Here is a 144,179-nt window from a genome sequence, read left to right on the forward strand (position 1 = left end):
TTTAGTGGGCAAGTTAAGCTCATTTTTATTGATTGATGCAGCAATCTCAATTCCGTCATATAATTTTATGTGATGTTTTCAGTTTTTCGAACTTTCATTATTTGGGTTTTTGTCTTTGGAGACTCTCATTTTGTGAATTTTGGATTGCCTTTTGTCTTCCATATATCTTTTTTTTCTTTTGATTCCTTTTAAATTTCCATTTTGTTTCCAATTATTTTGCTAGCTTCTCTCGCTTCTACTTTCTAGATTCCTTATATGTGTTCAGTGGCATCCATTATTAATCTCCTTTCAACTTTGCTTTCATTTCTATGATGCTTTGTTTTCTCCCACATTTTTCCTGCTAAATCCTACTTCATCTCCTTGCCTTATCTACCCTGATTTCCTACACCTGGAATGGGGCCGGGGCTTCCTACATAAAGGCAATTATTTAATTTTTAAATAATAATTTAAATTTAATAATTTAAATTTAAATTAAATTTATTTAATTTTTAAATTGTGTTTAGTCACAATTTTTATGTGCTCTACTGTAACAGATTCAGGATAGGTCTTCTTTCTATTGCTACTCATTTCTTTTGTTTTCTTTCAGTATCTTTATGTTAGTGCCACACTACCTTACTTTTGTTGCTCAGTATTGAAAAGGTTAGATTGCCCTGAACCAACTCTATCCAGGAGTTTCCTGGAGATAAGAGAAAAGTCAGGGTAGTCTTCCAGTTGACAGGTTTTATAACCCAGAGATTTTTTTCTTCTCTACTGCCACAGATATGGAAGTTTCCTACCAATATGGCATGTCTGTGTGAGTCTTTGTATGGTACCACTTCCTCTGCTTTTCTGAACCAAACCAGGTCTAAGAGAAGAAATAGATCTATGTTCTGGGAAGAAGTCTCTTGCCATGGAGAAATATTTCTTTCTGGCACTTTCTGAGATGTGATATCACTCTCTCTAGTCTCTGTATTTCTTCTCTTCACTTCCTTCCTCATGGTTTCTGCTATATCTCAAGTCCTTTCAAAAGCTTTCTCATAGTGGTACCTGGGTGGCTCAGTTGGTTCAATGCCTGCCTTCAGCTCAGGTCATAATCCCAGGGTCCTGGGATCGATCGAGCCCCAAGTTGGGCTTCCTGCTCAGCAGGGAGTTTGCTTCTCCCTCTGCCCCTCCTCCCTTCTCATGTGTGTTCTCTCTCTCTCTCTCTCAAATAAATAAATAAAATCATTTTTTAAAAAAACTTTGACATGTTTTGGAGTCCGGAGACTGTTTCTATCTTTTAGTTTCACACAAAAGGGGAAAGGGGGCAAGAAAGTGTTGATTTAATTTTCTTCCTCTGTATTCCTATAGGTAGATGATGCCTAAGAAGGAATGAGAAATATTAATTTATTCAACCTTGTCCATATCAAGAGTTTCTAGGGCTCACACATGAATGGGTCAACCCAGTTAAACAGACAATTCCAATTAACAAGAAATTGTTGATTTGTTGACATGATTGGTTATTTAGTGTCATGTTAGATAAGGGCAAAATGATTGCCTTCTTTTCTCTTCTCTCTTCCCAGACAACCTCATCCATTCTTGTCATTTTAACTACCTTCTTTATGCCAATGTCCCCACATATTTACTTCCTCCCCACTTCTGTATAACAATCCATCAACATGCCATCTCCTTTTGATACCTAAGACATCTCAAACCAACCTGTCCCAAATTCAGCTTGTGAACTCCAGCCCCCAAATCTGTTCCTCTCCAAATTTTAGCCAATATGACTAAGGGATCTCCCTGCACAACCAAGCACTCAAGGCAGAAATCCAAAGTTTATTCTAACACCTCCCTCCCACAGGCCCCACCTTAATCTAACACTGAAGATCCTCATGGTTATCTCCAAAGTGTCCCTTGAATCAATCCATGTTTCCCACCTCTACCATCTCCCCTGAAATAAACTTCTAACTAGTCTCCCTGACTCCACACTCTACTCCTTCCAATCCATCCTCCAGATTGTAAATATTAACTTCCTTGCTCAGTTTCCATCACTAGCTTCATTTGTTTTTTACACTAAAATGTCCATTCTGAACATGGCCTACAAATTCCCCTCGACCATCTCTCCAACCTCACCTCATATCCCCCATTCTCACTGCCTGATTCCTTTTCTCCTGACATTCATTAAGCCCCAGCCCAGAAAACAGCTTATTCCTCTTCAGATACTTTGCATGTAGTTTCCTAACTTAGGTTAGGAACCTAACCTAATAAGGTGCCTTATTCCCACAATCTCATGTTTTTGCTTTGCCAGCCCCTACTCAATTTTCAAGTTGCAGGTTAAAATCTCCTCCTCGCTGGCTTCTTGGCTCTGCAACCTAAATAGGATCACTCAAGTGAGTCATTTTGCCTCAGAGCACCCTGTCCTTTCCCTTCTTAGCACTTATCACCTTAGAAAGTGCGTGTCCTTAGGGGACTTTTTCCTCAGTGCCTCCCTTCCTCAGAACTGTGGGTTTCAAAAAGAGGCATTTTTATCAGCCAGCCCCAGCACAGAGGCTGACTCTGGTCTGTGAACCAAGGAGGTGGAGGCCATGGGGGCACTGAATGAGATAGCAAGAATATCAGCAGACCCCTCCTGCCCAAGACCCAAGCAAAAGCTGGAGGGCCTCAGGGGCCTCCAGGGCCAGAAAAGCCTGGAGAATGGGGACATTGTTCATAAGATGCTCCTATAGGAAAAGGAGTACAAAGTAATCCCAAGATTTTCCTTCTCAGGGACTTCTGAAGGGCTTCCGGGAATTGGAGAGAGGTATTGGTTCTGGCCGTTAAATATTGGGCTGTTTTGCTATGTTAAATTTCTTTTTTTTGTTGTTCAACTTTTATTATTTTTTAAATTTATTTTTATTTTTATTTATTTTTAAAATTTTTTATTGGAGTTCAATTTGCCAACATATAGCATAACACCCAGTGCTCATCCCGCCAAGTACCCCCCTCAGTGCCCATCACCCAGTCACCCCAACCCCCTGCCCACTTCCTCTTCGACTACCCCTTGTTCATTTCCCAGAGTTAGGAGTCTCTCATGTTTTGCCACCCTCATTGATATTTTCACTCACTTTCTCTCCTTTCCCTTTATTCTCTTTCACTAATTTTTATATTCCCCAAATGAATGAGACACGATATAATGTTTGTACTTTTCCAATTGACTTATTTCACTCAGCACAATACCTTCCAGGTCCCTCCACGTCGAAGCAAATAGTGGGTATTTGTTGTTTCTAATGGCTGAGTAATATTCCATTGTACACATAGACCACACCTTCTTTATCCATTCATCTTTCGATGGACACCGAGGCTCCTTCCACAGTTTGGCTATTGTGGACATGGCTGCTATAAACATTGGGGTGCAGGTGTCCCGGCGTTTCACTGCATCTGTATCTTTGGGGTAAAGCTCCAGCAGTTCAATTGTTGGGTTGTAGGGCAGATCTATTTTTAACTCTTTGAGGAACCTCCACACAGTTTTCCAGAGTGGCTGTACCAGTTCACATTTCCACCAACAGTGCAGGAGGGTTCCCCTTTCTCCACATCCTCTCCAACATTTGTTGTTTCCTGCCTTGTTAATTTTCCCCATTCTCACTGGTGTGAGATGGTACCTCATTGTGGTTTTGATTTGTATTTCCCTGATGGCCAGTGATGCGGAGCATTTTCTCATGTGCTAGTTGGCCATGTCTATGTTATGTTAAATTTCAATTGTAGGCAGGACATTGAAATAAATATGTTCTAGAAGCAAGAGAAGAAAGAATGGCAAGTCAGAGTAGTAAAGATAAGTGAAGGAAGTGCTCTAAGGAAGCTTGAAATTCAAAACCAGGGATGAACGGGCCTTCCTGGTGATACCTCTCCATTAAGACATTCTAGAAATACTGTCTGGGTTGATGGGGTTTCCTTAAAATCAGGAAAAAGAGAGAAAGTAAAGCTGCTTCAGGAAAGAACTAAAGTGTGTTCTCCCCACTAAAAAAAAAATGAGAACAGGAAATTCTCCAAAGGAACATTTCCAAATGAATAGGCAGGATTGAATTTCCTCACTGGTTCTCAGTTTTGAACTTTTTAAGTGCTGAACCCCAAATGAGCATCAAGGTGGCTTTTCTCTTTATTAAGGGGAGAAATAAGAAAACATAATATTTATAAAAATGCTGCTCAGAAACCTGCTTTTTTCCCCACTTTACAGTAAATCATATTGGAGGATTTAAGATCACATGGTTTACTCTCCCTTTTGTGATCTTACATAAATCCAACTCTATTCCTGGCATTGCATTCAACTAAATTCCATCATTTTGTAGTTATAAAACAGTGTGCTAGTATGTTGAACCAGAAACCAGCAAAATATACTGGCAACAGAGACTGAGTGAACATGTAAAGCAAGTTTAGTACATTTAGAGTGATGCTCAGATTCATTCATTTGTTCCAAAGGTATTTATTGAGCACCTACTACGTGCTCGGCACTTCCCTGAGAAGTAGGGCCCTAACAATGGACAAATTAGGCATCTGTTCCCCTAAAGCTTAGACTCCCAGGGGAGGCATATTAAGCAAGGAATCAAGGCAATAAAATGATTTGAGTAACCATAAACACTCTGAAGAAAATGAAACCAAGCAATATGATAATGATGATGCTGGGCAGGTCACTGTATCTGACGGGGGCAGTGAGAAGAACCTTCCAGAGGAGGAGGTATGGGGCTCCGAACTGATTTTGACAAAGGATCCAGTCCTTCTAGGAGTCAGAGAAAACAATTTGAAGCAGACAGAGTAGCAAGTGCAAAGGTCTGAGGCGTAAATATTCTTCAGGGACAGACAGGGGGCTTATGGAGAAGCGTGTATTTCAGGTCAGAGTCCAGAGTGATCTTCAGGTTACAGCAAGGAGTTTGGATTCCACAAGGGCTCCCTTGTTAACAACGAGGCTTCACCTGCACTGTTTGGCCACCTGCCATGGATCACCCCGAATCCTGGGCATGTCAGATGTGCTCCTACATATGGGCTAGCCCAGGTCAGTCACTCACCCCTCAACATTCACTCCAGACTTCACAGGGCAGACATGAGGATGAAGGAATATACCCTAGGCCCATCATCATCGAGGAAGGAAGTGGATGATGTGGCCTCGCTGAACTTTTCCTAATGAGCCAAACCCTTCCCCAGCAACCAGTCACAGCAGGCAGCTCTCCCGACCTTATTTCCCATCCAGCTCTATTGCCTCCTGCTGTCCCCATGACCATGGTGTCTTGCACAAGCTCTGAACTGGAGGACCCATTGGCCCTGGGACCTCCTGCCAACTTTCCTCTCTCACAGCCCCCTTTGGGAGAGCTCCCAGAGACCTGTCACTGCCCTGCTGTGGCTACACTTTCCATTCATGAATTCATCCCACTAGCATTTGCTGAGCTAGGCCCTGCGCTAAGTGTGCCCTGCTACACTGCCCTCCCTGAGCAAAATAAAACAAACACTAGCACTTACACACTTATCTCACTTCTACAGTCACCCACTGCCAGGGCCTCCTCTCCTCACACTCTCACTTGAACAATCATATTCTTGGGCCTGATTCCTTCTTGCAATTATCTTACATTCCCTCACTGGATAATAATAGGACTCTTTTATCTGGAACAGAGTGCAGCCATGTGCTTCATCACATGGGCTCTACGGCCAGGCCAATCTGGTTTCCAGCCCCACTTCTGCTGCCAACTGCTGTGTGACATTGAACAAGAGCCTTCACCTCACTCTACATCAATTCCTTCCTCTATAAAGTACAGAGATTATGATTTCTGCCTTAAGCAACTTCCATGAGGAAGGAAAGATATATCGTGAATGATACAAAGCACCATCACACTGCGTAGCCCTGTTAGCATGAATAAAAGGTCACTTCCAGTTCTCTTTTGTTATAGTCCCCAAGGTTTGTAAATAGGTTCTGGCTTTTCTTTACCTCTATGTCCATCTTCTGCTCATTATACATACAGTGCCTAGAAAAATGTTCTGCTCAGAGGAGTTGACCCTGAATGCTTCATGCTAATCCACCAGAGAACATGCTCTGCACAGCAGCAGGAAAGTGGGAGAGGCAGTAAGGGTGGAACAGTAGACAGTTAATGCCCACCCCTGGTGTGGGTGGGGGGCAATCTGTATAGCCGGCACTCTTCTATATAGGGTATAATAACCTTCAAAAAACTTAATCCTTATAACAACCTCAGGAAGTAAATATTCTTATTAAGCCCAAATTGCAGAAGAGAAAACTAAGGTGTAAAGAATATAAAGAGTTTGAGGGGCATCTGGGTAGCTCAGTTGGTTCAGTGTCTGACTTTTGGTTTTGGCTCAGGTCCTGATCTTAGGGTTGTGAGATCGAGCCCTGCATCTGCCTCAATGCTCAGTGTGGAGTCCATTTGAGGTTCTCTCCCTCTGCTTCTCCCCCTGCTCACACACTCTCTCTAAGTCAATCAATCAATCAAATCTTAAAAAAAAAAAAAGAATTTAAGAGATTTGAGCAAGGTCCTACAGTAACTTGGTAAAGCTGAGATTTGAACCCCAGCAGTCTGGCTCCAAGATTATGCTCTTCACCACTGTGCCCATCAAGAGCAGAAACTGCAAGAAAAAGCAAGATGCAAAGATGAAGAAGTCTGCAGTATGACTTCTTCAGGTGGTGACAGGAAAGTTTAAGATCACCTGAAAATTTTACTGGACACAGGGACTTTGAGAAGGAAACATAAAAGTTCCTCAGCTAGAGTCAGAGTGGATAGACAGGAAAACGTAAGAGAAGGAAACCCAGAGCCCAGGGTAAGCTAATGCACAGAGGTTAAAAGGAAGGAGCAGAGCTTTTACAAATACATCAGAAGGGGAGAAAAAAGAAATATCAAGGAGAAAGTGGTTCCATTAATAAATAAGGAAGGCAAAATAAATCAATGAAGATCTTTCAGTGGCTGAACTCCTCAACTTGCTTTCTGAAATTGGACTTTAAGGAAAAAAGCAAAGAGGTAGAAGCCAGAAGGAGCTGAGCAATACATGGAGATGAGCTATCAAATGAAGGAGATGTAAATATGAAGAAGGCACTGTTGACCTGACTCAGGGAACGTGCAAGAGAAGCAAACAGGTTGAATATGAACAGAGGGTAGCAAGTGCAGGAGGTGGAGACTGTCTACATTTCTGTGGCCCAGTCTCCTAGGTCAGCTCATGTTGCCTCATGCCACTAGCTTTCCAATCCAGTCTCCATGGATACTTCCTTCCCATTTATTTATTCATTTATTACATAGTTATTGACTGAGAATGATTAAACTCCCTCCTTTGCTCTTGAGGAGCTTGTGATCTTGTGGGAAAAGCTGACATGTCAAGAAATCATAAATATGCAATGCGAGAAGCCCTACAATGGAGGAACATACAGGGGGCATGGGAATCAAGAGAAGAACAATGAGCTGCTGCAGTCAGGAAAGGCTTTGCTAAAGAGGGGGTCACTGAGCTGAGAATTAAAAACAGAGACCCATGGCAGGGCACAGGGGCAGAGGGCGTAGTCTGTGCAGAGTACGGCTGGTTAAGGGAACTGCAAACAGCCAGGTACTCGCAGATGCAGCAGGCAGATGAACAGGGGTGGGCAATGTGACTGGAAAGATTGGTGGCGACCATGGCATAAAAAGCCTCACGGGCCCCTCGAAGGATCTTGAACCCATACGGTGGGCTACAGAGAGCAATGGAAGGGTTTTCAATGGGCTGGTGGCTTGATCAGATTTTGTTCTAGAAAAAATAGCTTTAATAGAAGTAGGAAGAGTTGGGTAAAACATAAGGACACTATTATAGGAGTTCAGGGAAGATTGAAGAGGGCCTGGTGTGGCCACAGGGACAGAGAGAAAAGCAATTATTTGAGACATATTTGGAAGATCATGTCAAAGGCAACAGCGAGGCACATTAACACAAAAGCTGGAAGTCACCTATTGAGTCTGGTGATGAGAAGGTCATTGGTGGCCCTTGGCTGGAGAGGTCGCTGGGCCCTGGTGTCGGTAGGGGTGGGGGCAGGCCGAAGTCAGACCTAGCATATGGAGGAGGAAATGGGAAATTAAAACCTAAAATTAAATTTAATTTAATTAAAATTAAAGGCAGAAGTCTGTGAGATGAGCGTGCGAAAGCTGGGGTCATAGGGAGATTTATAGGAGAGGTTGCATCACAGATCGTGGCCCCAGTTACAGGTGGGAGAGGAAGAAGCTGCAGGACAAGCAAGTGAAGACATGTGACAAAGGATTGGTTGCCAGAGCAGGAAAGGACAGGAGAAAGCCCTGGACACTGAAGGTATGAGTGTACTTTGAGACTGAGAGTAGAGGTTCCCACTTTTTCTGTAAAGTAAGAGGGGAAGATTATAGGAAGTTTTGGAATCAGCTTAGATGACCAAGAAATTAACTTCCTACACATGAAAAAGAGGGTTGTGGAACCCTGCCAAGGACCCAACTGACACCAAATAAAATCTGCCATGATACCACTTCTCAAGTTTGGGTGCATTTTTGCAAGGATATGCGGCAACCCTGCTGTGGTGTTGGCTGTGCTCCCTCCCATCCTACAATTTCCTGAGAACTGCCTCTCTGCTTCATCCCTTCCAAAGCAACCAGATTTCTGCCACTTGGCCCCACCTTTACAGGCCACAGTTGATCGTTTCTGGGATAAGAACCTGATCCAGTATGAGGATATGAGAATCATCTCCTTCAGAATCCCCCCTTCCCCTGCTTTCTCTCCAACTGTAAAATCAGAAGTGATCCGTGGGAGCTACTTCTTGCCACAAGGACTAGGAAACAGAGAAAAAAAATTTAATACATATAGTTATATAATGTGTGTGTGTGTGTGTGTGTGTGTGTAGCCACCAGAGAAGAGAAAGAGAAGCCAAAAGAAAACTGGAGATGATGTTGCAGATGATGTCCTTGACTTTCTTTAGTACTCCAGCCTTGTTTCTAGGCATTCCTGCAGCTTTCTTTAAAAAAAAAAAAAAAAAAAAAAAAGTCTTCTAAAATCTTCTTAGGCTGGCCAAAGAAGGTTTCTGTTACTTGCTATGCAAAGATTCCTAGCTAAAACAATGGTGAAGATAGGTGTTAGACTTACCCAGATTTGGAGGGAGAGGGAGAAGCTGGTTCCCCATCAAGCAGGGAGCCTGGTACAGGGCTTGATCTCCAGACCTCAGGATTATGACCTGAGCTAAAGGCGGACGATTAACCTATTAGTTGACTGAGCCATCCAGGGACCCCAAAAGAGATACTTCCAATGTAAGCCAGGATACGAAGGGTTGTGGAGGGCCAGGGAATTGGAGGCCTTTGTGCCTTTGTGTGGAGCAGATGCTGAGGGAATACAGGAGAGGTGAGGTGGAAGGAGAGAGGAGGCAGCTCAGAGAGCTGGAGAGTGGAGCTGGCATATTAGAAATGGATCTGTCTTGGGTGGGTCAGTGATGTGGGTGCCGGACGAAGATGCCAGAGGAGAGGACTATGAATCAAGAGCACCAGATGTATCTTCTGCACTGACATTAAAGCCCCAGGAGGATGGCAGGTTCAGGGTGAAAAGGAATCTGCAAACTGGGACTGGAAGGATGATTTGGGCCTGAGCTGACAGCGGTGAGGAAATGGAGAGCCAGGACAGGACACCAGGCCAGGGAAGCTGCTTTCCTCTGATGTATATTCATACCCTCCATAATTGTTCTATGATACACCCTTTGGGAAGCATTGGAATAGAGGCAGAGAGCACAGGCTGTGGATGTGGATTTGAACCCCACCTCCACCAACCCCTGCTGGGTGGCCTCAGGCAAGTTGCTGCAGCCTTATTTTCTACATATATAAGACCAAAGTGCTTCTTAATCTGTGGACGGTAACTAAAAATAAGTGCTCAATCCAAGTTATCTATTATCATTCATTGAACGAGTTTCAAGGCACAGAGCAGAAATGTTTTGGTGGGTGAGTTGGATGAGGAAGTGAGTGGGAATGAATGACTAAGAGGGAGGAGATAGCAAGAGGGTCTTTATTTTGGAAGTGACCAAGGAGGAGGACAGGATAAGGGACTTGGAGGGGTGAACTCACATATAGCTTTGTAATGGTATTTTGTGTCCTATTCCTGCTATTACAAACCACCACCCACTTAGTGACTTGAAGTAATTCAGATATATCATTTTGTAGTTCAGTGGGTCAGAAGTCCAACAGAAATCTCCAGTGGGCTAAAATCAAGGTGTCAGCAAGGCTGCATTCATTTCTCGAAAGCTCTAGGGGAGAATCTTTTCCCTCCTTTTTCTACATTCCCTGGCTCATGGTCCCCTTCCAACATCTTCAAAGCCAGCAGCCTCACCTTTGTCTGAGTCACTCTTCTATATCATATCTTCTTCTGACGGCCACTGGGAAAAATTATTGGCTCTTCAGGACCCTTGTGATGACATTGGCCTTCCCAGACAATCCAGAATAGTCTCCCCATCTCAAGAGCCTCAACTTTATTATGTCTCCAGAATCTCTTTTGCTGTGTAAAGTGACTATCCTCAGGTTCTGGTGGTGAGGACACCATGGATGACTTTCTGGAGGCCATTGTTCAGCCCGCCACATGCTGGGATAAAGACTCCGCCTGCAGCCTCTGACCGTCTGTAGACCCAGAGGCCTGCCTGACCATCAGTGATGTGAACTAAATTAGAAATTTGCTCAGTTTCCAAATGGAATGAATGTGCAGAGTTGTTTTGATGTCTGTGTGCTGTCCTGCCCTAGGCAAAGGGCCACTGGGTCAGGAGAGAAGGATGCATAGAGTCAGCCCTGGTGCACACCTCCCGGCACATCTTGCACCAGCTGGCAGCAGGGGGTGACAAAAGGTGATGCCAAAGGTGAAGATGGACTTGCCCTTCACATTTTTAATCTTTTTGCCCACACAAGTACCTTCTGCTACCCAAAGACACAAGCTTCCCAAAGAATGTGCTTCTGCTGCAAAGCTGACTTTTCCTCTTCACCTTACTACCTGGCTCTCACCCTAGTCCCATCCAAGTTGGTCCTCAGGAGCTGCTATTAGAAAAGGATCGTTGGTTAAATATAGATCAAGGTAAATGATTATCAAGGATAATGGGTTCTTTTTCTCAAGACTGTTTGCATTTTAATAGGGAATCATATCTTAACCCAAGGAAAGAATTGCTAATGGTAGGCTTCAGGTAGTCATGCACAAGCTAGAGAGGATGGAAGGGCCTCCAGGCACAAATCAAGCCACATGGGTAGCCACCTACTCCAGTTATGACCAACGTTATGATCAGCTTCCAATAAATTAAAGACACCAGTTCTCTGCCTGACTTTAATGACGTCTCAAAGCTACAGAATCCAGCTGCTCCTCCTCCAGCACATACTGCCTTGCTGTTGAGCTTTACACCAGAACATTCCCACTTCTGCCTCTCATTTCCTGATTTAGGAAAACACTCTGGCCAACTTCCTGTCAAATCTCACCAGAGACACCTACAGCAAATGAAGAAGCTCAGGCATGGGTATGATTTTAAGCCAGACCTGACAATCTACCTGAATGCACAGAGAGGAAGGAGGAAGAAGCAGGTATTGGCAGCTGAGGCATTAGAAAAGCTTAATAGCTACTCTCCATATTTAACTTTTATGATTCTGCAATCCTTGAAACATTAAAAATCTATCTGATGACATCTGAGTTACCTGACCACCCCCCTCCCCATCCTCCGGCCCAGCTCTAGAAATCTCAATGCTTAAAAGGGATCTTTCAGGGAATTGGCAAGCAAATTTTTGTTCTTTTCTTTATGACTTTGCACTCCTGCTTCTGTCAGTGAAAGGTTTTCCATTGCATAGACGAGTTTCCTCTCATTGATTGGAACCTTTTAACTGGGCATCAAGCATTATCATTCCCCGGCACTACATTGGACTTGCTGACAGCCAAGAAGTATTTGGATAGTCAGCACACTCATTCAAACCTACCCCTTATTTCCTCCATTACTGGTCTGATGAGCAAGAAGTTCCAAGATTCCAGATCACCTCTTTGCAATGTAAAAGCAAACATCTCTATCCTTATCCCATGGAATCAGGCTGGTCCATGGGCTTTTCACTTAATGTGCCATCAAGGAACCTTGGTGTTCTGAACCATCTTTAACATAGTTCTTTGGAGACCTTCTGGGAACAAATGAGGTAACAGTAAGTGGCAGAGAGTGAAATGACTAGCTCTGTCTATGCTGTTCCCAATACCCAGGTATAGCCCTGGTTGAAATAGGTGGCTGCCTGTGGAAAGAACTTCTATAATTCAGTGAACCTGTGTTCTCAATTTATAGTCACCTGTGCACACACACAGCAAGGCACAATCAGGTGATGACTGAGGTTCTCATCTCTATAGCAAAATGAAAATGAAATGTTCTCACCAAGGGAAAACAGGAAGAAGAAATAGTGAACACAAATAAAGAACTAGAAAGACATCTATAAAAATAAAGGAAACTATGATCCAGCAATCCCACTCTTAGGATATACTCAAGAGAATCGAAAACATATGTCCACACAAAAACTTGCAGAGGGAGGCTCATAGGTGCATTATACATAAGAGCCAAAAAAGAGAAACAACCCAGATGTCCATCCATTGATGAAGAGATAAATGAAATACGTACATTCATACAATGGAACATTATTCAGTGATAAAAGGGAATAGAGAGTGGACACATGCTACAAAGTAGTTGAACTTTGAAAACACATGAAGTAAAAGGAGCCAGACACAAAAGACCACATCCTGTATGATTCCACCAGTTTGAAATGTCCAGAATAGGCAAATCCATAAAGATAGAAAGTAGATTAGTGATTGCCAGGGGCAGGGGAGATGGTGAAAGCTAGTGACTGCTGATGGATACAGGGTTTCTCTTTGGGGCGATGGAAATGCTTCAGAATTAGATGGTGGTGATGGTTGTAAAACTGTGAATACACAAAGAGCTGCTGAATTGTGTATTTTAAATGGGTGAATGTTATGGTATGTGAATTATATCTCAATAAAAAATTAAAAATGTAAAAGCCATTACAGTACAGGTAGGACAGACAAGCAGTAAGACATCAGAAATGAGGGCAGCCCCAGTGGCTTAGTAGTTTAGTGCCTGCCTTCGGCCCAGGGTGTGATCCTGGAGTCCCAGGATCCAGTCCCATGTCGGGCTCCCTGTGGAGCCTGCTTCTTCCTCTGCCTGTGTCTCTGCCTCTCTCTTTCTCCATATCTCTCATGAATAAATAAATAAAATACAAAAAAAAAGATATCAGAAATGAAGAGTGACTGGGAACAGGGAATAGGGTGTACATGGATCACTCACTCATTTGACAAAATTTTATAAGCACATACTATGCTGGACACTGTGCTCCCAATAGAGCTAACTTAGAATGAATGAGACAAATATGACTCCTGCACTGTTGAAGTGTACCACGTGGTAGGGGAGACAGACATTAATACAATGATACAAATAAGTGCAAGATTACAATAGATGGGTGCATAGATTGATGATAGATAGAAGATGATGATTGATAGATGATAGATAGATAGATAGATAATGACTGAGGGAGAGAGAAATACATTACATACACTTTTTAAAAGTGGACTCCCTACTAGATTATGCAACATTACCTAATAACTTCTTTTTAGTTACACTCCTGGGATACTATAAATAACCACTGATTAATGTCCTAACATCTAAAGACATTCGGGGTTTTCTCAATCCGTCAGTCAAAAGCATTTCTCTTTGAGACATCAGCAAAGCCATCATTCTTATCATGGATGGGACAAGCCAGTGTGGACTGTCATCTCATACTCTGTGAGGACTGGCACAGCCAGTATGCAACTCTCCAAATAGTACCAGAGATCTGTAAGGAACTGCGGGCTTGACCTCAATTTAGAGATGGAGAAACCCAGACCATGAAAGGAGAAGTGCATCACCCAAGGTCCGGTAACTGGTAATGATAGAGGTGGGCCTTGAACTCACATTATTAGTAGTTGTTCACCGAAACAGTAGCCTTACACACTCCTTCCATTCTGCAGATCTGTGAAGTTGGGATGTTATCCCCCTCTCCCTGGCTTACCGAGTAAATGTTCCTGGTCCCTGGTTTAAGTCACCTTTGTGAATTCCTCCAGGAATGGGTGGAGGGGAGGAAGGACAACCAGTAGCCTAAGAGCCCAGACAATTCCTGAGCTGACTACAGAGAGACAGCCCTGGCCTGTCTCTCAGCCTGGTTCTCAGTCACCTCAAACGAAACAAGGCCTCCAGGTGTTTCAAGTTGGGACATGAGATATTGGAGCTTTTTATTTTATGATGATCCAACATATTTCATAAGCCCAAATGTCTGTTCCCAACACTATGCCAGTTTTCTTATTAGTCTTGAGGACCTTTGCTCTCAGTCACTGGCTGAGAATCCCACTTCTGCTTCTCACAGAACCTGTGGTATTCCTCCTGTCTCTTTTGTCTCCTTTTTTCCTTTTTTGCCTCCACATCCATCATCCTTTTTCCTCACTCAATTTCCTTCTATCCTCTTTCCCCTCTTTCCTTACATCTCTTTGCATCTCCCAGGACATATTATGAAGTACACTAAGTTAATATTTTGCAGATAGGGGACACATTAGGCTACTGAGTATAAATCAATGTTTCTTTTTAATGCTGCATAAATAAGTGTGTATCACTTGATCAAATTCCAGAAGGATTCCTACTTGGACTCAGTCTGCCAAAAGAGCTGAGTCTATCTCTGAGAACCGAAGCATTTTCTGGAATGAATGCTCTCATTTCTGTCCTTCCTTTGTGTATTTTTCTGCTATCTTAAGCATACTTCCTGAGAAAATCACATGGCAGAGTAAAGATAGGAAGTGATGGGACATTTGGGTGTCTCAGTGGTTGAGCATCTGCCTTTGGTTCAGGTTGTGATCCCAGGGTCCTGGGATCGAGTTCTGCATTGGGATCCCCACAGGGAGCCTGTTTCTCCATCTGTTTATGTCTCTGCCTCTCTCTCATGAATAAGTAAATAAACTCTTTAAAAAATATATAGGAAGTGATAATGATACTTAATGCTTCACAGTATGCTTCACATTTGCAGTTTCACAAATATCTCATTTACTCTCACAATAACTGCAGAAAATAAAGGTATAATTGGATCCCTATATAGATGATCTCAATCATGGAGGAAGAAGGTGAGGCTTAGAAAAGCTGATCAACATCCCGGTCGGGGTACAACAGGAAGAGGCGGAGGGACACTCAAGCCTCCAGACCTCAAGGGCAGGGCTCACGTGACTTTGCTAAAACTGCTTCGAGAAAAAGAGAAATAAGGAAAGACTGAGATACATAGAGGAATATAAGTTAAGAGAGGAGACTAAAATCAAGAAAAAAATGGGGGTGAAGGAGAGACCAAAGAAAAAAGAACTCCGATTCATTCTTTTTTTTTTTTTTAAGATTTTATTTATTTATTCATGAGAAACACAGATTGAGAGAGAGAGAGAGAGACAGGGAGAGAGAGAAGGAGGCTCCATGCAGGGAGCCTGATGTGGGGCTCGATCCTGGGACCCCAGAATCATGCCCTGGGCCAAAGGCAGATGCTCAACCACTGAGACACTCAGGGATCCCCCAAGAACCCCTATTTATTCTGAGGAGAGGCTACAAAACCTTCGGCCAAAGTTTTGGCAGGAAGATCCCCAGATCTGATATGTAGGAAGCAGAAAGTTGTTCCTCAGGTGAATGTTCTCCCTGAAGAAGGTGCTAGGGAATGTGAGAGTGCTCCGAGGGCCACACCAAATCTCGGAGGTACTGCTGCTGTTACTTGGGCACATGCACAGGGTTGAGGAGAGCAAAGAGACGGGGTACCCAGCACAGTTCTCCAGACACTGATTGTGCAAAGCTGCCTGCAGGGACTAACTCCAGTGAGGGAAAGGTGTGCTTTACTGAATGCCTCCAGAGCACTGGGAATTATTCTGGTTGTAGGGAGTGTGTGGAGATGACACAACCTCTCTCTGCCCTCACGCTCGTGGAGTGAATGCATTCATGCCAAATGTAGGTACAAATGCTTCCTAAGAAGGGGAGAATCGCCTTGTTACACAACCCCCTCCTCACTGACTGTGCATTTTACCATTTGAGACACCAGGGCTACAAGGTGCTCTACGTGAAATACAGTCCTGCGCAAGTCTGCCTGGGAAACAGTACTGTCAGCTTAAGACAACGGTAAGAAGAAAGTTGTCTTCCCCACCTGGCAGGAGGATCTTGGATGCATATTTTAATACTGACTCTTCTGTTGATTTGCCATATGAGCTTGGACTTCACATGGTCAACTTTATGCTTTCATTTCCAGAGAGCTCTGTTAGAAAGCTTGCGTGTCTGGAACAAACAAGGAACTGCAAATCAGGATTCCCCAAACTTTCGGGGTGCATCAGTATCATCTAGGGAGCTTAAAAATGTGTATTTCTGAAATAGATGCAACCAGTCCTGCTGGATCCTGGGATCTTTATTGTTCATGAGCCTGACCAAGGATTCTCATGAGTTGGTCCATAGACACATAGGCACAAAACCTTCTCTAACTTCTCCCACCTTTCCAGAGCCCCCTTTCTTCTGAAATCACTCAGCACTACTAGTCTGTGCTGTATAGGAAGAAGAACTTTCTTAGGCTGGTTTTGGTGTTTTTGTTTTTGTTTTAGGTTTCCAGAACCTCTCTCTAGCCTCCTGTGAGCGACCTCAACCAAAACCCTGACTCATTTCTCTGAACCTCTACACCTTGTGTCTGTGCTTCTTCTTAGACATGTGTAGTTGGGACTTTAGCAGGGTTCATACTCACGCCTCATCACCTCCATTGAGCCATAGACATCTTGAATTATATAGAAGAGTGAAGGGAGCTTGAATTTATGGAGCATTTTGAGTGGATGCTGTGGTGCTCCGCCAAAATCCCACCTTCAGGCAGACGGCTCACACATCCCCCCAGCTGCTGAGGGTACTGCCTGCCAACAGCCTGCAGCTGTGTCCCTCCCCAGGACTTGCCCTTAGCAGATGGAAGCTGCCTCGCCCACACTTACACCTCCTCCCTGGAGACAGGAAGTCAGTGCAAGGCAACAAAGGACAAAGGCCTGGCACCCGGGACTCAGGATGTCTCCAAAGGGCCATCAGTTCTGGAGCTTCCTATGGGATGGGATGGGCCTTTTGTTGTAGGTCAGCTGCTCCCTCAAGCAACCCTGCCTCCCCGGTAGGACTTCCTCTGAGAGCACTCCCCAGCACAACTCTGCATGTCAATCGCAGAATCTTAGAGTCTGTTTCCTGGAGAGTCGGAGCTATATACACCTTCTACCTGCCAGGCACCACGCTAGGTACTTGGTATGCATAGACTCATCTAATTCAAAAGGTGAGCCTACTTCTTGAGTATAGATGAAGCTCCTAAGACTCAGAGAAGGTGGCTAATATACCAAAAACCACCCAGATGCTAAGAGCAGTGACACAATTCAAATCCAGGCCTGTCTGACCCCAGAGTTCTTTCCATCACACTATGAAACCAGGACAACAAATCCTTCTTTTTTATTGAGGTGTAACTGATATATAACATTATATTTGTTCCACGTATACAATGTAACAATTCAATATTTGTATCACTGCAAAGTGATTAGCATGGCAAGTTTATTTAACATCCCCATATTTACAATTTTTTTCTTGTGATGAGATCTGCTCTCATAGTAACTGTCAAATATACAATGTGATGTTGTTAACCCTAATTACCAGACTGTACACTACATCCTCCCCAGGACTTACTTATTCTATAATGGGAATTTTATACCTTTTGAATATGACTTATCTTTCTTTATCATTTCTGCATCTATTATGATACCAAATAAGTATTTGCCAAGGAAATAGTTAAAATGGAGATTTGAAAATTCTGGAGGGTAGGAACTATTACTTAAGTATGTGTAACATCTCCCCTATAGCTCAGTGCCATGCTGGGTATCTGGCTCACCCAACACTGTCAAATGCACTGATGACTTCTATAGATCAAAGAAGCATGGGATAGAGTCCTAGAATAGTATTTTAGTCTTTTTTAAAATACTAACTGTCCTACAGTCTAGTTTCCTTTTATATTTGCTCATTTTATTTTAAGTCAGGGGTCTGTGCTGTAGGCTCTTATTTGGATACCAAGTTACCGTGTACTCCTCACCCTTTTCTGTGCTTTAGGGCCAGAGAGCACTTGTTCAAATGTGGACAGCTTGCCAAGATGCTCCACTGTCTTCATCCGTACCCTCCTCCACAGCTCTAAGACCTGTTTTGTTCCTACACACAAGTGCCTTATATACAGAGTTTAAGCACATCTCAGAAGGCAGTACTCAGGAGCACACCTATGGCTGTACCTACTTCTGATTTTCATCCTTGTAGATCAGTTAGCTCATCCTTCCAATTCTCACAGAGGAAGAATCTACACCAAACCTGGATTCTGCTTTCTATATCAAGTTTTATTAGATCACGACTCAATGTGCATGGTGTACACATGTGCAGTGCCTTAAATTATGAAGTGATGTTGGGAGAACATCTTCAATGAAGCTCTGTCTGGGGCCACCTCTACCCCAGGATACTATTAGGTCTGGGGCAGTCTTACCTATATATGTGGGCAATATTAAGTAGCTCTCTAACATGGATGTGTGCATCCACTTTGCCAGCTAATGAGGCAGACAAGAAACTGAAGAATACCTGATAACCCCCAAGGCAGGGACTCATGTACTGCTGACCCCAGAAGGAGAGATAATATGTGATGTGCTGATGTGTTTATTCAAAATAATTTCCCACTAATGTGGGTTCTGCATAACATGAACAGAAAGACAGAGTTTCTCTGGAATCTCAGGTTGTGAGATTTTTTTTTTCATCTATCTACAAAATGAACCGCACTCCTGTCTTAATGAAAATGCTACTCAATTACTATGATTTTATTAACAAGACAAGTGTAGCTATTTAGTGTGTAACAATGCAAGAGTTATAATTCCAAGGGGATTGTCAGACGCTAATTCTAAATTCAGAATGCAATGCAAAAGTTTTATTAGCCTCTTCCCTGAAAAGAATACTTCTACTCTGTGCTGGAAAAATATTTGGATTTGGTGCCTGGGTGATTAGTCTTAAAGGTTGCTGTAGTCATCAGCACATTATAAACCTCTGAAGAATTCAACAACTGAAGATATTGAAAACTAAACCTTGATCTTGGTTTTTGCCCACATGAAGCAAGTAGATCCAAAAACAGTACATTATGTGCCCGAGACGTTCCTCCCTTCTCCACTTGGGTCATCATATATTAGGATGTAGGATGGGACTTCAACTCTTTCAGAATCGCTTAATTCCCAGAGACGCATTGCAGGTTCCCCCAAACACAGGTTAGGCCTGAGCCAAGGCAAGAGGAGAAATTTTTAACTAGATGTGAAATTAAAATTTCCAACATAACTGAACTGGACTGTTTAATAACTGAGAGTGAATCTTAGCTATCTAAATAGGACTCTTTCTAAACGTGAAAGTGACTTGAGGACACAAGATCTCTCAGAGAACCTACAAAGAAGCAGTGAAAGGGATATTCACCCAAAGATATCAGGAGGTGAGGTTGAGAAAAAAGCAAGCTATTTCCTGCATGTACCCTGTTAAGTTTAGTGCATTTAATGTACAAGTTACAGAAATAAACCAGATCCAGGTCAATATTATAGAAATTTCCTAAGTAAGAAATGTGTGTAGAGCAGAGCTAGGCACACAGGGAGGGAATAAAAGATGAGAAATTCTATCAGTTATAATTAAAAGTGGAAACATATGGAAACATTTACAAATATAGATTATAGACTCTAGATAGAAAGTCCAGATAAGAAGGGCCACTCACCTGTCCATGTCTCTCAGGGCCCTGGATCTGTCCCTCTTTGCCCCAGGACCAGCATGACCCCACTTGTGCTGGGCACCCATATAAGGGGGTCATAGTGACCTGAGAGATCTGAACACCAGCCCTGTTCAAAGCCCCCGCTGGCTGGAGCCAGAGACTTGGGGTTCCCAGCTCATGAGTGGATGGATTCACTTGGAGTCACCTCTTCTTTCCACCTTGGTTTGTTTGGAATCTAAGTGACACAGTTTTAACAGAAAAGGAAAGAAAGAAAGAAGAAAGAAAGAAAGAAAGAAAGAAAGAAAGAAAGAAAGAAAGAAGAAGAAGAAAGAAAGAAAGAAAGAAAGAAAGAAAGAAAGAAAGAAAGAAAGAAAGAAAGAAAGAAAAGAAGAAAGGTTTCTTTTGACAAAGTTTTGTTATATTTCTGGCTGAAAGAGGCAGTCTGAGAAGTGTAGATGCCAGAAAACATTGAAATTTTTGTAGGATTCGGTGATTTACAAGACAGTAATAAACATCTTAATCTGTCTAGTTCCTGAAAACCTAGGATGAAACACAAGATAGGAAGAAATAACTGTCATAATAAAAAGACAAAGCAATGTGGGTTCCCAGAAAAGAATTTCAGAAACTTTCAGGAGGGAAAGGCATTTGATCTTGACCTTGAAGGATTTTAGCAAATAGAATAGAGTAGATAGAACAATGAGAAAACTAAGTTTGTAATGGGCTCATTTGTCTTCATAATGACCCGGTTGAATGAAATCCTTATTGTTTATAGCACACAGTCCACGGGATCTATTGACATGTGACTGCTCAGTAAATCTCTCTAATACATAGAAAATATCAGTTAAAACTAAAGTTATTGCTGGTATATTTCAGTTTCCCCATTAGATGTTCCCTGTGTCTGGGAATTCAGCTTGTTTCCTCCCTGCCACAGAACATTCTGGAATAGCTGTAGCCAAGGATCAGAGCAGCTGGATCTAGGCTCTCAATAGATCTTGGAGAAATTAGATTTGTTTCATATCATATTTCAAGCCACCACCAAGTCATTTTGCAGTCACTCCTCTCTTCTCTATTCTAATCCTCTGACTTAGATTCTCACCATTCTTTCCTGAATTCTGCTGTCTTTTTTGGAGACCTTTCTCCTGAAATCTGTGAAACTTATCTGCAGTTACGACGAGTGCCACGAAGGATTTGACAGAGAAATCTAATAAGATTGTAAACTCATAGAGACAGAGGCCTTTCCTATTTAACTCCAATGCAGAGTTCCTAGTGCGTTGCTGGAACATGTGTTTAACAAAGGTTTTCAAATTAATTAAGATTAAAACTCCACTGCCGAATGGAAATGATTAATTGTGGTAACTAAGAAAAGGCTATACAGGGTGTATTTCAGCAAAAAGAGCTTGGTACATGCCGAATAATTATTAGGATGATACGAAGTAAGCAGAGACTGTTTTAGGGTCTGCAAAGTTGTGTTGGCCATCCCACAAGGTCAGAGCACCTCATAAAAATGATTGATGCTTTCTGCCTTCCGCTGTGCTGACAGCCCTCATCTCACACTGCAGTTTATGGTTCCTGACCCTGCATTCCGCCGCCGACCTGGAAGGGCCGTGTTTCTGCGAGCCAGCTCCGATAAGCCACCTGAAATCTTCCCTGGGAGGCAGCAGGCAGCGGACAGAAGGGGGCCGCTTGGGCCAGCTGGCCCTCCCCTGCGCCTTCCCCAAACTTCCCCAGATTCGATCATGATGTCTGCGACGGACAACAGCGCTAATCTCTTCAGGAACACCCCAGAACGCAGAGCTCATCTGTGCTTCTAGGCTGGATTTTGCAGAAAATAGGAGATGGCACCCAACCCCCTCTGGCGTGCCAAGAGTGTGGCTGGTCTATGTGATACCCAGGCAGCTGGCACGCACTGGCGCTCTCTGGGGCCACTGCAGAAGCTGTGAATCGGCTTGGTCTCCCCCAGAGTAGCCGGGGGAGTGGAATCTGCATTACAATATGTGCTCTGATGCTGTGGGGAAGGATGTTACACTTTGTACGGGATGCCACTGGGCACGCAGGCCAGCATCTCTAAGATTTGTGGTTCAACAATCACCCCTAGGTCGATAGTCCAGAAACCTGCCTGAAGTCGGGAGCACCAACCACGGGCGGTGCGTCAGAGCTGTGTGATGGTCAGACTTTTCCCTGCCACTAGAGAAGGCCCCAAATGTGCCCAAGGAGTCGTATACCCCATTTGTAAAATGGAAGACACCTTGCTAATTGACAGGCCTGTGATGGTGTGGCACTTTAAATTACCTTGGCATTAATTGCCTGGACAGGTTGTTCACTCAAATTGCCCTGGCTCGCTAATAACCTGAGCGGGCTGGTGTTTTAAATGACCATGGCACTAATGGCCCAGGCTGGCTGCTATTTCACATCGTCCTGGCACTAATGGCCTGGAAAGGGGGCTTGCTTTGCAGATTAACGAGTGTCCTCCAAATGGGAAAGGATTATGGAAAAAGAAAGAAAAACAAGCATTTGCAAGGGAAATAAGAAAGAAGTTTTTACTTCTCCTCTTGCTAAGCATTAGGCATTCTGTGAATAGGTCTGGAGAGCTACGGCTCCTCCGGAAGATTACACCGCCACCTTCCTTTTTCACTTCCCAAAACAACCACAGGCCACCATGACTTTAACATTTTAAAATTAAATTTAAAAGATTTATCTACAGTTCACTGAAGAAGAACTAGCACCCCCTCTGCCCTACCCAGAGTTCTCCACTTTAATTTCTGTTCATTCCTACAACCCCTCTCCCACTCATCCCCAAATCACCTGTTCACCAAGCATTGATTGACTAAGCAATCAGCTTCCAGGAACAAGGCCCCTGTGAAGTCTTTGGGGAGAGAAATATGGAACATGGACCCCACTTCTAGGAGCTCCCTTTAAGTCAGGGAAACGGAGAGCTCTTTGCCAATAATTGCATTGCAATGCAATTAGCTCTGTGACAGTGGTGCCTTGGATGCTAAGGGAGCATGGCACTGAGACTGAGAGTCTGCAGCTGAGATGAGCTGGAGAAGCTTCACACAGAGGTGAGTCTGAAGAAGACAATAGTAGATATTCCTCAAGACAAGAAGTGAGGGGAGACATGCCTTGTGAGAAAAGAGAGACAGGCACAAATGCAAAATTCATGAAAAAGCCTAGTTCAAATTGTACGTAGGGCAGGGGCAAGGCTGGAAAGGTGTAGGCTGGAGCAAGCATGCAGAAGCCTCAGGAAAAAAGGGAGGGGTTTGAGAAATATTACCGAGATGGAGTCTCTTGAAACTGAGCAGTGGCTGCAAATGGGCTTTGAGGAGAAGGAGAGGTGGGAGAGAGCTTCTGGCTCCCAGTATTGATAACTGGGCACGTGGTGCTACCCTTCACAGACACGGGTTTGTGGAAAGGAACTGGCTGGGGTGCAGGAGGAGGGATGTTGGAATGAGTTCTTTTTGAAAGATACTGATTCTCTGTTCCTCTCTGTCAACTGCATCTAACCCAACCCACTACTTACAGGTGCAGGAAGTAAACACAATATTGGAGGTGCTGGGAGAAATGCTCTTGTCACAGGGCCTCTCCTTGGATGTCATCTAGAGGAACTCTCCATTCAGTGGGAGTGGGTCTTCAGGTGAATCAGTTCAGAAGGGTTGGTCCCCACAGTTAACAAGAATCAGACAACAAATCCAACAGCAATCCCCTCCCGCCCCCTTTGTGTTCCATTCTAGCTCATTTTCATGGCAATCTGAACTTGCAGTGGCTCTCAGGGGATGGTTTAATGATAGGATTTTTTTCTCTTTCTCTTTTCCCCACAATCAGGTGAGTAATAGAAAGAGGAGTGGTTTTAAGAAGGACAGGGTATTCTGTGCAAGATTAACTGTTACTGAAAATCTAAATGCTGCCAACGTGTTTTGACAAGTGAAGCAGAAGTTTAGAAATTCTTTTGCACATCTGCAAGATTGACTGAATAAGTGGAGAGAGTCATTGGATGAAAACAAGTAGCTCCTACAGAGTCAACTGAATTCAATGGAATCGATCTGAATTGAGAACCGACCATTTGCAAAGCGCTATTCTAGGGGCTGGGGGGGGCGGTGTACAGAAATGAACAAAGTGTGGCCCCCGCTGTCAAGGAATTTAATGTCCCAGGCTGGGTTACAAGCTCTACGCATTGTATTTAAAGCTGCTTCTAACAGGAGAAAGAGCCCTTCACAATGACCAGCCTCTCCAAAGTGTGACACAAACGTTTCCCTTTGTAGAAAACACAGCTCCTTTTGGAAGAAAAGTTGTTCTTTCATCTGACCATCAATAGACATGGCGTTTGCTAAGTACAGGGTGCCTTGCTGGGCACAGAGGGGGGTTTAAGATGGTCAGCCATGGGTCCTGCCCTCCAAGGTTTTACTTGTGAACATCTAAAGCCCCTTAATGTCAGAGGAAAGGCATAGCAACTTCAATATTTTTGTTAAAATAAACTCTCCTAGGATGACTTTTAATCCACATAATGATTCTTAACAACAACTTATGTAGTTTAGGAGCTGGCACGGAGCCTAGAAGTCTCCCCTAATCTCACATCCATTTATTAAGAGCAGATCCAGAGAGATTGGTCTGCCCAACAACACACAGGTGGTCAGTGGCAGATCCAGAACCTTGACCTCATCTAGCCCTTGTTCTCTGTAGTTTATCTCTTGTATCGACAGATGCAACAATACAGAAGCAAAATTTAAACACAGACAGAGAGAGACCCAAGAGCACCCTAAGTAATGAGAAAATCTTGGCATCTCTAGGTAGGCTCCTTCCTTTAGGAAAAGAGATTTGCAACACTCTCACTTAAGGACATGTCTTTGCCAAGTTCATTAAAAACATTCATAGATACGAAAAGAGAAAGTCTTCCAGCAAAGGTAAGAAGTATGAGACCCTATAAAGTTGCATTAGTGTCAAAACCAAGGAGAAGGCAAATAATTACAACTAGCAGCCACAGATTTTTCTTCCAGCACAACTTGGAGATGAAGAATGGATGTGTTTTTCCTTATGAAATCTATAAGGCATGAGCTTTCATGTTACCCCTTTCACTTTCCCAGCCCTGATGGTCCTTCCAGACCCTGCTCACCTTTAGCTCCTTCAGGACACCTTCCCTGACCCCTCTGGACCTTATCAGTGGGCTTAAGAGATGATACAGTTAGAGCAGGAAGGAAAAGATTATGATAACGAAGCAAGTTTTCTACTTAAAAAAATTCTCTCACATTTCTTTGAGTCCTTCCTATAGCCCTGAGGTCATTAAGGTAGTGTTATTGTCCCATTTTACAGACAAAGACATTGAGGCTCCATGATAGAGATGGAGTTGAGCCTCAAACCCAGGCATTCTATCTCTAAGTCTGGTGTTCTTTCCTTTGTGTTGCTCTGTCCTCTCCTTCACTCAATTTCTGTGACTTCAAGCATGTCTTCTGCATTGCCTTTTTTTTTTCAGTTCTTTGTATTGCAGTAAAATACATATAAAATTTACCATCTTAACCATTTTAAGTGTATAATACGATGGTATTAAATACACTCATGATGTGCAACCACCATCACTATCCATCTCCAGAACTCTTTTCATCTTATTAAACTGAAACCCTGTCCCCTTGAAACACTAACTCCCCTTGCCCCAAACCCCTGGCAACCACCATCCTACTTTCTGCTTCTGCAATTTTGACTACTCTAAAGTACCTCATAGAAATAGAATTATACAGTATTTGTCTTTTTGTCACTAGCTTTTTTCACTTAGCATAATGTCCTCAAGCTTCATCCATGTTGTAGCCCATTCAAAATCACCTTCCCATTTAAGGCAGGATAATATTCCAATGTTTGTATGTACCACATTTTGTTTCTAGGAATTTGTGCATTTCTTATCCATTCATCCACCGATGGACTTTTGAGTTGTCTTCACGTTTTAGCTATTATGACTAATGCTTCTATGAACATGGCTATACAATTATCTCTTCAAGACCCTGCTTTCAATCCTTTTAAATATATACCCAGAAGTGGGATTGCTGGATCATATGATAATTCTATTTTTAACTGTTCAAGGAACCTCCATATTGTTTTCCACAGTGTCTGTACCTTTTTTACATTCCCAATAGCACTGCACGAGGGTTCCAGTTTCTCCACATCCTCGCTAATATGTATTTTGTATTTTGTTTGTTTGTTTGTTTGTTTTTAATAGTGGCCCTCCAGAAGGGAGGCCTCAGCTCATAGTTTTACTTTGCATTTCCCTGATGATTAGTGATGTAGAGCACCTTTTCATGTATTCATTGCCCATTCCCATATCTTCTTTGGAGAAATGTCCATCCAAATCTTTTACCCATTTTTAAAATCAAGTTGAATGCTTTGCTGCTTTTGAGTTTTAGGACTTTTCTGATAGTCTGGATATTAAGCATTTATTAGACCTGAGATTTGCAAATATTTTCTCCCATTCTGATGGTTGCCTTTTTTATTCTGTTGATAGTGTCTTTTAAGACACAAAATATTTTGATTTTTATAAAGTGCAGTGTGTCTATTTTTTTCTTTTGTTCCTGTGCTTTGGTGTCATATTTAAAAATATCATTACCAAACCCAATGTTGTGATGCTTTTGCCCTATGTTGACTTCTGAAAGTTCTATTAAGTCTCACATTTAGGTCTCTGACACATTTTGAGTTAATTTTGGTATATCATGTTAGACAAGGTCCAACTTAATTCTTTTGCATGTGGGTGCAAGAATGAAGGTCCAAATTCATTCTTTTGCATCCCACTATCATTTGTTGAAAAAAATATCCTTTACCCATTGAATAGTCTTAGCATCCTTGTCAAAAATCATTTGGCCATATACACAAGCATTTATTCTTAGATTCTCTATTCTATTCCATTGGTGTCTATATCAGTTTATGCCAGTACCATACTGTTTGGTTTGTTGTAGCTTTGCAGTAAGTTTTAAAATCTAGAAGTGTGAGTTATCCAGCTTTTCAGGATCATTTTGGCTGTTCAGGGTCCCTTGAGATTCCAAATGAATTTTGAGATTTTTTTTCTATTTCTGGACAAAAAAAAATCATTGAGATTTTGATAGAGATAGCATTGAATCTGTAGACTGCTTGGGATAGTATTGGCATTTTAACAATATTAAGCTTTCTAATCCCTAATGAACATAGGATACATTTATATTTACTTATATCTTCTTTAATTGCTTTCAGCAATATTTTGAAATTTTCATTGCACAAATCTTTTACCCCCTTGATTAATTTCTAATTATTCTATTCCTTTTAATGCTATTGTAAATGAAATTGTTTTCATAATTTCCTTTTCAGATTGTTCATGGTTAATGCTTAGAAATACAACTGATTTTATGGGGTGCCTGGGTGGCTCAGTGGGTTAAGCATCTACCTCTTGGTTTTGGCTCAGGTCATGATCTCAGGGTCTTGAGATTGAGCCTGGCACCAAGCTCCATGCTTGGCAGGGAGTATGCTTGAATTTCTCTCTCTCCCTCTCCCTCCCTCTCTATCCCTCCTCCTACTTGTGCTCACGTGTGCTCTCTCTTAACTAAAAAATAAATAAAAATATTTTTTTAAAAAAAGAAATACAACTGGTTTTTACTTATTGCCTTTGTATCCTGTTACTTTGCTTGATTTAGTTATTCATTAAAACTTTTTTTGTGGACTCTAAGAATTTTTACATATAAGATCATATTATCTGCAAACAGAGGTAATTTTACTTATTTTCTGATTTGGATTTGTTTTATTTCTCTTTCTTGCTTAATTGCTCTGGCTAAAACTTTCAGTGCTCTGTTGAATAAAAGTGACAAAGCAGACATCCTTGCCCTGTTCCCGATCATAGGAAAAACTCTGTCTTTCATCACTGACTGTGAGGTTTACTGTGGGATTTTCATACATGGCTTTCAATATGTTGAGGTAGTTTCCTTTTATTCTTTGTTTTTATCACAGAAAAGTGTAGAATTTTCTCAAATTCTTTTTCTGCATCAGTTAAGATGATCTTTTTATCCCCTTTCATAATGTGGTGTATTATATTGATTGGTTTTTGTATGTTAAATTGTCCTTGCATTCCAGGAATAAATCACACTTGGTCATGGTTTAGAATCCTTTGAATATTCTGCTGAATTCAGTTTGCTAGTATTTTGTTGAGGATTTTTGCATCTGTGTTCATAAGGGATATTAGCCTGTGGTTTTCCTTCCCTGCAGTCTCTTTGTCTGGCTTTAGTATAGGGGTAATGCTGGTCTCATAGAATGAGTTAAAAGCGTTTCTTTCTCTTCATTTTGTGGAAAATGATTGGTATTAGTTCTTCTTTGAATGTTTAGCAGAATTCACCAGTGAAGTCATCAAGTCTAGTTCCTTTATTTGTTCTGAGATTTTGGATTCCTTCTTCATTCATTCTCCTATAGGTCTATTCAGATTTCCTATTTCTTCATAATTCCATCTTGGTAGGTTTTTTTTCTAGGAATTTGTGCATTTCATGAGGTTATTTTTTGTTAGCATATAGTTAGCTGTTCATAGAACACTCCTATAATCATTTTATTCCTATAAAATCTATAGTAATGTCGTACTTTCATTCTTGATTTTAGTTATTTGTGTCTTCTTTCTCTCTTTTTCTTAGTCCATCTGGCTAAAGATTTGTCAATGCTATTAATCTTTTCAAAGAACCAACTTATGGCTCATTGATTTTTTTCTATTGTGTTTCATTCTCTATTTAATTTACCTTTTCTCTAATCTTTGTCTTTCCCTTTCTTCTGCTAGCTTTGGATTTAATTTGTTCTTCTCTTTCTAGTTCCTTAAATTATAAAATTAGGCTGTTTATTTGAGATCTTTCTTGCTTTTAATGTAAGCACTTAGAGCTATAAATTTCCCCCTTGGCACTGCTTTTGCCATGTCTCATAAGTTGTGGTATATTACATTTTCATTTTCATTCTTCTGTAAGTATTTCCTAACTTCACTGTGATCTCTTCTTTGATCCATTGGGTTTTTTTAAGAGCTCATTGTCCAATTTGTACAATTTTGTGAATTTTCCAGTTTTATTTCTGTTACTGATGCTGAGCTATCTCATTGTGGTTGGAGAAGTTACTTTGTATGATATCTACATTTTTAATTTATTGAAACTTGTGACCTAACATATGGTCTATTATGGAAAATGTTCTATATGCATTTGAGAAGAATGTGTATACTGTTCTTAGGTAGAGTGTTTTGTAGATATCTCTCAGCTCTAGTTGGTGTATTGTAAGTCCCCTATTTTCTTATTTATCATCTGTCTGGTTGTTTTATCCATTGTTCAGAGTGGAATAGTCAAGTCTCCAACTATTAGTCTGTTTCTCCCTTCAAAGGCTGTCAGTTTTTGCTTCATATATGGTCTATAGTTAGGTGTACAAGTATTTGTAATTCTTACATCTTCTTGCTATATTGAAACTTACTGATATATAATTTCCTTCTTTGTCTCTTGTAATTTTTTTTGACTTAGTCTATTTTGTTTGAATGCATTTTAATTTATTATTATTCTCATGCATCTTCTCTCCAAAATTAAATATGATCTATGAAATGCAGTTTTTTTGTATCACCAATATTTGTCATTGAATGAATAAGTGAACAAAGTACAAATGCAAACAGCTTTACATACAGAAGGCAACAATACATGCAAAAGTAATAGTGGGAAAACATGAGAGTCAGCAAATAGCTCAGAGATCTTGAAATTTAGGACTTGTGATCCTATTTGAATATATCAGTATATCATTTGTGTGAGTAAGCTATTTAACCGCTTTTAAAAATAATCAGTTCTTCAAGACACACAAACAGGCATACTCAATTGAATTTTCCATATATGACTGTTTGAAGCATCTTCTTCTAAGTAGAAAAGAATGCTTTTGAAACAAACTATTTCAGAAATTATATAGGCCAGATGGAAGCCATTGAGATGTCAGGCTATCCTTGTCTATTGTGTTCCCCAGTTGGTTTTGGTTTGTTAGTGAAGTAGTTGTATTACTTTAAAAAGAAAAAAAAAACTTTATAATACTTCTTAGTAATGGGCTCAGCTAGCCCCCAAAGTGACTTCTGGAACATCAAATTAGCTTTTGTGATAAATATTGCCGTGAAACCAGTAATTAGTTTCTAATGATCCTGCATTTTTCATCGGCTGTAAAGCCATAAACAGATGAAGATTTTGGCTCCTTGGCAAACTCTTTTTGACACAGATACCTGGGAAAAGAAAAAAGAAAGATATTTTGTGATGCCCCAGGCCATAGAAATCTGGCAAGGAGCTCCTGTGCTTCCCCTCTGGAATGCACAGCAATTTATCCACCAATATTTTTAACTCCCTCCAAAATTGTGACTGTAAGCATTGCAGGTCAAGCTAATGAGTGAGGTTTTTTTGTTTGTTTGTTTGTTTGTTTTGTTTTTTTCTAACTCGGTCCTAAGGAAAAATAAAAAGGAGTATCAGGCCTGTAGATACTTCTTTGGCCTGAAAAAAAAAAAAAAAGCTAAAGTGATAAACAGTAAGCCCTATGAAAGCAAGAGAAGAAAGCCCTGTTCCCTACTTAGATTTCATTTGATAAATTGAGATTTATCATAAGGACTTATATGCTCATCTCATTCAAAAAAAATTTGGAGGATATTTTATATCCTAAACACCAGCCTAGTTGCTAGTATGCAAGCCTGAATCACATACTGTCCTGGCTCTTGCAAAGCTTATAATTTAGTTTTTGAGGTAGGAGAGAGGGATAAATAAAGCAATTGATGCAATATGTCCTGCATCATTATAGAAATTTTCCAAGCACAGAGACAGAAGGAAAGAGCTACAATCTCTGCTATGAATGTTAGGAAAATTATAATGAGAAAGTGAATTTACCATTGAAATCACCTTATTGGATGAGTAGGAATATTTAGGCAACAGAAATTAAGGTGAACAAAAATAAGATTGAAGGACACATTGTGAAATGGAATAGAAGTGCTTCTGGTGGCACGAGCAGGGGATGTCCATAGAAGTGGCAGCAGGTAAGTTGCATAATGGGTTTCTGTAGTATCCATCCAGCATAAAGGCTGACCAGTTGGTATTCCAGGATAAATATTAATGAGAACTCTATAAACAGTCTGAGAACCAGTCACTAAGAACAGTCAACTCAGGCTTTGCTTTTAACAAGTAGGATATTCCAAGTTCCTACTAACATCCCACTCAGAAATCTCTTTTTAGCTTTACAGTCTCACCAACATAAGTATTGGCAATCCCAGGGGAAACCATGAAAAAAAAAAAAACACTGAATACAAACCAAGGGATGCTAAGTATATTTTTCCTTCTAACCTGTTCTGCTTTTTGACATGGCATTTAATCTCTCTGAATTGCAAATTCTGCATCTATAATATGAGTGAGACCAACAGTTCTTATTCTGGATCCCCTGATGACCTCCAGAGGGTTCATGGACACCCTGAAATGATATACAAAATCTTATGTGTATATACAGGTGCACATCTTCCTGGGAGAAAACATGTAGTCTTTATGAGTTTTTCAAAGGCTTGATGACCACAAAAAAACAAAACAAACAAACAAAAGACACTGAATTAAATGACCTTTAACTTCAGCTCAAAAGTTCCCTAGTTCTCTGAGCCTGTGTTCCATAGAAACTTAGTTGTAGGCCAGCATATCATCAACTTCTATAAAACAAGTAAACTAGTCATTTTTTAAAATTGTGCCATAACATATGAGTGCCTATCAATCATTTGTGAGGTAATGGGTTCCTAAACCAAATAACTTGCTGAAAACCACAAAAGATAGGCCGATCCTGTAATTTATCATCTGTACCAGTACATTTTTGAGGGCAAAAGAGACACTATATGATTGGATTCCAGAGCAATATGCTTACACGATGGATGTCCTAGGCAAACCAAACTGCTCCTTCCCATGCAAGGAGCAAATACAGGCAACCAACCAAGTACTAATCCAACTCAAAATTTAAGTTAGTTCTAGAGCTTTGGATGACTTCCTTCCCAAGATGAAGTTTACATTGGCTGTAATGCTCCCTGAGATTGATCGGTTGTGAAACTTATTCCATTTTTGGAACAACCAGAAGTTGAAGACCTTTAACAGAAGGACATAAAGGTGGCATATAGGAGCTGGAGAGACATCCCCTGGAGAACACTAGCAGGCCTCCATGCTCCATCTCACAGGATGACAGCACTTTCCCTGATCACCTCAAGCGTTCAGGATTTATCTGTAAGTTCTGGAAATCAGATTCACTACTGGATCCAGAAGTGACTGGCCTCAAGTGCAAAAGTCAAGATTCACAGAAGAAACTCAAAGGGACAATAAATAATATAAGAAAAATTACCCTCATTTGTGATCAGGAAAATGCACATTAAAGCAAAAGTGATACCACTTTTTTGCTAATAAGTAAGCAAAACAAAATATTAGTAATAGTTAACACTGGAAAGAGGAGTATAATGTCTTAAATCCATAGACCTCTGTATTTTGAAACTAATTATATTACTGCATTTTGTAATTTTAGAAAACTAAGTTAAAAATAAATGCAATGAAACAGAAATTAAGAATAGAGGAAAGCAAAAGAGAAAATAAAGGAAGAAGTAGGGGAAAACAGAGAGAAGGGGACCAGGGCAATGGGGCAGAGTCTTTGGAAAATATGAGCAGAGAGAAATTGCCAGTGACACAATAGTCATAGAATCCTTATGAACATGAACATATACAATCCAATTTGAAGTATTTTCATGCCTCTGATATAAACCTTTCCTTCAGGAAAGTCTGACACTCACAAAGATTTTGTGCAGTTGTTCTTGAGGCAGTGGGAGTAGGGGGAAAGGAGAAGCTCCAGACTGGGGACTCCAGCAGGATCAAGATTCAGGGAGGGGCAAAAGCTCAGAGCTAGAGTGACCATGATAACCCAGGCTCCTAGGGATTTACAGAAATCTTGAGGAAAGCTTTGAAATCACCACAGAACACAGGAGAGGACATTTGTGGCAATTTCAAATCTCAAAAACCCAAATGAACCCAACTGATATCTTAGTTATATAAGAACTTCAGGAGTCCCTGTTTCACATGGTCTCTGTCAGGATTTCATTCATCTCTGTTCTAATCCACTATGTATTGAAGTTCTTTTTAATTCTCGGAGGGTGATTTTATTTCCACGCCCTTGGGCTGTGCTTCCCAATTGTCCCAATGCACCAGTCGTAGGCAGGGAATGCAAACGTTTGCCGTAATTAATAGCTCTTATTATCTTGTTTCCTGTAAGGCCAAAATCAATGGCAAATTAATAAAGTCACTTAAGGTACATATCTCACTGGTACCATCAGTTATTATGTGGATCTTTGAATTTTGCAAATAGAAACAATACCTGATGTTAACATAGCATCTCATGGAAGAGTTTGCCATGCACTTCAACATAGTAATTTGGTATATTTCTAAGTTGATATGTGACAGGATTGTACTCCAAGTGCAACACAGGATACTAGAAGTATAAAGAGAATGCACCACTGTGCACCTGCTGGAAAGCAGGCAACAATCCACAGTTGGAGAAATAACATCCACCTAGATCAGGGTGTTACAGCACAGTAGATGATCCAAGGGGCCAGGAACACAGCTTAGCAGGGCCAATCTTATTTAGGCTGGGCTGGCTGATGCTCCTTGTGTTGGATACTCTCCACTAGCTCCCATCAGGCCCACTCATTTCTCCCCTCTTTACTATACCCCTCTAGGCTAACCCTTACAAACTGTATCACCCAGGCTCACATAATGTCTGGTTCCTGGTAAGGTTCCTATGAGAGGCACACTCAGGATACTGGTGAGAAACAGAAGGGGGGACAGAGAGGGGCCTGGGTATTTCTTGTCTGTTCCCTCTCTCCTTTGACAGTACAGCCTTGGCAAGGGCTCTCTTTTCTCTGTGGCTTCTCTCCATGGCTCAACGCCATGTATCCTCCTATCCCTTCACACCTCGGGGTGGAAAGGGCTTCTAGCCATCTCTAATCTCTGGTATCTCCACCTGTAATTGGTTCTTTTTTAACTGTGCACATCAAGGTAGTGTTTATACTAACCCTATTCAACCAAGCATCTGAGTAGAAATCTCAACAGACTTTGCTCCATCTATGCTGAGACAAAGATCCATTTCTTACCTGTGCTCTCTATCTGTCATGAGTTAGCAGGAAGCAGTGATCAGGGTCTAAGGCTGATGGACACTCTGACTTCTCTGTATGAGGCCTCCATAAATGAAAGGTGGAGCTGAAAGATCTAAAACACCCTGGCCAGTAAGCGACACATGCAGTTTCTCTTTACAGTCCATTCACTACTAAAAGTCATGTTTCTGGCTCCACCTGACTACAGGTAGCTGGAAAATGTGGGAGTGTATATGGGTATTGGGTAAGCAATAAATGTCCTCCAACCCAAGGCCAAAGAAAGGAGTGGGCATTCCCATTCTGGGGAGGGTGCAGTAGTGATTTAAAGCAAATCTTCAGGGATTTGGAGAAATGCAGTTTCAGAAATCTACAATATTGTAACAGTGTTTGTGAGCACATGTTTTCATGTGCTCATAAGAGTTATAAGATAACTCCAGCTGTGATGTGTCAATAACTGGTAATGATAGCTTCTACAAAACCATTTTCCAGACCTGTGGGTTCTGTAGATTTTGAATTTTTGAAGATGATACTAGAAGTTGCTTAATATTGCAGGGAGGCTTTCCGTCTCGAAAATAAACATCCCTTACTTCATAATTTTGCTTGGGAATAGCCCTGATTATATTCTTCCAGTTATTATTCTCACCAACCACTACAACTCTTTGGGGGGTGATAACCCTGGGTAGAGACAGGTATAGTAGGCCTGAGATGACTTTATGTAATGGAGAAACTATCCCCATAGACTCATATCTTCTCTCTACCCCCAAGGAACCACCTAAAGCAAAAGAATCGAGTTCACTCTGTTTTCCCCAAAACAAGAGATTTTAGTTCAGTTTAGCAATTACAATTATGGAATCTCAAATATTCATGCAGTTGTTCAGTAAATATTTATTGAGCTTCTATTAGATGTCAAACGCCAGGCAAAGCTGTAGATACTGAAAATACAGCAGGAAACAGGCAAACACAGTCCTCCTCAACCTGCTCTCCTGGGAAAAACACGGGCATTAAATAATGAATCACGCAGTAAGTTTTTTGTGTCACAGATGTGACAAAACCTATAAGAAGAATTGCAAGAATGGGGCGAGAAAGTTAAGAGGGCCGACCCAAGATCAGGAGTTTAGAAAGAGGTTGTGGAATAGGGTACTTGGTGACTGATGACTACCAGCCTGGAATGAAACCTTGTTCAGTGAGGCCGGGAAGGGGGGGAAGAGGGAGGAGTTGGAGGTGGTCTCATCTCTCCAGGGTTTCTAATGTAGAAAACACACACCTTTGGCGTGAAAAGCCTTGGTCTTGTCGGTTAGCTACTAGAGTTTCCCAAGCTGGAAAGAAACTATTCTAGCAACTTCATGGCCAAAGTCTGACTAACAGACCCCTTGACCAGTGTGGGAAGTGGTCCTGCTTGAACTAAAGGGTCCCATCTCCACTTGGGCAGGCCCACCACGCCGGACCAGCCAGCAGGGTGGCCCACTGGAAATTGATTTGCCTGAGAGACCAGGTCCCCAGGCAGCTGAAGAGCCCCAGATGGAAGAGGGGCTCAGACAGACAAGTCCTTTTTTTCTTTTGGCCTGATAGTAAATCTTCTATTCTTGTAAGAGAGAGGTGAGTACTTAGCAGACAGGAGAATAAGAAATAAAAAGCGAAAGGTTTACTTTCTACCAAAATCCTTAGGGTCCCCATAGACCCAAGTATGGCAAAGCATCCTACAAAAAGAGAGAGGCCACATGCCCTTCTAAGGCAGGGAGAGGACACAGCACAGCCGGGGCATCGCGACGGCCTGCGGTGGCAGTGCCCAGCAGTCACGGCGGAGCCCACGGCACCGGGGCTCCACCAGGGCAACTCACCTGCTGCTCGAGTCGTTGACAAGGCAGGTCCACACTCCTTGGCAGGCAGCAGAAGTCTCAGCAGCCGATATCAACGAAGGGGGCCAGAGCAGATGAGAAAAAAAATTGATGGACACCACCTGGTAGCTGACAGTAGTTATTCATGAGCACATGAGCGAAACCCCCTGAGAACTCCCAGGAATAATTTGAAGGGACTTTGTGAGGCACTGGATAACCTGCAATAATAAGCAATAGTAAGGGAAGCGAATGCCAGCAAAACACGGGTAATTAGTAGATAAGAGAGTGGATGACAATTTCTTTTGGTAACTTCACAAAGCACCTCTGGGTCAGAACTGTGGAGTGATAGGGTCTCAGCTATCCAAATTCCTCTTACAAGGACAAATTGGCAAGCCAACACTTTCGAATCAATTTTTGGAGGGTGTCGGGGGAAATTTTCTACTGTAGAGGCAGAAAAAGCCCCATGACAGAGAAACCAGTCAAGAATCTAAAAAGAGTGAGTGTGTTGGGGGCCAGGGGAGACTATAGAATCAACCATAAAAAAGGTCAGATGCCAGAATTTAAGGAAAGGAGAAAAGTCAGGGAATAAAGACAATGAACTCTAGGAGACCCGTTTTTCAACCTGCTCCTGGGTTTGGTAGGAAGACTGGAAATGGGAAGAAAGGCTGAAAGACAAAGGAATTGGGAGGAGCTGGATGCTCTTCAAGCAGACAGACCTGCAGGCACTGGGATGAGCCAGACCAAGGTGTGAGGAGACCGGAAGATAGCAAGATGCCAAGTTGGCTGAACACAGATCCCTGCAGAGACCTCAGAGGCAAACGGGGCCAGATTGCTACAGAGGAGCTTAAAGAAATAGCAGGATTATATGGAGACAAGGGTTGGGGGGTGGGGAGAGAGATTTTAAAGAAAACTTCCCAGGAAAGGAGCTTTCCCTGTGAAAGCTCAGCTGAGACCTTTCAAACCTGGCCTGACCCCGAGGGCACGTGAGATAGGGATCCCCCTCAGCTCCTGCCTTGCGCACAGCACAGCGCTCGGCTCACTGCCCTTCGAGGGTCAGAGTTCTTGCAGGAAGGCAACAGAAACCAACTCGGGCCCAGTTAAGCACAAAGTTGTGGCTTTCAGACACCAGTTAGTGTTCACAGAAACACCGAAACACCTGAAGTCAAACCAGATTTGGGGGACGATGTCCAAACTCCTACCACGGAACACTGCCAAGGGGAGCTCTGCTGGCGCCACCAGGTCCAGACGCTGAGGCAGGTCCCTCCAAGGCTCCAGGCTGCTGGCCACGAGCACCACTGCCCCAACATCCCAGAACCAGAGAGAGGGTCTCCAAGGCCCCCCTAACTCCAGACTAGGCCGTGTCCGTGTCCTAGCTCCCGGGGAACCCGGGAGGACCAGTGTTTGGCACTTTCCATTTCCACTGGCTCCTCTGCCTGCCAGGAAGATCCACGAGGTGGTGGCCCCCCAAACAGAGGAGGATCCTTCAGACAGCGAGGGGCCGGCTGAGGAGGGCCTGGCCTGTTAGCACTGGGCCTGACCACGAGCAGCCTCGCCGCGACAGGAAAGATCGCGTCCGTCCTGTCATTTAGGGTGGCCCAGCTCCGCACACCTCCTCCCCACCTATTCAGCCCCTGGTGCTGCGCGCTTCTGCTCCTCTTCCCCGCTGCAGGGCTTAGAGGGAGGCCTGAGTAGCAGGTGAGCAGTGCTGCCCACAGTCGCCAGGAGGAAGCAGGAGAGGGCGAGGGAGGGCGAGGGAGGGCAGGGGGGAAGAAGCTGTCTCTCCTCTGTGCCCAGGAGGGCCTGTGGCTTCTGCCCTCCCTAGCTTGAAGGGGAGGAAACAGGCTCTGTGAACATTCCCCAAAGTACAACTGTCCATCTGTTACACTTGGATGTAATGGGGGTGTTCTTTTTTTTTTTTTTTTCTTTAATCATTTTGCTACATTTTACTGGTAGCTTCCATGCTGTTTAAGCAGGTAATCATCTATTCCTTAAAAACCCTGGCACGATTTATCAGAGAGTCTGCTTGGCTTTCTAATGAGTGATCATAATAGCTTGTGCTTGCTGGTGGCTCCTTTTTTTGTTGTTTTCAGATTTACCAAGGTCTGATTTAATTGCCATAAACAAGGAAAAACAAGATCAAATTAACAGATGAAATCATAGGCTTTGGAGCTGATACATATCAATGAGCTCGTACTTTTGTGATCTGGCTAATAATGACCTCACACCTTGATAAAATTAGCCGAAAGGAAAACAAACATACCAAGGCACTGCGTACTTGGATGCTTCCAGGCTGGGGAGCCCCCCCATACAGAGAGCAGCTTCCTGGGTGAGCCAGAGGGAGCAGGAGCAGGGTCTGCGGGACCCAACGGGCACCCTTGCCCCCTCCTGAGCCCGCTGGAGGCGCGGGCCCGTCCTGGGAGCCGCCAGCGTTGCCCACTCCCCAGGCCGCCCAAGAAGCCGAGCAGACCCCCTTGGCAGTGCCCCAGTCTGAGAAATCAGACACAATATAAGCCACTCCTCGGTGGAATTCTCCTCAGTCCTTTTAACAGGCTTGAAGTATTTTACATCCGTAGGAAACCCACCTTTGAATTAGTGGTTTTGTTCTCTGAATTGTGCTTTGTATCTGCTCTAATCAAATTTCCTCTCACCCAGATAAGCATTAAATGTGGATCACATCAGAGGCAAACACTTGCAACTCCCTGCCCGCTCCTCGCGGAGGGGAGAACTTGCCTTTGTTATGGAAATGTTTCTCCGGAGCCCCACGCACCCGCACCCTTTCCGCCCCTGTCTTCACGCTCCGCTTCCAGCCCCGCGACTGCAGCGCCGAGTCTTCTTTGGGAGGAGAACAGAACGTTTCTACAGAAACACACGCCACCGGATTTGTCAGCTAGCACCTGGAGGGGTGGCACTGTGACGCCAGCTTGGAGTCTGAGAACTGGGGTCCCCCTCCCGGTCCTACCACCTACAGCTGGGCATCTCAGCTAAGTCCTGCAACGTCACGAAGCCTCACTTTCTCCATCTGTACAATGGAGGTAATAAATATGTTTGCCTTCAAGGGCCGTTGACAACTGGATGAGTTAACATCCGCAAAGCACAGGGAACGCTTCTTAACACATAATGAGTACTTAAAATTTTCTTATTTTTACTGCACATGGTTTTTCTCCATTTTATCATTATCTCTAAGTAAGCATTCTTGACATAGGTTTATACATTCAGGTGACGACGTACAGTGGTGGTTTGCAAGTGGGGTCCTCATACTAGCATCATTAGTGTCTTAGAGAACTGGCTAGAAAAAACAAATTCTCAGGATGCCTGGGTGGCTCAGTGGTTGAGCTTCTGCCTTCAGCTCAGGGCGTCAGTCATCCCGGAGTCCCGGGGTAGAGTCCTGAATCCGGCTGCCCACATGGAGCCTGCCAACCTCTCTGCATCTCTCCCTGTGTCATTCATGAATAAATAAATAAAATCTTAAGAAAGGAAAGAAGAAGGAAAGAAGAAAGAAAGAAGAAAGAAAGAAGAAAGAAAGAAAGAAGAAAGAAGAAGGAAGGAAGGAAGGAAGGAAGGAAGGAGAAAGAAAGAAAGAAAGAAGAAGAAAGAAAGAAAGAAAGAAAGAAAGAAAGAAAGAAAGAAGAAAGAGAAAGAAAGAAAGAAAGAAAGAAAGAAAGAAGAAAGAAAAGAAAGAAGAAAGAAAGAAAGGAAGGAAGGAAGGAAGGAAGGAAGGAAGGAAGGAAGAAAGAAAGAAGAAAGAAAGAAAGAAAGAAAGAAAGAAAGAAAGAAAGAAAGGCAAATTCTCAGGTCCTACTCCAGGGGTTGGGTCCAGAAACCTACATTTTCACAAACTTGTGGGTCACTGGGGCACATACTCTAGTTTGAGAGCCATTAGTACAAGGAGATTATGGCACAGGGAACTTCACTTAGAGGAAATGTTACCCTATAAATTTCACCAAAGACCTACTTTTTAATTTGTTGGCTATTTCTATTTCTGTTTCTGTTTCTATTTCTATTCCTATTTATTGGGTTGGCATTTACAAAAGTGACTTCAGTTGGCATATAATGAAAATGATAGCAAGCATGAAAATGAAATGAGCCATATTCTACTTCCCTTACATCTGAGCCTTCCCAAAACCAAGCTTCAGAGACAGTTAAAACTGTGCATTTCATTTTGGTACCAAAGAAGAGAATCACTGAATCGTAGCTCCAGCAGACCAGGGAAGTCTTGGGATAAATAAAAAATACAGGAATCTATCTTCTCTTGACTCTGTTGGGATTTGGAACAGACAAAGAAGAAAAGGCTATGAAAAATGTAAATCTTTTTGTCCCAAAAGTTCCACAATATTAATGATAAACATGGGAGCAACAGCAATTTTTTATTTTTATTTTTATTTTTTTAACTGCAATTTTTTTAAATGATAAAACTACATTCTAAGGTCATAGACCTTTTGTGGGGTCTATGTGCACAAAAGATAGGTATTTATAAATTTGCCAGTCAGGGTACAAAATACAAAAGTTCACGCTTTCTTATTAGGACCCATAATACTTTAGGTTCAACAGAGGAAAATTTGCAAGTTACAATCATGAGAACTAGCATTTTGCCCTAAGCCATGATTTTGATCTAAATATGCTCTAATTTTAAGAGTCTTTTGTTTTAGAGATTGTGTTATTATTACTGTTAAGATAATAAGTGAAGATTTGTCTTAATAATTAGGCAAAATTAATGCTTTCTTCTATTCCCAGAAAGTGCCATGGAGCCTGAGGCAGCCGATGCCACTCTGGGGCTATCCGCAGATTTTACATCTTGAATTACTTGTACCCAACACTTGTAGCAAAAGTTCCTTTCAAGGAAGTTTGGCAACAATTATGTTCCCTGGCCAGGGCCTGACATCTGTCAATTCTATTACTCTGTATGAGCTGTGACTGCTTTATGGAAGCAAATTGTGGCGAGCGGAATGGGTCACATTACCGCATAGTCCCATCTTTTAGATTTAGAAGCCTTTAAAGATTAGAATTTCTCTGGCTTGCAGAACAATGTGCACGAAAACTAGGTAAGAATTACATAAAAGTCATTTTTCCCTCCACCTATATGTTAGCTGAAAGTTGTTTTTTTGTTTGTTTTGTTTTGTTTTGTTTCCTACTGGTGGTTTCAGCTTGTACCAGGACTATTGTTTGAAATTTAATTTCTCTCTACGTATTTTGGGATTTCTTTTCATTGCAATTTTTAGTATTCTAACTATATTAGCATAGTTAGGGTCCCCAGACAATATCCTCAATACATAAATTAGTTCATGGCTAGGCTCTTAGTAACTGGGAAATCCTGTTGGTTTGGCTTCAGTTATTAAAATAATGACAACGACAAGAGTCAGTGATGGCATAGCCATGAGTCACTGGGTAGCTAGATTCTCTCCTGTCCCTAGGACGGCAGGGAAATTAGAACGAGGTTCTGGAAGATTGATAGATAGGTCATTTAGGCCTATTTAGGCCTTGATCAGGGACCCAGTTAGTGAAGAACAGTGGAAAGCAAAGCAAGAGTGAACAGTGATGAGACATTAATGATAAACACCAGAATCTCAGGCAGGGCTATAGACTGTGTCCTTCCACAGGGTTGATTTAAGAGGTGGGAAAACATGTCACTGGTCTCACAACCTTCCCTTTTCTCCCCGTGTTAGCTGTTTCCTTCCCTTTATTAGACACAAGAAGCAGAAAATGCTGCAGTTATGTATGGAGATGGTGGAATCAGGGAGACATGGATCAAGATCTTGGTTTGTACTGTCATTTATAGTTATGCCACGTTGGGAAAGTCTCTTAACTTCTCCAGGCTTCCATTTGTCATCAGTCCAGGTGAGAATTTGATGAGTGTCATCTTGGCACAGAGTAGGCACTCGGTACCATGCTTCCTCTTCCACCAAGCCCTGCTCTCAGGTTATGAATAAAGTGGGCAGCACTAGCAGAGAGGCTGAGCAGAGAGTTGCTGATCGCTTCTTTGTTTCTACCCATAACCTTCTTGTATGCTTTTCTGATTACTTTTGTTTCTCTTCTTTTCTTTCCTGCATCATGATGGTTGGGTTAGGCAGCATAATGCCCCCCCCCCCAAAAAAAAATGTCCGTGTCCTATTGCCCAAAAGTCTCGAATATGTTACCTTACATGGTGAAAGAAATTTACAGATGTGACTAAACTGAAGATTTTGAGACTGAGACATTATCCCGAGTTATCTGGGTGGGCCCCATGAAATCACAAGTGTCCTTATAAAAGGGAAACGGGAGCGTCAAGGTCAAGGAAGGAGATGTGATAGCAGAAGCAGAGAGAGATTTGAAGATACTATGCTACTGGCTTTGAAAATGCAGGAAGGGACCACATGTCTAAGAATGTGGGAAGCCTCTGGAAGGAGGAAGAGGCAAGGGAGTGGATTCTCCCCCGAGAGCCTCCAAAAGGAAGGCAGCCAGGTCAACATCTCGCTTTTATCCAGATGAAACACATTTTGGACTTTTGGCCTCTAAAACCGTAAGATAATAAACTTGGATTGTTTTGAGCCAACAAGTGTGCAGTTACTTGTTACAGCAGCAATAGGAAACTAATACAATGTATGCTGTTGTATAATTCGACATTGCAGTAAAAAAAACTACAAAGAGAAACAACTCTCCACCCAGTATAACTGACAGACTGATTTGTTAATTCCAGCCGTTCTGTAGACTGCTCCAGTTTGGCCTTCAAAGAAGATGTATTGAAAGGAAATTTTTATTTAAAAGTGAGTGTGATTCACTTGGGAGAAGTAATCATGTATTAGAGGGGAGAACTAATTGCCTGGGATTCATTTTAAATATGGGGGAGGAGGGTTGAGTTGATCTTACATCTTGGTTTTTAAATCATTTTCAACGATTAGATTGTGGTGTTCATGGAGGAATTTACCAGAACATAGTCAACCCCCATCTATCATTCAGCCCTCACACAGTATGCTGGAAAGGGTTGAAAAAGTCCAACAGAGCAAGCAAGCTGAAGAGAATCATCTGGATTTCAGGCTACCACTTAGTCCCCAAGGGGTAGCATCACAATGCAACTGCCTAGTTGCTCTATGTTAAGGCTCAATCTCGCTCTCAAGATGTTTTTGCCTCATTTTGAACTCCTCTTTACTCTTCTGCCTGGCTCAGAGTCACCTGACCTCCACATATTTTCATTATTTACTGATGCTTTCTTTTTCAGTTTTGTTTTTTTGTGGAGTGGCAGAGGGGAGCCTTGCCAGAGACAGAATCTAGGACCCTCTGACTAGGTCTAAAATACCAAATCCAAAGATTGAAAACTGAGCCCTGAGTAACAGATTTAATCCCTAAATAACTGGCCAGATTTGGTTCTCACCAAAAAAGGGAAAAAATTAACCCACAAACCTCAGAGTTAAGAGACCCATTTTCCTCTATCAGAAACAACTACAAGCTACCAATTTATAGCCCATAAACATACATTGTATAAATTACAACCGATCCCACCTATCAGGGTGCCCACTGCCTGGTGGGATCTCAGCCAAAATGGTCGGACTTTTTGTAAAATCCTCTGCAAAAGCAATGACTCACAACTTGGACGAAATGGGCTTAGGTCCACTAGCAAACCTCAAGGAAGGGGATGATGTTACACTCCTTTCTTTAACAAATATGCAGTAAGTGCCCATTATGCCTTGTGGGGAGACATTTTGGGGAACAAGTCACATCTGGAGACTCTGTGTCTTGAAAGTCTTCTCCATTCTTGATCCTCATTCCTCAAATTCCCAAGATAAGCAACCTTCCTCACAATTCACTCCCCTGGCCAATCTTGTCTTGTGTGACAGCACCTCCCAGTCATTTCACAAAGATGTTCCAAGTCCAGGGAAACCTTTCTTCCTCCCAGCGATGAGGGAGCTGAAAGGGCCCCCAGTCCTTAAAGGGAGTGTGAGGAGCCTGGGCCCTTTGACCTGCCCCCCGGGGAGGGCATCTCTCCCAGCACCCATTCTGCTGGTCTTTGCAGCTCCCCTCCACACCCAGCCCGCTGCAGGATTCCAAAAATAGATCCACTCGGAGTCTGTGCAGATTCACCCAGTCCTGGAAGAGGTTCTGGGCACGTGGAAGACAGCCTGGCTTCAGAAATGTCTTGCAGACTGTAGCTGTTAGGGCTTTCACATCAAGAAACAAAGGGGGAAGGGAAATTTAAAAAAAAAAAAAAAAGGTTGGGGTAGGTGGGGCCTGGATGGGATTTGTTCAAGACCAGATTTAAAACATTCTGCTCTTTTTGAAACAACTTACTTTGTAATCATTGCCTTGGCGTCTGGCCCTCTCTCATTTAACCTCGTCTGCCTGACTTTAAATTCATGGAACAGATTTTCACTGCCTTGGACTCCAAGCAGTTGGCTGGTAGAGTGTTCTTGGATGTTACCAAAAAAAGGCATTTGATACCATTAATCATATTGCCATATGTAATAAGTTGGCCGCCTATGGTACATCGCCTAAAATTGTCACATGGTTCCAATCAGAGCTCTGCCAACTGAAAGGGGTTACTGGAAATTCTGACTCTCCCTTTCAAGCACGCCTGCTCTGGGTTCCACGGCCCCTCCTGCTCGCACCACACATTAATGACCTGCTGGCTCATCGCATGCACAAAGGCCAGTCCTTAGGAGGACGCACGTGTCCCGGGGTGCCGCTCTACGTGGGCAACAACCTGCGTGGTATCCAAGTCACATCATGACAGTCTGTCTTTGACAGCCAGATGACTTGAAGGTCAATCTGACATCACTTAATTTGCTGTTTTCAATCTGCCTCTACCCCGATTCTTTGTCAACCTTCTTCCCAGGCCTCTCCCCTAACTTTCTGCATGTATTGGATTTAGGGGAGCAGTGTCCCCCCAGCGGGAATGCTGTTGTCCTCATCTTGGCCCACGGGAGGGGTGCCTGCCCCACTGCGGTGGGGATGCTCTAAATCCACAATGGTTTCAGCACCCAGGAAGAGGAGGTGGGTGGACTGGAAAGTGTTGGGAGTATCCTGCAGCCACCACTCATGGCCTTAATGAGTTACATTTGCCCATTAGGTTTTCCTTTCTTTGTTTTTGCTCCTCTTTTCCCTCTGGCGTCTTCAGGCTGATTTACGGTAAATAATAAGGAACTAAACATTTTCCCCAAAATCAGATTGTTGTTCCCCTTGGTTTTGAAACTTTGAAGGGCCTTTATGAAATGTTTTGGAATTCAACCCCAATGGGGGGGGGGGGATGGAAAAATCCTGTGCGCATGTTTTAGATAAAATTTGTGTGAGTATACAAGATGTTTTGCCTGTGTGCAAGCATACGTGCACATGTGCCCCTTCTTTGTGCACATCTGTATGTGCAGATTCCAGCTGGGGCCAGGTACTGAAATCCTGAAATACAGTTTTTGTCTCATTTCCAGCAGCTCTAAAGCAGGAAGTACAGGAAATCTTAGTCACCACCACCCCCAACCCCCAACTCCTGAAAAAAAGTTCTGTTCTCATGAAATTTGCAGGCTGATCTTTGCAGACCCCAGAGGTTCAGGCAGTTTGGGTAAGGTTCATATAAACATCCCTGTCACCATCTGAAACCCATAAATAAGGCCATTGTGGGGGGCGGGGGGTGAACCAAGTTTCCTCCCTTTTTCACACCACATCTACATCTTTTATCTTCAGTAAGACATTGTTCAGCGGAGTAGGAGAGCATTTGGGGAGAGGCTGAGCAAAAAAGTTAATAGGTGGCCTTAAAAACAAGAGCTCCAAGTGAAACACAGAGCTAGTAGTGTGCTCCTATTCACAGAAACCCAACCCAGGTTCCAAAGTGCCTGTGAGAAAGGGAGGGTCTGGCATCCCCGCTGCTTTGACCAAGTGCCGGCGAGATCAAGACCAAGGCTCTGTTGATCTTGGTCTTTTCCCATATAGGTGGTACACTGCACATGTAACAAGTTTGACCTCTGCTTCAGAGGAAAACAAACAATAAAAGGGAACTAAATAGCAATTTCTGAAGAGTTAGTGGTTACTTATATATCCCCTGAATTGGCAATACTCTGGGGACACATGAAAATGCAGCAATACACCCAACTGCACAAAGAATCCCCCCAGTCATTGGCTGTAGCGAAAAGTTTAAGTCTAAATATTTATCACTTATATATTCTGGCCTTTGTTACAGATCTCCGGTTTGAAGATACAAAATGACTGGCTTTCTCTATTAATTGGTTGTATTTTGGACTGACAAGGAGATTCTTGCATAGCCCTAGATGTACTTACACAGAATTAATCAGATTTGGCACTCTATGGTGTCACAATTTACAAGAACTCAAAGCTCTTGCAGACGCCCTTCCCTTCTCCTCACGTAATCAATATTTATTGAGCATGTGGTGAAACCGGGGGTGGGGGATGGAGATGAAATCTTCTCTGCCCTGGAAAATCACTGATAGAGTTTAGTTCAAACACACACACATAGAGTTGCATCCTGTAATTGAATGTGTTTTGTGTGTTTTTACTTGTCCCAAAATTCATTTGAACGTATATTTTGTTTTTAAGTTTATAGTATTGCAGGAGCCATGTGCTTTCTGACCTACTCTACAAGCACCTCTCTTGTTGGGGTCATTTGTATCTATGGCCAGTGGGCTACGGTCATTGCTGATGGGACCATTCAGGCTGAACACTTGATGGGAGGGAACAGGAGTATGCATGGCTGAAAGGGAGATGAAAGAGTAGTCAAGGCAATCCACGAGGAGGACCCTCATGGACATCGGTGTCATACGTGGCTAGCTCTTACCTTTTTCCTCCAACTGTTTGGTGAAGCAGTTGTCCGGGAGCCAAAGAGAATGACACAGCCTTTTTGCTGATTCAAGTGTTAAGTTAAGCAAGGAAACTGAGTGGGTCATATTAAGTGGCCTATAGCTGAAGCTGGGTGTGCCAGTCATTTGTTCTGGGATCAGAGCAAAAACTGAAAGCTAAGAAAGGCTTTAACAAACCTTAGTGCTAAAGGATCATATCATGATCCAAGAAGAAACCGTAAGCCAAGACAAATTTCAGGAGGACCTGGAAGGAGCACCCTCATAAAGCAAAGGTCAGGCAATGTTTTCTATAAAAGGCAAGATAGCGAATATTGTAGGCTTTGCTGCCACTTATGGTCTCTGTCACATAGTGCGGTGTGTGTGTATGTTTTACAGTCTCTTAAAAATATACAAGTCATCTTCAACTTGAGAGTGCTCCAAAGACAGGACACACACTGAATATGGCTGGTAAGCCAGATTTGCCCAGCAGGTAGTAGTATGCCAACCCTGTAAACTTCTATTTAACAAACATTTGTTGTCCACCTATTATGTGTTAGGCATTGCACCAAGAGTAGAACTATCTAGATAAATGGTTTAGCCCTGTCATCAAGAAGCCTTTAATTTTATATGCTTTAGCAATTCAGCAAAGAGTAGAGTTAGCTTCAACTAAAATTCAACTGGCACCGCCATGTAATTAGTTTCTCATCTTAATCATGGTTTAGTCATCTTGGTAGCTCTATCACCCCTAGCACATAGAAGGTGCTCAAAAAACATGTTAAAAGTACACCAAATTTTTACCTATAAAAGCTTGCTCTATACAGTCTTTAACTATAATGCATGGCAATATTATTTAAGAAAGTTTTGTGTTTTTTTATTGAAGAGTTTACTAAAGCATTGTCTCTTCTAAGTTGTTTCTTCCTTTACGTACCTTTTACTTATCCCAGATCTTATGTCACTAGAATAAACATGCGGTTCCATACACAACATACCTACACAGATCTAGGTAATAGAGCTTTCCTAAAGTACAAATTTAATATATTTTTTTACCAGTTCCAAACTTTCAATTCACTATTTAGAAGCCTACAAGAAACAAAATTCAGTATGTGATTATTTTTTTATTCAATTGCAAGATTGCAAGAATAGACTGTTTCCTTACAAAATATACTCATCATTCACAGATGTAGATGTGAACTTGTTATGCCAAGATGAGACAGATGTGGTTCTATCCACCTGGGGACAGGTGCTTCATTTATTCCTTCTCTGACGTTCTTCTTTTCTTTATATAGATTTCTGTTTCTGACCTATATCACTTTCCTTCCACTAAGGAACTTCTTTTTAACATTTCTTGTAGGACAGACCTACCGGTGATAAATTCCTTTGGTTTTTGTTTGTCAGAGAACATCTTTATTTCTCCTTCAGTTAGAAGGACAACTTTGCACGATGCAGAGTTCTAGGCCGGTAGTCTGTTTATTTTAACATCTTAAATATTTTATTCCACTGTCTTCTTGCATGCATGCATGGTTTCTGATGAGAAGTCCACTGTATTTATTATACTTCTTCCTCTATATGTGCAATGCTTTTTCCCCCTCTCACTTATTTCAAGATTTTCTGCCTTTGATTTTTGGAAATCTGAATGATATGCCTAGGTGTAGATTTTTTGGAAAACACTGATTCTTGCTCTCTGAACTGCCTGGATCTGTGGTTTGGTGTCTATCATTAATTTTGGAAAGTTCTCATTATCACTGCATATTCTTTTCTATTCTATTCCCTCATGCTTCTCCTTGGTATTTTATACCCTTGAAACTTATCTCACAGTTCCTGGATGGTCCATTTGGGTCCCCTCCCCCCATTCCCTTTTCTATTTGCATTTCTTTATCCCCCTGCTCACTGATTCTTCCCTAGGCTGTGTTGAGTCTCCTGATGAACACTTTGAAGGCATTCTTTATTTCTTTTATAGTATTTCTGATTTCTAACATTTCTTTTTTATTCTATCTTAGCAATTCCATCTCTTTGCTTACATTACCCATCCTTTCTTGTATGTTGCTTACTTTTTTTCCACTAGTGCCCTTAACATATTAATCACAGCTATTTAAATTCCCTGTTTGATAATTTCAACATCCGTGTCATATCTAAATCCAGTTCTGAGGACTGCTCTGTCTCTTCAGGCTATGTTTCCACTTGCTTTTTGGCATGCCTTGTAATTTTCTGTTGAAAGCAGAAAATGTGGTATTAGGTAATAAGAACTGAGGTTGATAAGCCTTCAGTGTGAGGGTCTATTTTAATCTGGCTGGGAGTTAGACTGTTTAGTGCCATAAGTGCCAGAAATTCAGATTTCTCTAGTGTCCTTGTTTTGGTCTTTCTTCCAGACTTTGGGCTTCCCTAAGTACTCCTTCTCAGAGAGTCTGTATCTTACAGCTTTCTCAGCTGCAGGCCACTGTTATTATATTGGAGTCTGTTGGTATGGTGGCAAGGAGTGGGAAGGGGAAACATTCTATAATCTTGCAACCAAATCTAAGTGCTTGTGTTTGCGTCTTGGGGCTATGACCTTCACTAGTGACTTTCCAGTGGTGTAACTTCTTTCCACCTGATCTTTTCTCCCTCTCCTGGATGTGCCATCCTCAATCTACCTCCTTGAAACTCTGACACCTGTTGACTCTATTCCTCACTCCCATTCCCTTTGGTAAAACAGGAAGTCTATAGGGTGCTGGAGTGGGAGGAATGCCCTTTCCTTGACTGGGATAAAATGTTGCTAAAGTCCTTCCCTCTGAAATATAGGCCTTTATCATGGAGAAATCTCTTGGTGTATATCTCAATGATTATTCTTCCTCTCCCCATGCCAAAGCCATGAGGGGATCTTTCTCAGATCTTCACCATGGAAACCTGGTGAAGTCCTTGGAGGTGACATTCACAAAAGTGTGGAGTCCCTTAAGACTGAAGTCCTCAGGAATTTGTCACTCTCAGGCTAATCTACACTCAGCCTCCTGCAATTCATCAAAATTCATCAGTGTTCTTGACAGTTCATGGTTCCAGCAACTTCGGGAACAAGTCAACAGATCTTAGCTGTATCTCCCTGGAGCTGTGCGTCTTTCCAGGTTTCAGAGTGGAGGTTTTCTTGCAACCTCATATTTCTGTTGAGCACAAGAGATGTCATTGCTTTGCAGTGTGGTCCAGCTTTTTTCTTGGTGTCAGGATGGGAATGGCATATTCCAGGCTCTTCATGTCGTATCTTAAACCAGAAATAACAAAATGTTTTCATGAATAGATGTATGAGCAAATAAATAAAAGTAAAAACCTCATCCTCAAATCAGTCTCAAGGTTTGACTTTTCTATGACAACTACGGACCAGGACTGAAGTACCAGTGCCAACAAATTGCAGGAAATTGTCTAAGAAGCAAGCAACTATAGTCTCAAAATGGCATAGAGAAATAACAAACTTTTTATACATTTCTTATACTCATCTTTACATATAAGAGGATTCAGTGGGATGATTGCATTGATGTGTGATTTCAACTCCTACATCTACTTAGTTATAATTTTTCTGTACTCAGAAAGTACATCATCCTCATCACCAAGCAATTATGAAGAACCTACGATGTTCTAGAGTTATTGGATATTCACAAAAGATGTGATCGGTGAGTCAGGGACTAGAATGTCAGCTAGAGATGAAGAAGGTATGAATAAAGAGATTAAGTAACAGAAATTTGTATAAAAATAATGGATTTTCATGTATTGCTAGAGGATGCACATTGATTCCATGGCACGTGCAATATTTTAAATACTTATATAGATAATTTATTGAAGTGCGACTTTATAATTAAATATTAATTAAAAATAAATAACTCAAGGCACTATGTGTTAAGTACCAAATGAGTGGTAGAGGAAATTGCAGCACAAGATCGAAGGAGCTGTATATATGCAGTAGGTAGCTGGGTACGAGTCATCATCCCCTGTTTGCAGGACCCATACATAATTTTGTTACATTAACTGGCACTACTTAATCTCAGTTTCAGCTGAGCTCCTCCCCACCAAATATATGTCATATTATAAAGTGAGGTTTGAGACCATCCAAGCAAGACTTTATGTGATCCTTTGCTGATTGCTACTTACAGTTAAGAAAAGAAATTAAAGAGGCCAAGAAAAAATGTGATTAAAAGAACCCCAAACATCCTTATCTTTCCACCAAGAGGAAGGTATAGAAGGTTATCTGGCTTTTACCTGAATAAGTGTTATAATAGGACCTCCAGCAGCTTAATATGTCCATGCAAAGAGTTCAAGGACCTATTGGGATAATGTCTAATTAATGCCTGGAAAATCTAAAGTCTGAAGACTCACAGTTTAGTGTTCTACCAATATGAGATCGTCACAGATTGCCTGCAAAGTTGTAGTGACATGAAGCAGGGGTTAACCATAGGATTCCTAGGGCTTAAGGAAAGAACCATAAGCAACTTAGAAAATATGTGTTCCCTACATGAGAGAAACAGAGATAATTCTTAAGAACACCCTATGAATGTGTTCTGATACAAAGGGCCAACTTGAAACATTACCAATTCCAGGGGGTGCCTCTGCCACCTCATAACAAGTACATAACTTTGCACTTATTCCTTCCACCTGGGATGCCTCTCCACCAGGTGTCTATTAGCTAACATCCTCATCCTTTTTGGGTCTTTAATCAAAAGACATCCTATCAGTGAGGACTTATAAGGCGACATTGCCTAAAGGTGCTGATACTTTATGTTCCGTTTCCCTACTAGATTTTTCCTGTTAGTCCTTACTAAATGTTGCACTTAGACATTTGTTTATTGCTTTCCTTGTCCACTAGATTGTAAGCTCTACAAGTGCAAGAATTTTTGTCTATGTTGTTTACTACTGTATCTTCAGGACCTAGAATATCACCTAACACACAGTAAGCATTCAATAAATATTTACTGACTGACTGAATGAATGAATGAATGAATGGAGAAGTAAACAAATTGACAAGGTCTATGAGAGACAAAAGTAAATGACTTTCTGAATATTCTCCATGAGTATTCTTTATTTAATATGCTTGATTATGCTAGCTTCTGATAACCTTGTGGTGCTTAGAATGGTATATTACACATAGATCAAAAAGTGTAGGTAACTGGAAATGTCAGGAACACTTCTTGTGGGAGCTGAAATTCAAACTAGGTCTTAATTGATAGGAACTGAGAGACACAAAAAAAGGTCTTTGAACAAGAGTAAGGAATCAAGAATGTCTATGAACTATGAATATATTCATTTGTCTAAACAGAGGATTGTGTAGAGGAAATAAGCCTTTGGAAGGATACAGAGGGTATGCAGCCACAGATGACAGAAGGCCCTAATGCTATCCTAAACCTATGTGTGGAGCTAGCCTTTGCACGTACGTATGAGCTGGCTTCAAGTTAACAGAACAAGTCAGAGATAAATGAGTCAAGGCTGAGGATCAGACTTTATGGACCAGAGACATTGAGACCTCTTGTAGGATCCTAGCCAATGTGGGGTTATCTGGTGACCAATGAAGGCATCTGTGAGGTCCATCATGAGATTGGGTAAGGAATTGGAATAAACACACTCTATGGTCCTTGCCTCTCCAATATTTTATGACTCTGTGGTTTTGCTTTCAAGCAGAATCTTTCAGGGCTTGGAGAAAGGTGTTGTCCTGGGAACCCTGCTGCATTCTAACAGCCTTTGAGACTCCCAGCCTTTGACTGGCCAAGGCCAGGGATGCCAGTCATTGCATTGTTCATAGGAAGAAGAAGGTAAAAGACCTTACCTTCTTTCTGCTTTGGGCCGGCTTACCACTTTGTCTATTTGCATTTGCTTCTGTGACTTTTGCTTAGATGTCAGCTTTACTGTTGACCAATAAGTTCTTTTACACCCTGACTCAAGACAGTTTTCTCAGTTCCAAAGTTTTCTGTAGTCTTTGACCAAGATCATCATTACATTCTGCTCATGTTAGGGTAGGACCACTTAGCTTGACCTTGCATTTTCTTCTCAATCCTTCCTTGACTCATCCATAAATGGACTTTTTGTCCTCATCTTTAATTGACTGCTGCTTATAGTCAAGCTTACCATCATTTTTTTTAAGATTTTATTTATTTATTTGAGTGAGAGAGCGTGCAAGCACAAGCAGGGGGAGAGGCAGAGGGAGAGAGAAAGGGAGAAACAGACTCTCCACTGATCAGGGAGCCCAATGTGGGGTTGGATTCCAGGCCCTTGGGATTATGACCTGAGCCAAAGGCAGATGCTTAACTGACTGAGCCACCCAGGTGCCCTTACCATCATTTCTGATGAGTCTAAGCCTGTCTGAGAATTTTCACTTGTTAAGTAAGACTCATTGTTTTGTTTTCTAATTCTTTTGGCCAAAATCTAAATTGACCAGACCCCGTTTATTCTCTTTTCAACAATTTCCTTTATAGGCCTTGTCACAATTATAGATGTTTGTTATAATACAAATATATTTATCTGTATGTGTATTTAATAGCTATGTGTTCCCTAGTATATAAGTAACATGAGGTCAGAAGAATGGCTCTTTTGTTTACCACTATGTGCTGAGCACCTAGAACAGTGTCTAGACCCTCAAATATTCAATAAAAAAATGTGTTATTGAATATATTCCCTAAAGGATAAATATCCCTTTTACCTCCTTTACCTAAACAGGTTGTTTATTTTATGTCCCTCTTCCTACCTCTACCAGCCTATTCCTTGCTTATGTACACTCCCACTTCTTAAAATTTGACTACAACACAAAAGGTAAATAATTATAGCATAAATCATAAATAAATGGTTTTTTAACAGAAAAGGGAAAAATTTAAAAAGTATCATTTTTAACCACCACAGATCCTTCACCACTTTCCAAATATAGTCCATCAAGAGAAGGGCCCAGAACATTCCTTGAATAGTGTTCTGAAGCTCACTGAGCTTGGACTGGGATAGCTGGAAAGAAGAGGGGAGGCTCCTAAATCCAGATCCTCTTAGAAAAAAGGCACTGGGGCATCTGGGTGGCTCGGTGGTTGTGTCTGCTTTTGGCTCAGGTCATGATCCTGGAGTCCTGGGATCGAGTCTCACAGCGCTTCCCCTTAGGGAGCCTGCTTCTCCCCTGTCTATGTCTCTGCCTCTCTCTGTCTCTCATGAATAAATAAATAAAATCTTTTAAAAAAGGAAAAGAAAAGAAAAAGGCACAGCCCTTGATGGTCTTTCCCTCTGGGATCTTCAGACCACCAAAAAAGAGGGCTCTTCTTTCTGCCTGGAATTGTTATGTATTTAATAATTGTCTTAGGGGTCTGAGGAATTCATAACTCATCTTGAATCTCATGTCCTAGCACATGGTTGGTGTGGAAATTCATTTCTCCTGTGGACACATGAATTACTTCAAGACCCCTGAAGTTGGCAATCTGTCTATAATCTCTTTAAATCCCTTTCCTGCTTTATCAGAAATGGGTAAGAACTGTATGTAGGTCACCTTCTTTCTGACTGAATAGTTCTTAGTTCCCGCAACTAGCAGTATTTCTCAGCTGCCTGGGCACTAACAGCACATAAACTTGGGCCAAACTAAGACCAGGTCTCCCAGGTTAAGAGATAAACTTCTTCTCACACCTTAGGAATGTCTGATTCTGACTCATGTAGGGGCTCTGTTCATTCTTCTCAGTTTGAGAGCAACATACCTACAGCTTTTCATGTAACGTTCTGTATTTTTTTAAAAAAGATTTTATTTATTCATGAGAGGCACAGGCAGAGGGAGAAGCAGGCTCACCACGGGGAGCCCAATATGGGACTTGATTCCAGGACCCTGGGATCACAGCCTGAGCCAAAAGCAGGTGCTCAACCACTGAACCAGGCAGGCATCCCTAAAGTCCTGTATTTTTAAGTGCCATTGGATTCCTTCTCATTTATTTGTTGCATGTTTACTGAAAACTTAATAAATTACTGACACAAATTCTAGGGAGGATTTCTTCCTCAGACTGGTGTATGGCAATGACGATTCTGATACCTGTGCCTCTCCACTAGAGTTTCTGATGTAACTGGTGCATAGTCAAGTCCAGGCATCAGAATAGCTTAAAAAGTATCCAAGTGATTCTAACAGAGGAGAGAACTGTTGATCTAGAGAGGGACATCTCAAAATTTAACATATATGAGATTCACCTGGAAATCTTTTGAAACTGCAGCCCCAGTAGGGGTCTTGGGTAGAGCCTGAGGCTCTACATTTCTAACAAGGTTCCAAGTGATGTCAGTATTTCTAATCCACAGACCACATTCAAGTAACATGGTTCATTGAATAAGATATAACTATTTAAATTTAAATATGAAGTTTTATTACTCTATGAAGTAAAATTAAATGAAAGTAAAATTGCAGATCCTCAGTCATATTAGCCACATTTCAAGTGCTCAGCAGCCACATGTAGCTAATGGCTCCTGTCCTGAACAGGGCTGAGTAAAAAAAAAAAAATTCTGTCATAGAAGGGTCTACTGGACAGTGCCACTCTAGCCTCTTCATTTTCTTGTACTTCAGTTTGCAAGAGATTACATTGGCCAAGCCTATGGCTCCTGTGTTTCTGCAGCACCTGAGAGCTTTACTAGCACATGTATTTTGTATGCATTTTTGCTTTGGACTTTTAAAGGCAAACTTCTTCCCTAAGAGAGTGGGAGGCCCTAGAAAGCTTTGATTTCAAGACCAGCTTTTGGCCTCAGTAGTTGATTTGTAATATGACTGTTTTTGTTGCTGCTGTTTTAGTTATGGCAAACTTTATTAAAGATTCGAGTGAGTTAATTTACCCTCTCTGGTTATTTTTAAACTCTTTTTAAGGAAGCCTTAAAAATTTTTTTTTGACAATTTCTTTTACCAACCTCTTTTACTGACATTGCCTGAAAGCCAACTTTGTCATGGTATCTGTTTATTGTCTGTGTGCTCAGGTATAGCCACCTGCCCACCCTTCCTTTAACCCATTCAACTCTAGCAGGACAGAAGACCTGCAGCCCTGCACTGCTCAGATGCTTTGGGAGTTACAGAAGAAACAGCCATGGCACTTCCCCCTCACCGAGTTCATAATTGAATAGAGGACCTATGATGAGACAAGTAAAACTCAAAATCTCATTAAGTTGCTAGCAGTGGCTAGCGAGTGGTAACACATTAAAACATTAAACCAGATTAGTTTCTCATATTAGCCACCTATCACTGAGCAAAGGGCAGCGGCCAATAAAATGGTACACGGGAGAGGTAGAATTAATGGAGGGAGAGGAGGCCACGGTAAGGTCAGGGGCGGGCTGAGACAGGAAAGGGCGGCACACCCACTAGGGTGCGGCCCTTCTGGGGAAACAACTTGGGGAAGGCAGGGGGCCTCAGGGGGGACAGGACACGGTGGGGGATGGGGCATGAAAGAAACACTGAGGCAAAATGGGAAGCCAATGGAAGCGATTGACAGACTTCAGTTGTTTCAGAATTTTTTTTAAGATTTTATTTATTTATTTTAAAGAGAGAGAGACAGCACGTGGGTTGGGGCAGAGGGAGAGAATCTCAAGCAGACTCCACCCTGAGCACGGAGCCGATCTCACCCCTGAGATCATGACCCTGAACCCAAAGCAGTGGCTGGACGCTTAACCACCCGAGCCACCCCAGTGCCCTAACTGGTTCACAATTCTATAGAAAGCCATAGCCCTGTGTTTACTGTACCCTCATCAGGGCTATCATACCCTAGGATGGAGAGGATGTGAGTGTGAGGAAGGAGCCAAGGATGCAGATGGGTCTGAAAGAATGGTCTTTGTCCTGCTGCCTCCCAAGCCCACTATGAAAGAAGGATCAGCCTGAACAAGGAAGGTAAGAGAGACTTTAAGTCTCTACAGTGCAGGACCGACAGGACTGGACTGGAAGGACTGGAGAGTCCATTCTATTTCCAGCGTGACCCGGGTTCTTGCGGTGTTCGTGGTGCCTGGGCACCACCCCTGTGCCTGCTTCCTACAGAGTGGCTCCATTTCTGTCTGTTTACCTATCAGCTTCCAGATACCACTGATCAACACACTGTATTTGTTAGAATCCTCCCAGCCATTGCCTCAGAGCCTCTCCTAACCCTTAAACCCTTACATTCATCTTAGAAATGAAAAAGTGTGAGAGAGGAGGAGGTGGAGGGAGGGAGGTATGCGGGTGGAGAGAGAGAGCACACACACTACGGCCCACCTGGGGCAGAAGAGGAAGAGACTGGACGTCTCCACTACACCAAGCCACAGAGAGCCCTTTCCCAGAACTCATACTTGTTAATGAGACGGGGTCATGAAGATCACCCACCCAGCTTTGCACAGGAAGCTTATAAAGAAAGTTGATGGATCAAAACTTGTACATCCACATTAGCTATCATTCTGGAAAATGGCACACATACTTGAATGACATTGACTTTGTTCAGCCACTTTGATTTCTTAAAATTTCTTCTTTAGTGCCCCATTAGCTTCCAAGCATAGTTGTCCGGAACCTCCATGAAACTTTGGTTTCCTGAGCAATTGGTGCTCTGTGGCACACACCTCTGGACTTAATGCCCTGCTGTGGGAAAAAGGTGAGGCATGTTGATTTGAAAGGCAGGTGGGAGCCAATTCATAAGGCTTCAGCTATGTACCCAGGGTCATCACCTCCGGGAAGGACTAGCCCTCCTGACATATGCCCTTGGCCAGAAGGTCAACACAGAAAACTCTTCACTCTGAAAACAGAGCCCTCCGGCTGAGAGAAATAACCCAACCATGATTTAGAGAGAAGCCTATTTCTCTTTTCAAATTTTCCAACTTGACATGTTGCTGTAGTGCACTTCACATCTGATTACATTAGTCACATCACATTATACCGTATCAGATGTGACATGATGCAAAGGGACTGTGAACTGTGTATAAAGATGTACCAGCAGCCAATAACTTCAACCCATTCCTGATGTGGGAGCTGAGCCGCCTACCTTGCCTCTGTTAATTCAGATAAAGCATCTGATTCTTTTGTCAAAGGGCGGGGGCCATAATCCTCACCTGCATTATCCGTTAGAATAGAAATGATTCTACATCTCTTGCTTAAATCAGGGCTGTTTTTCCCATCCTAGGACCAAATCTAGAATTTCATCTCTTCTAAAGTTCCCAAAATGATGCCTCCTATGTATCTCACACATTCCAATTTTCAAGAGACTTTCAAAATCACCATCATCTCACTGATACTCCATATTCTTAGAAGCCAAAATTTAGTAGACTTTTCCACATTTGGCTAGGTGGTTTAGAATATTCAACTGTGTCTTTCTCTGACCAGAATCGCAAGGGTGGAGGATGGGGCATGATATAGCCCACTATCTGAGACTCCCTCTTTCTGGCACAGAAAAACCAGCTGGCTTTTGCCCCATATGGCCTGTGTTGTCATGACGGGCTGCATTTGGTGCTTGCATTTGGTGTTTAAATTCATTTAGTTTTATTTTAATCTAAATATTGATTTAAAGGAAACTACTGGAGACATATTACAACCCTGGTAAACCAACTTCAAGATGAAAATTAAAATATTATCCTGGTTTCCCCAGAAGGAGAGCAAAGAAAATGACACATAAGTCTGACCAGCCACAGTATGGTGAGAACTTACGTAATCCAAGAGTTGAACTTGACTCTTATCACAGGTTGTCTTTCTTTCATCATTCTCAAAGAAGCAAAAAGAGAACTCTCTGTTTCAGAAAGGGTGGTTTGGGCTACAAGTATCAGAATCTGTAATAGATAGCCTTTAAAAAAAAAAATAAGGAAATGTAACAAAAGAAGAAGTCCCAGAAGTGGAACAGCTCCAGAATCAATTGCTTCTGTTGGTGAATCTTGTCATAAAGAACCCAATAGTCTGGCTCTAACTTCAGCCTCAGGCCATGGAAACCTTGTTACTAGAGCTCCAGACTTGATATCCCGATACAATGGCTTCAGAGGAACAATATAGTAGGCTCTGTCTTCCTTTCTTAGAAGGGGGGAAACTCTTCCAAGAACCACTTGACCCTTACCCTAAAAGACAACCCCTCGAACGCATCGGCCAGGATCATGCCACATATACTTGTTTTTAAATCAACTTTTGGCAAGAGGAACGGGATCACTATAACCAGACAAAGAAAGCAGCCACAACTGTCACGATGTTGTAGCTGCCTCAGAAGCAAACACTGAGAAACACCACTTAGACATCAGAAGTGGGAAATAGCAGTGGGATGCGGCCAGCTGGGGAAATGCTCTGGGTGAAATTCAGCCTGGATTTATACTCCTACTCATGGTGGGAGAGTCCAGAACCAGGGGTCCACTATGTAATTACCACATGCCACCAACTATGATGGGCTCTCCCTACCACCCTGCCCTGGCCTGCCTCTATATCTGGGAGACAGTGAGTGTTCAACTTCCAAGAACAGCATACTCTCTCCCCCACAGGGCAGGTCATCACCAATTCTTATTTGTACGATATAGATGTATTCTGACTTTTACACATCAGATATGTATGTATGTTTGAAAACAGCTGCTGTGACTCTCCTAGGATGATTCTTGTCCAAGCAAAATATCTCCGGTTTCTAAAAACATCCCTGCTATGCATAAGGTAGAACTTCCTCTTGGCTCCACTCACTACAACTCAGGCCTAGGCTGGCTAGCTGCCCTGAGTTGCTAGTCATTGGCACTTTGGGGTGCATTAATTTCATCATATTAAATTTTTCCTGAAGTTTCTGAGAGAGAACCAGGAGACAACGAGGAAAGAAAGCACGACTAGAGTAGGCTGACATTTTTAAGAGACTTCAGAGAAGAATGAAGCATTGAGGGCACACCTTGTGATGACACCAACCTCCCTAAGATGCATGATATTTTTGTGGTGTGTGCCAGCGCAAGAGCGGGCCAGGCAGCCTAGGCAAGCTGGGGTGAGCTGAGATAGGTCCATTTCTCGGAAAATGGGGTTTGCCAGCAAACACTGGAAAGAAGTCCTGAGTAGCAGATAAAATGAATTCATTCATTAACCAAAAACGTATTGAATGCCTACGATGGTCCAGGCACTCCACTAAATGCTGGATATGTAGTTTGGAAAGTGCCCAACAATAAACATTTGTTTGTCTAAGGGTATTAATGAGAGGAAGTGGGGGCAGGTGCGGAGGAGGGAAAGGTGCACAACTCAAAGGAATGAGGGTATCTCAATATCCACTTGAAGGGTAGCATGAGGAATAGAAACAGGCGCTTATCCAGTCCTACAGGAGGTAAGTTATAGCAAAGGCTATATGCCTCTTGACTTTGGGAAGAGGATGACAACGGAAGACTTCAGTTCTAAAAGAACAAAGTAGTTCGAGAGCCACAAGCAGCAAGACAGGGACCCAGCTGCCATGATTAGGACACAAAGAGGAGACTGGATCTTCTGCCCTTGAGAGAAGTACCTTTATGTAAACTGGAGTTCAAGGTCACAGCCAAGTGGGTAGCACGATTGACATAGTGCTGATCCTCAGAGTCAGACCATAAAATCCTCCCAGGCTGAGATCAAGATTGGTCCTGGAGCCTAAGGCCTGGAGCAGAAGTGAACCTATATATAAGGGTCACATAAGGGGATCCCTGGGTGGCGCAGCGGTTTAGCGCCTGCCTTTGGCCCAGGGCGTGATCCTGGAGACCTGGGATCGAGTCCCACGTCGGGCTCCCGGTGCATGGAGCCTGCTTCTCCCTCTGCCTATGTCTCTGCCTCTCTCTGTGTGTGTGACTATCATAAATAAATAAAAAAAAATAAGGGTCACATAATTCCAGAGGTCAACATATCCTCATCATAGGCCACCACTTCCCCTCTCAACTACTCTTCCTTGATATGCCAATCTTCATTTCTTCAATTTGGGAGCTGTTGTGGCCCATTAGATCAAGCAGAATGGAACAATCTGCTTCCTCGGGGCTGCTTCTCAGTAATACTAAGTTACACTTGAATAAAACATTTTGTTTCTCAGCATTATGGGAACTACTAACCAAGGAGAGGTACAATTACTGTAATCCAAAATTTAAGATGCACACACAATGCCTAAATGGACAGCAGATCACTCAAATCTAAGCAGAACTAAGATAGTCATATAAATTAGTTGGACTTACCTCTGAAAGATGGAAGGCAATATTCACCCCAAATATAAGATGTTTGATAACAAAATTATTTCCTCTTTGATCACCATATTTTTCCTCCCTTGTAAGTATGTCAATAGTTGCAAACTTCAGGCAACTGGAAATTTTCTAGCCACACGACATTCTAGAGTGTTGCATAAAATGCTTAATACTCATCAATTTTAATTAACAGCTTTGGCTCATTTGATTATTAGATTCTTGGAATTTCTCATTCAAATACCAGCCCTTCATTTTTAAGATAGAAGGATATGGTTTCTCTTCTAACCAGAGCAAATTGCTCCATGGTATACAAATAAATTCTCTGCTTCCCAGAACCGATGGCAAATTCACAAAGCTCCATAAAACTCATGCATGACTTGCTGCTGCAGCTGCATAATTAAAAGAAAACTAATATATTGACTAGTTCTCCTCAGAATAGCATTCATAAGTCACTGCTGCTTGAGAAAAGCTTGTCGCTAAAAGGATTATGGCCAATACCAGTTTTATGATTAAAGAGAAAGCATGACTGTGGTCTGTCTTGTCCAATCTTCTCCCAGATATCCAAAATGCTCCACTGACTGATTTTTTATGTAAGTCTTGAACCATCATGACAACCATAAGGAAATAGTTATCCAATGTACAGATTTACCACCAGAGTTATTGCCTTATCCTCATTACACAGGCCCTCTGCCTCCCAAATCCAATCCATAGAAGGCATATTTTTAGCAGTGACTAAAGGACTCCATGCTCTAATTTATGCACACATATAAAATCAATAATTACTTAGTCGACCTTTTCATTCGTCTAAATTTGGCCTGGCATAATGGAAGCTGCCCACACAGTTCCCATTGAGAATGATAAATAGGAGATAGTGGTGCATCTCTATCTTCTCTCTAAGGGTCAGATGAAATCAGAGGCAGCTCAAACCTCAGGCAGTCCTTGAACGGAGCCACACAAACTTCTATTTGAAGTAGATTTCATTCTGTTGAGTGTCATGCTACCTTTTGAAGAGGAACTTCCACTACGATCCACTCTGGCTAGATGCAAGACTCATGCCTTAAGTGTGTTGGCCTGATTAATTAATGAGAGCAGCTCTTGAAATGAGTGCCAGTGGATAAGGAGTACAGTGCCCAGAATGGACACAAGGCAAGAGGATGCTCCCACGAAAAATTAGCTACAGACCCTATTGTGCAGGATGTGGAATAAAACATCCATAAGTCCAGATAGACTTCTAGAAACATTTCTCCATACCCAATTCCTTCCAATTCCCCCCCCTTGCTGTTTTGGGGGTCTTTTCAATATTGTCCAACACTTCTATAAGGCTGGCTTCCTACTAAATGAACAGTAATTATACCCTTACTTTGTTTTTAAAGACTGGATTTCTGGCTTAGAGTGTGGCTCTTTTCTTTTTCCTGAACTTGTTCAGAACAAGAAAGTAATTTTCTCATACTAGCATGATTTTGGGCAAAGATTAGGATTACACTCAGTAGCAAGCCTAGATTCTAGATTGGACTTCCCTGTTATCAGGGCAGAGTGGAGACCTCCATGCCTGTGACTGGAACTCTATGCCATTGTTCTCATTGGGTGAAGTATTTGGACATCTTTATCACACAGCTGGACCACACAAAACAAGGAGCTCTCCCTCCACCTCGCCCCCTACAAACTGGACCCCAGTAAGCCTAGAACTTACACTGGGACTTTCAGACTGTTCCCTGTATTTACCAGTTGATGACCTCGTCTAGATCCACTAAAGTAATTAAGTTATAGAGAGGCACTGGTGAATTGGTAAGGTGCCAAATAATTATGATCGTAACAATGTTGGTATTGTGACTACCCTATTTATTTATTTATTTATTTATTTATTTATTTATTTATTTTAAGATTTTTTTTTTTTAAATTTATTTATTCATCAGAGAGAGAGGCAGAGACACAGGCAGAGGGAGAAGCAGGCTCCATGCAGGGAGCCCGTCGTGGGACTGGAACCTGGGTCTCCAGGATCAGGCCCTGGGCTGGAGGCGGCGCTAAACCACTGAGCCACTCGGGCTGCCCTATTTATATTTTTTTAGTGTAACTACCCTTTATTGAACATTTATTACGCACCATTATTTGATAGGCGCTTAAAGTTCTTTATATGTATTGATTCCTTCAATTTTTATCACAACCCGAGTGCAAGAACAAGAAGTGTTTCCATTTTGTTGATGAAACTACTGAGGTACAGAGAAGACAGGTGACCTTGCCTAAAGCCACAGAAATTAGTAAGCGGTAGAACTGGGCTTTAAACCTAAGCAGTCTTATTCCAGGGTTCAAGTTCATCCATGGAGCTCTCACTCATTTAGAATTCTGCATGCGTTATCTGATCTAAGCCTCATAAGAGACTCTGCTCTCCCATCCTGTTTTTGATCCGATACGTTATAGTGCCTCTTTGTATTTTCTGCCTGGTAATATGGGACTTGTTCAGAAGGTTGGAACAAAAGCTCAGCCAGGACGGCCTACTAAGTACCAGACATTCTCTGTCACCACTCCTTGTGTTTATCAACCACTTTTTAGGAAAGTTCAATATTCCTCGGCACGGATGCCTGGCATGGAAAAAACACAGAGCGCATCCAGCAAATGCCGACACAAGGGAGTGGTGGAGAAAAGATCACACAGCCTAGAAGCCAGGAGGGGAGGGAAAAGAAGGCAGAGAAGAGGCTTTGGAACACAAAAGCCCCAGACTCTCAGGGGCTTGGTGGCCAGCTGCTCACATCTTTGCATAAAACATGGGCACAGGGCTGTCAGGGGACACAGTAAGTATGGCTCCCAGGGGCAGCCAGCAAATCGGAAAATGTGCCTTGGTGAAGAGAAGAGTTCAGGAAAAAGGGTAAAAAGAGGCTTTCCTCTTGCTTATGCCTAAGAAATGCATATTTTGCAGAGCTAAAGGGAAAAATCAGAACAATTCAAGTGCTAAGGCACTGCCTATGTTGCTTTAAATTCTCCTGGCAACATCTAACATCCTCACCAACACAGAGGGGAATCTAGCCACCTGTCAACCCCAAGACGCACTACCGACTGTTCGGGGAGATATTCTAGACAGGAAGGAGCCTGCCACAATAATTACAGCACATCGTGATGGCCTCAAACAGTACCACACTCAGTGCATTATGTAAGGCCCTTTGTCAGCCCCTCTGAAAGCCATCAGCTAACTGGGCATGCTTTATTGGCCAAAGAAACTGATGTTTGGCTTTGGGTGATTTGTGGAATCTGAATTCTCATTATTCTAAAAGTATTACAGTCCACAATTGAAAACCTCCAAGGAAGGCATGCCAGGTGCCAGAAATGACAGAGAAATCTAGGGACACTAAGATTGTTTAATTACACACACAGGATTTTGTTTTAATGGATTCTTTCCACTTGAGGCCTGTGCAAGTATTTTAAATTTTTAAATTAAAAATAAAACCTTAAATACTTTTATTCAGTGAGAGAATAAAGCTTAAGAACTTGACAATTATTTACAGTATAATTAAAATAGAACCAATGAGTGAAAAAGAAGTCTGCAAGTTTATGAAATGAACATTCCGGATTAGATGACTGGCTGGAGATGAGGGGACATAGGTCCTATTCTCAGGAAAACAAGGCTAGAAGAAAAATGTCCTGTTCCAGCTTTCTTCATTCTTATGCAGAGAGAAGACAAGCTATTCCAACCAGGATGACTGGGAAGTTCAAGAAGTTGACCTACGGGGGTACATTAAAATAATTAAATATATACAGCATGGTTAAGTGATGACTGGCAGGGGATATGACATGTCTGTTAAATTTTGAAGGTATGAACACTAAGAATATAAGGAATTGTTTACTCTAATTCAGGAGAACAAATTATTAGGAGTAAGGAAATCTAAGGATTGAAAACAGTCTGGAAGTGGAGAAATCCTTCATGATGGCGCCTGGCTAATTTATGATTAATCTCCCAGAGGAAAGTGGTGGAGATGTATCAGTTGAGACTCTTAAATGAGGCTTGTCAGAATGCTCTCAAGTCACATCAGTGGTCCAAACCCTGAATGCACACCAGAATAAAGATGGATCCTCTCTAGCATCACTTTGGAGATTCTGAATCAGTAAGTTTTGGTAGGGTGTTGGAATCTATTTAAAAAGCTCTTTAGGATTTCAGCAAATCATAAGTAACAAGTATCACACTTACCTAATCATTATAATCAACTATAAAACTAGACAATTCAGACATTTTACAACCTAACAGAGAATGGGAAAAGCAAAAAGGTGAGCTCCAGATTCACCTCAGGTTTCTGCCTTGGGGCACTTTTTAAATCAGCAAGGGAAAATGGATTCTAATCACAAGTCTTATTGGGAGGAGCGTCATGACAATTTAAGTGAGATAATCCATGTAAAAGAGTCAGCACACTGACTAATATATACTAAAATTTCCTATTGTAGTTTTTTTCAGAATTCATCTGCAAATTAATGTTTTTCCCAAAAAGAGCATTGACATCTTGCAGGCTTCAGAAAAAAAAAACTATTATTAAAGAGACAGAAATTATATTTGAGTTTTTATAAGTATAGAATTATAATTCATTTTGTTTTAATTGTTATATTGCCACTTATTTAGGGTATCTTTTATTTCCAAGTTCAGTTAGAGTTTGAGGTTGCAGAGACAGTTGGAATTTGTCGGGTGGAAAGCAGGAGAGGAGGTAACTGCACAAAGAAGGACCCCTTCCAAATAGAGATTCCCTTACATCTTTGGTCAAACATTAATGTGCACATAATGTGCCAACAAAATTAGATTCTGTGACACCCAGGAGAGAACAGCTAGCTACTGGGGAGTTGTGGGCAGAATGGACATTTTGAAAGACTGGGAGCTGTTGAAGTTCTGACCAGTCAGAGTGGAAAGAAATCTCTAAAAACCCCAGGCATTCAATTAGGACTCCAAAAGGTGACACCTAAGTAGCAGGATTATTCTAGACATCTCTAACAGGGCCTGAAACCAAGCATCAACAGGACCATGCTGCATGGGAGAACAAAACTAAGCTTTCCTTACAGAAAGCCAAAAAGATATATTTTCAATAATATCATATTCACAATGTCTAACACAATATAAAACTATTTGATATCAATAAAGCAGGAAAATATACCCATACCCAAGAGAACAACCAATTAAAAACAGACCCAGAGATAATACAGATATTTATTGGAGCTAACAGAGGATTAACACTTACACAACTATTATAAACATATATAATAATTTTTTTCATTTTTATTTATTTATGATAGTCAGAGAGAGAGAGAGAGAGAGAGGCAGAGACACAGGCAGAGGGAGAAGCAGGCTCCATGCACCGGGAGCCCAACATGGGATTCGATCCCGGGTCTCCAGGATCGTGCCCTGGGCCAAAGGCAGGCGCCAAACCACTGCACCACCCAGGGATCCCACATATATAATAATTTAACAGAAAAAAATGGACATATGAGTAAATAGATAGGGATTCTTAGGATAGTAATGGGAACTATTTTAAAAGAACAAAGTGGAAATTCCAGAATTAGCACAGTATCTGAAATTTAAAGCATCAGTAGGTGAGCCTGAGAATGCATTAGACACTGAAGAAGAGATGCTTAGCATATTTAGGACAGGCAAATAGAACTTTATAAACCAAAATACTAGAAGAAAACGTCATGAAAAAAATAAATCTCAGTGACCTAATAGACAATGTTAAATAAGCTAACGTATGTGTAATTAGAGTGCCAGAATAAAAGGAGAGAGAGTGGAGCATATTGGGAAATACTGGGTCAGAAAAAACATATTTCAAGAAATAATAACCAAATATATTCCAAATATGATGTCAACCCACAGATGCAGGAAGTCATAATAGACTCCAAGCAGGATAAATATAAAGAAAAACCTATGTAGGCATAACATAGCAATGTTACTGAATACCAAATATAATGAAAAAATCTTAAAAGTAGTCCAGAGAATAAAAGACATGTTACCATGAGGGTAACAATGATAAGAATGAAAGGTGATTTCTTTTTAGAAATAATACAAGGCAGGGACTCCTGGGTGGCTCAGCAGTTGAGCATCTGCCTTTGGCTCAGGTTGCGATCCTGGGTCCTGGGATCGAGTCCCACATCAGGCTCCCTGCATGGAGCCTGCTTCTCCCTCTGCCTATGGCTTTGCTCCTTTCTCTGCGTTTCTCATGAACAAATAAATAAAATCTTAAAGAAAAGAAAAGAAAAGAAAAGAAAAGAAAAGAAAAGAAAAGAAAAGAAAAGAAAAGAAAAGAAACACAAGGCAGAAGTGATATCTTTAAAATACTAAGAGGAAAATAAATAAAATAAAATAAAATAAAATAAAATAAAATAAAATAAAATAAAATAAAATAAAATGTTAAGAGGAAAATAGCTATTAACCTAGAGTTCTATATCCAGCTAAATCAGCCTTCAAAAATGAAAGAAAAAGACATTTCTCAATAAACATAAGCAGACAAAATTCATCAAGAAAAGACGTGCACCACAAAAAAACAGTAGAGAAATTCTTCAGACTGAAGGGAAATGATACCAGAGTTCAGTCTTACATGAAAAAATGAAAAGTGCTAGCAACAATAAATATGTGGGTAAACAACGTTTGGCTTCCTGTGATTTTCATTTCTTTAGTAGACAGTTCATTTTTTTAAGCAAAAATATTAACAATATATTTTAGAATTCAAACACACATAAGAGAAAGTATATGCTAATAGAGGCAAAAGGAAGTATATCATTGTAAAGTTCTTATATGTGAAATGGTAAAATAAGGAATTCAAGGTAGGCTCTGATAAGTTAAGGATACATATTATAATTCAGAACAATCACTTAAAAATCAACAAAGAGATAAAGCTAATAAACCAATAGTGGAGATAAAACATAATTTGAGAAAATTCTTAATCTCAAAGAATGCGAAACAGGAGAGAAAAATAGCAAAGAACTGATGAGACAAATATAAAACAAATAGCAAGATGGTAAATTTAAACCTAACCACATTAATAATCACATTATATCAAAATGGACTAAACACTGCCATCAGAAGGCAGAGATTACAGACTTGAAGAAGGACCCAACCACATAAAAAGAGATGGATTTTTTAAATACAGAGACACATATCGATTAAAGGTTAAAAAAATAGGAAGTATATATTATGCAAATACTAGTCATAAGAAAGCTGGAATGGCCATACAGTTATCAAGGTATACTTCAAGACAAAATAGAAATAAAGAAGAACATTTCATAATAATAACAGGATCAATTCATCACACACACACACACACACACACACACACACACACACACAAAGCCTAAACTTGTATGTACCAAATAGCAGCTCCAAAATACATGATGCAAAAGTTGTCAGAAATAAGAAAGAAATAGACAAATCCACCATTATTGCTGGAGATTTTAGCACTCAAGTCATTGCTCCAACAAAGGTAGACAAGAAATCAGTAAAGATAGAGATAGGAAAAACACTATAAAACATTCCTGCGTGAATCTAAGGATGCCCATTCCTGGACTTACATTCAATAACCACTGATTTGCTCCATCTCTTTAACTTTTAGCAGAATCATAATAGCAAATCCATTATAATCAGACAATTCACTAGTTTATTTTTTAATTAGGAGGATAAATCCAGAAACTCTTCAAAGTATTACATCTGGTATCTAACCAGGAAACTCTTTCTTTTTTATAACCTGAAGACACACGATTCTGTTTAAATCCATTCTCTTCCCTGTGGTTTTATAATAGGCTTTTTGAAATGTAGAGATTCTAAAGATCACATAACTCAAATGTTCCATTTTACAGAAAAGAAACACCATTTACTCTTTGTGGCCCAGTTTCATTGCTACATCCCCATTTAAAGATAAGAAAGCAGTGTCTCAGAAAGGATAATAACCAGGCCAGGATCAAGTTGCTAAGTGGTAGAGTGTAGACTCTGACCTACACAGTCTAATTCTAAAGCCCATTATCCTCATACCAGACTTGGTAAATGCTTACTGAATTAGGATAACAACTTAAGAAAATCAAGATACCATAAATTCTAATGATGTGACTGCTTCAATATAGATTATTATGGTTGGAGCCAACAGTAAAACCCATATCTTCTGAACCCTAACATCATCTATTTCCCACATTGTTTGAGAGAAGGGAAATTAAAATAAGGCAATTTGTTTTTAAATGTCGTTGATTTCAATCTAATCCCTAGTTTTTCAGCTTAATCTCTTACAACTAAAGTTGTGATTGCTTCCAATCAGATAAATTCACTCTGAAGCACAAGAAAATGTGTGACATCCCAGTTTTCCATTTTAACCTCATTGTACTTAAAATCTAACCAATGACTTGAAATGAACAAGGGAGTACCTTGCTAAACAATAACACTACTATGGCTTTTCAGTGGCAAATACAATTTATGGTTGCCTAGTTTGAACTATTTTTAAATAAAGCTGTTTTTTTTTTGTTCTCCAATGGCTGCCTCCACCTTGTCAAATCACCATTTCTAGTCCCCAATATCCCAGCAAAACCCATAGCTTTCCAGGTATTTTCAGGTATTAAATACTCATTCCATTATAATCTCTTCTCCACTTTAATATTTAACATTTCCATTTATTTAGGGACAGCTAGTTAGGTTTAGGACCAAGAGGAGAGATATATAATCTCAATTCTCTTTTTCCCCAGTGTTAGAGTTGAAATCAGGGCAGAGTCTTCTCAGAGATAACTCAAAATCCCCTTCCTTCTGGATATCTCGCCCTTTCAGTGTGCTAAAGCAGGGAACTAGAATAGAAAAGATGTATTGTCTCATACAGTTAGCTGACTTCTGGGGTAGTCTTCCTCTGGCTTGATCTGGTTTCATCTACTGTGCAATGATCCCTGATATGTAGATGGTGTCCATGGTTTTCTTGAAACAGCCCACAATGTACTGAGGACCCCTTCAGAGAGGGAGAAGTCACTTCTTTTTGGGCCCCTGCCACTGCTTGGTGCCCCAAAATCCGTCTCTGGGCAAGCAGGAGGGGCTAAGTCTTGTTAGTTGCCTGAATACTATATGATTCATGTTTACCTTTTGATTCCACTGGTTCTTCACTTGGGGTCTTTAGAACAACGAGAATTTTCTATGCCCTTTAAAGTCTTCAGGAAATTTGCACTTGGAAGTCCCCCCCCCCCATTTCCTTAGTACAGTCTCTTTCTGCACTTTATTCCAGCAAGTTTCTTATTTTTGAAGATTAAAGAATTATCAAAATGGGCATTGGTCATCAGGATCATGGGTGCCTATACACTTCAGGAGAAATAGCAGACCATCTCAAGAAGTTTCTCATCATGCTTGACTCTCCTTCATTGGGAAGCACCAGGTCAGATTCTGGTAGTATCCGGCCAGTGACAGAGATGACAGTTACCTTCTGTTACAGGCACATCAAATCCTTGCGAGTGATTCCCTTAGCACTTCCACCATGTGCATTGGAGGTAAAGAGAGTAAGCATGCCATCCTCTTCTTACTCCTGGGAAGGTAAGAGAAAACCTTTTGGCCACAAATACTGGCCCCTAGTTGATCACTGCCATATTCCCTCACTCATCCACCCAGTGATTTTTCTCATACAGGTTTTTGAGGTGGGATGATTGTGAAGGTAGCAGAGTATGCATGACCACCTTTTCGGAAGGATGCAATTGTTAGATTCTCCTATAAGCTGAATTGTATGCCCCCTCCCAAATTGTATGTTGAAGTCCTCGCCTCCAGTAACTCAGCATGTGACTATATTTGGAGATATGATCTTGAGGAGGTAATTAAGGTTAAATGAGATCATCCGGGTGGGCTCCAATCCAATATTACTGGTTTCTTTATAACAAAAGGGATTAGAACAAAGACATATACAAAGGAAAGACACAGTGAAAAGATACCCATCTATAAGCCAAGTAGAGAGACCTCAAAAGAAACCAACCTTGCTAACACCTTGATCTCAGACTTATAGCCTCCAGACTGAGAAAATATATTTCTGTTGTGTAAGCCACACAGTATGTGGTGTTTTCTTACAGCAGCACTAGCAAAGTAATATAGAACCCTTTAGAAGATGGAGATGATTAATGCCAATTTGTCCTCAGGATTAGAGTCTAGTTCTAATCTAGAGGCCACAAAGAAAGCCCCACTCAATAATCCAGCATAAGAAATGTAAGCTAGGACATCAATGTTGGAGAAATACAGGAAGATGTAGCCAATTGCACAAAAGGAATGGCCAAAAGAAGAATGATAAACTAGAAGAAAGACTGGGCCTAGTTTTAGAAGAATATACGAGCAAGACAGTGGAAACATGATGGTAATCAAACCACACTCACATAATGAAGCCAATGCATGAGGTGAGACCACTGGTGAAGACTCTGGTTGTGTCGGAATAGAAAAGTCCAGGTAGGGTTGCCGGGTGTCTCAGTCAGTTAAGCATCCTGCCTTTGGCCCAGGTCATGATCCCAGGGTCCTGGGATTGAGCCCCACATTGGGCTCCCTGCTGGGTGGAGAGTCTGCTTCTCCCTCTGCTTGTGTTCTCTCTTGTACTCTCTCTCAAATGAATAAAATCTTTTTTTTTTTTTAAAGTTAAGTCCAGGTAATTCTGGGGCTGATAAATAGGGGTAGCTTGAAGAAGTCAAATGTGTTAAGCCACACAGAGCATCAGAATCACAGAAATCAGGACAGGCAGAGAATAGCACAATGTAACCTAATGAAACAAGAATTCTGGGAATAGCAAAGCAACCACATTTTCTTGGTCATGATCTGGTCTTAGTCAAAACAGGATCTACGATTAAAGACAGAAGAGTCAGTCTACCATGAGCAGGATTTGAAGGACCCCCTCCTGAGTCTGAACTTGATTTGATCAGAAAATATCTTCCCCATAAATCTGTCTTGAACTGAAAACTTAACTCTAAAGTGTTATATGTGAAAAGAGAACTTTAATTGAGTTTAAGAAATTATGTAATTTTGTAGTGATTACATTTAGAGCTATTTGAGCATGGTCCCTGAAGTCAGACACACATAAATTCCAATTCTGGGGCAGCATGGGTGCCTCAGCGGTTTAGCACCGCCTTCAGCCCAGGGTGTGATCCTGAAGACCAGGGATCGAGTCCCACGTAGGGCTCCCTGCATGGAGCCTGCTTCTCCCTCTGCCTATGTCTCTGCCTCTCTCTCTCTCTCTCTCTCTGTGTGTGTGTGTGTGTCTCATGAATAAATAAATACAATCTTTTTTAAAAAGTTCCAATTCTGACTCTACTCCTTGCTTGCTGTGTGCCTTAGGCAAGTCACTTAGTCTATAGGAACCTCAAGGTTCTCATCCGTAAAATGGGGATAACTCACATGCCTATCTGTGACTCCAATGCAATAATACATATTCCTTCTTAAACAGGGACTAATCACTATATGTTATTATTCAATCGATATTAGCTTCCTGTTCTCCTTCCATCATCAAGGTGGCAGAAATCGGGGCTTTTAAGGGCTAGGACAATGGATAACTAGATTTTGAGGCAAAAGGAAGGAAAGATACTGGAGACGATAGAGAACTGGCAGGAGAAGGTGATTAGGGGTCAGGGAGAGGAATACCAAAATAAATGTTACCAGTGTCATCTGTTTCATGATCTTATTTAGGAAAAATGCTGTTGGAGAGTGTTTCTTCCACAGTCATTGGGCAAACATGGCCATCAGGTTTGGGACCCTAACTAATGACACAGGGATTGATCTGAGAAGATAGCACACTTTCTGCTGGTCAAGCTGGCTATACAGGCATCCCTTCCTGTTCAGTGTGCTGTGGGCAGACAACTCCCAAACCAGCACCTTGCACCGAAGTACATGCACCCCCCAACCCCGATAAAGAAAAGCAGTTCTCCATTCTTTTATAGAGAATGGCTGTCCTTGTCAGCTAGAAACCCCTCCAAGTCCATTTGTCTTGACCTTGATCAAAGTTTCCCTGCTGTGGATTGGGATATTGTGGTACAGTGTTTGATAGAAAGAATTTACTCTACAGAGAAAAATTCTAAGAGAGCCACCCAGAGGACACTGATTATAAAGTACTCATGTGACAGAGCCAGCAATCCGCACATCCAGATGTCAAAAGCTGGTTAATTAAGATTAAGACATATTTGCTTTAGCAAGTCCAGTCAACCCAATTGCAGTATAGTTCTTTTCCTATTGTTCATTTCTACAGAAATTTCTTTGTTTCTGTAGAGCAGTCACAGTGGCAGAAATATCCAGAATTTCACAACAGCATTTCTCAAGCAACAGGGGAGAATAGCTCATTTATTTGAAAAAAGGAAGTGGAAATTTTTAGGAAGGAATTCAATGATTTAGCCTTCAAGCTATCATTTTTAACAGAAAGCACATCCACAACTTCAAATGGTGAAAAAGGAAAGCTAACTGTTTCAATTGACCATAGACACAATGGCAGAGGATGTGAGCTCAGGGCTGAGCCTCATTCACACTTCACCAGCTCCCTTGGGTAATATGCTCCATCTTGACTCAGAAGGAAAAGTTTCTCTACCAAGTCAGTCATAAATGCTGCTGCTGACATTTCTATTTCTCTATTTGCTTGACTATGGTACTAAGACCCTAAAACATGGCTTATACAATTTGCAAATTAAGATGATTTTTCGGCAGCCATAAACTTCAAACTGAAGAGGCTATTCAAAAAGCTGTGGTAAAGGAGGCAGTAACTGTTTTATCTTTTTCCATAAAACTCTAATGCATTAGAGGGAAAATAAAGAAACCCCAGGTATAAACACTGCTATTGTAAGCTCAGTACACAACCTCTGTGATCCATCCACAACCAAGTTGAAGCTGTTGAATACAGTAATGATCAAATTCTAAACAGAACTCATGAGAGGAACCAAAACGATCTGAAAAAAGGAGTTTTTTAATGGGATTTATTAGCAAGGCCATCCTTGGGAATTATAGTGACATACATAGAAGAGTTTTGCAAAGGCAAATTACACTATGTTGGGCATTATTCTACCTCAATTTAAAGGTAAAAGGCAAAAAACCAAAGGTCATCAGCCCAAGAGTATATTAATTTATATCTAATGTAGGGTTTTTTCCACACATGAAGAAGTCCAAAGGGGAAAAAATTATAGCTCCCACAAGAAACTTTCGGCAATAATCTTACATAATTTACAACATAAAAGGACATCTCTGCGTCCAGGAATTGTGGCTCATCAGCATTGTAAAAATGGATCCGTGCAACTCATCTGATGCAAAAGTCATATTAAAATCTTTAGGCAGCTAGCTACTTTGCACAGCCCATTCCTCCCATTGCCCATCACACTCACAACAGGTAATATTTATGGATGCTCTAGTGGAAAGACAAATACGTGACCTTTAGGGAAAAGAGGGCAAACTAAAAGGACATGCCCAATTCTTCAGAACCCGAAGAAGCATTGCTCAGTTGCCTGATGAGGCCCATGCCAGCTGGATCCTCTATCTAGCCTAGCACAGGCTCAGGGAAGCCCTGAACGATTTCATTATCTCCTGTCTTCCAAAGGGAGAAAGAGCCGGCTTTCCTATTTCATGATAATTGGATGAAGAAATGTGGGTGGGAGCACAATTCATTTCAGAGTTTGATGAATTATTTACCAATTAAGAAGATGAGCAGAGGAAGGGGAGGGCTACATAACTTTGATATGAATGTTCCTTTTATTATATTATTTATACACATGAAATTGTTGCTTTTATTAACTAAGAGGTTAATCACTTGAATGGAATGCTTTGCATCCTTTACAATCCCGTACACAGGCAAATTGGCTAATTTTATGTTAGGAAAATAACCTGGCAATTTTTCTAGCACTTATCTGTGTGGTGCAGTTTAATAACATTTTATAGTATGAAAAATGAGTAAACCAGCTGGGCTGCTGGTGTTGCAAAGCCACTTTGTCTTAGTGGTGAGGGAAAGCAAAGAGTTCTTGTGATTCTAGTAGAGAACAGACTCCAAGAAAATTATCTTTCGCTGCTTATCAGGTGGCAACAGGAAAGTTGCTACATGGAACCAAAGCTCACTACAGGGTCAGAAGATGTAGTCATAGACTCAGTCTCTGCCACTCACTATCCATGTACTTTGGGCAAGTCAAATGCTTTCTGAGTCTTGTCTTCACTTGTGAAATAAGGATAATCCACTCATTCATCTAAATATATTTCGAGAGCATTCTACATACCCCCATTATATAGGATACCGGAATTGAAGTGTTGAGTAAGACAAGATTCTTGTCTTGAAGCTTTCATTCTAGTGGGGAGAATAATCCACATGTAAAAAACCAAACTAAACTTTTAAAAGTTGTGATAAGGGCTATTAAAGAAATATATAGTGACGTAATGGGACAGATGGCAGCTACACTTGCAGTGAACACAGCATGATGTATACACTTGTCAAATCACTAAGTTGTACACCTGAAACTAAGGTAACACTGTGTGTCAACTATACTCGAAAAAAAAGAAAAAGAAATACATAGGGATAATTGGAAGATAACAAAGATACCTATTCTTGCTAGGAGACTCTGAGAAGAATTCTTTAAAGAGTGATAGTTAAGTGAAAACCTAAGCAATAAGGAGCAATACACGATTTATAGAACCAACCAATGGAACAGTATTCTAGCAAAGGAAATAGCAAGAGCAAAGGCCCTGGTGCCTGAACAACTTGGTTGGTTCTGAATCAACTGAGAGATGATCAGTGTGAGTGTGAGCCATAGATGTACGAAATAAGGCTGATGAAATAAGAGAAGCCAGAACACATAGGACTTTGTAAGGAATTTGGATTTCTATTCTAAGTTTAATGGGAAGTCATTGAAGGGGATTATCATGATCTTGCATCCTTCTTTTAAAGATCTGTATATCCTGTGCAGAATCAAATGAAAGGACACAAAAGATACAGCATAGGGAATGTAGACAGTGGTGGTGTAATAGTGTTGTATGATGACAGATGGTAGCTATGCTTGTGGTGAGAATATCGTAATGTGGAATCACTATGTTGTACACCTAAAACTAATGTAACATGGTATGTCCACTATATTTCAATATAAAAAAACATACACACAATAGGGAAGCCTGTGTGGCTCAGCAGTAGAGCATCTGCCTTTGGCTCAGGGCATGATCCTAGAGATCAAGTCCCACATCAGGCTCCCTACAAGGAGTCTGCTTCTCCCTCTGCCTGTGTCTCTGTCTCTCTGTGTGTATCTCTCATGAATAAATAAATAAACCCAAAAACACATACCCACACACACACAATAGAGAGGGAGAGATTTTATATGGGACCATTAAGGTAATTTAGATGTTAGATGTTGCTGGCCTTGACTAGAATGTTGGCCATGAATATGGAGACAAGTAGGCAGAGACAGAGCTATATTCTGGAGAATCATCCGGTCCTGGTGATGGGAAGATTATGTTCCATCATATTTCCGATAAGATAAAGAGAGAAGCTTCTAATGACAGTGACTTCAGTAACTGAGAACATGGTAGTGCTAAATGCTAATACAAGACTGGAGACATCCAGGTTTGGCAAACATTTACAAGTTAAGTTTGCACATAATTTTGAGGCATCTTTTGAGACACCCAAGTGGATATGTCAGGTAGGGTAATTAGATACATATGTGCAAGCTCAGGAAAGAACCATGGGCTAGGAATATAAATTTGGGAGTCTTCAGATAAGCAATGATGTTTGAAAGCTGATCATAATATCTTCCTTACACATCTCAAAGGTTTTTTATTATCTTGCAAGCTACCTGTCTCACTTAGTTAAGCTAAATTATGTTACAGTAACAAAAACTTGAATATATCAGTGGCTAAAGACAGGAAAGGTTGATTTCTTGCTTATGCTACATGCCTGTAGCAGGTAGTCTGGGGCTTCGATCTCCGTCTTTGTTATCATCACTAGGCCCCAGGCTGTCAGAGCTGCCAAATCTAGAAAATTGTTGGTCATGGTAGCAAAGGGAATATCGAACTCTGAAGGGCCTCACACTGACATTAAGGTGGCAGCAAAGAAGTAAGTTATTTGTGCCTTCAACTCTTTGGCCAAAACTAGTCGCATGACCCCATCAACCACAAAGGAGCCAGGAAATACAATCATATCCTGTACCTGGAATGGGGAAACCATTTGGTAAATAGCACATTTGGTAACTAGCACCAATAACCACCACACTAAAGAAATTCCATCCCTTTGGGGTAGAAGGTGTCAATGGGAGATAATGGTTCTCAGCTCTTCTTTTAAATTTTTTTTTTTTTTACGATAGTCATACAGAGAGAGAGAGAGAGGCAGAGACACAGGCAGAGGGAGAAGCAGGCTCCATGCACCGGGAGCCTGACGTGGGATTCGATCCCGGGTCTCCAGGATCGCGCCCTGGGCCAAAGGCAGGCGCCAAACCGCTGCGCCACCCAGGGATCTCCTCAGCTCTTCTAACTTCTGGGTCCCACTTTGTGTCTTCTGAAGCACTTTGCTCATGTGCTATAATATAGCAAATAAGGAAATAACATATGGAAAGTAAATGATAAGTCTTAGGGAAAAAAGTCTTTTTAAAGGTTAGTTCAAGGGCCCTACACTGAAATGTAATGGGGGAACTGTTGACACACAACACAAATCATTAAGTATTTAGTAACCATTGGTTATCAGGGCCTTGGCTTGACATCCTCATTTTGGAGACAGTTGTACTCGCTTGTATTGATTGAGGTGGTGTGCACTAACAAAAGCTGGAACCTTCAGATTTAATGAAGGCAAAAAGCCATCCATGAGCAGAAAGCTGCTATCAAGCTGATTACAGTAGACAAGCCCAAAGTTTGATTAATTCCATGGAGAATTGACCCCAAGAAGAAACTCACTATAGTTTACATGAGTCAACTCAATCAGGATCAGGGAAATCTGGTAAATTCCCATTGGCTGGTAGATGGAGTAAGTCCAATAATAGGTATGCAATTAGACCCCAGATAATTACTAGATCAGATTGCCCCGAACCTCTCCTTGGTAGCAAGGTAAATGTTTAAGGAGGCCTACTTACTCTCTCATGTCATTTGAAAAGTCTTGATACCTTCTCCTCTCTAAATCTCTTTACCTTGCCAGGTAAGGTTCTGAAAAGGCTGGTGCTCTCCTGGAGTCTATTCTATTCTGAGTCAGATGCTACCCAAAGCTGAAGTTCAAAAACCACAGCATTTGCTATTAGAACTCTACAAGTTTAACATTGCAGATCACATTCTCTTTTCAATTACATATATTTAATTAGTTTGCTTATTGACCTTTTGTAAATAATCTAAGTTTTAACTTGAGTGTACAGGTAGTCTATACTACCTGCAGGTAGTTCCAGGTAGTCTACCTGTTGTAGGTCCTAAAAAAGTAGGTCCTAAAAAAGTAAGAGTAACCTGTTCCAGGGGGCATGGTGCACTCGCTAAGTAAGGATAGTTGACTGCTCAGCACATAGACCCTGATTCTGGGGATACTGGTATATAGCTAAAGGACAGAGGCCCTAGGTGGAAGTGGGAGTGAGGGAAAGCAAGAGTTTCTGAATCACAGGGATGGAAATGGTGTGAGAAAGGGAAGGTTGGAGAGGAGGGATGGGGCTGAGGGTAGAAGACTTTGAGTGCTACCATAAAGCCTGGAGACTCACTTCTGTGAGCAGAACCACGTGATTAAAGATATTTCTGGCTGAAGGGTGACTTGATATAAGCGGAGTTTTTTTAAGAATGCAGAGAGAGGGTTGGGTTGGGTGGTAGAAAAAAATGAGATCTTCCTTGGAATGAAAGGAAGACCAATCATGAGAAGGACATCGGTTATGAAGGTATTAAAATGACCCACATAATCATCCTTTCAAACTACTGCTTCTAGCCACGTGCCCCAAATCTCCAGCGACAGATGACCTTCATCCACACACCATATCCTTCATTTTCTCCACAGATAAAGTTTCTTTTTCTGAGCACGAAGACATTGAAAGGCCTATAATGAGTCAGCTCCTCCACACTTTTCTCCTGTTATGTACACCTCTTTCTAGAGCCAAAGGACTAGGAAACCAATCTTAGACTTTGTTATTGTTACCTGATTTTGCTCTACTCTGCCCAAGAAGAGCAGCTATTTCTTGGATTTATGCATTGAGCCCCCTTAAAATACCAGGCACTGTGCACAGAGCATACAAAGAAAATTCCTGAATCATGGCCTGTAGATGCTCAGAGGTAACTGTAGGGAAAACAAGCAGATTGTACCATCAAAGATAATAAGCAGGACTATGAAATGTGGGCTTCCTGGTCCCTTCCTTCCTCTGTCTAACACACAAAACTCCATGAAGTGAGGTGCCACACCAGGAGAAAATCATGTTCACATTGAGTCTGAGAGAAAGAAAAGAAGAAAAACTACAAAATATTCCTGGGTATTAGAAAAATTGGTCTTTAAGAAAAAAGGAAGCTACTAAGTTCAAATGGCTAAACAAGGAGAAGTAAATTCAAATATGACACAGAAAGGTCTTGGGTGTGGAAAAGAGGTGAAGATTGAGGTATGTTATCAAGCAGAGGCTTTCTGGATTAAAAGAAGCAAAGCAAAACACATTTTATAAAATTTTGCCTTCTGCCATGCACTCCACCTGTCTTATCTCATTTAATCCTTTGCAGGATACCATGAAACAGGTCCTATTATTATTATTCCCCTTTTTGCAGATGAAGAAACTGACACTTGTCCAAAGACACACAGCTAATAACTAGTTGGTTAAGAATTTCAACCCAGTTGAGCCCTAATGCCTATGAGCATCAACACCGCACATATACTTATACTGCCTCCACAGTATTTAGTCTCTAAAATCTGAGGATTAGATGCAGCAATCCATCTCTCCTTCAGAGTTACTACCTCTAAATGACAGTTCCATGTACTTCATGAATATCTATGACATGGATATCCTATAAGTACTTTATTTTGAAGTGTCTAAAGAAATTTCACTCTCTTCCAGCACCCAATCTACTCCTCTTCCTGCTTCCTTTAGCTCATAAAGGTAACATCTTTCTCCCAGTTACTCAATTATCCTTGATTGAGATGATATCTCTCCAATACACAACCAGAATTAAATCTTTTTTGGCCTTCTTTTGAGATATTTCACATGACTCTGAAGTCATTTCCTAACTGGCCTTTCTGTCCCCACTCTCTCCCTCCTGCCAACCACTGTCCAGTTGTCTCATCCTGCCGATGGGGCTAGTTTTTTTCAACATCAATGCTGGGAATCCTCAGTGATAAGTCAGGTAAGCCCACAGACTCAAGAATCAGATGGCCAGAGTTCAAATCCACTTTTCTTCACTTAACCAGCTATATGACTTGGGCAGTAACTGAAATTCTTTTAGTTTCAGTTTTTAAATCTATTAAATTAGGATAATAATAATACCTATCTCTTAAGGTCATTGGGAAAATTAAATGAGACATCTCAGCTTTGGTCACAGAGTCAGGACCCTGTGAAATATTATCAAGATCATTTACATTAATGATGGTGTCTCTTCCCTGATCAAAATCCTCTGTTGATTCCACGTTTCTTACAAAATGAAGTCTGGGCAATTTTTTCGGTGCGGTATTCCAATCCCATCAGAAAATTGTCTTAACCTGCCTTTCTGGACTCCTTTCCTTTCATCCAGGCTCTCTTCTCCAGCTTGCTCTAAGCATGGAGTCCACTCATAACTCACCAGTGCTCCCGCCATTCTGCAATTCCTCCTTTCTACACTCTTGCTCAACATGATCCTTGTGCCTGGACAGCTTGTACTCATAGTGATCTATCAAAATCCATCCCAACTTCTCTTAACATCAACCTCCTCTCTGTGAGGTGTTCACACATCCCTTCTTTCCAGATACCCCCAGTGATCTTTCCTAGTGCTCTGTCTTACCTGGACTTATACATCCAGATTGCAGGTCACCTTAATAATGGCTCTTTCTCCCCTGTGATGATGTCATAGTTTTTTATGAAAAAAAAAACCTGTGACATCACAGGTTGAAGCACACATTCAACTCCTGTCCATCCTCCACTCTTATTAGGAAACATCTTATTCTTTGCCCAGGAGCACACCCACAACTACAGTTTCTTCCATGAACAGGAGCACTGGGAATGACTCTTGAAATCCCTTCTCATGCCAAACATGTCAGTTACCTGATCAACAGTGACCCATGTTTAAGAGGATGGCATAGCCAGTATGAACAAAAGATACCAATGACCTACACCAGCCCTAATCAAAACTAGGGTACCTTATAGGAGTTGATTTTCCCCCATTCACACAGTAAGTTCTTAAGAGATTAATATATGGCAGTGATTCTCAAAACTGTCTGTACACCAATATCAGTTGGGGAGCTATACTGTTTCCTGGGGCTGCCATAACAAAGACCTATAAACTCTGTGACTTCAAACAACAGAAATTTATTGTCTCACAGTTTTGGAGACCATATAGAAATTAAGGTATTGGCAAGACTCCCTCGGAAACCTGTACAAGGGAATCCTAGCTTGCCTATTCCAGCTTCTGATGGTTTGCTGTCAATCTTTGGCATTCGTGGGCTTATAGATCGACAGCTTCAAGCTCATGGCATTCTCTCTGTGTGTCTCTGTCCTCACTAGCCCATTTTTTTTTAGAGATGTTATTTATTTATTTATTTGTTTACTTACTTACTTATTTATTTTTAAGCAAGAGAGCTTGCATATAATGGGGGCGGGGGGCAGCACACATAGGAGCAAAGAGGGAGGGAGAAGAAGAGGGGAAGAATCCCAAGTAGACCTGCACTGAGCCCTGAGCCCAACAGAAGCTTGATCTCATGACCCTGAGAGCATGACCCCAGCTGAAACCAAGAGCCTCGGGATGCCCAGGTGGCTCAGTGGTTAAGCATCTGCCTTTGGCCCCGGACATGATCCCGGAGTCTCAGGATCGAGTCCTACTTAGGGCTCCCTGCATGGAGCCTGCTTCTCCCTCTGCCTGTGTCTCTGCCTCTCTCATTCTCTCTCTCTCTCTCTCTCTCTCTCTCACGCTCATGAATAAATGAATAAAATCTTAAAAAACAAAAAAACACAAGAGCCTCACACTTAACTGACTGAGTCACCCAGGTGCCCCCAGATCTTCTTAGAAGGACATCAATCATATTGGACACACCTTACTCCTGTGTGGCTTCACTTTAACTTAAGTGATTACATCCTGAAATGACCCTGTGTCCAAATAAGATCACATTCCGAGGTAGCAGGGTGTAAGGCCTCAATATATCTGTTTTGGAAGATACAATTCAACTCATAAAAAGAAATAAAATAATTTTTTAAAATACTCTCAGTAATGGCTCATACCCAGAGTCTGCAATCTAATTGATCTGGGATGTAGCCTGGGATTCTGAATTTTTAAAAAGCAATTCTAAAGTGCAAGCAAGTCTAAAATCCAAGCGTCAGGGTTAAGATCAAGAGGCTTTGGAGTCAGGCTACCTGAGGTTGATTTATGCCTATATCAAACTGAGTGGCTTTCAGGAATTCTTATAAGGCCTCTGTGCCTCAGTTTCTCTAATTTAAGATGGAGATAACAATAGAACCTGCCCCACAGGGAGATTATAAAGATTAAATAAGGTTATCAAGGAAAGCCTCTAGAACCATGCCTCGAATCTTATTATCCTCATTATTATTATAGTTCTTTTTTAAAAAAAATATTTATTTATTTGATAGAGAGCAAGAGAGCACAAGCATGGGGGAGCAGCAGATGGAGAAGGAGAAGCAGGCTCGATCAATGTGGGGCTCGATCCCAGCACCCTGGGATCATGACCTGAGCCCAAGGCAGACACTTAACCTACCGAGCCACCCAGGGACACCTATTCTTATAGTTCTAATACACATGCATCCTAAGTTTTAAAGCCTTAATTGTAATGTTCAATGAAGAGTATTTAGTCTCTATTTTAGAGATGAAACAAAGGGAGTGGCATAGTGATTCAATAGTTTACTCAAAAGTCAGTAGGAAAATCTAGAAAGAAATTTACATCTCCTCTGTACAGATCATAGCCCAGCACTTCAGGAAACCAGTGGCTTTTAATCTTGGTCTCAGGGGCCAATGTGATGGGGTGAAGGGATGTGAGGGAATGAAGCGGTACAGCTCATTTTTATCTGCTTCACATGTTAAATCCCCACAGGATTTTGCTTGAAAAGAAGAGGGAGTGAGGGTTTCCATGGTTGAAAAAAATTTGGAAAGCACTGTGTCAGATTATGTTACCATAAACCTCTTGACCAGCAGAAATTTACCCCAGCTTCTGCTTCCTCCCTTTTCCTCATGGAGCAGAAAAGCCCCAGAGAGTCTCAGGTGGTTGAAGACACTCTAAGGAGGGAGATGAGGGTAGTCTTCACAACCGGTAAAAGGAGATATGCAAAGTGGCCTCGCTGTAGCATTTCATAATGTCTACTCTCTGCTGGTTACTAAAATTTGTGTGAGGGAGGCAGAGAATTAAGACCTCCCAAGGCCCCAATCAGAGTCGTCTCCGCTGAGAAATGCAGGGTGAAATGGACGGAGCACTCTCTTACCCTTATGCTTCTAATCACCGAGAAGCTCAGGAAATTGGAAACGCCCCAGAAACAACATGACATATCAAATACCAGAGCCTGGGCGATCCATCACCATCTTCATCACTGTGGTCATTACCATTCACTTCCACTCTGTGGACAGCCTGTAAATCAGTCTATGGAGCTCTTTGGGATCACTGAGTGAAAGGCACTGAATAAATGTCAGCTGGGATCATTAGAGATACCTTTCACTTCAGACAGACAAATGTTAGTGAGTCCATGTTCAAGGAAGCACCAATCGGGACCCTGGATATTTCCAGGGGCCCCAAGATGCTAATAATGATTCACATAGTCAGAAAATTAAGATAGAAAAGGAGCGGGCTTTCTCATCTCACAATATTAAAAATACTCCACAAGCATAAAAATTCATTTACCACACTTGACTTGTGCAGGGACATATTTGTGGCCTCATGTACTTTCTCCAAGATCTGAAAATAGGCAGAGAACCAAATAATTTTCAGTACTCCAAATCCATTGGGGCAAACCTTTAGAACCCCGAAGACACAAGCACCCAAAGACGTTTAGGAAGATTTTGATCCATTCTGCCACGCTGAGCCCTCTTGTATCTTTCCCCCGAATTTTGTCTTCAAAGGCAATGGCTTTCTACAGTGTGCCCACTCTTTAAAACTGGACTGGATCTCCTGCAACAGCTCTGGAAACTCAGATCAGGTCTAGAGATTATGACTGCTCTCATGAAAGATTTTTTCCAACACTTCCTAGCTTTGGGACATCGTGTTTTCCAGACCTAAGTCATCCCATCTCTCTTGTTCAGAAAGTAAAATCTTCACCTCCTGGCATATTCCTTTGTGTGTTTCGCATCTGTGGTGGTTTTCTATTGAATTGAGTACCAGGCCCAGATTCCCATGCACCAGGAGGAGGGGAGTAAGCCTTTTTAGTCGGTTTTCTATTGTTCATTGTTCGCCAAGTACTGAAAGCATTCTCAGTACAGTATTGGATGGATCCTCAAGGTCCCTTGAGGCAGAAAGTCCAAAATAAAGAGACAGAAGTAAGTGACTCATACAGAAAACTGCTCTGCTGGGAAGAAGAGCCAAGTTGTTCATGGTCTGTACATGAGCCAGGTGGGTGGGAGTATGTTTATGTTAGAACTTCCAAAGACCAACTTCCAATGAGGCCCTCTGGAGACATGAGGCTCTAGTCAACTCTGTCTTTGGGGAAAAACTTCTTCCTGCAAAATAGGAGGCAAGGCCACAGGAGGATTCTGGAATTTCCCGTTTAACAACTACGTGGATTATATTTGTCACTGGAACACAAACACCTTTCTTCAGAGCTATATTTATTTAGTGCTTAGAAATGGGGTAGAATTAAAAATCCCAGAATGGAGAAGTCCAGAATTCAGGGGAAAAAAATATTAGCATATTGGGTCCATTTCTGCTCTTCAGGGTTCCTCTTCAAAGGGATTGGGCTCTCAGCTTTCAGATCCTTTCTGGCTTCTAAACCACATTCTGAGAGTTCCTGTATAGCTGCCATGTAGAGCTAACTGGAACCCAAGCATCAGTGATGCAGGTGTTTATCCCCTGAAACTGGGCTGGGAAAACCTAGCAAATTATTGAAAAGTGCAGGTAATTCCATGACATCACTATTTGCTCTTCACAGAAACATAACTGCAGGCCAGCCTCCTCATGAGAGAGAGGATTGGGTCCTTCTTTTCTTATTTTTCTTCACTGTCACTCACACTATTTGCTGATAATAAGCCAGAACATGTTGGAGTATGGATAGGAAAGAAAGAATAAGAAAGCCATTACTGTACCTGAACTAGTACTGCCCTAAGATGGTGTCTTAGTCATCTTAGGCAGCTATGACATTACCGTACACTGAGTGGTTTAAAAACACAGAAATGTATTTCTCATTATTCTGGAGGCCGAGAAGTCTAAGATCAAGATACCAGCAAATCCAGTGTCGCATGAGAGCTTTCTACTTGGTCTGCAAAGGGCCTTCTTCACATGGCAGAGAGCAGAGAACAGGGACAAGTTCTCATGTCTCTTCTTATGAGGGCACTAATCCTGTCCATGAGGGTTTCATGCTCATGTCCAATTACCTGCCAAAGCCTCCACCTCCAAATACCATCACTGTGGGGGTTTAGATTCCAACATATGAATTTTGGGAGGACATAAACATTCAGTCCACAGCAGATGGCTTCTTGCTCTTTTTTTTTTTTTTTTTATTTTTTATAAATTAATTTTTATTGGTGTTCAATTTACCAACATACAGAATAACACCCAGTGCTCATCCCGTCAAGTGTACCCCTCAGTGCCCGTCACCCATTCACCCCACCCCCCACCCTCCTCCCCCTCCACCACCCCTAGTTCATTTCCCAGAGTTAGAAGTCTTTATGTTCTGTCTCCCTTTCTGATATTTCTCACACATTTCTTCTCCCTTCCCTTATATTCCCTTTCGCTATTATTCATATTCCCCAAATGAATGAGAACATACACTGTTTGTCCTTCTCCGGTTACTGTGGCCAAGTTCAAAAAGGGTGTTGCCTGAGTTCTCCTCTGGGATTTTGATGGAATCTTGTCTCACATTTAGATCTTTCATCTATTTTGAGTTTATCTTTGTGTATGGTGCAAGAGAGTGGTCCAGTTTCATTCTTCTGCATGTGGATGTCCAATTTTCCCAGCACCATTTATTGAAGAGACTGTCTTTCTTCCAGTGGATCGTCTTTCCTCCTTTATCGTATATTAGTTGAGCATAAAGTTCAGGGTCCACTTCTGGGTTCTCTGTTCTGTTCCATTGATCTATATGTCTGTTTTTGTGCCAGTACCACACTGTCTTGATGAACACAGCTTTGTAGTACAACCTGAAATCTGGCATTGTGATGCCCCCAGATATGGTTTTCTTTTTTTAAAATTCCCCTGGCTGTTTGGGGTCTTTTCTGATTCCACACAAATCTTAAAATAATTTGTTCTAAGTCTCTGAAGAAAGTCCATGGTATTTTGATAGGGATTGCATTATACGTGTAAATTGCCCTGGGTAACATTGACATTTTCACAATATTAATTCTGCCAATCCATGAGCATGGAATATTTTTCCATCTCTTTGTGTCTTCCTCAATTTCTTTCAGAAGTGTTCTGTAGTTTTTAGGGTATATTTTGAGAACCATTTGAATGGTAAATGGTTCTCCAACCTTTTATTTTCAGGTTGTAGGTGTCCTTCTGTCTAAAATGAGTCTCTTGTAGACAGCAAATAGATGGGTCCTGTTTTTTTATCCAGTCTGAAACTCTGCGCCTTTTGATGGGGTCATTAAGCCCATTCACGTTCAGAGTTACTTGAACTTCTTCTTAAAGGGGAGTTTTAAGAGTCCCCCTTAAAATTTCTTGCAGAGCTGGTTTGGAGGTCACATATTCTTTCAGTTCCTGCCTGTCTTGGAAGCTCTTTATCTCTCCTTCCATTTTGAATGAGAGCCTTGCTGGATAAAGTATTCTTGGTTGCATGTTCTTCTCATTTAGGACCCTGAATATATCCTGCCAGCCCTTTCTGGCCTGCCAGGTCTCTGTGGAGAGGTCTGCTGTTACCCTAATATTCCTCCCCATGAAAGTCAGGGACTTCTTGTCTCTTGCTGCTTTAAGGATCTTCTCTTTATCTTTGGAATTTGCAAGCTTCACTATTAGATGTCGAGGTGTTGAACGGTTTTTATTGATTTTAGGGGGGGATCTCTCTATTTCCTGGATCTGAATGCCTGTTTCCCTTCCCAGATTGGGAAAGTTTTCAGCTAGGATTTGTTCAAATACATATTCTGGCCCTCTGTCCCTTTCGGCGCCCTCGGGAACCCCAATTAAACGTAGGTTTTTCTTCCTTAGAGTGTCATTTATTTGCCTTAATCTGTCTTCATGGTCCCTTAATTGATTGTCTCTTTTTTCCTCAGTTTCCCTCTTTGCCATTAACTTGTCTTCTATGTCACTCACTCGTTCTTCCACCTCGTTAACCCTCGTCGTTAGGACTTCTAGTTTGGATTGCATCTCATTCAATTGATTTTTAATTTCTGCCTGATTGGATCTAAATTCTGCAGTCATGAAGTCTCGTGAGGCCTTAATGCTTTTTTCTAGAGCCACCAGTAGCTGTATAATGGTGCTTCTGAATTGGCTTTCTGACATTGAAGTGTAATCCAGATTTTGTAACTCTGTGGGAGAGAGGGCTGTTTCTGATTCTTTCTTTTGAGTTGAGGTTTTCCTTCTAGTCATTTTGCTCAGTGCAGAGTGGCCAGAAACAAGTTGTATTGGAACACGGGGGAGTATCACTGGTCCCTCTAGCTGGTCTTCTGGGGGAGGGGCCTGCTGTGCTGATTTTCAGGTGTTAGCACTTGGGGGAGCTGCTCTGCCCCTGCCTGCTGCAGGGCTCTGCGGGGGTTGTTTACCCCGCCAGGCCCCAGGAGGAACAGTCGCAGTTGCTATGGCAACTCTGGAAGCCTGGATTCAGCCTCCGCAGGAACTACGGGGCTCGGGGCTCTCGGCTCTCCGTCCGCAGGGCCTGGAGGCTCCGGGGCGGGGCCGCTGATGTGCTCAGCTCGGGGCAGGAGCGTCCTTGCTGTCCTGGGCCCTCCCGGCCTCTGCCTGTCCCGGGGGAGGCCGGATCCTGGGCTGTGTCCCGGCGCCCTGTGCTCCGGGGCCTGCGCTGGTGGATTCGCGCTCCCGCCCTGCAGCTCCCTCCCTGGAGCCGCTCCCGAGCCCCTCCGAGCTGCTCCGGTCGGTCCCTCCGTGCGCGCTGCAGCCCTTAGGGAGCTCGGGGCACTCCCCTGCGCTCGCAGGTGTCTGTTAGTGTCCCCGGGAGCCCGAGGGCATCCCCGCCCTCCTGGGTCCTGCTCCAACTCCCTGCGAGCCCCTTTCCGCCCGGGAAGGTTGGTGCAGCTCCTGCTCCTCCGGGAGGGGACGGGGCTCTCCTGTCCTGGGGACACTCGCCCCGGCCTCAGCCCGGCTCCTCGCGGGGCCCCTCCCCCTCGGAGGCCTTTTGTTCCTTTATTTCTTTTTCCCTGTCTTCCTACCTTGATAGAAGCGCGGACTCTTCTCACTGTAGCGGTCCAGCTGGTCTCTCTTTACATCTCAGGCCGAATTCGTAGATTTTCAGGATGGTTTGAAGGTTATCTAGGTAATTTGGTGGGGACAGGTGATGTGGGGACCCTGCTCTTCCGCCATCTTGCCCCTCCCCTCAGTGTTTAGATTTCGGCTTCTTGCTCTTTAGGCCAAGCAATCATTTGAGCGAATTCTTGGTCTCTCATGGGTATTTCTGTAGATTTACCTGAACTCCTTTGCTGGGATTCATCTGGCTGCAACTTCTATGATTCTAGGTTTTTTCTTCTATTGCTCATTCCCATCCTTATCACCCTCCCTGGTTTTCTTGTATCCACTCTACACAGACCTTTTGCCATGGAAGTCACATTGTACCTTCCAAATGTACCTCAGTCATGAAAGACCAAAATCTTGGAGAGAAGGAAAATACATAAAGATAAGCACTACTCTAGGCATTTGCCAATTTTCTTTATGGAACATAGCTGCTGAGCAAAGAGCATCAGCTAAGAGTTTATAAGTCTCACTGACAGGGGAATTGAAAATTAGTGTACAGGGCTACCAAGGCTGCTAGAACTTAAGAAGTCATGATCTGAGAGAAAATCAAACTGCAGAAATGTAAAGTGGATATTATATGTGCAATTTTTCCTTGTGGTATTTTTCAACTCCTAAGCTGCACATGTATGAGGCAAATTGCCAAGAAAACCAAGCAGAAAACAGCTGCTAAGAAGCTAAAAATCTAAGCAGACATTTCAGTAGTCTCCCGGTCCTCAGAAGACAAAAATGGAAGTTCATAGCCTGCCAAGAAAGAGAATTTCTAATAATCATACCAGACTCATCCTTGAGATCCTTGAAGAGGTAAGCTCTAGAAATAAAGACAAAGCTGAAATAGAACAGATCTCACTAGCCCTCACATTGAGTCTGGACCCAAGTCCAGGGGATCATGATGATCTCCCTGTGGTCTATTTGCCTGTCAGAAGAAAATTAAGTCCTCTCTAAAGGAAGATGTCATGTACAGTATCTACAATTTTTCATACATAATGCTTGGCATTAGATCAAATTTACAAAGTAAGCCAAAATATAGGATCATATGACCAAAAACTAAGAGGAAAAGAAAACAGGCTTCATAAACAAGTTTGAAAGCAAATATTTGAATTATTGGGCCTGGAATTTTAAATAATTATAAATAACATAATCAAAATAAGAAAAAGATGGACATTTGAATCAGAGTACTAGAATCTGTTTTTTTTTAAATAGAAAATATAGAGGCCAGTATTACAACACTGAAATTAAAAATATAATAAATAGATTTAGTAACAGATTAGACATAACAGCAGAGAGGACAAGAGAACTGGAAGATAGATCAGAAGAAAATATTAGAATTTATATTTTCTTGGAGAAACAAAAAGAATTAAAACAGAAAAAGAGCTTACAAAACATGGGACATGATCAAAAGGACTTATCAGTGAATTGGAATCTGAAAAGGAAAGGAGAGAGATAATGCAACAGAAGAGGTACTCTTTTATTTTTTTATTTTGCTTTCCAAAACAAGCAAAAATAGTAACACATTAAAGAAACACTACAAGTTTCAATCAAGATAAATACAGATAAATATATATATCCATGAAACTACTTAAACCTAAAAATAAAGAGTATCTGATAAACAGAAAATGGACACATGATTTTTTAGGGTAGCAACAATAGAATTATGATGAACTTTTCAACACAAACTATGATGCCAAAAGACAATAGAATAATAGTTTCAAAATGCTTAAGGAAAATTATTGCCAACCTAGAATTGCATACACAAGAAAAATAGCTTTCATTCAGATGCAATGAAACGCTGGGACACCTGCATCCCGATGTTTCTAGCAGCAATGTCCACAATAGCCAAACTGTGGAAGGAGCCTCCGTGTCCATCGAAAGATGAATGGATAAAGAAGATGTGGTCTATGTATACAATGGAATATTACTCAGCCATTAGAAACGACAAATACCCACCATTTGCTTCAGCGTGGATGGAACTGGAGGGTATTATGCTGAGTGAAGTAAGTCAATCGGAGAAGGACAAACAGTGTATGTTCTCATTCATTTGGGGAATATGAATAATAGTGAAAGGGAATATAAGGGAAGGGAGAAGAAATGTGTGAGAAATATCAGAAAGGGACACAGAACATAAAGACTCCTAACTCTGGGAAACGAACTAGGGGTGGTGGAAGGGGAGGAGGGCGGGGGCTGGGGGTGAATGGGTGACGGGCACTGAGGGGGACACTTGATGGGATGAGCACTGGGTGTTATTCTGTATGTTGGTAAATTGAACACCAATAAAAATTAATTTATTAAAAAAAAAAGAAAAATAGCTTCCAAAAAAGTAAGGTTAAATGGTGGCATTTTCAAACAAACACAATGATACCATAACCAGGAGGGGCAAACTTTTAAAAACTAAGCACAAATTTTAAAAACTAAGGTGAAAAGAGAATGATCCCAGATGGAAACATGTTATTGCAAGAAGGAACAAAGATAACCAGAAAGGTTAAGTATTCAATAATTCCAAATGAATATTATCTCTTTGTAACAATAGTAATAATGTCTTTCATAATTTAACATGTATGTAGAGTCAAAATACCTAATAACAATACCACAAAACTGAGTAATGGATAAATGGAATTAAGGTATTATAAGACCTTGTCCATAAAGTTAAACCTACTGACTTAAGTTAGATATTCATCAGTCTAAAATGAATATTGGAGATACAAATAAAATAAATACAATAAAGAAAAAGTGTATAATTTTATGTGAATGGTGGAAAGAAGTAATTTTAAAAGTTTATATGATTAAAGCAAAAGAAGGCCAGAAATGGGGAAGAAACAGCCTAAAAAACCCCAAAAAGCAAATAATAAGGTGATACATTTAAATCCAGGTATATCTCTAAGAACACTAAATAGAAAGAGAACAAGCACTTTGATTAAAAATAAATATGATTGTACTGGATAAAGCAAATAATATGTCCTTGTACATACATGCAAGAGACAGATACATACCTTAAAAGTTGAAAGCAAAGGGTTGGAAAATATATACCATGTACTACCTAGCCAAAACATGTCTGTTGTATCTATAATATCAAACTAAATTAACTTTAAGGCAATAAGTATTATTATGGATAAAGAGAGAGATTCCTAATGCTAAAATTGTCAATCTAAATAATATTTAATAACTCTAAAACTGTATGCAGCAATTTATACGGCCTCAAAATATTGAAACCAAAAGCTGGCTGAATAGAGTGGAGAGGATGATAAATCTGTGTACTTGTACGTTTATAACTTTTCTAGCAATTAATTGAATAAGTAGACTAAGAAATTAGTAAATAAATTATAGGTGATTAGAATAACATAATCAATAAACTTAACCTATTTGACATAACAAACCACTACAACCAACAACTTCAGAATGCACATCCTTTTTAAGTGCACTTGGGAAAGCAATCACCATAGGCCATATGCATGGTCATAAAGCAAATTTCCAATAAATTTCAAAGTGATTTAAATCATACAGAATATATTCTCTGACCCCAATGAATTTAAACTAGAAATCTACAAATGCTTACAAATTAAGCAAAAACAGTTCTAAATAATCCATGGACAAATTATATATATAACTTATATAATTATATATATACACATATATATATTATACACACATATATCACAAGAGAAATTAGGAAATGTTTTTAACTCAATGATAAGAACATAACATATGAAACTTGCCTGATGAAAAGAAAGAGTGCTCACATGAAATGTGTAGCCTTAAATGCATAAACCAGAAAGGGAAAAGATACTTAAAATCTACAGTGCAAGCATCTATATCAAGAAGTTAGTAAAAGAACTGCAAATCAAGCCAAAAGAAAACAGAAAGTACATAGGAGAAAAGATGAAGATGAATGCAGAAAACATTGAAATAGAAAACAAATATACGTTAGAGAAAATCATCGAGACAACAAAATACATCTTTAAAGATATTAATAAAATTAATAAATGCTTAGCAAGACTAATCCAGAAAAAAGAAAATAAAAACTACATCACCAATATTAAAAACAATAAACAGGCTATCACTATAGATCCTATGTACATTTAAGACATTAGTAAGAGGTTACTATAAATAAAGTTGATTCTAAATTTGAAAATTTAGATGAAATGGACAAATTCCATGAAAAACAAGATTTATCAAAACTGACATAAGAGGGACGCCTGAAAAAAATAAAATAAAAAGTAAAATAAAATAAAAAAAGAGGGATGCCTGGGTGGCTCAGTGGTTGAGCATCTGCCTTCGACTCAGGGAGTGATCCTGGGGTCCTGGGATCGAGCCCTACATTGGGCTCCCCAAAGGGAGCCTGCTTCTTCCTCTGCCTATGTCTCTGCCCTTCTCTCTGTGTCTCTCACAAATAAATAAATAAAATCTTTTTAAAAATGACATAAGAATTAGAAAATCTAAACAGTCCTATATTTGCCTACAAAATTGAATCTAATTGTACCAGCTATCTCTCAGTTCCAAATCCACCCTTAATTATTTTATGTACTGGAATATTTCTCTTCTGCAGGCTGGCACAATGCTAAGCTGCCAGTTGGGGGTCCTGGATGTTTGGAGCAGGGAACACACTTTCCTCCTGGTTCCAGTGTGCTCTTCCACATTTGTTCCATGTGCACATGGCCAGCAACATGCAGACACCTAGAGGAGCTTATCCACCAGCTTGCTAGCCCTGGCCCCTAGTTCCCTACCCATAAGCCTTTAGGGGCCAGCATCCCAATAGGAGGTTCCCTCTTCAATTTTCCTATGTGCCAGTCTAGGCCATCTAGCACTCCAGAAAGATGTTTTCAGTCTACAATTCCTGACCCATGATTCTGTGCCTGCAGCCTCAGCCCATTAGCTGTGGACCTCCCCATCCCTAGGGGAGCCCAGAAAATTTCTTCTGTATCAGTAGACTATGGTTATGACCCATTCCACAATATTTGAGTCCCAAATTGAGAGTGGACACCTTACTTCCAAGTTTGTTTCTGCCCTGGGTATCCTGCTTCAGCCCTAGCATAACTCTAGAGTTCTTTTATTCCCTTGTAATAACTAAAACAGTGTAAATGGTTAATAATTTTTATATTACACTTCTGCTGTTCAAATTTCTGTGTGGTATCTATCTCCTGTCTGGACCCTGATTGACAAATAGTCAAATTTTAAAATAAATAAAAATAAAAACAAAACAAAAAACAAAACCAACCCTTCCCACAAAATAAGGACAAGGTGAGATGGTTTCACTGTGATTTATTCCAAAAATTGAAAGAATAATACTGACCTTATACAAACTCTTACAGAGAATAAAAATAGAGATAATCCTTCCCAAGTCATTATGAGGTCATTATAATATTACCACAATTTAACAAGCTACTATACAAGAAAGAAAAATTAAAGGCAATGTCTCTCAAAAACATAGACCAAAACACCTAAATATAAACTTGGAAAATACAATCTACCAATATTTAAGAAGGATAATGCATCATGACCAAGTTGGAGTTATTCCTAAAATCCAGGATTGGCTGAACATTTAAAAAGCAATTTGCAGGGGCACCTGGGTGGCCAGTGGTTGAGCATCTGCCTTTGGCTCAGGGTGTGATCCCAGGGTCCTGGATCAAGTCCCACATCAGGCTCCTAGTAGAGAGCCTGCTTGTCTCTCTACCTATGTTTCTGCCTCTCTCTGTGTCTCTCATGAATAAATAAATAAATAAAATCTTTAAAAATAATAAAATGATAAAATAAAAGCAACCAGCAGAGTTTATTTTACAAAAATAAAGGACCAAAAATTCATGGTCATTTTGATAAATTCAAAATATTAAGAAATATTAGAATTATTAAGTGAATTTAGCAAAGTTGTAAATATATTTCTATATGTTAGTAACAAAATTATTAAAATACCACTTAAATTAACATAAAAATATCAAATATTGTGACAAATCTGACAAAAGATGTACAAAGCTATCTACACTATAAAATATTACTAAAAAAATAAAATATTACTAATAGAGATTCAAGAAGAATAAATAAATGGAGGAATTTACATGTCATGAATTGGAAGACAACATTGTAAATATGGGTTTCCCCCCCATACTTATATTTAATTATATTTGATATTTGATTTCTAGTTTCAATGCAATTACAATAAAAATTCCAGGAATTCTTAGGGAAATTTAATTTACACAGAATGCAAAAGATTAAGAGTAGTAAAGATGATTTTGAAGAACAGTGTTGAAGGACTTAATGGGTATCAAGTTTTATTAGAAAGCTACAGTGATTAAAACAGAGTAGTATTGGTGCAAAGATTGACAAAGGGATGAAAGGGACAGAACAGAAAATTCAGAAACAGATCCACATTTACACAGTCACATGATTAATGGCAAAGGCCTTCTGCAATTCAGTGGGGAAGGGATTGTCTTTTCAATAAATGGTGCTGAGGTAATTGAATATCCATTTGGGAATAAAATGAGCCCTGATCCATGCCTCAAACCAAACACAAAAATTAATTCAAGATGGATGATAGACCTAAAATGCAAAAGGAAGAGCAACATAGCTTCTAGAAAATAACACAAGAGAATAACTTCCCAATCTGGAGATGAACAAAGGTTCCTTAATCGGGACACACAGAAGAACTCTAACCATACATGAAATAATTTCTGCATTGAACCATATAAATATGAAAACATTTTCTTATTAAAAGACACTATCTGGGATGCCTGGGTAGCTCAGTAGTTGAGTGTTTGCCTTCAGCTCAGGGCGTGGTCCCGGGGACCCAGGATCGAGTCCCACATCAGGCTCCACTGGAGGAGCCTGCTTCTCCCTCTGCCTATGTCTCTGCCTCTCTGTGTGTGTCTCTCATGAATAAATAAATAAAATCTTTAAAAATAAAATAAAAGACACTATGGTGTGTAAATAGGAATATTCATTTATAATACATATATCTGCCAAAGGATTCAAATAAATGACAAAGAAAAAGACAGACTCAATTTTTTAAATGGGCAAAGGACCTGAACAGGGACTTCACAAAAGACGGTATCCAAATTCGCAGTGAACATATAAAAGATACTCAACTTCACTAGCTATCAGGAACTTCAAATTAAAAATAACAGTAACACAAATCACAAATTAAAAAGACACCATAATACAGCCACCAGAATGATTAAAAAAAGAAAAGAAGAACAGAAACAAGGACACTGACAGTACTGTGAATTGGCAAGGATGTGGAAGAAATGAAACTCCCATTCACTACTGATAGCAGTGCAAATGAGTACACCCAATTTGGAAAACTAGCAGTATCTACTAATTATAAGAAAAAGCATATTCTGGAGCACCTGGTGGCTCAATCAGTTAGGCATCTGCCTTTGGCTTAGGTCATGATCTCAGGGTCCTGAGATGGAGCCTCATGTCAGGCTCCCTGGTAAACAGGAAGCCTGCTTCTCCCTCTGCCTATCGCTCTTCTTGTTTGTGCTCTCTTTCTCTCTGTCAAATAAATAAGTAAAATATTTTTTTTAAAAAAGAATAAGCATATTCTATGACCTGGCAATTCCACTCCTAAGTAACCCAACAGAAAGATGTGAATATATTTACTGAGATGTATAAAAATATGTTCTATAACACTATTTCTAATAACCCCAAAATGGAAATTACCCAAATTCTTTATTAGAACAGAACAGATATATAAATCAGGGTATGTTATTAAAATTTAATAATATTCATCCATGCAAAAAACAAACTACTGTTACACGCAATAAACAATACGAACCTCACATACATACAGGACACATGAGATTCTTTTATATTTTCAGGGTTAGCCAGAGATTCCAGGTGAAATACCCAGGTCTGGAAAAGAGAACTTGGTATCTTAAATTGAGATTTGCATCACCTATGGATTGTTGGTTTAGTAATTACCTGGAAATACATTTTAATAACTTGTGACATATTTATCAACATTACCAAAAATTCAACTTGAAAAAAAAATGCTCAGTTATGTTGTCTAACCTCTAATCAATTTAAAAAAAAAAGCAGTGGGAGTGGTTATTCCCTCTGCAGATTTTTAACTTAATTTTATGTTTTTTTGTTTCTTTTCTTTCTGTTTATTAGATAGGTACTATGTAGATTTTTTTTTAATGCACATCACATTGCAATGTAGGAAGCTGGCACATGTGGGCCAGCTAGCCCCTAGACAATTCACGAAAGTAGAATTCACCAAGATCCAGGATTTGGTTGTCAGAAGTGTTGTTAATGCCTAGAGAATGGATAAATGGTTCAGGGGCACACTCACATTAATAAGGCTTGTAGAGTCTGGATGGAAGAATGGAGAAATAGGTAGATCAGATAAGATATTCATATACATATATGTACATATACAATATACATATGCATATATGTACATATACAATATACATATACAATATAAATGCACGTTAACCAAACTCACAGAGAGATTTATTTATCACATAAGAGAAATATAACATAATGTCAATTTATAAATCAGATGTTTATTGACAGTTTCCTGGACGTTCTTGAGTCGTAACCAAAATAGATAGGAAACCAAGTTGTCTGGATGCAAATGGAAAGAGAATAAGAGGAATTGGTGATTTTTTTTTAAGAAGTCTCTCTTAAAGTGGTTTGCTGCACCACCCTACCAAATAAGTATACACTGAAGCAAGAAAACCCTATTTAGGGGGTCTGCTTCATCAAAACATCCTCACCTCTGTGTCAGGCCATGCACAACACTTGCCTCTGTGATGCTTTTTTTAACTTTGTCCATGACTGTCCCAATACTCCTTCAGTAAGCAGAATAACGGCTCCCTAAAGATGCCCACATTCTAATCCCCGGAACCAATGAATAAATTATGTTACATGGCAAGTGGGAATTAGGTTGCAGATGGGATTAAGTTGCTAATCAGCTGACCTTAAAATAAGGAAATAAATTATTCTAGATCATTTGAGTGGTCTGATGTAATCACCATGGCCCTTAAATAGGGCTAAAGAATTAGAATCAGAGTGATGGCATCTCAAGAAAGAATAACTGGCCATCGCTGACATTGAAGATGAAAGGGAACCAGTTTCCAAGAAATGTAGGTGGCCTCTAAAAACTGGAAAAAGCAAGAAAATAGATTCTCCCCTAAACTCTCCTAAAGGAATGCAATTCTGCCAACATCTTGATTTTAAGCTCTTGGGACCCATTTCAGATTAAAGACCTCCATAGCTATAAGACAGAAAATTTGCTTTATTTCAAGCTACTCCACTGTGGTAACTTGTTGCAGCAGCGATAGAAAACTAATACAACCCCATACATCCTCACTGAGCCTTGCAACTGTTCTTTAAATATGCTACATAAAAATCTTATAACAGTTCATCTTTGCTAGCCTAGAATTATTTTTCTCTTTACAAATTGACTTTGTATCACTCTTCCCAGTTCCACTGTGTATTGAATTTTTCTGGTTTCATTCACCAAGGATTTTCATATGCCCTTATTGCTAAGTTTGGAGGCAGGACCTCTGTACCAATGGGAGATATATTCTCTAGAGTTTATCAAGAAGGATTAGCTCTCAGAAGAGAAATTTTTAGGAAAAGAATTCTTAACTTGATGAATACAGAACTCTGATCATCAAATTACATTAGTTAAAATTTTGCTGCAGATACAAACTCATGGATGAAGAATGTGACATCCCAACTATTCATTCAGAAAAAGACTGAAGTTACTCTAATAGCAAATTGACTTTTCAGGGTAAAAACTGATCCCAGTAAAAACTGTTTAGACAGCAGGAAAGCAAAAGAGAGAAGAAAATGAAGTCAAAATAGGTCACCAATGTGGGTAACTAGGGCTGAATCCCACTGAGGATCTCTGGAAGCCAATATAGAACACAAACCTCAGAGTTATCCCATGTGAGGGGTGTGGGAGCTGGGATATTTATACACTTGGTCATTGATTGACAGCTGCTCCTGGAAGACATTAATTCCCCAGCATTTCCAGCTCATAGAGCAAGTGGCAAAGTAGGCGTTGGAAAGCAGAGAAAGACCTCAGGCAAAGAAATGCAGGTGCTGGCAGATGAAAGGCAAGCAAAGCTGGGACAACTGAAGTGATAAGGGATGTAGTAATGAGCAGGGCCCTTACGGCATCTGCTACAGTCCCCACACTTTGAGGCACTGTTCACACCAAGTAAAAATGATGGCCATCAGATAGATAACATTTATAATACTGTTTTCTAGGATAATTTCATCAAAGCCTAATCTTTTAGAGTTGATATAGGAAAGCCAGCAAACATGGTATAAAATTTCTAAGTGTTGGGGCAGTCTGGATGGCTCAGCAGTTAGCACCGCCTTCAGCCTAGAGCATGATCCTGGAGACCCGAGATTGAGTCCCACATCTGGCTCCCTGCATGAAGCCTGCTTCTCCCTCTGCCTGTGTCTCTGCCCCCATCTCTCTCTCTCTCTCTCTCTCTCTCTCTCTCTCTCTCTGTCTCTCATGAATAAATAAATAAAATCTTTAAAAAATTTCTAAGTGTTCACATTGCTTGTTTTAATTGATGGTTGCCAGAGGGAAGGGGCAGGTGGGATGGGTAAATGGGTGAAGGGGAGTGGGAGATATGGGCTTCTTGTTTTTATGTCCACTATTTGCTCCTTATCCATTTATCCATTTGTGAATTCAACAAACATTGGCCTGAGGATCCCCAATAAGCTCTGAGCTATTCTACATGCTGGAGGAATAAAACCAAATAGTATGTGGCCTGTGTCCACAAGGCCAGTCAGCAATTACAAAACAGATAGACATCTCTATAGATGCTGGAGCCACACAGACAGAAAGCAAGAAATAAGACAGGAGGGAATTTGAGAAGCTTTCCAGGAAGAGGAGTTTCTTTTTTTTTTAAAGATTTACTTATTTGAGAGAAGGAGAGAACTGGGCAGGAGGGGGAATGGGTGGAGGAAGAGGGAGAGAGAGAATCCTAATCAGACTCTATACTGAGTGTGGAGTCTGATACCAATGAGTCCCATGACTCTGAGATCATGACCCAAGTCAAAACCAAGAGAGAGGGCAGCCTGAGTGGCTTAGCGGTTTAGCACCGCCTTCAACCCAGGGCATGATCCTGGAGACCTGGGATCGAGTCCCACATCAGGCTCCCTGCATGGAACCTGCTTCTCCCTCTACCTGTGTCTCTGTCTCTGTCTCTCTCTCTCTCTCTTTCTGTGTCTCTCATGAATAAATAAATAAGATCTTAAAAAAACAAACAAAACAAAACAAAAAACAAAAGAAAGATGCTTAACTGACTGAACCACACAGGTGCCCCAGGAAGAGGAGCTTCTTAAGTTGAGTTTTGAAAGACAAGTAGGAGTTAGCAAAATTCATATGGAGAATAAAGCATTGCAGGTGAACAGAAAAGCATGTGCAAAAAACCAGGGGCATCAGAATGTTAACTAGTTATGTTTATTTTTGGCAAAAGTAATATTTATGGCAAAGGAGATAAGGTGGCCAGATTTAAAAGAGAAAACATTTGTTGCAAGCCTTGTCTATTCTAGATGCCAGATGCAAAGATAACTTAGTTATAGTCATGGCCTTGAAGGAATCCACTGCCCTAACAGGATACACATGGTAAAGAAATAAGACAGAAAAAGAAGCTGTAATAGTGAAAGGTACAAAGTGTCATTTGAGTATGACTTCAGCATGGTTCTTCAGGCTTTGACTGATCCTTTCTCTTCCAGGTACTAGTAACTATGATTTATTATCTCTTTTTGAGCATATGGTTTCTCATGCATGTAAGTTGAGACCAGTATAGGAGTGTACTTTACTCTCTTCTTTACCTAGTTTTCACCCAGCCCCACTGACAGCACTTAAACAGAATAAAGTACCTCTGTCCCAGTAGGGGCTATTGCCAAGTGAATACAATGAGAATTTCAAGATTACTAAATCTACACCAAAAATCTTTCATATTAAAAAAAATCTTTCATATTTGTCTAAAAAGCGTGTAATTATAAAGAAAATACATACCTTGGGAATGAGTAATTGGATCATAAAATCCATCAAATGTCATTTTATTCATTTTGCCCAAGTGTCTCTTTGAAGCGACTCTAACCGGTGTGACGTCAATATCTATTGAATGCCAACATTATGCAGGGATGCATAAGCTAGCCTCCAAGAGAATTAATGGCACATAAATCTATCTCCATTAAATATGTTTCAAATTTACTTGTTATACATTCACTAAATGTATAGGCTTTTTAACGTTACAACTTTGGCCTTGTCTCTTTTAAAACCACAAGATTTTTCTTCTCTTTTGAAGATGTAGCGGAGCCCTGCACCAGGTCTGTCATAGATGGTGATGATAGCAGGCAGCTCAGATTACCACAGCTACAACACCCAGACGAGCGCATAGAGAGACCAGCTTGTTCTAGGCTGCTATGAATTAAAGGCCTTGTTGTAAGTTCTCTGAGTATTTCTCTAGCAATTCTTTCATGCTGTGCTCTCTGTGGGTTGGTTCATCTGGAGTTGATGAAGGAAGAGCTATATCAGGACCAGAGTTTGCAGTTCTACACAGCCTTTCATAGACACCTGGGTGTCTAGGGCCCATGGTGGGTGGTTTTCCTCCTCAACCTGGAGAAGGCTGAGTTTAATCGCTGTCACCACATTATACCCCAGTCAGCCTTTCTCCCCTTTGGTTGTGGGGGAAACATGTTTTTCCACTTTTATTTGTTAAAATGATAATCTTTTCTTTTGAAAAGAAGATTCCAAGAAGTTGTATTTTTAAAAATAATTAAGCAACTGTAAGAAGAGAAAGAAAGGAAACTGTCCTTGGTTAAGTACCTAATTCTTTCAGTCTTCACACAACACCCTGGTGAGGCAGGCATTGTTACTGGGTCTGAAGCAGAGAACAGCACTCAAAACCATTGATACTGGAACAGACTGCATGGATTCAAGTCCTGGTTTTGGTGTTTACTAGCTGTATGATACTAGGCAAACAAAATAACATATCCATCACCCCTTTCATCGTTTATGAAATGGGAAAAAAATGTTTGTCTCTATTTTCCTAAGCTTATTGTAAAAATTAAATAAATAAAATGTTAAGAGCACTTAGAATAGTACTTGGCATATAGTGCACACTCAAACAGAAGTTACTGTAATTATGTCATTTTATACATAAAGAAACTGGATTTTAGTCATTCCTAAAATTGCAAAAATGCAAAGAATAGAGTTAAGAGTTGAACCCAGATCCAGACTATTCACTCGTTCATTCATTAAATATGCTCTTTCTGTTGCCCAGTATTAGTTGTTATTGGAACACAATTCACCATGGGTCTCTTGTATTTCAGTTCATCTTACAAGCGGAGCACTAATTTCCCTTTGTTCTGAGCTATCTGCATAAGGGCATCTATAAAGCAAATAGCCTTGGAAGATGGAGATAGTGTTTCCTTCTGGAGCAAATGGAAACATGCTTTGGAAGCCTCTTCTGTAATATACCTACTGCATCCATCTAGGCCTATTGTCATGTTCCTCGTGGGACTTCGGGAACAAGGGTTCATGCCGCATGCATGCTGTCCCATGCTGTCTCCGACCCAGGAGACTCATGTCTTCTATTCATATCCATGAAACTCTTATAAGCTAATGTCTTAGTCCATTCTGCCTGCCATGACAAATTACCACAGACCAGGTGGCTTATAAGCAACAGAAATTGATTTCTCATGTTCTGGAGGCTGGAAAGTTTAAGATCAAGATGCCAGCATGATGACTTTTTGTGAGTGCCCTCATTGGTCCATAACTGGCACCTTCTCGCTGTATCCTTACCTGGTGGAAGGGGTGAGGGATCTCTCTAGAGCCTCTTTTGGTAAGGCACTAATTCCATTCATGGTGGCTTCACCCTCAAGACCTAAGTACCTCCCAAAAGGCCCCTCCCCTCCTAATGCTATCATCTTTGGGGGTGGGATTTCAACATATGAATTTGGAGCAGGAGACACATTCAGGTAATATCAGCCAAGTTGTTAGCTTGCAGGTATAGGTATGGTAAAATCTCAGACTCTCTCAGTTCTTGGCAGTATTGGTGATGAGAAGGCGCTTTCCTTTCTAGAAGAGGAAAAGGGGACCTGCAGGGCATGTTTGAGAATGTGAGAAAACTCCCTGAGATCTAGTAGAATATTCTCTCCAAAAGTGGTGGCCAGATGGGGAATAATAAATGTTTCTGAACATTTAGAGGATAAGCAAAAAGAGGTAGGTTGAACAAGTACACAAATCGTGCCTTGATTTTTGAAGGGAGGGAAGAAGAAATGTTAACCACTACAGTAACCCAAGGCTGCAGCCCCAGTCAAAAGGCAATATGGCTAGACTGTGGAGCAAGGAGTCTCAAAAGCTAAAATGAACGGTGCCAACAATGAGTTGATAGTAGACTGAAAACATTAGAAATTTGTTAGTTGAGCTGGGAACAAGTAGCCACTAGAAAGTGAAAGTGAATGCGAAGTCTTGTTTATTGACTCTACATGACCCCTATCCCTCTCTCTCTCTCTCTCTCTCTCTCTACCCTGACCACAGTTGCTTTAAAGGAAATAGATGATGAATGGTGGGGTTTATAGCCATATGTACCCATCTGAGTATACCAGGAACTTTGGGAAGGAGAAGGAACCTAACTGTATGGCACTGTTTGATATAGGTACTCATGTCACTGTCATACCTGGTCCCATGGGAGAAGAGAGGACCCGAATTCAACCAAAGGGATTTAAGCAAGGTTCACAGTAAGCAACAGTAAAGTGACCATGAGTCTCTGTGGCTGATGATTTTGCCTATTGACAAAGGGAGATAGCTTCCTCTCAGATGTGCCTCTTGGGATTATGGACTTGTCACCTCCTTGGTATGAATAACAGGTACATCCTTTTGGGAAAGCAGCTATTAGCTTGCTAGAGGGCTCTTCTCAACACTAAATACCCAACCCATGGAGGCCTTATGACTCTCTGATATTCTTCTTTTAGTATAGGTCAACTAGAACTCAACAACTAACAAGGTGCAAAGAATCCAACATATCCTACTTACCAAAAAAGAATGGAGCCTGCCTGGGCTCCAGAAGCATCTTGGTTTTATATGAGAAAGTGGGAACTACCCCTTGGGGAAATTTTATCCCTCATTTCACCACCTAAAGAAAAGCCATTGGCTTATGGGGGCCCTTAGTTCACAGAGACTTCCTTGATGGTGTCCATCGGGCTTTCTGGGCCTTTTCAACCTCCCTGCCATGCTATACAGTGCTAGGATATCATTGCTTTGCTCAGTGGGCAGAACTCAAAGTCATTTTCATATCTCTGGCCAATAGTCCCTTTAATGAACTATATTATATTTTTCCTCTCTCTTGGGCTATTGCCAATGGCTTAACTATTTGGTCTGCCATTTGGAAAACTACAGACTGACAGATTAAAGACACTCCTCTTAGGGGCTATGAAATGTGGAAACATATCATGGCTGCTAATCAAACCATCTGGGTCACTCCTGTAGATGCCCACTGTAAGAGCCTGTGCTCTGATGAGACCGGCTGGAATCAAGCTTTTGATTGGGTCTGTGATATCCAGATTGCCACTGTTGTTGCCTGGATCCATCATCTTCCACAAATTGAAAGGGCCAATGCATTGCATATAACAACACGTCCACCATCATGGACTGGGCACAAAGAAAAGGACTCTATGTTTCTGATACATACCTCTGCACATCAGACTGTGACTCTTGCCAAAAGTTGAAGCCCTCATCTCTCAGTGAGGAAGGCCATACTGTAGCCCCTAAAGCTAAAATGTCATGTTTTTGGCTTTTGGACCAATTTCAGTCTGATGATGATGAACCTTTTACCATAAAAGCTATCCAATTATGGGCTAATGGTCAAGATATTCAATAGGACTTCCATGTTCCCTATCATCCACAAGTATGTGGAACTGTGGAGACTTGGAAAGGCCTTCATCACTTCCTCCTGGTCCATATACTTTCATAAAGCAATTTGGCCACTGAATGTGCCTGCCCCCAAAAAGGAATCATTTTCTCTTGGCTACTTCCTGGGTAATAATTAGGATGAAAATATAAGCCTATTTTGAAAATTCTGGATTCTACGTGTCCATTATTAGGAATGAAGCTCTTTTCTTTCTTCTGACAGAAACCCCAGACAGTCTAGGTGGTCCACCCTCTGGGTAGTAACACAGCCAGTAGGGAACCTAGGAATCAAATTTCTTCTAGTTCAGCCACCATGACTCTCCTGTTGAACTGACATGGTTACAGAGCATAAGGATGATGACCACTTGGTTGAGTACTATTCACTAGGTTCCCCTAGAGTGGTTCACACACACCAAGATGGGGGATGTGATAAGTTTTATTAAAATGCCTTTGTGCCTCTCACACTTGACCCCTCTGAATGAAATGTCTGGGTGTTAATAGGGGATGATCAAGAAAAAGGTGACATTATAGCTCCTAGAATGGGACACACCACTTTGGTGGCCATGGAAGGACTGTAACTATGTTGGCTCTTGAGGACAGAATATCTCAGATTCCAGGAGAGATAGGGAAATGATGGACACTAATGATATTTGTCCTTCATAAACTTGTGTGGGCATTTCTAAATGAAGGAAAACACCGTGGTGCCCACATTTCCAAACTCATGCAAGCTCCTTAAATTAACTGACATCTAGGTCTGCTACCATCCACCAATGGCTCTAACAAGTCTAACAAAATAGCAGGGGATAGTGGGCCCCAGTACCTATACCTTCCATGCAAACACCTGTCAACACTTCTAAGTGTTTTCCTCACCGCTATTTCCAATCAGTAGCTGCCAGTCATTCCATGGGGGCATTCGGTGCTCCCCTCTGACAGCACAGACAACCAGGGCAGGCTGGGCTAATTGGGCTCAGGCCAGAAACAAGAAGCAGACTCATTTAAACTGAACTGTGAACTTTAAGGCTCACCGGTCAGTTGGGAGACCAAGTTGGAAGTATCGTTGACCTCTGCCCTCCTATTGATACAGATTTTATCTGAGAGGGACAGAGGGCATCAAAAATGCTTTCTAGGCAAGGGGACTATGGACACTCCTGGAACTGTACTCCTAGTGTGGAAGCCGGGTTCTACTTTGCACCTTAGAGGTAGTCATAGGAAACTTCAGGTCCAATATTTAAGGAAATGTCCCCAGCATATCACATAACCCTCATATGACCACGGAACTCTCTCCAAAATGAGGCTATCCTTGATTATTTGGGAGAACTTCCAGGAGGGATAACTGCCTCGTTATTTAAGCATGCCCCAAGGGCAGTTTTCCCTACAATAGGAATCATTACATTAGGAAAGGGGGAAACGCTCCATGTGTCTGTAATGTTTTTGCACTTCTTGTGGGTAATATACTAAATGCCTTCTTCCCAGACTATTTTCCAGAGTGTTTGTGAAGCAGTCTTGGAAGATCGATAGGGTCTCCCTCCAGAACAAAAGGCAGATCCAAAATGTGTCTCTGACTCTAGCTGAAGGGATTAGCGATGCTTCTTTGGATCTTGAAGGCCTTGAAGTCAACCTCAACTCATTGGCCAGGATTGTTACTGATAAGGGAGTTGCCCTCAACTTTTTCTTTGTGGGGCTAGGCAAAGCCTGTCAATTACCAATATAGCTTCCCTGCCTGGATTAATTCCCCAGGCCAAGAGGAAAGTTTAATTCAGAAACTTGAGGAGAAAGTCACCTGACTTTCCAAGTCAAATGCTGTAGGTTTTACAGGATTTGCTCAGCAGGTTGGATGCAAGACACTAGGGCCCTGGTTGAGGTAAATATTGCAGGCTGCTCTCATCCTGCTGCTTAAAACTGTCCTATTGATAATGGACTTAATACTGCATGAGACAAATTGATTGGAGCTGGTCCCCGCCTCTGTCAGATTAATCACAACAGCTGAAAGATTAGCATTACTCAGAGAAAGTTCACCAGAAGCTAAGATGGTGTAAAAAGGAGGGATGGATATTGTTAGAGGAAATTCTCCATAGATCTGTCATGTTTCTGCACTTGTTGTGAGCAATGCACTAAATGCCTTCCTCCCAGACTATTTTCCAGGGTGTTTGTGGAGCAAATAGCCTTGGAAGATAGAGACAGTGTCTCCCCACAGAACAAAAGGCAGATTTACTTACAGTCTTAAAAGATTAAGGTAGAATCTTCCTCTGGAGGAGAGGACGAGTATGTTTACTGTCCATTATAAAAGATTCAAGTTCCCTATGCTCAGGATCGTCTCTGGTAACATATCCCTCTGGGCCCACCCCCATCACCCTGTGGGACATGAACAGAAGGGAAACTGGTGCTTATGCTGCTTACTATTCTGTGGATAATAAAGTCCATTGCCTCTGACCCAGAAGTCTCATGGCTTCTGCCAGAATCCATCAAACTATGACAGGCTAACTTGTTAGCTTGTAAGTAGGTAAAATCTCAGACTCCTCTTGCTCTTGACAGTCATGAAATATGATTTTGGATAAATATTCCCCCTTAAAATAAGAAAAAAAGGAGAAAAGAAAAAGATTAAAACTTGAGGAATTCTGTGAAAATCTAAAAGTTTCTATGATATATCTACAAAGTCACTTTTGGTTTGTCTGAACTTTTCACTTTTCTTATTCATTCATTCATTTTCCAAATGTTTGCTGAACACTACTTGAAAGATGATAAAATAAAATACAAAACAGACCAGATTTCTACTAGCCAAAGGCTTGCAGTCTAGTGGGGAAAACAGACATTAGTTATATAGTAGGAGGATCATGGAATATATTGTGTAATAAGTGTTAGAAAAGAAACCGGAAAGGTGCTAAGAGAAAGACTGTCAAAGGGGGAATGTCATATAGATCGGAAGGGCTGTAGAAGAAATCACCAAGCAAAGGACAGTGAGCTGAGATGTGAAAGACATATAGCCTCAAAGTAATGCAAGTGACGGGGTAGGAAAGGCCAACAGCCCACATGAAGACCCTGAGGAGAGAGGCTCCTGACACATCCCAGTGTGGTGGAGGCAGTGTGGGCTAGAAAGAGAGGTGCAAGAAGCTAGGGATTTGGGCAGAGGCCCAATCAGGCATCACTGTGTGATCAATCATTTTAAAGCTCTTGACAATTATCCTAAGAACTGTGGGAGCCATTAAAATGTAAATCTCCTAAGGACAGAGAGTAGGGTCTTTGTCTCATTCACCATGATATTCCTATCACCTGGAACAGTGCCTGACACATAGTAGAGGTCAATAAGTATTTGTTCAGTTCATTGAAGGGAAAGATACAGTTTGCATTTTTGAAAAATCACTTTGGCTTCTATGAAGAGAATAGACTGAAGAAGGCAAAGCCAGAGCAGAAAGACAATGTAGAAGGCCATTGCTCATCCCAAATTCAGTAGCTTGGATTAGGGTAGTAGCAGGAGAGATGAAACATATGCCCCCCTGCCTCTCTCTCTCTCTCTCTCTCTCTCTCTCTCTCTCTCACACACACACACACACACACACACACAAACACACACACTTTTTTTTTTTAATCATTTAGTAGCCTTAAGGATAGATTCAACTTGAAAGATCATGAAAGGCCATCAAATCCAATATGAAACAAAAATAATATGTTTAGTGATGGTTGGACTCTTTGGGGGAAATAGCTAGGTGTGTGTGGTTCCTGATCAGGGCCGGCAGAGAGGCTGAAAGAAGAAATTTGCTCATGAAGACAAAGAGAGTAATGGTAACTGAGAACATGTGCATACTCCCAGGCTCAGCAAAATAAACCCCAGAGTGTTCCTTCCCTGAGACCACACCAAACCCTCTCTCCAGCCTGACTACCCCTTGCTCCCTTGCAGGATGTAGTGAGTTATTGCCTCACGTGCCATCGTGGGGAGCCCCTTCCCTCCTCTGAGGAAGATAGGCATTCAACGTGTGTGTGTTCAGTGTATGTGCGTGTGCATCCCGGTATGGAAGCGCTCCTTCCATGGGCCTGGAAGGCAGACTGTTAAGTGAGTGTGGGGGCAGGGCTGGAAGAGAGGGGGACTCCAGGTGAGAGAATAGGACGGTGCCTTTCCAGGTCACACGGTGTCCGCGCGCCTGGTGTCACATGCCGCGATGTTGGGCATGGCAATTCCTAAAGCAGAAGTTGCGGAAGAACTGGCCAAGGTTATTCTGGTGCCATGGTGGTCTCGGTCTCCCAGCCCAGATGGCCAGGAATGCTACGAGGCAGAGAACTCAGCTCCCGGTGGAGAGCTGCGCACTTGGCACTGCTTAAATCATGACCACTCACGCCCACTTGGACAGGTTGGCCTCCCCGTCTGAAGGGCAGGGGGTAGGCGAGGGCCCTGGAGAGGGACTTCTCATTGAGAGACAGTGAAACGGCTGTGCTGGTTCTTTCTCAGCCCTGCTAGGAATGCCCACGGCCCAGGAGGGGGCTGAACAGGCAGGAACACCTGCAAAAAGCAAACGGGGCAAGGATTTCAAGATCTGATGCTGATGGAAATCAGCCACCAAGTGGGCATTCATTTTAAATGATTTTTATAAGAGGAGGAAAAAGCAACTGTCTATAGTTATATTTAAACAATAATCAAAAAGGAGAACTAAGCTAACAGATACTATTGTTCTTATGTTTCATGGGATAACAGCATTGTGTACATGGCGACTTCATTTCGAGGCTTTTGATGAAAAATAATTACTCTAGCTGCCATTCCCAGTCCCAGCTCATCCACAATGAATACAGACTGGGTTTACCTGTGCCCCTTAATTTCCCTTTCAGTGAAAATGGTTTCACCATTTTTAAGATATTGGACAAATATTCTGACTATAGTTCTCACTGTTTTTAAGGGCCAGAATGCTCTGCTTGGCTTCTTCTCATCCAGTCTTAAATACCTCCAACCCAAGGAGCCTTAGCCAGTATGGTTAATGACATGTGTCCCCAAAGGGCAGCCTGTCACTTTTACCGGAATTTCCCTGGAAAAGTCCTGTGTGACACTATTCCTGGGTTCCACTCCCAGATCCTGGGCAGACTCTCATGCCCAGTTAATTGTCCAGAGTCCCAGCAAGTAGACTATTACAGCCCTCACCGAGTGGACATCCTGATTTCACAGGTGTACACAGCCTTTCAGACCTACTTAGTAGCTCTTACGACATCAGAACTGAAGGTCCGCAGAGAACTTTGAGAAAGAAACAAACAAGTCCACTGAGTCAGTAAGTGTTTGGTTTGGTTTTCCTGAGACAGGACCTGCCCAGCTTGAACCTTTTTCTCTCCAGCCCTCTCACTTCACACTAGATACCTGTCTGGTTGAGAGGCCTTCCTGACCAAGTGGTCTTGTCAGGGTTTTAGATAAATTATAAACACAGAAGAGATCTGCTTTCTACTCATCCAAGCTAAAAGGTTATTAGGTGTGTGTGATGGTTCAGTTTATGTGTCAACCCATGAGGTGCCCAGGTATTTGGTTAAATGTTATTTCTGAGTGAGTCTTGTGTCTGTCAGGATATTTTTGAATAAGACTAACATTTGAATCAGTAGAATGACTCCCAATGTGGGCAGGCTTCACAGACTCCACTGAAGGCCTGAATAGAATAAAAATCTATAAGCCCAAAAGAATTCTTTCTCTCTACCTGTCACCAAGCTGGGACATCAGTCTTCTCCTGTCTCTAGACTTGAACTTAGACTTAGACTTACACTCTCAGCTCCCTGGGGCTGGAATTCTTGGCCTCTGTAGTCATGAGAACCAATTCTTTAAAATCTGTTTGTTTGATTGATGACTGATTGATTGATTGTTACACTCACATCCTGAAATACACTTTCCAAAGCTTCCTCTAGACAAGTAGTGCAAACAAATGCCCGTAGACAAACCCGGATGAGCGTAGCAACCAGAGAGGATGTCAAGTCTAGGGTTTCCACCCAATCTCCTCTCCCACTGACCTCTGCTATGTTGGACTGAGGGCACCATTGCTGCCAGATATTTCTATTTTTTAAGAGAAATAAAAAAATCTGGATGTTCTTTTCAGTGTTGGCAACTACCTTGAAATATTTCAAAACCTTGCCTGAGCCAATCATCCCAATCTATGGGCGGATCCAGCCCCTGGCTGCTGGCATGCGGTCCTTAAGCAGGAGTGAGGAAATCTTTCTGAATTGAAGGAAAGGGAATGCTTTGAAATGTTTCCTCAGGCGCCTGGGTGCCTCAGTGGGTTAAGTGTCCCACTCTTGATTTCAGCCGAGGTGATGATCTCAAGGTTGTAAGATCATGCCCCATGTCAGGCTCAGTGCTGGGTGGGGAGCCTGCCTAAGATTCTCTCTCTCTCTCTCCTCTCCCCGCGGCCCCTAAAAAAAGAAAGAAAGAAAGAAAGAAAGAAAGAAAGAAAGAAAGAAAGAAAGAGAAATATTTCTCTATTTCTAAAATTGGAGCCACAGCTACAACTGCTGTAGGACCACCTTAATTCCTACATTGATTGTTTATCTCAGGCTTCTGTACAGAGCCGCTCGCCCGCATGTTGACATTATCCCACAAGACCCCTGAGAACAGGAAAGAGAACAAGCTTTATAATCTCCATTTCTATTTTTTAATGGACTTAAAGACTCCTCAGATGGAGTGCCCCATAGAAACATGATAGAAAAAGTTGCCCAATTTCAACTAAATTCCAGATCTCATACTCTCCCCCAAAATGTAAACATCACATTAATCATTCCCGATGCGAATGATTCCTTCTACTCTTCCCCCCACACCCTGACATTTGGTTTAAAATGCTATGAATGCTGGGTGAGCAACAGACATAAATATTAATTTCAGGAACACCCCCATGGATACTTTAAAACATTTTTCCCGTGACTTATTTGATCTTTTTTTGTTTCTGTTTCTCGCTTTGGCCATTACACATTTTTCTTTTAAACTAAGTGGTGCTCTTTAAAGATATCTTCCCTATTCTTCGGCCCCCAAAGAATTTCCTCTCCCATTAAGCTGTGCCTCCTGGTGCCCCCAAGGAGCCGAGCAAGGTATAAAGGAAAACCCAGATGGCTCCGGAGATGTTTATTATAGGGCCCTCCATTGTATTCAAATTAATGGCACCACATTAGCATGGGCTGCCCTTTGGTGCTCATTTGTTCCTGCACTCCAGGGGTTAAAGGAGCCGCCTGCTCTCCAGATGTTCAGTAGCTCTTATAAATGAAAGATTAGCGATTTTTTGCTGCCGCTGCTACTTCCTCTCTTCCCTTTTAAAGCTGATATTTTCCTTAGGAACTTGCTTAGTGTCTGAGTCAGAAGAATCTCCTCCCTGAGGTATATCAATCAATAGCATGCACAAGAAGAAGGGCAAAATGTAGGGGAGGTAGACATGGTCTGTATTAATTTGTTGACTGCAACACCCTTCCAGTTACTGATGTATGCATCCTGTGGTTTTGCTCCACCCTTTGAAATGTGGATCAAAGGCGTGTGACATTTTTCTCCGCTAAAAATGAAAACAAAAACAAAAACAAAAAACTCTCTCTCTCCCGTCTCTCCCTCCCCCTCTGTGTTTGCGAGAACATCTTTTGTTAGTGCTATGACAGGAATATCAACTTCATTTTCAAATCTGGCCTATCTTCCCTCTAAGCAAGAGGCCTAAGTGTCTGAAATATGAGTGCATCTAACTCAAAGCTACCACCAGCAAGGTCTTCCCAGGAGAGAAATGAGAGAAGTATCCAACATGGATTCCAATAAATGAATGCCAGTTTAACATCTACCATGCTTGCCTTTTGTATCCAGAGACACTCCCAGGTTCCTGCTGTTCCAAGAGCTGTTCAAGCATTGAGTAAGTAGCGTTCCAATGAGACGAAAACTTCTGCCCGGCTGGTGTTTAACAAGCTGTTTTCTTGCTGCAACTCAGTCAGGATTTCTCCAACCTTAGCAAGATTACCGCATTTTGCGTCTTCTCCTAACACGTTCCCAATGCTTCTTTCACCAAGTGGGGAAAAAAAGAGATTGTCCTGAATAGAAAGGGAAAGCCTGATGGAAAGCCACCTTTCTGACAAAGGAGAAGAAAGTAACAGAGAAGCTGAGGGGGAGCGACTGGCCCTCAAGGGAAGGCATCTGTGATGGAATCACGGCCTAGAATATTCAACATGCCCCTCGTCCAAGGTGGAAAGTATGGAAGACACTTGGAGATGGCAGTAAAACCTCACGTCTTAGTATAAACATAGACCCATCTGCAGAATGAGAGCCTTAGTCATATACATATGAAAGACTGTTCTTGAATGGAGACTAGAGATAAAAATAATTTATAATACACACATAAGATCCACATCTTCAAAGGTGCCCGCTCGGAATGAATCGCTTGGGCCACCATAGGAAGGAAAATCTTTCTCCTTCTCCCCTCCTACTTTCAACAACTGGGACCTGAGAACCAAACTGATAAAAGACAGATTCACAAGAGGAAATAATAGTTTAATTAGGCTAGACTCAAGGAGGCAGCCAGATGATTGAGATTTACACACCACCCCAGGCTAAACAAAGGACAAGGGAGGGGGGCCTCTGGTCCTAGCAGGTGGGTCATAAGCAGAGGAGGGGAGAAGATGTGTGGTAAATAAAGGTTGTCTGTTACAAAGATGTGAGTCCCTGGGTGGTAAGAGTTGTCTCCAAGGGGTAACTTTCTGAGATATCTTTATAAATGGAAATTTCCTTTATACCTATAAGTTTCCTTTACAAACAGGGAAATTTATACTTTATTTTTAGGTAGTTAGGGAAAGTGAAGAGTTTTTCTCTCATAGGATGGTTTTTAAGTGCCTTTAGCTCCAAATAATCCTCAGGCCATGGTGACATAATGTGGGCTGGCATATCCAGTACCCTTTACCCACATTGTCACTAGCGAGGTCATTAGGTTGCCCAGAGGGGAAGGTTTGTGCTTTCCTCTAAACACACTCCTGCCAGCCAGCAAGAGGCACAGCTGCAGTGCAGAAGTAGGTGGGAGGAAGATCAAGCCAGGGAGAGAAAGTGATGAAGGGAGGGGCAGGAGTCCAGGAGGAAGGACACCAAACTATGGGACAGAAAAGAGACAGGGAGTAGAGCAGGGAGCCTCTGCTGCTCCCTCACCTGAGAAGGTCCTCCAGGCGAGGTTCATCAGCAGAGGGCTCTCCCACCAGCCCCCTCTGGCATGGCTAGGCGTGGTGCATGTGCCTGGCTGGTGGACATTCAGTTGATCGACCCAGTGAAGTGGGTCATGGAGGTTAAGCTGACGGAGAAGACTTAAAGGAAGCCAAGAGGAAGTGATGTGATAGAAGTCAGAGAAAATGGTCCTATCAAGGACAGATAGGAAAGTCAAAAATAAAGGGCCCCCAACAAATAACTCAGAAAGAAGATTGCCTTCAACTGAAGAAGAGTTGAAGAGTTCAACTGAAAAACAACCCATAAGAAGTTAGAACGGAGACAAATTCACTTAAAGAAACAGAATCGCATCAAGCAAGCACCTGATTAAGTATATGAATACACCTACAGAAAGAGTGGAGAAAGCAAAAAGAGGTTGTTTGGCAAGAGAAATCTCAAAAGAAGTAACTCAGCCAAGAAAGGGATGCAAGCATTTATAAGAGAATAAATGGGAATTCCAAGAAAGAAGAGACCCAAAACTGAGTCCGCCTGCTTCAGTAAGGAGGATGAGTGAAGGAGTCTTCGCCTAGGAGATGTGAGAGGTCTGGCTCCCCTCCGGGCCCCTAGCACCCTTCACCCCCTTAACCTGCCTGCACTGGCACATGAACCCAGGGGCCCCCGGAAGTTTTTGTGGAGATGATGCCACCTTGTTCTGTGACTGCAGGTGTGGTGGCCCCTAGTCTATGTCCAAGGTGGAGAAAGTATAAAATGATGGTCAGGATTCAACGGTATCCCACTCGAACCCATTCCCTTACTGCCAGGGATGCTAGAGCATCTCATAGCAGCAGGCAAGGCCTAGTGTTCACCTCTCCATTTGACAGCCAAGCAGGTAATATTGCTAGCACCTGACAGGGTCGTTTCCTTTCCAGCATTTCCAACCCCCTAACACCACCACACTCCCACACTCCAGCAGTGGGAATTAACCTGACCCTTACCACTTGCTTCCTGGGTAACCTAGTATAAACAATCGGATAACCAGAATTTGTATTTTATTTTTGCTTCCTAGAATTCTTACTGACTGTTCTTCCTAGCAGGAAGGAGATGCAAGTTTTATAACCAAACTTACAAGTTTGAGTGTAGATGTGCCAGTGGATTGATTTCCTTCCCTTCTCTGGTGCAAATAAAAAATAACAGATGGGGAAGGATGGAGAAACGTCATGAAATATCCAGTTCAGCCTGTAGGAGCACACTGCCTGAAGAGGCTTTGCTCTACCAGTCGTCCAGATTCCTAGCAGATACTCCAGAAAAGAGTGAATTCATTTAGTTCAAGCTACCAGCACCTGCCTATATGGCTTTATCTACCTGCCAGACCCTAAATAGTCTTACTCCCAGGGTGCCCATTCTGTTCCAGGAAGAAGTACCATAGCTAAGAAACCACGTGAAGCATATGTTTATTCCCTCCACAAAGTTACTCTGCCCACAGAAGGACTTCAGAACTGCCCTCGATGGGACATGGAGAGCCTATGGACCCAGTTCAACTATTCAATAATACAGTGGCTGATTTTATAAAGACAATGTATACCAATCCTAATAGTACATTCCAGACAAATGGATTCTTACACTTGATGATGAAGACAGACTGAATTTATAAAAACTGAAAAGATAGGATGAAGGAGAGCCCCTCCAACATGACAGCATGTAATTTTAGCTTCTCTGCCTTCCACATTCTCCCTCAGCCCAGGGGTAGGTCCTGTTGGCATAAAACAATTAGCACCTGTCATCCCCTATGTGTAGCAATTTAGCAATTACTTCAGGACATGTATACAACTTAAGTTTATCTAGTTGATGCCTGGGATTTAGTTCCATGGTCTTGACATGCACATCCCCAAAATAAAAAAGAGAGAGAAGAAAAACCTCACTTGAGTGTGCACCATGGACAATCTTGTCTCTTCCTAGGCCCACCGCTCTTTCTTTATGGACAGGGAGGAATATAGCCACTCCACTGGCATTGGGAGTCATTTCTTGACCATGAGAGGAGCTGGTCTTAAAATGAAGTAGATAATTTTGTGGATGGAGCAGAAAGAAAGAAAGACGTGGGTCCTGATTCATACCACTGGGCCATTGGAGACACCTGAAGGCACCCTTACTTAGAGACTGTACAAATACAGGAGCCAAAAAGGTTCATTCGATGGTGAAACCATGAGAAATTAGAGTTTCTGTCCCTCAGGACCAAAAACATCCCTACTGATACCCAGGAGATAAGTTAGAACCCTGTATTTCAGCCTCATATGAGAGGGAAACACTTACATACCTTCTAATGTCAGCTCCATCTTTGGGGAGGAAGACAAGCAGCGAGAAGAGAAAATTGGCAAAGTCATAAGGGCCGTCCAGCCACCAGTTCCTCTTCAGCTTTCTTTCTTCTCATGAAACTGGGGAAACAGTAGTGTGGTAATGAGGAGGGGGAGGAGAGACTGGGAGGGAGGAACCGGGGAAGGTGCCAACTGGATTGTGCTAGCATCATCTGTGGGCTGCCCTGGAGCTTTCCATATGGGCATAAACTGATTACATGAAGCACTTTCTGGAATCGCCTTTACTCTTCTGGGCCACATACTCAAAAGTGTAAATATTCGTGTCTAAAACTGGGTTTAATGTGCTTTCACAAATAAATTTGAAATGTAAGTAGCTTTGTTATTTGCACCATCAGAAACTTCAAGCATTTTTTTCCCAAAAGAGGTCTCTGTCCTGTCCAAGTCATGTGAGCAAGCTGGCCCATCTCAATATCTTCCCTGCCCAAGTGCAGAGGAACACGGAAGGGTAGTCAAAACCGTCGGCACTGCTGGCCCAGACTTCACACGAGCAGGATAATAAACCTCCATCCAAGCAAGAAAAACTTGGTTTGTTTTATTTCCCTGCCTCTTCGTCACCACGGTCAAATCTTCGAGCCACGATGCCTTTCAAATAGATACCCTCTAAGGGCTTCAACTTTGCTTCCCCCTCAGTGATCACGAGGGTAGTGATTTCATGCTCTGTCTCAATTAGACACCGTGACATTATTTCCCCTTTATTATTATCGACACCTAAGTGAACCGATCTTCAAACAAATTGCTTTTCTTTTCCAGCCAGGATGTGGGAAATCCATCTGTCACTTAGCACAAGTAGAAACTGGAATGAAACAGGGTGGCTGCCCAAAGGCATAAAGAAATTTGTAAGAAAATTGGAAGGCGACAAAGTTTTTGAGACAAAGTGAGGAAACGGCATCTGTGTGGGCCAAGAGTCACCCCCAAAGTCGGGAGATGCAAAGAAAGACAGAGGGAGAAGGAGCGAGAGGAGGAGGAGGAGAAACACGGGAAAGAGACAGAAAGTAGAGAGGTGGAAAATGAATCACTCCTGTCCCCACGATGGGCTGACGAGCTCGGACACAGATCCGAATAGCTGCGAGCCATCCTTTCATGTTCTCGGTCAAGTCACCTCTGGACTAAAACACGAGATTTTTGCCCTTTAGGAGGAAGCTTGGCCTTGCTCCTTTTTCTGCCACTAGACAGAAAGTCAGCAAAACCCTTATTGACACAGGAATTAAGTTATCATGATTTTGGAGAACTTTAAAATGGCCTAGGAGAATACTCAGTGCTGAAACTCCGACTTTTTTCTAATCCTCTCCATCTCCTTCCTGTATTGGCATTTTCTTGGCTTCCCTGTCCCTTGTTCCTTCCCTTTTGTTTCTTCTGTCCCCATCCAGAGTGTGGCAGCCACCTGCAGCCTCCCCCACATCTCACTCTACCCGGGGCCACTGCCTGCACTGACCAGAGGACAGTGGGCAGGGAAGGCGTGTGTCACACACACACACACACACATATACATACACCATCACGTACACACAGACGTCCGACATGCACACACATCACGTACGCACATACCCCACACACTATCACATACATTCACATACCACATATACACACATACCACATACATACAAACCATACACACATGACCACATTACGCCATCATGTACACACACATCACACACACACACCACAGAGATACTCCACACATACACATCACCATATACATATACACCACACATCATACACCACACATCACACACACACCATACCACATATGAGCAAAACATACACACCACCCATACACATACACACACTACACACACACCACACATCATACCACATACACACACCACACACACCACACACCACATATACATACCACACACACCACCACATACACATATACCACACCACATACATACATACATCAAACACACTACACACAAAAACCATACATACAAACCATACACACACTAGACCATACTACATACACACATACATATAGACCACACACACATGACACATCCCACCCGTCCAACTCCCCCTCATATCTCACTTTTCCCTGCCCTCAACCCAACCTGCTGCAGTAGACAAGGACAGAGATCTTCTGCCAACCTCAGAGAAGGGGGAACAGGGAGCCCTCCTACCAAGTTGCCTTCAAGCCAGATCCCGCAGCTGTGCATGAAGCAATAAGTGTGGCAGCTCCCCTGTGTGGTGTGGATCCCAGGGCATACACACACTCTCCCCCTGCCTTGCATACTTTCCCACAACCCAGGCAGGGAGTGCTTATTATTAACCCCTTCCCATGGTTGAGAAAAGCATGACTGCAAACAGTTAAGGAATTTACTAAAGGTCACAGAGCTAGTGAGTGGTGGGCTAGGATTAGAACCCAGGTCCACGTAACTCAAGAGCATAACTTCCTTTCTAAACTTCTACGCTTCCTTTGCCTTATTCCCTGAGCAGGGACCCTGGAGATGCCTAGGAAAGAGCAGAGGTCAAGAGGTGTCTCAGGGGAGGCAGCCCCTTTCTGATGGATGGAAACCACAAGATGGTGGGCATCCCGATGGAGAATGAATTCCTTCAGCTCACACCCACCACCGGAGCTCTGAGGTTTCATATTTGCTGTTTGATCACACCCAAAGCCAGGTGCCAGCTGGGGTCTACCTGTATTTAACATTATGGGAGGTTACACATGCCAGACTTGGAACCACACAACTCCCAGGCCCCTGTGAGCAGAGCCATGCGCTTGGCCACATACCCTGATTTCGTAAGAATTTTACAATAACTTAAGATCAGAGTTGTTTTGTTCCCCAGCCCTCTTCTCTCTTAAGTAAGGTCAAAATAAAGTTATTGCTTCCAAAACTTCAAAAAAAAATGCAGCTAAATGTCAAGCAATTTAGACATTTTTAAGTAACAGATTATTCTGCATTAATCCTCTGGGATGTCTTATAAAGAAGCGAAGTGCTTCTCTCTCCTGTCACTATTTTCTCACTGTTCTCATGGTTATTATTATGGTTCACTCAACACTCAAATGGTAACATTTAAATTGATCAAGCATAAAAAGGGACATAATTTCTATCCCAAGAATCTCTCCCAGCTAAATCAGAGACAGCTGCGAGGTAGAGACGCCAAAAAGCCTGCGGTAGGAGTCCTGCCCTTCCCTCTTTTGTGTATTGTCTGAAGAAGGAGCCAACCGAGGGCTCACCTTTCAGTGCAGACAAAATGGTCCTCTTTATCTATAAAGGAGCCACTTAGATCAACCAGACCGGCCACAGGATGTCACTGTTACTCCATACACACAATAGCGAGCGAGCCTTTCTGTCAGGGGTTGGATGTGGATGGGACCTGGGCTCCCCTTTGCCTCACCTCTCCCAGAATGGCTATCCCTTCAGGTGGCACTCTGCAAGCCAACAGCACGCTCCCTATAAAAGCCACTGCAAGCCTGTCCCATTGTCTCAGTCTTCCTATTGTTCTGTATCAAAGGAGGAAAGGAAGAGAAAGAGAAGTGAAAAGGATCAGCATGGGCTCTCACATCACAGGGTCCTTCAAGAGGTGGACTTGGAACATGTCTGACCTTGGATAAAACCAATGTCCTTATAATATATTTTGTAGTGTTTTATCAGGGTAAGAACATCTTTTGCTTACCTTTATTTTCTCAAATTTCTGGAAAGGATATGGAATATTTAAGCAATTTTTAAACCATCTTAACTCTTTGTAAGGATGCTTTGTATCCTACTAAAATGAGGCCAACCCTCACGAAACACCTTTCCTTTACCCCCACAAACCTGCCCCTACCCGCCTCCCATTCCACAAATGTCTCCTAGATCATAAGAAAGCCACAGTCCAGAGGAGGCCATGCACTTGGCAGCTGGTGAGCTAATGCCACTTTGATGTTGGCATGACAAAACTCTTACTGGGAACACACCAGTGGCTGCTGTTGGAGCAGGAGAATCACCCATTCCTGCTGCCCTGAGAGGGCAGGTTTGCTATTCATTCTTTCTCCAGGTCTGGTTCCCTTGACACCTTCTACCCTTATCCTCAGCATATATTCCGCACAGAGGCTGGCAGGAAAAGGTTAGAAATAAAATCTTAGACTAACATAGCCTGTGGGAAGGAGTATCTTGGATAGTCAGGGAGATATTTAATAATGCAACATAAAAAGTAATCACAGAATAAAGGTATTTTAAGTCATAAAGAGAGGGGAGGACTTAAAGTGACTACTTCACAATGGAATAACCTGGAAGCAGCTTTGAATAGATGAAAGTCAGAGCAGTCAAAACCTCTCTGCCATGCATCAGACCATTCTAGCTCCACCATAGCAGCAGAAAGGATTCAAGCAAGTAAAGCAAGCAGTTTTTCATAGAGAAAGCATTTAAGAAAAGAAACTTGATATTACTCCTGCATTTACAAGGATCCATGCAGTAGCTAGGAGCCAGAACTAATAAAAACAGTAAATGGAGACTTTGTGAGTTTCCACACTGCATTAAGTATATCAATCTCAGCATAAGAGAGCCAAAACTCTGACTTGAAGTGTCTTGGATGTTGTGAGGAGTGGACTGGCATGAGACACAAGAGAAAATCAATAGGCTGAAGGGAACCAAGCAATGCACAAGAAGAATCTAGACCGAGACAACTGCCTTAGCTGCAGTGCCTTAGGATTTTAACAACTCCCTAATGGTGATGGTTTAGAATTAAAGCTGGAATAAACTTGGCCTAATAATTGCAGTGTGTTGATCATTTGTACAGTATTTTTTGAGTACCTACTTTGTGTTTACTGCAAGAAAATGATGAACAAGGCAGCATATTCCGTGACCTCAAGAAGTTAATGAGGGAGATGGGTAAACATGCAGCCTGGAGACTGCATGTAACAAAGAATTTGGCTGGCCTTCATCCCTGGTTCTGAGAGGTAACCTGTAAACCTTTGAGATTTCCCAGTGATTGGAATGTCTTTGCTCTTCCTATTGAGACCCTCCAACTGCACCGGATAGTTGACACAGACTGATGATTGAGAATGGGGATCACCCATGCCAGAAAGACCAGCCACATGATTAGAGGCTTGGGGCTTGAGCCACATGATATAAGCCTGACCTCTGGGGATGGATAGGGGCTGGAGATTGAGTTCAGCCACGTGCCAGTGATCAATCAAGCATGCCTATGTAATGAAGCTTCAATGAAAACTCTGACACTGGGATCCCTGGGTGGTGCAGTGGTTTAGCACCTGCCTTTGGCCCAGGGCGCGATCCTGGAGACCCAGGATCGAATCCCACATTGGACTCCCGGTACATGGAGCCTGCTTCTCCCTCTGCCTATGTCTCTGCCTCTCTCTCTCTGTGTGTGTGATTATCATAAATAAATAAAAATTTATTAAAAAAAAAAGAAAAAAAGAAAACTCTGACACTGAAGCTTGGGAAGCTTCCCTGGTTGGCAATACTCAGCATACTGTCATACATGGATGTGCCAGGAAGATAACACATCCCTGAGGAAGACAGAACACTACCAGACTTCTCCTTCTGCGTCTCTTCTTTTGGTTGGTTAAGTATAGTGCTTTCAGTGAGATCTGCAAGTCTTTCTAATGAATTATTAAACCCGAGGGAGCTGTGGGGATGCCCAGCCCATATTTGTACCCAGCTGGTCTAAAGTGAGGGCACCTCTGGGGACCCCCAAACTTGCAGCTGGAGTCAGAAATATCGGGCAGATTTGGCATTCTGGAGACCTGCACTCAACGTGTGAAGCCTGGCCTAACTCGGGTAGGCTGTAATGCAGGAAGAGCAGGGTGCTGTAGGCACACAGCAGAGGTACACTTGATCCAGACTGGGTGCGGGGAGTGTGCCCCGGCATCACTCTCCAGAAAAGTTACCCCTGGCACTTGAAAGCCAGTTAAGCCTTTGAGCTCAAGGCAAATCTTTAGCAAAGTAGAGTCAATTCCATAGAGGATACATAGTTCTCAGCAAACCATTGTCCTTGTTTTTTTAAAGTCCCAGGTTACAGAAGTACTCTGGTTTTGCTTAGGAAGTGTCCCCGAGCTGGATATACACAGCCAACAATTAAAACACAATTCCAGGCTTTCAGGGAGCACAGAACCAATGAATGGCCAACCACACCTCAAAGTGGTGCCATCATAGAGCAGGGTTTTGTTAGGATGGGCTGTTGGTTATGGGCATAGATCAAGGTAAAGACTGGGGCTTGTCCAATCTTCCTGTGCACAATTCCTTTGATGGAACAAAGATCTCATTAACCTCTCTTTGCAGAAAGAAATACGAGGCACTGAGAATTCATAAGATTTATCTAAAGTAGAGAGTAAATTGGCTCTCAGTAGAGGAGGAGAGGTCATCAAAATATTATTTAGCGTTGACTGTCCTCAATTACCTTTTGCTGAAGGCTCTTACTTAGGATGCACTTCGCGAGTATAAGATCTCTCTTCCAGGAACACCGTCCACCAAAACATACACTTCTACAGAAACTGGTAAAAAAAAAAAAAATCTCAGGTGAAAATGACTAAGGAGACCTAACTTGTTGACCCCAAATGGCATGTTTCAGCACTGACTTACCACTCTGTATTGAAATGATCTACTTATGGGTAAATTTCTCATAACTGTCCTACTCCACACGAGAACATGGACCATATTTGTACCCTCAGCACAGTGACATGGCAGTGACTCAGTAAATATCTGTTCAATCAAGTGAAGTAAATAATAACTTGAAACAGAAAAATAAATCTCTAACAATAAAATTTCTTGCATCAGAACATAGCCCTGTTTTGAGTTCATTCCTATCACCCAAGTGCACCACGCCCTGTGTTTTAAATGGTTGCTTGTCTGTTCAAGTCCCCGATGCTCACATGAGGGGTGACTGCTACGTCTCCTCCTGCTCCTCATCTCATTCGTTTATTCAACAAATATGTATTGAGCACTCAGCTCTCATTGCTGGGGATACAGCTGGGAACAAAATCAATGAAATCCCTGCCCTAATGGAGCTTACATTCTTGAGGAGGAGATAGTAGAAGCAAGGAGCATATAGAGAATATTAAACAGTAATAATGCTAAGGAGGTGACAGTGAGGCTGGTGTCGGTGAGGACGGAGGTAATTTTAGAAGAGCCAGAGGGGCATGAGGGTGAGCCACCCAGACTCCAGGGGGAGAGTCCCACACAGGGGACGTGGTGAGTACACACACCCGATGTGAGGAGCTGCCTTACGTCTTCAAGGAAAAGCAAAGTCACCAATGTGACAGGAACAGAACAAAAAGGCCATGAGAGCAGAGAGGACAGGGGCAGAGCCAAGAGGCTGCTGGAAGGTTTTGAGCAGAGTGCCATGGACTGACCTATGTCAACAAGATCGTGTGGGCCTCTGGGCTAAAAACAGATTGAAAGGGATAAGAAGAAGGCAGAAAGCCCCACAAGGTGCTGTTGCCACAGTCCAGGAAAGAGATGAGGGCAGCGGGGGGGGGGGGGGGGCATGCAGGGCTGTAGCAGTGAAAGTGGGGCCAAAATGGTCAAAACATGGCTAGGATTTGAAGGTAGAGAAGATAGGATTGGCTGACAGATCAGACAAGGGATACAAGCAAGGGAGGAGTCAAAGATGATTCTCAGGTTTGGCCCGGGGAATGGAAAGATGCCACTTAGTGAGAGAGGAAAGGCCAAGGAAAGGGCTGAGAGCAGAGCAGATGTAGAAGGAGAACAGCAGGAGCTCAATCTGGAAGATGCTGACCTCAGGACACCTGCTGGGCATCCAAGCACTTCCTCCTGCTGATGAGGGGGCATGAGATTTATATAGAGATAATTGACATTTTTACTATTAAGATAGCTAGCTAGACAGACAGACAGACATGAGTCTGCACTTGGAGGAGAGGTCCTGGCTAGAGATATCAATTTTGGAATTATCAGCATGGGATGAGTTCACCAAGGAAAGAGGATAAGAAACAAAGGAGACTCATATTTATCAAGGGTCTAGAGTTGGCATTAATAGCAACATGCATCTCATCAATCATGTTCTCCGCCAACTCTTCTCTAACCTATAAATCCACAGCAGAGCCCATCCTGACTCTCCCATGGCAGAAAGAGGTGAACTTGGAATGAAGGTATGGGGGTGTATCAGGGCCTGGACAAGCAAGCAATTATTTCAAGGGAAATGACAACTTAGATTGGTGCTAAAATGTCTTAAAACTAAGGTTCTGGGCCAAAAGCAAGGCTGCAGGGATAAGACCAGGAAAGGTCATATTCCATCCCTTTGCCCAAGTCCTTTCCTTGTCTTTTAAGAGCAGAGGCAATGGTCCTGCTCTCCTCTTAGACTTTCCTCTAAGCGACTGACAGTTACTCCACAGTCCACACTGGGTCATTCTCCTCCATAAAGCCGCATTGATAAATGCATAACTAAATGTAATCCAGAGTGAGTAACGGTAGAACAAATTCACAAAACCAAGAAAATAATTTTTTAATGCATGAGTCCCAGTTTGGGGCTCAAAAGCAAAAAATCTTAACTTACTAGCTGTCCCCTGCCCACACTCCTTTATGTGTTGTATAACAACAAATAAAACAGGTTGAAGCCTTGCTCCTAAGGTGGGAAAGGGGTAAAGGGGTGTAGTTACGCAAATGTCGCTATGAATGCTGTGAAATGCTTTCAGAATGCTCTGGAAAGCAACACAGGCTTCCCCAACAAAGGGAGAGGGAAACAGACAGTGGCTCATTTCAAGTGGATGCAAGGCTTCTTCCCCGTATGGAGATGGGCATCGCCTCCTCACAGCACCTCCATATCATGGTGCCTTGACCTTGAAATCATAGAAGCTAGGATGGAGAAGCCAAAGCCAAGAGAACTGGCTTGCTCAAAGTTGCAAAGTTGGAAGACTTCAAGCCCAAAATAAAGCCTGTATCTTTTGATCACTAGTCCAGAACATTCTTAACACCAGAGTAAATTGGTTTTGAACTAAAAAAAATAAACATAAAAAGCCCTCATTTGACCTTGAATCATCTGAGGTTGGACTTAAAATAATCCCAATCCCATCTGCTCCATATTTAAATAGCAATGAAATATTTTCCTAAAGGTTAGGAGTTTTAGGTGCCCCAATAAAGAACACATCAAAGTCCTGAACCAAGAGAGAAGGGAAATGAAAACATCACCTATATCACTGACAAGAGTCGAGAGCGGTGGTTGCGGTTCATATCTGTGGGTGAGTCGGTTTTCCTCCTGCTGAACCCCAAGACTGAACAGACTTGCTCACCCCGTGGGTGGGCAGCACAGGGACAGGCTCAGGCCCATGAAATGCACAGAACAAGAAACAGACCAGAATTCATGCTCCCCACTGGCAGCCTGGCTCCCGTGGGGGGAAAAATAGTGGGTTTGGGGCTGCACAAGCCCCATTCTGCCTGCACCCCACCCGCAGTCAGATGAAAGCACTCCCCTCCTCTCTTGGAAGGAGTGCGAGAAAGTGGTCAGGAGTGTCCTTGCTAGTGGTAGAAACTTCCAAAGGCTGGAAGCAAGAGTGGGAGAGAGTAGCCACTCCCCTCCCCTGGTTGTGCTTCCCAGAGAGCCATGGTCTCCTAAAACCCACAAAACACACACAGTCATATCTCAAAGGACAAAGCAGGTCACGGTGCCTGGAACATGGTGGGTGCTCCAAAATGATCGTGAGGATGATAGAGCAGAGGGAGTAGAACAAAGAGAGAGAAAGAGGGAGGGGAAGGCAGCGAGGAGAGGGAGGAGAAGCCAATGAGGCCGGGCACACCCCAGCCAGAAAGCCTGAAGTGTAAGAGTAGAGAGTGTGCGGCCTGTGTGCCGAAGCAGGCGGTGTGCTTGGGCCCCACATGGGACTATGAAGATGTGATGCTATCGGGAACAATGTGCGTCTGTAATGTGCTCAAGCCGGAGTCACTAACTTAGTGCTGTGCTGAATGAAGTGGAAGAAATGCTATTAAATCTGTGACTCCATGAGGTAATAATATTCCCAGCGAGCCCACGCCTACAGAAATACACCCAGCAAGCAGGCTTTCCAGGAGCCCCCTCTAAGTTATAACAAGCTGCCTATCTCCTGCTGCCAGGATGCAGAGAAAAAATGAAAACCAGTTACCAACTACATTATAAACTTAGTGACCTGCTTCACCTCCTTTGGTTTAGTGACAGCTTGGCTGCCTTTTGGGCACGAAGAAAGAAACATAAGGCAAGGATTACGTTTCTTGGCTTTTGAAGGCCTCAAGAATCAAAAATGCTTTCAGCTGGCATTGCTCTCTCTTAGTCAGCTTTGATGGATTTATTTTCTTTGCCCTACTTCATAGGAGTTACTGCGGCCAGCTACGGCGAAGGTCTCGCCAGCAAGCGGTTTTCGGCGGACACTAGGTGGCGCTGTCTCCCCAGCCGTTTCGGGTCTCTTTTCCGAAGCGTAGAGACGTTTCGTTAAAGTCCTCCTTGGAGCTTCCTAACTCGCAGCAGAGTGAGGAATTCAGTGGTCAGAAAGGCGCTCGCTTCCTTTCTCCAATCTGTGGGTCTCTGAGCCCCGAGAGAGCGGTAGAGTCCTTTATACACTTCACACTCTCACAATTTTATTTCTCTCTGTTGCAAGTGAAGCAATTAGATATTCATAGTCAGCAATCGGCATTTTTATTCATTTTGGACTCATGCATTTTGATTCATTTCACAGGTCTTTCTTACTGCGATTACAGATGGCTCTCCATTTTTAATTTATTTTTATTCATTCATTCATTCATTCATTCATTCATTCATTCTATAACCCTGTTCTCGATTGGAGGACGTTTCTGGTTCTGTTAAAAAGTCCAGAATCCCTTACATGGACTGGAGTCTAAAATCCTGACCGGGAGGTTGTGAGCCTTGCAGCTCTGAAATAGGCTATCATTTCCCTGTGGGATTTATGGAGATGCGCTGAGGAGGTGGGAGGGCTGGGTTCTTGCTAGAAGTGCAGGCAGTGCCGCCGCAGCAAAGCTAAGCATATTTGCTGAAGTCACGCAGAATCAAAAGGCCATTGCGCTCAGGCCTCCTGACTGCCGATGCGATGCTTTTTCTTTACGATACTCCACTGTCTCCCTAAGCCTAAATATCTACACATGCCTGGATTGATAATAAATGTCACGTGATGTCTGAAAATTATTGCTGGGATATCTGTAAGTCTAAATAGAAACCCACGCTTCTAAGCAGCATGTGCAGATTTAAGAGAAAAGCAGCATTCTAACTTCTGGCAACACATCAAGTATCAAGAATATCACTTACCAGAGCTGATTTCATAAGGATGCCCCTGGGGGACCATGAAGCTCCTTCATTCCAAACATCTGCCATGGACCCTCTTAGGGCCAGGGAGCTGGGTACCAGAGTCCCAGACTTTTCTCTTGGATCTTTTCTCTGAAGTGCTCCCAATCCTCTCTCTCTCTCTCTCTCTCTCTCTCTCTCTCTCTCTCTCTCTCCCTCTGAGCCTTGCCTCCTGGAGTAGAGTTATCAGAGCGTCGACTTTTAATACCAGCTTCTGACCACAATATATTTAAGTATAAGTGGAGGAAAGAGTCTGCTCTTAAATTTAAAACCTGTGTTTCTGTTGATATTTACAGATCGTATAAATTTGGCTTGTAAACCTGAACTTGTGTTAGTTTTAGACTGGCTTGTATTTTCTCTGCTCCCTTGTCTTGGTTATGGAAGGATTAACCTGCTTCTCAAAGGAAGAGCCTACTCTGGTTTCTAATACCACTCTCCCCAGTTACATGTAGAAACTGTAAGGCTGCCCAATCTTCTCTATAATCATAAGCTACCTGATTCCACCAATTTGGGATTTTCTACTTTATGAGAAATATACTGCTCAGTCCCAATTACAGGTAAAGTGTCTAATATTTCCAGGGGAGAGGGGTCTTCTTTATTTTTTCATTAACAAGGTATGAATGTCTTTATTAGTACCACAGATACCATTTTTAAATCAATTAAAATTGAGCTTTGAGGGTTGCTAGAAGGTGAGAGAATGAGGAAATACGTTATCTCATTTTCTAGGGAAATGAAATAAATGAATACAATTCATCCACTTGTTCATTTATTTACAGAATATGTATGGAACACTTATTTCATTACGTGTGGAAAATATTATGCTTATTATGCATCAGGAACGTCTAGTCTTGGATGGAGACATTAGTGAACCAGACCCATTCAGCCCATAAATACTCTGTGAATAAGTGAGTGAATGAATAAATGAATGACATTTATATCACTTCAATTCAGTTGTCATTTATATCCTGTATATATCTTGGCTATAAAATTCTTCTCTACCCTGGCTTCAAATGCCTTCCACCCAACCCAAGTTGTTATATGATAAATACATGCATCTTAACCCTCCACTGGTTACCATCACATCCCCCTGGTAGCAGTCTGGCCTTTGAAACCACAGTCCCAGAAGTTATGAAATCGAATGTCTACAAGGGCAAGGAGGCCATATGAAAAGGGAATTGGGTTGGGCTAGGTCAGAAGCTTCTGTGCTTTCTGAAAGGTCTGGTACTCATTGTTGCCTTGAGGGAACAAAGCTGGGTTGTGAGATTTTCAAATTAGGAAATCTGTATTGTTACCTAAAATCTTTGATTTTTAAATTGTGACAAGGGAAGGGGTGTCTGGGTGCCTCAGTCAGTTAAGCGTCTGCCTTCAGGTCATGATCCCAGAGTCCTCGGATCGAGCCCTACATGGGGCTCCCTGCTCAACGGGAAGTCAGCTTCTCCCTCTCCCTCTCCTTCTCTGTTCATTCTCTCTCTCTAATAAATAAATAAATCTTTTACAAAATTGTGACAAGTGATACTGTTAAAACACTGTTTAGGCCAAATAAAATACATTTGTGGACTGATCCAGACTGTCAATCTGAGACTTCTAATGGGTAGTTTCAGGTTAAATAAACAGTCTAAAGAGAATATAAGTCCCAAATAGTTCAGAAATACCTGGCTCAAGATGGCTTTCTTGAGAGCTAGAATTTTTAAATCCCTAAGTGGAAACACTTGATAATTAAACACAGCACCATCCTTTGACACATTCTCTGAACATCACCTGACCTTCTAACAACCTTGTGCAAAAACCTGAACTAGAAGGGGGTGGATGCCACGACAGGGAATCTACACTGTAGTCATTCTGCTTGCTTTTTAAAATATTACTTAGTTGAAAAACAAGTCTTTTTGAACCCCTGAAAAAGGCTTCTTAAGATGCAGATGAGGAAGGGATTTTTATTATCTTAGGAGAATCTAATACAATGGCTCAAGTAAATCAATACGTTTATTATCAAAACAGTTTCAGAGGAATTTTTAGGTTAGTATTGTCCAATTTATCTCTCTTATATAGAAGCAAAGAGAAACCTGGCCGGTGCTTTACAACATCTTTTCATTCAACAAACGTTTATGGACCTCCCAAAATAACCTGACATTCTGAGATACAGAGTTTACCACTTTCTGAAGTGATAAACAGATCCTGCCTTTCAATAAACCATGCTCCTCACATATTTATTGAATGTTACTCTCTAAGTAACTCTCTAAAAAAGATTTGATCTTCTAGTAATAACTACTTGAAGAGATCAGGTGATTCCTTCTCACAGAAAACAAGCAAAAACTGGACAAAATTGTCCTGAAAAATTATTTCAACATGTAGAAACCTACCAAAGGCAGAAAGTAAATTTAGAAAAATTTACCCAAGACACAAAAACTAATAGAGTTTTGGGTAGGAATGGTGGGAGTCTGTGACCTCCTGCCTGGGGCTGTTTCTATACTCCTCTTCCCCAAGCTCAGTTGGCAAGAATTATAGCCATACCAACCTAAGCTAGCTGCAATCAAAAAGCAACTTTGCTGCCAAAGAAGGCTGACTTGTATTGGAGCAGAGGTAAAGGAGGGGGACAGGTGAACACCTATGACATTCACAGCTAAAAAGGCAGATTTAATTTGAGATAGACTATAACAATCTGTGGCTTTTCTGAATCAACACTGTGTTTCCCAGTTTAAGGTAAACAGCCAACCAGTCAGAAATTTAATGAGGAGGTGCCAGAATTCAGAAGATCATAAAAGAACTATGATAAAATCTCCTCCTCCCTCATAACCCTGGCTGACCGCAAAACTACATATGTGGTAAGGGTGGTCCTAGGATCCATGAGGATGTGAAAACCAAGATAGGCCTGAGAACTGGCTGTGACTTTGAATGTGCTCCACGATCACACACAACTCAGTTGGCACAAGTGAAAGCTTAATGGAGTCAAAGTGTTTGTTTGAACAAAACTTGAGTCCTGATCATTGTTTGTTCACTGAACTATATGGATGGAGGAATGACCTCCCCTAGTGAGCCAGGTTAAAACATAAAGACCGGAAATACAAATAGGCAGAGACATCAGCAGTCGTACACTATAAGAAAAAAAATTCCACAGTGTAATTCAGGCAAGTTATTAACTAATCTGTAGAATAATGCTCCAGAAAATAAAACTGAATCTAGAGTTACTACAATATCTGAAACAAAATGTCTAACATTCAGCTAAGAATAACTAGACATGTAAAGAAACAGGAAAGTGTGATCTATAGTCTAGGGGTGGGGGAAAACCAGTCATTAGAAACTGACTCTGAGTGAATCTAGATGCTGGAGTTAGCAGACAGGACTTCACATATTAAATGTGAATATGTCCATGCCCATGTTAAATATGTCCAAAGAATCAAAGACAACCATGCTGAAGGAGTTAAAGAAAATATGCTGACAGTCAACTATTAAGGAGTCTCTACAAAGAAACAAAAATTATATAAAAGAACCAAATGAAAATTCTAGAAGACCCTAACTGAAATAAAAAATTGACTAGATAGGATCAACAGCAGATTTGAGATGGCAAAAGAAAGAGAAAGAAATGGATTAATGGAAGTTATTGAAACTGAAAAACAAAGAAGGAAAAAATTGAAGAAAAATTAACAGATCCTCAGACTTGTCAGGTAATGTCATGATTCCAACATGTGTGTAATTGAAGTCCCAATAGAAGAGGAGAGAGAGGGAAAGGAACAAAAATATTGGAAGAAACTGTAATCTCCTGAAACCTGACCCAAAAAATTGAATTTACCAGATCCAAGAAGTTCAAGGCATAAAATAAAATAGGCATAGATGGGACCACATATAGATACATTATTGTCAAATTGCTGAAAGCCATTGTAATCTTGAATGTGGAAAAAAAAAGATTCACAAAACAATAATAATAATACAGTAAATGGCTGACTTTGCATCAGAAACAACAGAAGCCAGAGGCAGTGGAATTACAAATTCAAAGTGCTAAAAGAAAAATGTGACAATCCACTCTATATTCAAGACAAATGATTCTTCAAAAATACTGTGAAATAAAGACAATTTCAGATAAAAACTGAGACAATTCTTTGATAGCAGACCTGTGCTACATTAAATTCTAAGGCATAAGGCCTTCAAGCTAAAAGGAAATGATACCAGATGGTAACTGGGATCCATGGGTACAAATTAAGAGCTTTGGAAATAGTAAATATATAAGAAAATATAAAAAATTGAAGATTGTGTAGATATTAGTCTTTTTCTTGAAATATCCTTATAAAACATAAGATTGTTAAAGGCAATAATTGTAATACTATAGTTATACCTATATTATAATACAATTATGCCTATCTTATAATATAGGTTTATAACATAACATATATTATGATAGCACTAAGAAGGGACAGGGAGGGGATCCCTGGGTGGCGCAGCGGTTTGGCGCCTGCCTTTGGCCCAGGGCGCGATCCTGGAGACCCGGGATCGAATCCCACATCGGGCTCCTGGTGCATGGAGCCTGCTTCTCCCTCTGCCTGTGTCTCTGCCTCTCTCTCTCTCTCTCTCTCTCTCTGTGACTATCATAAATAAATAAAAAATAAAAAAAAATTAAAAAAAAGAAGGGACAGGGATATGAAGCTATACTAGTACAAAGTTGCTATATTTTATTCAAATTAAATCAGTATTAACATGAGATATGATAAATTAAAGGTTCCTAGAAAGACACAAATTACTAAAATAGACTCGAGAATAAATAAAAAATAATCAACAGATGCAGATAAAATTTTTGACAAGACACAGCACGTATTCATAAAAATTCTCACACAATTAGAAACAAAAGAGAACTTGATAAAGAGCAACTACAAAAAACTTACAACTAATATCATACTTAATGGTAAAAAACGGAATGCTACCCTCCTAAGATCAGGAGCAAGCAAGGCTGTCTGCTTGTACCATATGTATTCAACACTGTGGAGTAAGGCAAGAGAAATAAATAAAAGGTATGTAAATTGCAAAGGAAGAAGTAAAACTGTCTTTTAGGCAGACGTGACCTTGTACGTAGACACTCCTAAAGAATCTTCAAAAAAGCTACCAGAATTAGTAATCAAGTTTAGTGATTTCACAGGTTATAAGATCAGTGTACAAGAATCAATATATGGCATTTTTGTATACTAGCATCAATGAATTTTAAAAAATACATTAAGAAAACAATTCCATTCACAAATACATCAACAATAATAAAATACTTAGGAATAAATTTAACAAAGGAAATGCAAAACTTAAAGGAGTCCCAACTAAACGGAGAGATACATCACATTCATGTTTGAAAAACCCATTTGTTAAACTAACATTATACCCAAATTCATTTTTAGATTCAACACAATTTCTGTCAAAAGCCCAGTAAATTGTTCTTGTACAATTTGACAAATTGATATAAATTTATGTGGAAATAACATAGGACCTAAAATATCCAAAACGATTTTGAAAAATAAATGAAGAACAAACATGTTAGGATTTACATGATTTCAAAACTTACTACAGAGCTACAGTAGTCACGAAAATGTGGTTATAAGTGTAAGGATAGACATACAGATAGAAGAAAACAAGGAGTTCCAAAATACACCAAAACATATATGGCAATTGATTTTCAGCAGAAATGCCAAAGAAATTCAATGGAAAAAGACAAGCCTTTTCTAAAAATTGTACTGGATATTCATGTATTTTATTGACATTGAATCAATATCAATTGGACATCTGTATATTTCAGAAACTCAACCTGACCCTTATCTTTCACCATACACTAAATTAACTCAAAATGGATATTAGTCCCCCCGCCCCTTCAAATGTAAGCTCAAGCTGAAACTACAAAATTCCTAGGAGGAAATCATTGCATGCCTTAGGTTAAGCAAATATTTTTTAGATATGACAACAAAACACCATTTTTTAAAGGATTCTGTAGAGCAGTTGTTCTCAACCACTGTGAGAACCACTGTGAGGCCATTGTGCCCCTCAAGGGATGGTTGGGAATGTCTGGAGACATTTTTGATGTTCATGACTTGGGGATAGTGCTACCAGCAACTAGGGCACAGAGGCCAGAGATGCCACCAAACATTCTACAATACACAGAACAGTTCCTATCCTGTCCCCCAACAACAAGGATGATCTGGTCCAAAATGTCCACAGTGTCAAGATTAAGAAACTGCTCTAGACTAACATAATGTTTCTTTCCTATAGTGCTTGCTCCTACATATCTATTATCTACCTATTAATCTACATATCATATTTCAGGTGTTGCCTTTCTGTTCTCTCCTACAGACTGGGACTCTGCAAAGACCAATTCATGTCTATCGTGTGTTTCTTTCTCTTGTGTGCTTGGCATAATGCCTAAAACCAGTAGGTGCTCTCTAAGTGCTTGATAGAAGAATAGGTAAAGAAATGAAAAAATGAGTGATTAAATATAATTGCTATTTTGAGGATAATTGTGCTATTTTCATCATTAAACACCTACCATGGTTTTATAACACTAGCACCAAAAACTAATTTTTAAAATAAGCATTATTCTATACCTCTTTCTAAAGATGAAAAGAAATCTTACAAGAAGCTTATGTCACATCTCTAAAAGAAATGTGGAAAAAAAACAGGCTAATTTCTGAATTCACTTTCCACAGCCAAAAGTATCTATCTTTGGCTTTTACACAGGAAAAACATCCTTTGTAAATCTCCCTTCCCAATAGTGCACTAGCAAGTTAATATTATTGTCATCAATAATAGTCATTATCATTAACTAGAGTGTGCTGTTCTCATCTTTAAAGCTCTTTGCACAATCTACTAGTTACCATTAGGATTAAAGTTATAACATTTAAATATAGGCATTTCATCTTAAAGTTTGCATTTCCCATTCTCATATTATAATAAAAGAAATGAAAGCAACTAATATTGTTACAACTCTTCTTCAATACTCTGCCTCCCACCCTACCCCAATCCTGGATAAGTCAGGGGATTCAAAAGAAGACATAGATGGAGTTATAATTACAGTCATAGACATAGACAGATGGTTAGACAGAAAGCTAAGAAGGTAAGTAGGTAAGTAGATAGATAAATGATATAGATGATTAGATAGATGTTAGGTAGGTAGATAGATGATAGATAGATGATAGATGATAGATAGATAAGGCAGGCATGGAGATAGAAGATACACTCGTACATAGATACACAATTATACTAAGTATGTGTACTTTGTCTCTATCTGCCTATCCTTTTCTCATCTTGTTTCTCCACTTACGTATATACATTAGTAGCTGTCTAATGTCTATGACTTAGTCTCACCTCTTGTCACTGGTGTTTAAGACCTTCTCCAGTTTCGCCAATATCTGGTTCCAATGGAATATATCTACATTCCAAAAATTCTCTGCTTAAGACATGTTGGCCTACTCATGTCTCTCAGAGAGGAGAGCTTCTGAGAGGATTTGCCTGCATACCTCATGTCCTCAAGCCACTTTAGGAACAAGAAACTATGATGGGTAAAACTGGAGTGGCGATTGCTTCTCTCTTTGAATTCATTTTCTAAAGGAAGTAGCTGTTAATATGCTATCATAGAAGAAAATAGAGAAAACAGATGGGGAAAATTCTTTTCCTTCAGTAATTTTCTTCCACTTCTTCAATGGGATCTTACGATACCCTTCTACTTTGCTTCTAGTATTCCTGATTTGTCTACTCATTCATCATATAGTGTTAAAGACACACAAAATAATATAAAGAATGTCAAAACAATTATCATTATACTGTATTTCTTTAATACTTTTACTAAATCTGTACTTCCCCTTGAATAATTTTAAGTATTATTTTACATGTTTTTATGACTTCCATAAATTATATCATAATGCATAGACCATTTCACAATTTACTTTATAAAAGCAACATTATGTTTATAAAATGCATTCATTGTAAGTACCATGTAGCTATAGTTTATTTAGCTTCACTATTATTTAGTACTCCTTTATAAGAACTTAACCACTTGAGGTTATTTCCAATTTTTGCTACTACAAATATTGCTACCATAAAAATACTTACCCATGTCTCCTTGGATATGCTAGTGTTATTCTAAGAAATAAGTCTAAGTATGGATTTTTTTAATTATAAGGTATGCATATCTTCAGCTTTCTTTAGAGGAGGAATTGTTCACTACAATGGCTTTACATTCCTACTACCAAGTGTAGAGATTTCCTGATGTTATTCATTGCTTGATATTGTCAAACACATTCCCATATGATAAGGTGAAATCATGAATCATTTTGGTTGTCACTGTCCTACTCTGTGTTTTATAAATATATTAGTCACATCCTATCATTTTGTGTATAAATTTTTCATAATTTGAAGCTATCCTGGATCACAAGTTGATCTCTTATTTTTACATACACTTAATATCTATGGATAAGGCCTTAGCAGAAATGTAGACTGTTCCTTTGTATTTAGGATGTGGCTACAAAGCTGTCTGTATATACCTTGTAGAATCTCCATCATTATTTTTGCTTTTTTCTGAGGATGATCAAGCTGATGATGATAAGGTGATACAGTCACGACTAAATCTGCCAAACTAGAACATGCTGAAGTGTAGCTATTTTAATCATTGATTGATAGGCAATCATCTCTGCTCCACTGTCTGTGGGTTACAGCCAAGCCATTCAATCATGTCAGCCTATTCTAGTGTGGAAAAAAAAGAAACCACAGGTTGGTGGGGTGACAGTTCCACAGTGCAACCCTTTACAAACTATTCTCTAGCTAGAGTCCAAGATGACTCCATACCTAAGTATACCTCACATTGTACTTCTATTTTCCTTTCCTCTTTAATACTCATTATAAATAATTGAAAAACAGCTTATGTCTGGGTTATTAAAAGCATTCAACTGCCAGGAAGAGGTTTTGGGGTTTTTTTTGTTTTTGTTTTTGTTTTTTTTGTTTTGTTTTGTTTTGGTTAAGTCTTTAGTTGCCAACCCAGTGATGATAATGACTATGATGGCAATAGAGAATGTTTACGCAAGAACCAAAGGGTACAAGACATAATCCAGAACCCATGTGTGGGGTGGTATGTTCATGAGTGTGTATCTGAGAGAATGGCCTTGCCCTTTGTGTTTGGAAACTGTAGTGCCCCTCTTTCCACAGATATCTCTTTGGATAAAACTAAAATTCAGATAAGTGTAGGTCATCATTCCTACAGTGTATTCATAGGAAGCTGACCCTGTACTTTGTGACTGTAAACTGAAGCACAATAGTCACATTCAACAGTCTTAGCTATTGGACAATCTTGGCACAAAGTCACTGGAGACGTGACTCATCAATTCTGCGTGCAGACTTCTCCTCTTCTAAACCTCCATCTCCTTTGGTTTTGAAGCCATGCCATTCAAGATCTAGGAAAAGAATAACTAGATTTTGAAGAATGTTAAATACCAGCATTGTCAGTAACCACAAAATAATTCCCAAAGGGTGTCATATAACAGAAACCCACTGCATATCCATTAGACTCCAAACTCCTTGAAGTCAGTCAGCCTGTCTTCATCCCTGCTTTATCACATAGCTCCTAGCCAAGTATACTATGCATAGCAGAGCAGTCAATAAATATTTGAAAAGGTTGTATGCTGCTTATAGGGACTGTTGCTATTTATAGGCTTGGTATGGGTCTGGATTCCTGTCCCTCCCAGAGCCACACAGGGCTTTTTGCTATAAATGAGCTGCCTCTCCCTACTTGCTGTGAGCCAGGTTTTTGTCCATCTGCTGCCATTGTTTCCCCACGTTTCACAGCTATGTTGTATTGCATGTGGTTATTCTTTAGTGGGTCATTACGGCATCTGTCTGCCCACCTTGTGAATGCCCCGTCTCACTTCACCAGACAGCAGCTGCCGGAACATCCTGCTCCCCTCCATCATCCACACAGATCCAGCCCCGTCAAGCCTCCCCTGCAGAAATCATCGTTTCATTGTTTGGGGATTGGCTGCACTCCAGGACCTGGTTACTGGGATCCTTGCTTGCCACTTAATACTTCTATAGGTAATTTTTTTAACCAGATGTGCTACCCACAAGAAATTTCACTTTCATGGATATGTACAAGAATATATACAACCATTACTATACAGATCTTTATAAGTTCTAATTTTTTTTTAGGAAGTGACCCTGGAAGCCACATTAATAATGATAGAGGAAAGCTCTCATTTTATAAAGACTGGACTTCCAGAAACCCTAATTCTCATCCAGAACGAATCTTAAAAGAGGATCAATAATAACACTGTCACAAAAATCATGCACTTTATTCGGTCACCTTAAGTGGAGGCTTCCTGATGGTTCATAGCCATTAAGATGAAGCTTGGCTACAAGCAGTATCAGCTTACAATAGGAAAAAACAAAAGTTTCTATATTAAGTTGATTGTTTGGAACTCAGGCTTCTGTTCCCTTTGGTAATTTTACTTGTCATCAAATTGAAGGGCAGTAAAACTCAGGTTGTATTGATACTGATATAGTGCATCCAAAAACTGAAAGTATCCATATCTTTTCTAGAACATAAAGTTCATGGCCTTTATCACAGCTATTTTCCTAACCTTTCTTGCTTGCTTTTATATACACTGCATGATAAAAAGACTCAACATCAGAGTCACTGACAAAAGCACATTTAATATACAGTGGGCCCCAATTGTATTACTTTACAGAAACTCAACAGGAATGATGCTGTATTCAGTGAAACTCTTTCTAAGTGCAATGTCAAAGAGGCAAGAATAGCATTTCTTATCACTTATCTTCCCTCCCTCCTCCCCACCCCCGCACCCTCCCACCCCATCACTGCAAAAGTTCACTGGGAGTAGGACAAGACAAGCAACTGGTTGGGCAGCCTTTGTGGTGGAGAGAAAGGGTAGCACGTCCTGACAGAGGTACAAACAGGATCTCCCCACTTCCTGAAAGCTACTTGGGCCAGATATTACACCAAACCATTTTGTATATGGTATCTGTCAAAAAGTAACAAAGCTGGAGTTAACGTGGTAAGGACAGACTTGAATCAGTAATATACTGTTGCAATAGGAGAAAGAGTCCAGGGTGAACCAAATTCAACTCAACTGAACTGATTTGGACAGAGATGATGGGATATTTTAAAGGAAGAATGAGGGAATGGAAAGAGGAGTGAGTGGGGGTTTCGCTAGAGTCAAGGAAGTGGAAATTACAAAACAGAAGAGGGATTTGGTTTGAACCCGTCTGGGTTTATTAACTGGTCCTCATCAAAATAAGTTCCTACCCTCCCAGAGAGGCTGGGACATAGGGGCCCCATCTTCAGGTGTTGGCTGGAACACACTAAATTCTTTGGGAAGCCCTGAGTTTTCTCAGACAGGCGCTTTAATGATATGATCCTAGGGATGTAGCCTTGAGCTGTTAGGAATTATGTTAGTGTTTGTTCAAGTCATTATAGGGCAAAGTTGAGGCCTACTTGGAAGGAGTGCTCCAGGAGCCTGACTAGAGGCTGGTCAAGGAGAAAATCTTTGTCATGTCTCAATAGTCACTCAATACACCATGAAAGCAATTTTGCAGATGAAAAACCTGAGGACCCAGAGGATAACAGGCCCAAGATCTAAGGAGACCTGGATGGTAGAGGTGGAATTAGAGAGTAGATCTGTTCAGTCTCTGCCAGGTGATAATATTGGTTGGCTCCTTGGAGCACTGCCCTCCAGAAGCCAGCAGCATGGGTCATGCACATCACCTGCATCTAAATTATAGTTCAGTGAGAACGATGGAGAGACCTGACTCAAGGCAAAACAAACAATGCAAGGAATTCCTTTCTTTATAAAGTTTAAATAAATCCTCACTAATGTGAATAAGTAGGGAGTGACCAGGCTGTGTATGAACTGGAGTTTGAAGCATTCTATGACCTATTTAAATAAGGTGATGGAATAAATTAGCTTTAAAATCAAACACAGGAAGAAAAAGGGCTTTCTCATATGCCATTTTTAAACAGTTCCAAAAAAAATATGCTTTTCAACTCTACATTTGGTTTCTCTACAAATATTATGACAACTGGTATTACACTTTGGAGCTGAGACACCCCCCCCCCCTTTCCTCACTACTTTCCAAAATTTACGTGCCTTTTCTACTTCTGCTGCCGCCACTCTTGAGTCATTTCTGCCAAGCCAGTCCTTTTCATCCCTCTACATAATGTGCTCTTCCTCAGTTTGAACATAGTCATTCCAGTCCAAGAGGAAAAAAAAAGTGCTATATAAATAAATCTTTATTACTGTCACAGCATTGTTAAAGAATTTCCTAGTTGGAGCTGCTCTTCGTTTGAAATCACCACCTTACCAGGGCAGAGAGGATCCTGCTAGGCATTTTAAATTAGGAAAGACAGTTTTATTGTCAAGGCAGGTCAATCAAATTATAATTGGCTCTAATTTGCACTCCCACCAGCTGTTAAATTCTTCACCTGCAGCACTCAAAATGGTGTGAAATTCTTGCCGGCTTTGTGAAAGCTTCAAAGAGAATCACTCTCCATCTGATCCCTAAAACCAAAAGTCCTTGTTACTCTTCATCAGAAGCAAGGAAAATGCACCATTGGCTCTGACTATGGGAAGCAGGACCTGGTCCAAAGTGGGCTGAGCCTGACAAGGATGGACAAACACATCTTCCATGTACAGTCATCCTTGACAAGCCAATATTTCTATCACAGACCAGCCAGGGGGCTTTCCTTTGTTATAGCCATAACACCGTGGAGTTGTATATTCTATTTCATTGCAAATTAAACTTGCAACTCTCAGGGAAATCACAATTTAGCACTTAGAATGGGACAGCAGACAAGGAGAGAATTCTGGGATAGGGCGTGTCCATGCTGGTTTTGTAGTGAGGACCCACTGTGCTTTCAGACATCTAGCATTGCAGATTGTCTGGTCCTGTCTTGAGATATGTTGGGACTCTGGATAACTAAAACACTTATAGGGAACTTCTTTCTACCAGTGCCCAGAAACACACATGCTCGTAGAACACATCATGTGCATGCATGCACACACACTCACCAACAGACACAGCTCTAGTAAAGAATGGAAAGCAACAACCAGTTAGCACATTATGATGAAGTACCATCTTGCTATTACATTGAAGGTGCCAGCTTCCTACTCCTTTACAATTTTGCTGAGGGTGTTTTGAGTAAAATAGTTGATCCTTTAATGGTAGCAAGAGTTGGGCAGCCCGGGTGGCTTAGTGGTTTAGCGTTGCCTTCAGGCCAAGGCGTGATCCTGGAGACCCAGGATCGAGTCCCATGTCGGGCTCCCTGCATGGAGCCTGCTTCTCCCCCTGCCTGTGTCTCTGCCCCTCTCTCTCTCTGTCTCTCTCTCTCTCTCTGTCTGTCTCTGTCTCTGTGTCTCATGAATAAATAAATAAAATCTTTTAAAAAAATGGTAGCAAGAGTTTTGCATGACCAGATGTGGAAACAGCATCAATACCAAATAATCAACATAATTTTAATTTTGAATGAATTTGAGGAAGTGTTGGTTTGGCTGTGCTAAGGAAACTTTTTAATTTAAATGACTGAATGGAAGTTTTCCTAATTTGATGATTTGCCATTTGGACAGTCCCCAACCATCTCAATATGAGGGTATTTGGGGATGATGAGTGAGGAAAAAAACATTATGAAGAAAATAAGGTGCTTTGAAGAAATATTTTTGGATTCCAATGGGTTTAAGAAAATACAAGATGAACTTTTTAAAGAATAAAATGAAATATTGCACTAGAAATAAGAGAGAGAGCGCATAGCTTCTAAGTAAACTTTACAGGAAATGAGTCAAGAACACAAATAATCACTATAACAGTATTTACTAGAGCCAAAAACTAAAAAAATCTAACTTTCCAATAATAAAGAATAAGTTAAATCATCTAAAGCACTTCTATAAATCAGTGATCATGCAGTATTTAAATGCTCTTCATGAAGAATTTTACATTACATGAGAAAATGCCTAGAACAGTGTTAAATGAAAAATAGAATAAAGATTATTCATAGTATAATGTCACTTCTATAACTATATATGTACTATATATACATATAGTACAAACTCAGAAAAATATTGTATAAGAGTGGTTAGTCCCAAGTGGTAAGTGTACAGGCAATATTAATATATTTTTCTTCGTGTTTTTCTCTACTTTTCAAATTTTACAAACTGCATTTTTGAAATTTTTATAAACAAAGGAAATAAAATCAATAAATACTTGCAAGTGGTATGAGTTCAGGATGCAATTCTCAGGTGCAAAAACTGTCACCTATTTTCATTTCTCTAGATCAGATCAACTCTTTGAGGCCCAGTGGCCTTGGGAAGGCAAAATCCTTAAGAGTGTTCATTATTGGGGCTCTATTGCCTATCAGTGCAAACAGAGAATTGAAGGCAGAACCAGACCTTCAGTGATTAGTTTCCCATCTTTCCCTTCTTACTCTGAATATCCAGAAGTGACCATGTAGCAGGTGCTGGCACTAAGGTGGGGTTCTTCATCCCCTCCATGACTATTCCACATAGGATCTCCTGACTTAATGGCTCTGATCCTTCCTGCCCCAAGGAAGGGCATGGCTTATGAACAGAGCACAGTTCTCCAAAACTCATTGATACCCCCACCAAAAAATATATCTCTTAGTCTCCAGGAAGCTGCCCACACTCTAAAGAGCACACTTCATCCACCCAAGTGCTCACCATTATTTTCTCCTAATTTCAGGCCTTTCAAACAAGTTATGCATTAGTCAATATGGACCTCAAAAGCAATACCAAGATTGGAAGATAAAGATATGGATATGGATATAGATAGATATAGAGAGATATAAATATATCTCATAGACCTTTCCAGGTATTACCTTATTTTGTACTCCCAGCAAGCCAATGAGATACCACCATAATTATCCCCATTTTCCAGATAAGAAAACCTGAGGCTTAGAAAGTTTAAGGAACTCTCCAATATCACACAACTTTAATATATAACTTCTCTTTGTGGTCCAGACAGAAAGCCTTTAACAACTCCCTAAGGCTTGGAGCTAAAAATATAGAAGAAAAATTGACTTTCTTCTTGGGGTGGAGGCAAGAGATAAGCCAATAATTCCATTAAGTCTCCTACAGCACTAAAAGTAAGGTATAAATTAATACCTCAACACATTAGACTGTCATCCATGCTTAAGACCAAGAACAAAGAGAGGATAAAAGAAAAGAATGCAAAGCCATAACCTGTTGGTTGACAGTATCTGCTTCACTTGGCAGAAGTAAACAAGAGACTGAACATCTTCCAGCCAGGAAGAAACTGGCAGAGACTATGGGGAGAATTTGGGTGAAATTGGGAAAAGATTCTGCTTCTCTAGGGACTTGGGGCCTAAGAAGTTCATCCAGGCCCTATTATCTTTCTGCCCAGATGTGACCCGTATCTGTTTGCTTGGGTTGCCATGACAAAGTACTACAGAATGGGTGGCGTTAATAGCAGAAGCTTATTTCCCAATGCGTCAGCAAGACTGGTTTCTCCTGAGGGTTTGTTCATCTCCTTTGCTTGTAGATGGCCATCTTCTCCTTTCTGCACGTGGTCTTTCCTCTGGGTATGTCTGTGTCCTAGTCTGCTCTTCTTATAAAGACACCACCCCTAGGTCCCACCTTGACCTCACTTAACCTTAACTGCCTCTTAAAAGACCCTACCTCTAAGTATAGCTATATTCCATTGTACAGGGGGTTAGAACTTCAACAAATGAGTTTTGGAGGGACACAACTTAGCCCATAACAGTATTTAATGTTAAAGTCTAGGTTCCCTTTTGATATACTCTGATGCCTTGATATGCCACTTAGAATGGGCTATTTCTCTCTGCTTTTACAAGTAGGCACCTGGTTATTTCTGTTTCGTGTAGGAAAAGTCAACTCTATTCACTAAACACATTCTATTTGTTTGGAACTGCTCTGTGCTATGAGAGCTACGTGGAAGGTGGAAGACTTGAGTCCTGGACCAAGAATCTTGCAATCTGAGATAAGCAATCAGATAAAGATAGCACTTATGTAGAAATCTGTGGTCATGGTGATTCATGTGGTTTGGTCAGAAAGGCAACACAAAATACCAGGGATGTAATAACAGTGGATCATAATCTACTGTGGCCTTATTATAGCTGTATAGTCTTGTAAAAATCTCTGGGTCTCACTGTGACTTTCTTTTCTTATCTGTGAAATGGCATTAATAGGTACAAAAAGGGATTTACATGAGAATTAAATAAAATAATACATATAAGGCCATTGGAACAGTACCTGGCACATTGTAGTCACTCAGTCAATGTTATCATTTGTATTGTTGTCACTATGCTATTAGGGGCACCCAAGCTGGTTGATAGAAGCCAGACAAACTGTGTTCAATTTCAAGGACCCAGGAGTTTCCAACTCCAGGTCAATTCTATCAACAGAGAGAGAACCAGTCCCAGAGCGTGTCTTCAAGACAAATTAGTTTGCTGGGAAGAAACTGCCACTTAAGGCCATGCTGATGATGGACCAAAAGGAAATATAACTAAGGAAGGTAGGGGTGTAGACAGTAGTCAATGCTGACTTTGGAAAACTGGGTTTTAGGCCATGAGTGATTTGACAAATACAAGTGAGGGAAACTGTTTCCTCTGCCCAAGACACTAGTTTGTGTCCCTCACATCCTTACTCTTCCAGCTCTCAGGGAAATAACATGGACTTGGAAGCCATAATGAGGGATTGAATCTTGCTTCAATTTATTTTGTGCTTTTTGGCACTTACTGAGCTTTTCTAAATGTCAGTTTCTTCTCTGGACAATGGAGAAATCATGTCAGTAATACAGGTAGTGCCTATTACGTATCTGGTGCAGAGCATATCCTGACACTTGGTTTAAGTACAATTAGCAGAGATTATTATGAAGAATTTCTATCCCCCACACACATATCCTGAGTACCAGATACTTCCCCATGCATTTCTTTCCAGGTAGCACAACCATCAGATACAGTAGAATAAATTAAAATTCTATAATTCCAAAAGGAAGTTTTCAAGAAGTTCCCCTTTTTTCAATCATTGTTATTTCCAACACTGCCAAACATCAAGACATCACAGAGTCCATCGGTATCTCTCTGTCAATGTGGTAAGTAGTCAGATGAAGCTTGCCTCTGAAGTAATGGATGACAGCTGATCAATACACTAATAAAAAAGATCAAAGCAACAAAATTTTAAAAGGGAAATATATCAATACGACTCAGTGTGTATCTTAGGTATGTCTTTGAGGAAGAAGAGAATGAAAGAGGTAGAAAAAAATTAACTACATACTTATGATGCTTATTAACTTGCAAAATATTTTCACACAGTCTTCCATTGATTCTTATAACAACCCAGTGAAATATTTAAATTACTTCAGAATGAGAATTGTTACTAGATCAAGTATTGTTAAAACAAAAGACACATGCTTATACACCTTTAAAAGAGTGGATGGGGCAGCCCAGGTGGCTCAGCGGTTTAGCGCCGCCTTCGGCCCAGGGCCTGATCCTGAAGACCCGGGA

The 144,179-nt window shown here is 41.3% G+C and overlaps 1 long non-coding RNA gene across 1 annotated transcript; it reads right to left on the reverse strand.

Annotated features, from left to right (window-relative positions):
• Positions 1–47,547: 47,547 nt before the first annotated feature.
• LOC129508905 (uncharacterized) lies at positions 47,548–115,472 on the reverse strand. The gene is made up of 2 exons (XR_008664249.1): positions 115,393–115,472; positions 47,548–49,673 (listed from the first exon to the last, which is right to left on the reverse strand). It is a non-coding gene; the product is annotated as an uncharacterized LOC129508905 (long non-coding RNA).
• Between the last annotated feature and the right edge of the window lie 28,707 nt (positions 115,473–144,179).

The sequence above is a fragment of the Nyctereutes procyonoides genome, unplaced genomic scaffold, assembly GCF_905146905.1.
Source record: "Nyctereutes procyonoides isolate TBG_1078 unplaced genomic scaffold, NYPRO_anot_genome, whole genome shotgun sequence".
NCBI classification, from domain to species: domain Eukaryota; kingdom Metazoa; phylum Chordata; class Mammalia; order Carnivora; family Canidae; genus Nyctereutes; species Nyctereutes procyonoides.